The sequence below is a fragment of the Rattus rattus genome, chromosome 2, assembly GCF_011064425.1.
Source record: "Rattus rattus isolate New Zealand chromosome 2, Rrattus_CSIRO_v1, whole genome shotgun sequence".
Classification (NCBI taxonomy): domain Eukaryota; kingdom Metazoa; phylum Chordata; class Mammalia; order Rodentia; family Muridae; genus Rattus; species Rattus rattus.
The window spans coordinates 229574784-229718962 of record NC_046155.1 but is presented as its reverse complement, the minus strand read 5'-3'; the positions used below and the strand labels follow the sequence as shown (position 1 = coordinate 229718962).

The following is a 144179-nucleotide window of genomic DNA, read 5'->3' as shown; positions in this document are numbered from 1 at the left end:
GTCCCACATTTTCTGGATGTTTTGTGTCAGGAATTTTTTAGATTTAAGATTTTCTTTGATGTGTTAATTTCTTCTATCATATCTTCTATATCAGAGATTCTCTCTTCCAACTCCTGTATTCTGTTGGTGATGCTTGCATCTGTTATTCTTGTTCTAGGTTTTTCATCCAAACAGGACTTCCAGTGGAAAGATGAGAATGTCAACCCACCCATAAAACCTTCAACCCCAAAATTTTCCTTCCTATAAGATGTGCAGGCATAAAGATGAGGAGAGACTGAGGGAGTGGCTCACCAATGACTGTCCCAACTTGAGGCCCATCCCATGTGACAGACACTTTTAATGATACTCTGTTATGTTTGCAGATACAAATCTAGCATAACTGTCTCCTGAGAGGCTTCATCCAGCAGCACATGGAAGCAGATACAGAGACCTATAGACAACCATCAAGCAGAACACAGGGATTCTTGTGAAAGAGTAGGGGATAAAATTGAGTGAGACAGAGGATTTAAAAACACCACAGGAAGAGCTACAAAGTCAACCAATCTGGGTCCATGGGAACTCTGAAACTGAATCACCAACTGAGGAGCATGAAGGGGCCGGACCTAGAAATTCCTACACATTTGTAGTTTGGTCTTCATGTGGGTACCCTAACAATAGGAGTAGGGGTTGTATTTTCCTTTGTTGCCTCTCATTGGATCCCTTTCCCCTAGCTGGACTGCCTAGTTGAGCCTTAGTGGGAGAGGAGGTGCTTAGTCCTGTTGCAACTAGATGTCCCAGGGCTTTCTCTTCTCTTAGGACAGGAGGAGATGTAATGGAGGAGGGTTCATGGGGGCAGAACTTGGAGGTGAGGCAGAAAAGGAAGCTTCAATTGGGATATAATGGGAAAAAATAAAACTCAGAATTCTATATACTGTTTCTTGTGGTCCTTTTCTTGCATCTTACATTGATGCTGCCTTGCACATGGTACATATTAACTCATATCACACATATTCGAGTGTGCACACACATACAAATCATAAATAAATAAATAAATAAATAACTTTTAATAAAGGAATAAGAAACCTAACAGCATATAAAGAGTTCATGTTTAGAAATGAAAGCAAGAAAAAGGAAGAGACAGATGGGACAGTAGTTATAGACTGAAAGCATAAAGCAAAGGTTGATTAGTTGTAGTTCTTTATCTGCATTTCTACAGACCATCATCAACAGGAAAGTTATGGCAGAAACTCAAACAGCTAGTCACATCACACCCATAATCAAGAAATAAATTCACTTGAGCTTATTTGTTTCCTTGCTAACTTGCCCTCAGCTAGCTTTTCCCACTCTGTTCAGGAACTCTGCACAGGGAATGGTGCCACCTACAATGGGCTGGGTTTTCTTACATCAATTAACAGGATGGTCCTCCAGCAACATGCCCACAGGACAAACTTATCTATCTAGATAACTCATTAAAACCCTTCCCAGTTGATTCTGGACTGTGACAAGTTGACAGTTACAGTTAACCAGCCCAGATGTAGAGTTCTTTACATGGCACCAGTATTGCTTTCATAGCTTGGATACAAAAACTGAGTTAGCTTCTTCCATTTGTTTTTTCAAGGCATGGTTTTACTGTGGAGCTCTGGCTGTCCTAGAACTCACCCTACAGGCCAGGCTGTTCTCAAACTCAAAGACCTGCTGGCCTCTGCCTCCTGAATGCTGGGATTAAAGGCATGCACCAAGACACCTGCTACTGACTCTTCTCTAAGCTACTCATGCCAATAGAAAACACTTTTGTTGCTCACCATTTGTCATGGATCCTTTAGGTTAATTGTTCACTTAGTATTATAATTTCTACATTGAAGGTCTTCAACCAATTTCTGGGCCAATGACCTAATAGCAGCAGCAGCAGCAGCAGTAGCAACAACATCAATAATTTGAAAGTGATCTTTACACTGATTTCTATAAATTATCTCTGTAGTAACACTACCAAGGAAGTACTCCTACAAATGGGGAAACTTGGGTTCAATTTAAGGGACTTATAAAGGATAGAGCAACCAAGTTCAGAGCTATACACTTAAGTGTGGCAGAATACATCCTCTAAAAAACAATCTCATCATGACTACAAACCTAGCTCAAACATAGCCAGTTATTTCAAACCCCTTGACCACTGAGTTCTAAGCACATGTTCTACCCTGGTTTCCATGCCCAAGGCTTGAGACAGCCCTGTTTGAGTCCTATTGTTAGTTTCAGGCCTCAAGAAACATTTGGAGGCTTAATAACCTAGACCAGTCATTGCCTACTCCTCTTCATCTTGATTAAATCTCCTTCCTTGAGGGTTTGAAGGTTACTTGTGTATTGTGATCCCACTGTGATTTCTCTACAGCTGAATCTAGAAGCAGAAGTCTCAGAAACCACCCAGTACAATTACCTCCTTTGAGAGATCTGGAAGACTACATTTTCCCTTTGCATACTTTGGACATTTTCTTAGATTTGGCTCATTGCACAAAGAAATTTTTTTAAATACATCCATCTTTTAAAAAAATCACAGAAAATATTAAATTGCCTAGAATTCAAACACAGGCTCCCTGTTTTCTCCCCCCTCCCCCTCCCTCTCTCTCTCCCTTCCCCGCCCTCTGTCTCCCCCTCCCCAACCTCCTCCCCTTCCCTCCCCCTCCATGTGCTCTGACACAACTACCTCTGAGATGAACCCTGAACTTCTGCTAAAACTCCATCAGTATCTGGCCACACAGTGGCCCACCAGTGGAGAACATTTTGAAGTTTATTTTTATTTTTTGACAACTACACATATATCATTTTATAATTTTCATTCATTTTCATTCCTGTCACTCCCTCTCACTTACCTCCCTCCATCTCCCACTGAAGTTCTTCTTCCCAGCAAGTATCCGTCCCATATAAGAATAGGGGGATTAAAGTTCCCCTTTTCTCTTTTATTGAAAAAAAAATGGATTTTTTCCTATCAAGTATATTCTGGGCACTCAAGCTGCAGGTCCCCTGTGGTCCAGACACTGCATGGGACTGAAGGGACCTGATCAACAGCTCCCTGAACCCAAATCCCGTGGGAGAGAGAGCTAAACCTTCAGAGGGGAAGACACGCCTGGGAAACCAGAAGGGACTACACTCTGCCTACATTTCTGAATCTAGAGGAAAACACCTAATGCCATCTGGGACCCTGGTGCACGGGGTCCCCTGGAAAAGGCAGCACAGGCCCTCCTGGTTACCACCATCACAGAGAGCTCAAAAGCAGCCCCCCCAGGCACAACTTCAGCCACAGGACCAGAGGTAAGACCAACTTTTCTGCTCCAAGTGACCTGCCTGGTGGACTCAGGACACACGCCCACAGGAACAGCTGAGGAAAAGTAGACAAGAAAGACTACCTGCCAGAAAGCAGAACACTCTGTTCCCATAACTGGATGAAAGAAAACAGGAAAATGGTCTACAGCACTCCTGACACACAGGCCTAGAGAACGGTCTAGCCACTGTCAGAAATAGCAGAACAAGGTAACACCAGAGACAACCTGATGGCGAGAGACAAGTGCAGAAACCCAAGCAACAGAAACCAAGACTACATGGCAACATCAGAGCCCAATTCTCCCACCAAAGCAAACACTGAATATCCAAACACGCCAGAAAAGTAAGATCTAGATTTAAAATCATATTTGATCATGATGATGGAGGACTTCAAGAAAGACATGAAGAACTCCCTTAGAGAAACACAGGAAAACATAAATAAACAAGTAGAAGCCTACAGTGAGGAATCAAAAAATCCCTGAAAGAATTCCGCGAAAACACAATCAAACAGGTGAAGGAATTAAAAATAGAATAGAAGCAATAAAGAAAGCACCAAGGGAAACAACCCTGGATATAGAAAACCAAAGAAAGAGACAAGGAGCCGTACATACAAGCATCAGCAACAGAATACAAGAGATAGAAGAGAGAATCTCAGGAGCAGAAGATTCCATAGAAATCATCGACACAACTGTCAAAGATAATGTAAAATGGAAAGAGCTAATTGTCCAAAACATACAGGAAATCCAGGACTCAATGAGAAGATCAAACCTAAGGATAATAGGTATAGAAGAGAGTGAAGACTCCCAACTCAAAGGACCAATAAATATCTTCAACAAAATCATAGAAGAAAACTTCCATAACCTGAAGAAAGAGATGCCCATAAACATACAAGAAGCCTACAGGAATCCAAATAGATTGGACAAGAAAAGAAACTCCTCCTGTCACATAATAGTCAAAACACCAAATGCACAAAACAAAGAAAGAATATTAAAGTAAGGGGAAAAGGTCAAGTAACATATAAAGGCAGACCTATCAGAATCACACCAGACTTCTCACCAGAGACCATGAAAGCCAGAAGATCCTAGACAGATGACATACAGAACCTAAGAGAACACAAATGCCAGCCCAGGTTACTGCATCCAGCAAAACTCTCAATTAACATAGATGGAGAAACCAAGATATTCCATGACAAAACCAAATTTACACAATATCTTTCTACAAATTCAGCACTACAAAGGATAATAAATGGTAAAGTCCAACATAAGGAGGCAAGCTACACCCTAGAAAAAGCAAGAAACTAATCATCTTAGCAACAAAACAAAGAGAAGAAAAGCACACAAACATAACCTCACATCCAAATATGAATATAACAGGAAGCAACACTCATTAATCCTTAATATCTCTCAACATGAATGGACTCAATTCCCCAATCAAAAGACACAGATTAACAAACTGGATCCGCAATGAGGACCCTGCACTTTGCTGCCTATAGGAAACACACCTCAGAGACAAAGACACGCACTACCTCAGAGTGAAAGGCTGGAAAACAACATTCCAAGCAAATGGTCTGAAGAAGCAAGATGGAGTAGCAATTTTAATATTGAATAAAATTGATTCTCAACCAAAAATCATCAAAAAAGATAAGGAAGGACTCTTCATCTTCATCAAAGGAAAAATCCACCAAGATGAACTCTCAATCCTAAATATGCTCCAAATACAAGGGCACCTACATACATAAAAGAAACCTTACTAAAGCTCAAAGCACACATTGCACCTCACACAATAATAGTAGGAGATTTCAACACCCCACTCTCATCAATGGACATATCATGGAAACAGAAATTAAACAAAGACAGACAGACTAAGAGAAGTCATGAACTAAATGTACTTAACAAATATTTATAGCACATTCTATCCTAAAACAAAAGGATATACCTTCTGTTCACTGCCTCATGGTACTTTCTCCAAAACTGACAATATAATCGGTCATAAAAGAGGCCTTAACAGATACAGAAAGATAGAAATAATCCCATGCGTCCTATCAAACCACTATGGGCTAAAGCTGGTCTTCAACAGCAATAAGGGAAAAACGCCCACATATACATGGAAATTGAACAATGCTCTACTCAATGATAACCTGGTCAAGGAAGAATTAAGAAAGAAATTAAAGACTTCTTCAAATTTAATGAAAATGAAGGTACAACCAAGCAAGTGAAAGATCTGTATTATAAGAACTTCAAGCCTCTGAAGAAAGAAATTGATGAAGATCTCAGAAGATTGAAAGATCTCCCATGCTCATGGATTGGCAGGATTAATACAGCAAAAATGGCCATTTTACCAAAAGCGATCTACAGATTCAATGCAATCCCCATCAAAATTCCAACCCAATTTTTCATAGAGTTAGACAGAACAATTTGCAAATTCATCTGGAATAACAAACAACCCAGGATAGTTAAAACTATCCTCAACAATAAAAAGACTTCCGGGGGAATCACTATCCCTGAACTCAAGCAGTATTACAGAGCAATAGTGATAAAAACTGCATGGTATTGGTACAGAGACAGACATTTAGACCAGTGGAATAGTATTGAAGACCCAGAAATGAACCCACCCACCTTGGTTATTTGTTTTTTTACAAAGGAGCCAAAACCATCAAATGGAAAAAAGATAGCATTTTCAGCAAATGGTGCTGGTTCAACTGGAGGTCAGCATGTAGAAAAATGCAGATCGATCCATTCTTATCACCCTGTACAAAGCTTAAGTCCAAGTGGATCAAGGACCTCCACATCAATCCAGATACACTCAAACTTATAGAAGAAAAAGTGGGGAAGAATCTTGAACACATGGGCACTGAAGAAAATTTCCTGAACAAAACACCAATGCCTTATGCTCTAAGATCAAGAATTGACTAATGGGATCTCATAAAACTGCAAAGCTTCTGTAAGGCAAAGGACACTGTTGTTAGGACAAAATGGCAACCAACAGATTGGGAAAAGATCTTTACCAATCCTACAATTGATAGAGGGCTTATATCCAAAACATACAAAGAACTCAAGAATTTAGCCTGCAGGGAGACAAATAACCCTTTTAAAAATGGGGTTCAGAGCTAAACAGAGAATTCACAGCTGAGGAATGCCGAATGGCTGATAAACACCTAAAGAAATGTTCAACATCTTTAGTCATAAGGGAAATGCAAATCAACACAACCCTGATATTTCACCTCACACCAGTCAGAATGGCTAAGATAAAAAACTCAGGTGACAGCAAATGCTAGCCAAGATGTGGAGAAAGAGGAACACTCCTCCATTGTTGGTGGGATTGCAGACTGGTAAACCATTCTGGAAATCAGTCTGGAGGTGCCTCAAAAACTTGGACATTGAACTACCTGAGGACCCACCTATACCTCTCTTGAGCGTATACACAAAAGATGCCCCAACATATAACAAAGACCCGTACTCCACTATGTTCATAGCAGACTTCTTTCTTTCTTTCTTTCTTTCTTTCTTTTTTTTTTTATTAACTTGAGTATTTCTTATATACATTTCGAGTGTTATTCCCTTTCCCGGTTTCCAGGCAAACATCCCCCTCCCCCCTCCCCTTCTTTATGGGTGTTCCCCTCCCCATCCTCCCCCCTTGTTGCCCTCTCCCCAATAATCTAGTTCACTGGGGATTCAGTCTTTGCAGGACCCAGGGCTTCCCCTTCCACTGGTGCTCTTACTAGGATATTCATTGCTACCTATGAGGTCAGAGTCCAGGGTCAGTCCATGTATAGTCTTTAGGTAGTGGCTTAGTCCCTGGAAGCTCTGGTTGCTTGGCATTGTTGTACATATGGGGTCTCGAGCCCCTTCAAGATCTTCCAGTTCTTTCTCTGATTCCTTCAACGGGGGTCCTATTCTCAATTCAGTGGTTTGAGCAGCCTTATTTCTAATAGCCAGAAGCTGGAAAGAACCCAGATGCCCTTCAGCAGAGGAATGGATACAGCAAATGTGGTACATCTACACAATGGAATATTACTCAGCTATCAAAAACAACGACTTTATGAAATTCATAGGCAAGTGGAGGGAACTGGAAAATATCATTCTGAGTGAGGTAACCCAATCACAGAAAAACACACATGGTATGCACTCATTGATAAGTGGATATTAGCCCAAATGCTCAAATTACCCTAGACTCAGGTAGGATGACCAAAATGTGAATGTGTCACTCCTTCTTTAAAAGGGGTACAAGAATACCCTTGGGATGGAATAGGGAGGCAAAGTTTAGAACATAGGCAGAAGGAGCACATATTCGGAGCCTGCCCCACATGTGGCCCATACATACACAGCCACCAAACTAGATAAGATGGATGAAGCAAAGAAGTGCAGGCTGACAGGAACCAGATGTAGATCTCTCCTGAGAGACACAGCCAGAATACAGCAAATACATAGGCGAATGCCATCATTAAACCACTGAACTGAGAACGGGACACCCGTTGAAGGAATCTTAGAAAGGACTGAAAGAGCTTGAAGGGGCTTGAGACCTGATATGAACAACAATGCCACCCAACCAGAGCTTCCAGGGACTAAGCCACTACCCAAAGACTGTACATGGACTGACCCTGGGCTCCAACCTAATAGGTAGCAATGAATAGCCTAGTAGGAGCACCAGCAGAAGGGGAAGCCCTTGGTCCTGCCAAGACTGAACCCCCAGGGAATGTGATTGTTGGGGGGAGGGCGGTAATGGGGGAGGACGGGGACAGAAACGCCCATAGAGAAGGGGAATGGGAGTGCTTAGGGGGATGTTGCCCAGGAAACTGGGAAGGGGAATAACAATTGAAATGTAAATAAGAAATACCCAATTTAATAAAGATGAAAAAAAGTAAAGAAGAAAAAAAAGCCTGAGAACTTGACCTGCAGCTGAACCCAAGTTACACCAAGTACCAGGAAGGACTCCTTGGCTTGTCCTTGACCCATACCCCAGATTTACTCCCTAGCTACTTCCTAGAAACACTCAATCAAAGATTAGTCTGATTGTTTCAGATGTGCTTTCAGCCCATTTGTGACTGTATATGGTCTTGGTTTTGAGCACCCACCTGTCGGCTTATAATTATTCTATTAGATACTTGCAGGAGTGGACACCCCTCACTTACTCCCATTTCCTATAATACCTTGTCCTGCTGAGGGTTTGAGGCTGCTCCACCTTCCCATCATGCTGTGTTAGGATTGGGCTGGAGGAGAGCCCAAGCCCGAGTTTGTAATAAAGAGACTCTAATTCGATTACATTGAAAAAAAAAGTATATTCCGATTATGGTCTTCCATTCCCATAGTACTTCCAATTCCTTCCAACCTCCCTTCCCATCCAGAGTCATACCTTTTTTTATCTCTCCTTAGAAAATAGGCATCTAATAATAATTAAAAAATAAGATAGATCAAATAACAAACAGATCATAATATCACAGAACACACACACACACACACACACACACACACAGAGTCAAAGAAATAGCACAAGGAACACATATAGATACAAAGACACATACATTTACACACTCAAGAATCTGATATTCAAAGGACCTGTATGGTTTTTGAAATGACTCTGATTTAACTTTATGAACAAGGAACCTCCAATGACGCCATTGGGTTCTACTGCTGATCATAATAAGGCTTATCCTTAAGAGTGGGTTGTTTCCCCAGTAAGACTCTCAGAGAAAATGATTTTTTTTATTTGCAAGTCGCTACCAATTGCAGACATCTTCTGTGTCCTCCTTTTTTGGTCCACTGAGTTTATCAGGGTTGCTTGACTGAGCCTGAGCTGGAATTGAATGCACATGAGTTGGAGGGTGGAGCGTGAGCTCCAGCACAGGTAGATACATCACTGATGCAAACAATAAACCTTCTCCCAGCAATCATTAATTGGCAAGAGTTCTTCAGAAATGGTTGTGGACCCTTCCACTACCCATGGTTGCCCCACTTTACCCTTCATTGCTGAGATAAACACCATGAGCAAGAACATCTTAGACTGGGAAGAGTTCATTTCAGCTTACAATGGACAGTCCTCCACAGTGGGAAGCAGAGGCAGAAACTCAAGGCAAGAGACGGAAGCAGAAACCATGGAGGAACACTGTTTGCTGGCATTCTCCAAGCCTCACATTCAGATGAATAATAGTACTATGAAAGGAACGAAGAAGCTCCCAGTTCCAATCTAGCTTGGATTCTCTACACTCTTCAACCAACGTAGTACTGTCAGCAGTAGAGTCTCACCATGTAGTTCTGGTAGGCCACCAGGAGTGATGGCAAAAGCCTGGGTGTTTTGGAGGCTGCCTGGACTCCTAAACTCCCTGAACAACTCAAAGGGGGGCTATATCACATCCATCCCTGGAGTTTTTGTTTAGTAATCTAGGACTTCTAGGAGGATTACCTATTCATGTGGGGTACTGAGGAAGAACATTTTGAGATAGGAGGCCAACTGCCCCATTCCTAGGCAGTCTCTAGAAGAGAGCTACTGAGTAATGGTCTCATTTACTTGGGAGGTAAGACCGGAGCATCACCTGGGCCTAGGATTTTTGAGACAAACCTGTATAATACAGTAAGATTCCATTTCCAAATGATAACAGAGAGAAACAACTGTGGCTTTGTTCACATTCAGGAGTCAGATAGGCTGAATCTGGCTCTTATTAGAAGTAGGAAGAAGAGAGGCTGGAAAGAGGGAATAGGAGCAGGAAGGAAAATGAAAGCTATTGCGGGAACAATTGTATTAAGTGTAGGTTCACTGTCACTGTCAATAAAGCACAGAACACATATCTCATAGTAGAATTTTTCTGCCATGTGTCTGGTCTCAGATGCCAAATGTTTTAATTATGAGAAGCCTCTGAGCCCCTTCAGGAGATGAGTGTCCAGGGGGTGGGCGGGTGCCACACTGTCAGTGGGGTTAGTTTTTTCTCCTGTCCTTCTGGTGCACAACCTTTGAAGGGGAAACATATGGGGAAGAGCTATGAGTCTGGGAAGGATACATAAATTGCAAAAAGATCATGGTTGCAGACACGACTGGCTTCACATCAGAAAAGCCTTTCCAGGATAAACATTTTGTTTAAATACTAGGCTTAAGCAAAACCAGACTGCAAGAATTCGGGCAAAAGAGCAAAGAAAGGCAGTAATGTTCTCCAGTGAAAGGGTATTAGTCAATGCTTCCCCAGACACACAGGTCCTCCTGACACACAGAGACGTCCGTGCCCTGGACATCCCTGCAGTCTCCCACCCTTCGTACTGGATGCTCGGCCTCTCTGGCCAGAACGCTTGCTCATAGACCTCGGTGATTACTGCTAAGCCTTAGCTTGTATTGATGGCACGAATAAGCAGTCCATTTTATACATATGGATATTCCTCCTCACTATTTTCTTTTCTGGGATTAAAAAAATCTTTAAAATAGGTACTCTAAAGTCCTCAGCTTTTAATGAGAACGGAAAAGAAAGTACCTAAAAACAAGAGGTCTTCAATGTCTCCAGAGTAATTTCACAAACGAGGGAACATTTGCTTTTAGTCTTATCAATCTTGTGTTTGATATTTTTCCCTCAGTGAAAGTCTGTAATGTATATTCGGGTACATAAACTGAACACTGAGATGCCTTATATTGTGTTGGGGGGTATATGAATGTATGTGCATGTGTGTGCATGCATGTGCTGGCGTGTGTTTCTATGTATGCACATGTGGAGGCCCTTTGGATGTCTTCTTCTTCCACTCTCTGCCTTATTTTTGAGATAGGTTCCCTCCATGAACCTTGGGCTCAACAACTGAACTGGATTTCTGTCCAATGAACCCTAAAATTCTCCTGTCTTTCCCTCTCAGTGCTGGGACTATAGGTGCAAGCTCTCACAGCTAGCTTCCGATGTGGGTTCTGAGGATCCAAATTCCTCACACTTCTATAACAAGCACCTCTAGCCACTGACCTGTTTCTCAAGCTCCAACAAATGACCCAAAATTAAATTTTAGATACATAAATTTAATAATTAAACAGGAGTTGAATTTATAGGACATATCTAGACAGGTAATTGTGATGCCTAAACAACAATTTGGATAAACACCACTTAATGGATAATAAAATATGTTTACCCAATAGTTTACCCTATTCTGGACAAGAGATTAGCTATGAAGGTAGTTCAATACCTGAGAAAGAATGTCCTAACAATGATATTTCTGTATTTTTGAAAGGCAGGAATGGGGCACGGAAGAAAGAACAATAATAAAATCAGATGAACAATAATAGAAAAAGTTCAACTATATATTTGGAGGCTAAAAAGGGCCCTCCATATAACATTCATTCCTTTAACAATATAGATGAAGAATATTCTCTCAGCAGAAGCCAAGTACCCTTCCCAGGATGATTTTTGTCTGGTCTCCTCCAAAGACAACAGTATCCACAAAAAGTTGCTTCCCAGAAATTCTTCCTTCTTTTTTTGGCAGGACGTAGCAGAACAAGATAAGGGTATTCAAATTGGAAGCAGCAGCAGAGCAGCTTCTGTGAAAAGTCTGCTTATGAGCTCTGGTTGCTAAGTCCAGGACAGTGTACATATAGCTTTCAGAGGTAAGGGGGGACAAAACTGGGGCATGATTTTAGCTCTGTGGTTACTGTAGCCTCAGCTTAATCATGACAGTGTCTTCAAACCACAGCAAAACCACAATTTTACAGCATATGGCCAGATTAGAAATCCTTTATTTTCCCCATCAAATTTATAGTCCTATATGGGATGAAAAAGTGTAAACAAAGACAAAACCCAAGATCTGGGTCTTATACAGGTAGAATGCATGTTTCCATGTAAAGTTTGACATTTTGTATTCTGAAAATTTACTTTCCATTCTACATCTGTATTGTGTACAGCTCACCAAATAGACTGTCAATTATTAGTAGGTCTTTAAAGGTGTTTTGTTTTGTTTTGTTTTGTTTTGTTTTGTTTTTCCAGGCCAGGCACAGTGCTGCATACCTCAATGCTAGCACTGGAGAGGCAAAAGGAAGAGGATGGGAAGCTCAAGGTGTACCTGGGCTACATAATGAGTCCCTGTGTCCCACAAGAAGATATAATGTTGTGGACATTAGAGGGCCCTTTCCTGTGTGTACCCTCCCCAAAGTTGCTAAGAAAAAAATTTTTTTTGGTTATTTCCCAAAGTCAGAAAAATCCACAGTGGAAATTAAATGTGGAGTTGAGGTAAAATAACATTTAATGCTACCTTGTTGAAAGTTACTTACCTTGAGTTGATTTATGAATCACTGCCCAAAGTGCTGCCTTTAGCAAACCAGGAGACCACAGACAGACTAGAGGTGCAGAGGATTCCTGGGAGATGGCAAAGACGAGCTAACCGCTGCCATGGGGTTAGATGCAGGCCTATTCCTGGGGGGACTCAACAGTTCTTTCTGGCAAATAGCCACCAATGACTGGTATGCTGCCCACAAACCTTTCAGCATCATAAACAGAAATATAGGGGGGAACCCAGGAGATAAAGCATTTTGGCAAAGATCATTTGCTCATCATGACCCTTATGAGACCCGAAGGTTTTGAAGCAGTTTCACAGATGTTTGCACAGCATATACTGTACTAAGAAATGCTGAGAAGGCAGTTCAGAATTTCCACTCAGTCCAGAGCGGATTCAGGATTCCTTTCCATGTACTTTTTAAAACCAACTCCTCCCAAGCTGCCTCCTTCCTGGTGTGCGTGCTCCATGTGCCCCAGAAAATGTTGTGTAGTTGCTGTAGCTGAGGATTTTTTTTATTTTTTATTTTTACAAAATATATCAACAGAGGGCTTTTCAGATTTATCCTTGGGGTCCCTCTTCCTCATGAATCCTTCCTGCTCCTTTCATTTTCATTAATCTGTTTCCACGATTGTTTATTTTCCTTTCCTATTCATACGCCAGTGCATGCAAACACTGCTGGCTCCCCTTAAGTGGAATGCATAAGCAAAAATGAGAATTCCTATTCAGTTGCAAAGATTTAAGCATACTGGATGGGGTGCTTTCCCTTTATTCATTTCAGCCCACTAAGGTGAAGGCCATTGCATAGGAAGCCTGTACACTAACAGCTATTACCTGATGAAGACTATGTGCAGAGAGCTCAGAGGAGATGGGATTAGTTTAGTGCAGAGACTACTGGAAGGGGGATGGTCCCACATCATCATACTAGGAATTTGCACTTAACTGCTTTCTGTTAGCATTGTTCCATGCCTTTTATGTTTATGTAACTTTGAGAATTACAGTGAAAAGCAAGTAACAGTCTATATGTCATGTCAAATCCTGTTACTATTTATATGACTTTCGTTAGGTAATTTACCCATATTTGCAAATAAACAAATACATATATGTGTGTATAGTCACGTTGTAGCAAATTTACAAAGGAAAAAGTTGAAAGAAAAGGGGGAAAACACCAAGAAAAATAATTCAAAGGGTTGGGAAGATGGCTCATTCAATAAGAGTGCTTGCTCTGCCAGCATGAAGACCAGAATTGAAATTCCTGGCCCCCAGTAAAAAGCCAGACATAGCTATGTGTGCCTACAACTAGCACCAGGACTCACACACACCCTTAGCTATTACCTATTATTTTTATTCACGTATAAATATAGGAAGGTGCCCACGGAAACCAGAAGGGGACATTGGATTCTCTAGAGCTTGTAGTTACAAGTAATTGGGAGCCACAGTTGGTTGCTATAAACTGAACACAGATCCTGTAGAAAAGCAATACGTGGTAATCACTCTGAGCCCTCATCTCTCAAGCCCAATTTCTGCTATATTGAACTACCTACTTTATAGTGTTTTGTAACAGTGACCAAATTAATAAGAATGATATTTGCAGATAATCTATCACATTATACAATTGGAACTCCGATAGGGAACTGTCTTAGTTAGGGGTTTTATTACTGTGAAGAGACAGTATGACCAAAGCAACTCTTATATGGGATAACCGTTAATTTTAACTAGCTTACTGTTTCAGAGGTTCAGTCCATTAAAATCATTGCAGGAAGCATGGCATCGTGCAGGTAGACACAGAGTTGGAGAAGGAGCTAAGAGTTCTGTGTCTTGATCTGACTGCAGCCAGGACAGACTGACATCCAGGCAGCTAGTAGGAGGGTCTCAAAGTCCACTCCACAGTGACACACTTCCTCCAACAAGACTACACCTACTCCAGCAAGGTCATACCTCCCTTTTTTTTTTTTTTTTTTTTTGATGGTTTCTCCTATTTAAGGAAGGAATTTTTTTTAATTTTTATTATATATTTCTTTACTTACATTTCAAAAGTTATTCTCCTTCCCAGTTTCCTGTCCATAAGACCCCCTTCCCTCCACCCCTCCCCATACGAGTATTCCCCCTATACATCCCCCTTATTGCTCTCCCCCATATTCCCCTGCACTGAGGGCCCAACTTTGGCAAGACCAAAGGCTTTCCCTTCCACTGGTGCCCCAACAAGGCTTTTCTCTGCTACATATGCAGTTGGAGCCCTGGGTCAGTCCATATATAGTCTTTCGGTAGTGGTTTAATCCCTGGAAGCTCTGGTTGGTTGGCATTGTTGTTCTTATGGGGTTGCAAGCTCCTTCAACTCTTTTACTACTTCCTCTAATTCCCCTCCCCTGAAGGGGGTCCTGTTCTCAGTTCAGTGGTTTGCTGTTAGCATTGACCTCTGTATTGGACATGCTCTGGCTGTGTCTCTCAGGAGAGATCTATATCCAGTCCCTTTCCTCATGCATTTTTTTAGCTTCATCAATCTTATCTAGTTTTGGTGGCTGTATATATATGGCCCACATGTGTGCCAGGCTCTGAATGGCCATTCCTTGAGTCGCTGCTCTAAACTTTGTTTCCATATCCCTTCCTATGAATATTTCCCCCCTTTTAAGAAGGAGTGGAAGCATCTGCATTTTGGTCATCCTTCTTCTTGAGCTTCCTGTGGTCTGTAGATTGCATCTTGGGTAATTTGAGCTTTTTCAGACCACACATCCTAATAGTGCCACTCTCTGGGACAAGCATATTCAAATATATGAGTCTATGGGGGCCGAAACTATTCAAACCACTACAGGGAAAATGCCAGTTTTCCATTAATTCTCTAAGTCCATATTTGTGGTTTCATTATAAACACACAGTCAGGTGTAGGTTTTAGGTGATGTCTTCATTGTCAACTGTAGCTTTATGCGTCCTTTATTTGGGACACAACAATAAAATTGGGATTGCGTATAACTGGCGTTAATTTGACTTAGTAATCTGCTGAATGCTAACATTCTCAATGTTAGCACAATGTCGGCTGATAAGGTATACCCCAAGCAGTACTGTAAATAACTGGCTGAACATGGCTACTTGCTGATGACTGTTAATGGCCGGGAGCCACTTGGCAGAGAAAGCACAGGAAGCTTTATTGAATCTCCCAGCTTGAAGGAACATCGAGTGAGCACCCAATTAAACTTTTTCTTTAGACAGACATACAACTGAGACTCTTTGAGGTATAAAACTCCTCCAAGACCTAACTCACATAAAATACCAGCTATTCCCAGCTCTTAAGAAGGTGTATACACACACACACACACACACACACACACACACACACACACACACACACACACACTCATTCACTCACTCATGTGAACACATAGGTATGCACATTAACTTCTGCCCCCAAAAACTGTTGTAAAATGGCTATTTTGAACAAGCGAAGATTATTTAAGACTTTCATTTTATTTTTCATTTTTGTAACTGAACCTCAAACGGACTGTCAACCAGGCTTTCATCAATGTGGCTTCACAGCAGTGAGCACATAGCACTGCCGCAGACTCTTTGACCTTGCTCAGCAAAGGCATTCCTTCTGGCTTTGAACCTCCTGTGGAAGGCATTTAAAGTCTCAGCAAAGGCATCAGGCCTGCCTTAAGAGGTTTTCCATCCTTTCATGTGTCTCCTCAGGTCAGATGGATGGGATGTCAGGAGAAAGTCCCAGGGAAGATCCCTGTGAAGAGGTCCAGTATCTAAGGGGGCAAAGGTTTTAGGCTTCAGACTATTTCTGGTTGGTTATTTAAATAATTGCTAATAATATAACTTAAAAATTATTAAGCTACCAAGTGTATATTAAAGAATTTTTAAGTACCCCTAAATCACCCACATTCCACTGAAGGCATTTATTTTTTGAAACCTACTTAAATAAGGGTTTAACCTCCCCTTCATTTTCTAGTGGAAAATAGAGGTTATTAGGATACAGGGGGAGTGGACCTGTATAAAAATAGTTCTTTGGGGGTGATTCCAATCTTCCTTTTTCTCAGTCTACTGCACTAGCAAACACCAAATGTGAATCAACAGCTGCAGTCCAGTCCTCTGGGCAGATACCACAACACAAATCAGCAACAGCAGTTTAATCCAGAGGAACATGCAAGGCTCCCCAATTGGCTCGAGTCTGCAGAAGTGACAAGAAGCTGCAGGAACCTCATGAGAAGTTTTCTGGTGAGTTCTTCTCTATGAAGTCACCACAAGTGAAGCTCAGCAACACAATGTAAGATAAACTAACCATACATGTGTGTCATCCGCAAAGACTAGTGAGTAGAGCAAGGTGAACCAGTGCCTGAGCTCCCACTGTCTGTGGAGTCATATATATATTCATTCTAAACAACATGTGTCCTTTCACATATGTGCTATAGCAAAACATCACTTCACCCATGTCTGCTTCAGCAAAACATTCTTTCATGTGTCTGTTTTGGTAAAAACATTCTTTCATCTTTCTTCCCCAGCAAAACATCATTATAACCTAACCAAGTCTCCAAAGAAACTAGAAATTTCAACTTTATTACTACTCCTTACTAAAATTATATTGCAGGGGCTGGAGAGATGGCTCAGTGGTGAAGAACACTGCTGTTCTTGCAGAGGACCCAGGTTTGGTTTCCAGCATCCATATTGTTGCTCATAGCAATCTATAATGCCAGTTGTAGAGTATCTGATGCCCTCTTCTGGCTTTTAGGGGTACTGCATACTTGTAGTACAAACAACATTCAGGCAAAGCAGTAATACATAGAAAACTAAAATGTAAACCTTAACAAGAAAAACCCCAACCCACTTTTAAAAAGCAAATTGCTTTCCTTGTTTTTGCGTTCGCGTAAATTATATAATCTGTTGCAAAAGCAAGGCTCTAAGGCAAAGAGGCAGTTTCCTCAGTGAGTTTTCTCTTTCAGCAAATGACATCCATAACAAATTTCTAGGTGAGACTGCTTTAACTAATGATTTTAAAGGTTTTTACTATGTGTGCCTACTTCAAAACTGATAAAAATTACATAAGAAGTGCATGGAAATTTCAAAGATTTTCCTGCATCATCTGGAAGTTGGAGTATTTAATATTTGCTTTAGAAGACAATTTTAAAAGTTTTACTACCTATAAAATGACTTGAGAATTAAAATATACTCATATATGCACTATATACATTCATAAGAACATATGAATGTATATAAATTCATATACATGTACTTATATCAATGAACACACATTATGTTTTGGGAGTTATTTAAATATTTTGTCTTTTTTTGTTATATATTAGAACACATTCGTCAGAGAAAGGAAAGAATATATACATACCTGGCCTGACCTTGAATTCAGTATCTTCCTGTTTTAAGTCCCCCAGGGCTGGGTTTGTAGCTAGATCGTGTCACCACACTTGAGTAATAGGTTTGCCCTTGGTGACTCTAAATGTTAGCTTCTGAGTGAGTCTGGGGATATACATAATTAGGACTCCACTTGTCCATAGAAAGAATAGATCCTTTAGTAATATCAAGGTACCAGTGATGGGATGGGGTATGACAGAATGTGAATCTCAAATACAAAAATCATGCAACTTCTGAATGAGGCATTTGAATAACTGTGTAAGGGCAGAGCAATCTGGGCTGTCTTCTCATATGAGATAGTATAATAGAAACAAAGGACTACTGATGTACTGAGTCAACTACTAGGAATTAGACATGAGGACTTGAGGGGTTACACATGGAGAAAGGACATAGGGCTCTGATTAGCAGGGTTATATATAACTCCATGGTTATCTGCCAGTAAGGGCAAAAGTCAAAGCCATCTGCCCTGTTTAATAAGACCTCAGTTCCAAGGGTCTCCTACTGACCACAGGAATCTTCAAATTACCTAGATGAAAGGCTTGGAAGATAAAAGACTTTTCACATAACAAAGTGCCACTGGTTGTGTGTCAGAGTTATTGATTGATTGTCCCTCATCCTGAGATCAGATGTCCAGTTCAAGCTTGCCCTATATTAGCATCTCTCAGACAGCTTTCTTAATAGGATGTGGGCAAAAGGAGAGAGCCAAGGAGGATGAGGGCTGGAGCTGCATAGCAGAGGAAACACAGAAGGAGGCAGGGTCTCTCTCTGTTTCTCTGTCATTCTATCTCTCTGTCTCTGTGTTTGTGTCTCTCTCTGTGCATGCATTGTGTATGCATGTGTGCATGTGTGCCTGTGTGTGTGCATGAATTATATGAATAAAGACTCAGGAAAATACATCTTTTGAAAATGAATTCTGTGTTGACTGGCTTTAATTTGACCTAAAAATACTGTTTTACTTATACTGATGGGGCCACGGAAATCCTAATTTGAGGGACACACATAGCAGAAGCACCTAGCAATCACATGCTACCTGCAAAACTTAACATTGCTGAAATATTATTCTACATTAAGCCACCCTAATGTGGTCAAAGAGTCCAAAACCAGGCAAACACTTCAAAGGAAAATAGACAGTTCAGATATTCCATGACAAGAAAGACTCCTAGAATTAACATGGAACACACACAAACACATGGACTCATACATGCACATACACAAACACACACCTACAGGGAGGTGGGGAAGGAGAGACAGCCACAGAGACAGAAGTAGGGAGGGAGGAGAGAGACAGAGAGACACACGCAGAAAGGTATATAAGTTAGGACAAGGAATGGAGTTATACTTTTCTGCTTTGTTCCCACAATATACAAGAATACAGAAGTATCTGAGGCAACAGGCTAAACAGCAGCTTAGAAGAGTTGTACATACACAAAGCACTTATATCAGAAACAAGTTTTTGTTTAAGGATGCAAAACTCCCTAAATGTTTGTAACTTGTTTTTAGTTTTTTCTTACTGTCAGAGTGGTTTTAGGAAAAAATATTACAAGAAAGGATCCTCTTGCCATTGGAAATGCCTACTTCTATAGAAGTAGGTCAAACCTGAAGCTCTAGCCTATACTCTGAGGTACTTTTTCAGTGTGGATCTCTCCAAGAAAGAAGTCACAGGACATTTCTCTTTGACCATGCCTATTTACTTTTTTATTAACTAATATTTGAATGCTATCCCTTTCTCTGTGACTTCTCTTGTCAGTATTGTCTCCTTTCCTCCCAATCACTCTGAACACACACTCAAGCCTGGCCAATCAGAGAACTAAAATCCAGATGATGCTTCTCCCCATTAGCAGCAATAGGAAGACTGTGAGCCTACAGGGTACTCAGCATCCCCGACAGCTTGCACTGCATCAACAGAGCTGCACAGGAGCAGGCCATACAGAAACCCAGCTTCTATGCAGCCTGTTGAATCCCAACAAAACTCCTGAGACAATGCAGCTTGCTGCCTTAAATTTGGATGCTGCTAAAAGTTGGTCTATAGACACACAGAGCAGTTTCAACAGCCAGGAAAGCTCCTGGGTTAGACCTGGCTCTCACAGCAGAACTGCAAGATCAGACACTGCAAACTAATAATACCATCCCAGTGACATCAAGCATCTCTCTCTCTCTCTTCTCTCTCTCTCTCTCTCTCTCTCTCTCTCTCTCTCTCTCTCTCTCTCCCCCCCCTCTCCCCTTCTTTTAGAGGCTGGCCAGAGCCTACGTGTGCTTTTTCTGGTACTTATTACTCTCTAACCCCCTTCTTTGGCTTGTGTGGATCTCAATGCCAGTAACTCAAATGGGATGACTTTTTCTTTCCTCCATTTTCCTCTCCAAGCAGCTGCTGAGATTGGCAGTTGGCCTTCCTTGGTTTCTCTCTCTCTCTCTCTCTCTCTCTCTCTCTCTCTCTCTCTCTCTCTCCCCCTCTCTCTTTCTTTTAAACTGTGATGAAATTGTCCTTGAGCTTCCACTTGAGTCTGTCCTTATAATTATTTTATTAATTAGACTAAGAACCCTGATTTCCCCTGTATCATCTGGCAACCATGTAGGGACCTCAAAAATTCAGTAATTAACTTAATTATTTATCAATTACCTTAATTAATTACCTGTCCATCATTCAATGTTGACTTAACATCTCTATATATACAAGGATGGTGTCAGGCGCTGTGAAAAATACCAAGAGGCTATTGTCACCTTCATGAATCTTACACTCTAGTGGAGGGGAAAAGCTAAGTAGATATTGAGACTCTACAATTTAGTTTACGTTAACTTGTTACTTGAAAAACGTACTGTGAATATCCACAGTATCAGAAGATAGACTATGTATGAAGAGGTAAAAAATGTTGCCTTGATAATCTTTGTACTTCATACACTCTGAATGATGAAGGCAACTCTCTATCCAGTTTTAATAACTAGAAACAAAGCTTGGAGTAGTTTTAGGGTCTCCTCTATCTCATAACCTACATTCAGGGGCTGATTAAAACAAATTCTAGCTAGCAGCTCAATGCTTTTAAAAAAACTCTTTGCTTATCTAGGTTATTGAACAAAAACTACTTTAGAGAGAAAGTATGGATTCATGAAGGTTTGTTCTAACTAACTAAACTAACTAAAATAGTATGCCTTTCTATAAGAATATGCTACCACTAAAACACTGTGCTGGTCTTGATAACTCATCAAATCAAGGTATTTCTATCTTGAAAACATGATATAAAAAGTCCAAGAATAAGATTAGAGAGTCTTACATGAGTTTGATTAAAGACACATGGTGATTCTGTAACAGGACAACTGAATTCTGTTATCGTAGTATTTTGGATTCTGTTTTTTCAAAGAGTGCATGTATTTCTAAATGTAAGTAACACAATATCTTCTAAATTGAATTTAAAACCAATCTGTTCATAAAAGTTTTCAAACAGTTGAAGTGGCCATTACACAATAAAACGTGCTTCAGTTGATTAACAGAAAGCTTCCTTATGGCACTGAGAGTATAAATCTGTTCTGAGTACCAGGAAAAAGGGAAGTACAAGAGACAATGAGGCATGCTGGTGCAGGGGTGTAGAAGGAGCAAGCTTTAGGAAAATGGCCAAAGAGGAAGAAAAAATGAGAAAGTGCTCATTGAGTAGGCAGATGGAGAGAAGGGTACTTCTAGAGGGGATGCAGATGCCGAGCTTGGTGCTTGGAGCAGCCTGGTAGCACTGAAAGCTGGAGTGTGAGAGGAATGTGTGGAGAGATAGTACAGTTGCTGTGCAACAGGCAAAGACCTTAAATTAAATGCCCCAAGAAGGAGTTTGAACTTATCTGAAAAGAACAGGCAAAGGCTACAGGATTGTAAAGGAGGTCTGTTCTATTTCATATTATAGAAAATCAACTTCAGTGTCAGTGGATTGGCCTGAAAGAGTCAACCCAGAGGGTTAGAATAATACCACAGTAGTTCTGGTTAGAGAGATACAGTTTAAAAAATCTTAAATAGGGATGAGCCCCATTATTTTCATCTCTTGCCTAGAATACATATAAAACTGCCAACAAGTTGTTTATAAGAGTAGGTGGCCCACCGGCAATATTCTCAGAGCAAATTTCATCTATTTATGACTATGAAACAAATTCAGGTTAAGGTATCTGTCTTTTTGCTTCTCCCACCAGTAAGAGTCATCAATAATCAATGGGATAATTTTGGTAATGGCTCATTTGCATATTTAAGCTGATATTTTGAACTGACAATGAGAAACTGACAATTAACTGTTCTCCAAGGAAATGCCCTTCCCCCTCCATATGGTTTCCTCTTTGGGACTAAGATTTGAAGAAATTTTTGATTTACTAAGCAACAAAGACTATCTCCAGCTGAAATCCCGATATAACTTCATTTAGAATGCAAATGCCTGCACCAAGATTGTAAATGCCATATCTGCCAATGCCAAGATGCCAATTAGAACATGGAACCATCCTCACTATAGAGGGCTAGTAATTAAAACGTAAAGGTCCTTAGAAGAAATCACATTCTTTTGTGTTAGATGGGTTGTATATGTGATAGAAAAGGTTCTCAAAAAGATATTAAGTCCTGTTGCAAAGAATACATAAAAAACGGAGTGACTCAACTTTAGCTTCTATAAGTACACACAGTCATTAGACTCCACTAGCAACCGGGAGGTGTATCTTAGTGCTAAGTGCTCAGTAGTCTCAAACCCTAGGTTTTGTCTTTAAGAGCATGATGTTTATAAAGTGAAAAAAAAAATCAGGGAGAGGACAAGTGAGATAAGTCAGAGGGAAGCCACGAGGTTTGAATATGTTTGGCACAGGGAGTGGTACTATTAGGAGGTGTGACCTTGTTGAAGTAGGTGTGGCCTTGTTGGGGGAAGTGCGTCACTGGTTACTGTGGGGGTGGGCAAAGAGACCCTCCTCCTAACCACATGGGAGTCAGTCTTCTGTTTGCCTTCGGAACAAGATGTTGAACTCTTAGTTCTTCTATCATGCCTGTCTGGGTGCTGCCGTGCTGCTGCCTTGGTGATAGTGGACCTCTGAACCTGTAAGCCATCTCCAATTAAATATTGTCCTTATAAGAGTTGCCTTGGTCATGGTGTCTGTTCACACCAGTAAAACCCTAACTAAGATAGAAGAGGAAGGCCCACATGGCAGAAGGAGAGAAATGACTACCACAAGTTGTTATCTGATTTCTCATACAAGTAGCATGACATTTCTAATAACCAACAACTTTTTTCCTGGATATAGGACCCAACCCTAACATACTTAAAGTAGCCAAGAACCTGGAAACTAGAGGGGTCATAGGCTCTAGGGGAAAACTTGCGACAATTATTCTGCTAAGGGAACATGGCAATAAAATGACTCCTACTGACCTTGTTATAGCCATAGCTGAGTGTATCACTCAGACCTCATTAGTGAAGTTTCTAATTGTGTTAGATGGGAATTAACACAGAAACCTACTGCTGTAAAATGTGCAGAGTGTGAGAGACTTAGGAGCACTCAGTTGTAAGCAGTATATGTTTATTAAACCTTCTTATCAAGACTCAGGGATAGATGAGGAAGAGGAGGCAGAAGGGTTATAAGAACCCAGATGTGGTGGATGATGTCAGAGAAACAGTATTTTCCATACAAACAGGGTTGATACTCACAGAATATTACAGAGATCTCACAGAGACTCTGACAGCACACACAAGATCTGCACAGGTTTGAAACAGATAAAATTAGGACAAGGGAGCAGCTTTGTTGAGCAATGATTCACACATTAAAAAAAATTCATCCTAGTTTAATGAGACGAATATTTTTCAGTATATTCACACAGTTGAATTTGTAAACCAACTTGTTTAGTGAGTGAACTTAAAAACACTATTTTCCTATCCATGAGCATCGGATGCGTTCCCAACAATCCAATCATTTATAATGTACTAGAGGATTGACATGCTCTATATGTCACTGGGGGAAACAAGTGATACTCCTTGGTGACAGGATCATGAATAATTGGGATTTTGTTTTTGTACATTTGTGTATTTTTCAAAAAATTGACAGGAATACCTTCTATATAAGAGAGGAAGTCATTTTAAAGGAAAAGATCCTTGTATCAAATACATGCACACTTGATATATTTTATAAAGATAAAAGATGTTTGAAAATAAAAATGCCCAGACAATTTTTCAATATATAAGAACACATATACCACTGATTATACTTGATCATTTCTCCATTGGAATTGGCTGAGTGTGCTATACCATCATAAACTATGGCAGGTATGGGTTTTAATAAAACACAGAGCTTATTGCCCTCGCAGAAGCCAGTGTAGAATAATAGCAACAATCAAATTTGTAAATAACCTTGAAATTTACAAGGTGAATAGAATGTTTTAGAAAACAAAGTTTGTTACTATTATAGAGAATATCAGTGGGATAGAGTGAACCCATTTTGATATAAGGAAATATACTTTCTTTTTTAAAGATCAACTTTGGGGGTGTGCTTTGCAATTTTGTAACTTAATAATGAAAAGATAAATAACAAAATTTTTAAATGGAACAGACACTTCTCCAAAGAACACACACAAATAGCCAATAATGACACAGTAAGATGTTCAATATCATTAGCCACTAGGAAAATGCTAAACAAAACTATCATGGGGTACCTCTATATGCATAGCAGGGTGACCATAAATAATTAGTGCCATGAAGATACACAGAAGGTAGAACTGCTTGTAGGGATGTAAAATGGGGCAAGTGCTCTGAAGAGCTAGCTAATACTTCTCCAAAAACTTAAACCTAGAATTTCCATTATACTCAGGAACTCTACTTCGAGGAATATACTTAGGAATAAAAGTAAATATGCACGCCCAAGAACGTGTACATGAATGTTCATGACAGCATCACATCATCAAAAGACAGAAACAGTCACATGTCCCTCATTTGATGAACAAACAGCATATGTTGTATCGTTGCAATGAAATATGACTGCCATAAGAAGTAACAAAGCATTGATACATACTAAAACAGGCAGAAACTTGAAAGCATTAGCTAACTGGAAAACAAACACCACAATCACAAAAGAGCGTATATAATTCCATTTATATGGAATATCCAGAAGAGAGACAAATAATTGATTAGTGGTTGCTATGGTTTGGAGCAATGAGAATGATGGGGAAATGAGATCCAAAGACTACAGGTTTTGGGTTGTCCAGTTTTCAGTGAACCAAAGTTGAGCTGAGATTTAGGGGGAAGGTTATGTATTAGGCTTTAGATATTTGTCAGATATGCTCAAAATGGGCAGCTTCATTCCTGAAGTGTTCATGATGCAAGCACAAGGAACTGAGTTGGGGTCACTAGCACCCACATAAATAGCTGGTCTCTGACATGCACTCATCAATCTCAGGTTTGAAGAAGTGGAGATGTTAGGATCTCTCGATCTCACCATCCTGCCAGTAAATCACTGAGCTTCATGGTCAGTAAAAGACCCTGTCTCAAAAAAAGAGAAGGGACTAGAGAAAAGACTCAACAGTTAAGAGCACATACCCATTTTCCAGAGGACTAGAGGTCAATTCCCACCAGCCATGACAGAGAGGACTGAAGGTCATTTTCCAACGCTCAAGATAGGTGGCTCACAATTGTATAACTTCAACTTCAGTAGGGATGTAACACTTCCAGCTTCTGCAGGAACTCATGTGAACTCATGTACACATACTTGTAGATTGTTGTCTTTATGCAGGTAAAGACAAGCACAAGATTAGTCAAGGCCTGTGACTGGGCAGTGAAAAAAGTAAGGCAGGACAGTTTTTGTAAGGTGGGAGAAAGGAGAAAAAAAAAGACCCAAGAGAAGGATGACCCAGATCCATATGGCCTTAAATGGCCACAGGTAGTTATGAATATTTCTTAAGGGATGGACTTATATAGGACAATTTGTCTTATCTAGGTGGGCAGTTTATATCATTATCAATTGGTTGTGAGTTTATTGTATAGACATTTTGTGGAATGATAATTAATTCAAGGTATAAATCTGAAAGCTTATTGAGCTTTGCTTTTAACAGGCTACTGGAAGTTGTGATGATAACCACAGGGGGCAGATGCTGGGAATGTGAGCAGAGTCCAAAGAAAGCTGTGAGATAGGTGGACTCTGTATGGAACTGGTGTGGTGGCGACCCGTCTTGGATAGAGTTGCAAAGGGGTGGCTGCTGCCAGGCTCAGATGGTAGTCAGAAGCAGCGTAGGATGGAGATTGGGAGCTTATTGGTTGAGATGCTTTGCTGATTGAGATGGTGGCCCACCAGTACTGGCAATAGCACGGGATGGTAGAGATTCTTTTTTTAATGTTTATTACTACACATACTCATACACAGATACATATACATAAATAAAAATCACAAGTTAAAAAGCTTTAAAAATAAACCTGATGTCAACCTCTGGTTACCATATACATGAAGGTTTCCATATATGTGAAAGCACACATATGCACACACTGACATGAACACCTACATTTGCACAACACACACACACACAGAGAGAGAGAGAGAGAGAGAGAGAGAGAGAGAGAGAGAGAGAGAGGAGAGGGAGAGGGAGGGGAGGGAGAGGAGAGGGAGGGAGAGGGAGAGGGAGAGGAGAGGGAGAGAGGGAGAGGAGAGGGAGAGGAGAGGGGAGAGGGAGAGGGGAGGAGGGAGAGGGAGGGAGAGGGAGAGGGAGAGGAGAGGAAGAGGGAGAAGAAGAAGAAGAGGGAGAAGAAGAAGAAGAAGAAGAAGAAGAAGAAGAAGAAGAAGAAGAAGAAGAAGAAGAAGAAGAAGAAGCAGCAGAAGAAGCAGAAGCTTCTTTTTGCTTTTTATTGAAGAGAAAAGACAAAACCTAACCTCTACTACTTCCTATGATATGACACATGGGGTCCAGAATTCACTACTGTGAAACAGGGCGATAAGTCATTATAATACTAAGGAAGTGTACTAGAAGAGCCTGCCTCAAAATCACTGCACAACCCCAATCCTGTCCTGTCCAGGATAAGATGCTTGACGATAATTTCGTGGACCATCTCAGCTACTGATTGGGGATGGTTCTGCATCCCTTTGGCAGTTTAGAGGTTCCTTACTAGAATCGCCAATCCCAAGAATCTTCAGTTAGCCAGCATCTTTCCTGGTGGGGAAGACTATGCCAGGAGAACATTGATAGCAGGAAGTCCCATCTTTTAACTCTGAAATTCACCCTGACTGCTTCTCTCTTTTCATTTTCTTTCCTCCAGACATAAGGCTGCCAGCCTGCCTCAGTTTGGGATAAGGACTATGTAGAGGACTAGAGCCAATATCGTCAAGTGAAGATTATTCTGGAGGAGGGGTGCTTACATGGACTGATCACTACTTTCCGATCCAAGACCTACTGCTTGTTCTTAATGACAGAACTCAGATTTTGTTTATGGATCACTGTACCTAGGTGAATTACAATTTCCCTCACATGCTGTTGCAAAGAGACGTGGCAAAAGGGTTGTAATTTGAAAAATAAGGTATGGGTAAGTCTTGTTGCAATAATATAGACACTGCTCTTTTATATCTTCCTCTAGAACTTGGTGAAGCTGGAGCTAGGTCAATTATCTTTGTGTTGTGAGATAATTATGAGTACTTTCTATGAAGAATCGTGCTGGGGAAAGGAAGAAGGAAGCTGGGCACTGATGGCCTTGTGGCATTGATAAGGTTTCAGTGTAGAAACTCCAACTCTCGTGTTTAATGAAGGAAGTTTTCAATTTTCAAAACAAAGTCCTTAGACTTTGTTTAGAGAATTCATTATTGTCTAGGATAAATAGATCCATTATCAAAACTAAAATTAGTATTTAAGCAGTTAAGTCTAGATCACATACAGCAGCATATTAATGGGCCAAATTAGGAAGGGTAAGATAAGAACGTTGTTAATTTCCTGTATGCATTCTTGCTTGTGTGAAATTAAATTCCTTTTGCACTCCAACTTGAATGTAGACTGCTTTTATTATTATTACAGTGAGAAAATGTCCTTTCACATAAGCAAACTATAGACTACACCCAAAACCACAACTATAATAGCCCTAAAGCACAGACTATAATAAAATTAAAAAAAAAATCACAACATTGAATTCAAGCTACAAATGAAAAAAATAAATAAAAAAAAATAAAAAACAGCTGAAGGGACCCAGTCAAACAGCTCCCTGCACACATATCCCATGGGAGGGAGAGCTAGACCTTCAGAGGGGCAGACACGCCTGGGAAGCCAGAGGAGAATACTCTCTGCCCACATTTCTGACTCTAGAGGAAAACCCCTAGTGCCATCTGGGCCCCCTGTGCACAGGGTCCCAAGCAAAGGCTGGGCAGGCCCTTCTGGTTGCTGCCCTCACAGAGAGCTGAAACCCGGCTCTGAGAAGAGACTCCAGGCTCAAGACCAGAGGTAAGATCAATTTTTCTGCTCCAAGTGACCTGCCTGGTGGACTCAGGACTCACAAAGGCAAAATTCCTCTGGGACTGGGCACTTCCAGTTTCTAGCTGGGGCCAAAACCTTGCTGAGCCCGGCCCACAATTCCCTGCTACCAAACCCCATGGGAAAGAGAGCTCACTGCCCAGATAGGTGGGCACTCCTGAGACTGAAGGGCAGGAGAGACCACCAGTTCTGCCGACCCCTGCCCACATCCCTGGCCCAAGAGGAAACTGTACAGGGCCTCTGAGAACAGGAAGATAGGGGCACTCAACGCAGTGGTCAAGACACCACCCGGATCTGAAGGGACCCAGTCAAAAAGCTCCCTGCACCCAAATCCAGTGGGAGGGAGATCTTGACCATCAGAGGGACAGACACGCCTGGAAAGCCAGAGGAGAATATTCTCTGCCTGCATTTCTGACTCTAGAGGAAAACGCCTAGTGCCATCTGGGCCCCCTATACACAGGGTCTTGAGCAAAAGCAGGGTAGACCCTTCTGGTTGCTGCCCTCACCGAGAGCTGACACCTGGCTCTGAGAAGCAACTTGAGGCCTGAGACCTCTGGTAGGGCCAACTTTTCTGCTCCAAGTGACATGCATGGTGGACTCAGGACACACACCCACAGGAACACCTGAAGACCAGTAGACAGGAAGGACTACACGCCTGAAAGCAGAACACTCTGTTCCCATAAAGGGCTGAAAGAGACTAGGAAAACAGGTCTACAGCACTCCTGACACACAGGCCTATTGGACGGTCTAACCACTGTCAGAAATAGCAGAACAAAGTAACACCAGAGACAACCAGATGGCCAGAGGCAAGCGCAGGAACCCAAGCAACAGAAACCAAGACTACATGGCATCATCGGAGACCTATTCTCCCGCCAAAGCAAACAATGAATATCCAAACACACCAGAAAAGCAAGATCTAGATTTAAAATCACATTTGATCATGATGATGGAGGACTTTAAGAAAGACATAAAGAACTCCCTTAGAGAAATGCAGGAAAACACAAATAAATAAGCAGAAGCCTATAGAGAAAAAATTCAAAAATCTCTGAAAGAAATACAGGAAAACACAATCAAACAGGTGAAGGAATTAAAAATGGAAATAGAAGCAATAAAGAAAGCACAAAGGGAGACAACCCTGGATATAGAAAACCAAAGGAAGAGACAAGGAGCCAAAAATACAAGCATCACCAACAGAATACAAGAGATAGAAGAGAGAATAAAGGAGCAGAAGATTCCATAGAAATCATCGACACAACTGTCAAAGATAATGGAAAACGGAAAAAGCTACTGACCCAAAACATACAGGGAATCTAGGGCACAATGAGAAGATCAAACCTAAGGATAATAGGTATAGAAGAGAGTGAAGACTCCCAGCTCAAAGGACCAGTAAATATCTTCAACAAAACCATAGAAGAAAACTTCCCTAACCTAAAGAAAGAGATGCCCACAAACATACAAGAAACCTACAGAACTCCACATAGATTGGACCAGAAAAGAAACTCCTCCCATCACATAATAGTCAAAACACCAAATGCACAAAACAAAGAAAGAATATTAAGAGCAGTAAGGGAAAAAGATCAAGTAACACATAAAGGCAGACATATCAGAATTGTACCAGATTTCTCACCAGAGACTATGAAAGCTAGAAGATCCTGGACAGATGTCATACAGACCGTAAGAGAACACAAATGCCAGCCCAGGTTACTGTATCCAACAAAACTCTCAATTAACATAGATGGAGAAACCAAGATATTCTATGACAAAATCAAATTTACAGAATATCTTTCTACAAATCCAGCTCTACAAAGGATAATGAAGGGTAAAGTCCAACACAAGGAGGCAAGCTACACCCTAGAAAAAGCAAGAAACTAATTGTTTTGCAAGGAAACAAAGAGAAGGCAAGCACAAACATAATCTCACATCCAACCACCAATAAAACAGGAAGCAACAATTACTATTCCTTAATATCTGTCAACATCAATGGACTCAATTCCCCAATAAAAAGACATAGATTAACCAACTGGATACACAATGAGGACCCAACATTTTGCTGCCTACAGGAAACACATCTCAGAAACAAAGACAGACACTACCTCAGAGTAAAAGGTTGGAAAACAACTTTCTAAGCAAATGGTCTGAAGAAGCAAGCTGGAGTAGGCATTCTGATATCGAATAAAATCAATTTTCAACTAAAAGTCATCAAAAAAGATAAGGAAGGACACTTAATATTCATCAAAGGAAAAATCCACCAAGATGAACTCTCAATCCTAAATATCTATACTCCAAATAAAAGGGCAACTGCATACATAAAAGAAACCTTACTTGCTCAAAGCACACATTGCACCTCACACAATAATAGTAGGAGATTTCAAAAACCCACTCTCATCAATGCATAGATCATGGAAACAGAAATTAAACAAAGACATAGACAGACTAAGAGACGTCATGAACCAAATGGATTTAACAGATATTTATAGAACATTCTCTCCTAAAACAAAAGGATATACCTTCTGTTCACCACCTCATGGTACTTTCTCCAAAACTGACAATATAATCGGTCATAAAAGAGGCCTTAAAAGATACAGAAAGATAGAAATAATCCCTTGCGTCCTATCAGACCACTGCAGGCTAAAGCTGGCCTTTAATAACAATAAGGAAAGAATGCCCACATATACATGGAAGTTGAAAATGCTCAACTCAATGATAACCTGGTCAAGGAAGAAATAAAGAAAGAAATTAAGGACTTCTTCGAATTTAATGAAAATGAAGGTACAACATACCCAATCTTATGGGACACAATGAAAGCTGTGCTAAGGGGAAAACTCATAGCTCTGAGTGCCTGCAGCAAGAAACAGGAGAGAGCATGGATCAGTAACTTGACAGCACACCTAAAAGCTCTAGAACAAAAAGAAGCAAATACAACCGGGAGGAGTAGAAGGCAGGAAATAATCAAACTCAGAGCTGAAATCAACCAAGTAGAAGCAAAAGTACTATACAAAAATCAACAGAACCAAAAGCTGGTTCTTTGAGAAAATCAACAAGATAGGTAAACCCTTAGCCAGACTAACGAGAGGACACAGAGAGTGTGTCCAAATTAACAAAATCAGAAATGAAAAGGGAGACATAACAACTGAGCCAGAGGAAATTAAAAAAAAAATCATCAGATCCTACTGCAAAAGCCTATATTCAACGAAACTTGAAATCTGCAGGAAATGTACAATTTCCTAGATAGATACTAGGTACCTAAGTTAAATCTGGAACAAATAAACCATTTAAACAACCCCATAGCTCCTAAAGAAATAGAAGCAGTCATTAAAACTCTCCCAACCAAAAAGAGCCCAGGTCCTGATGGGTTCAGTGCAGAATTCTATCAGAACTTCATCAAAGACCTCATACCAATACTATCCAAATTATTCCACAAAATTGAAACAGATGGAGCGCTACCGAATTCCTTCTATGAAGCCACAATTACTCTTACACCTAAACCACACAAAGAACCAATGAAGAAAGAGAACTTCAGACCAATTTCCCTTATGAATATCGACACAAAGATACTTAATAAAATTCTTGCAAACCGAATCCAAGAGTACATCAAAAGAATCATGCATCATAATAACTTAGGCTTCATTCCAGGGATGCAGGGATGGTTTAATATATGGAAAACCATCAATGTAATCCACTATATAAACAAACTGAGAGATAAAAACCACATGATCATTTCATTAGATGCTGAGAAAGCATTTGACAAAATTCAACACCCCTTCATGATAAAAGTCCTGAAAAGAACAGGATTTCAAGGCCCATACCTAAACATAGTAAAAGCCATATACAACAAACCAGTAGCTAATATTAAACTAAATGGAGAGAAACTTGAAGCAATCCCACTAAAATCAGGGACTAAACAAGACTGCCCACTCTCTCCCTACTTATTCAATATAGTTCTCAAAGTCCTGCCAGAGCAATCAGACAACAAAAGGAGATCAAGGGGATACAGATTGGAAAGGAAGAAGTCAAAATATCACTACTTGCAGACGATATGATTGTATATTTAAGTGATCCCAAAAGTTCTACCAGAGAACTACTAAACCTGATAAACACCTTCAGCAAAGTAACTGGGTATAAAATTAACTCAAATAAATCAGTAGCCTTCCTCTACACAAAAGAGAAACAAGCCGAGAAAGAAATTAGGGAAATGACACCCTTCATAATAGTCCCAATTAATATGAAATACCACCGTGTAACTTTAACCAATCAAGTGAAAGATCTGTATTATAAGAACTTCAAGCCTCTGAAGAAAGAATTTGAAGAAGATCTCAGAAGATGGAAAGATCTCCCATGCTCATGGATTGGCAGGATTAATATAGTAAAAATGGCCATTTTACCAAAAGTGATCTACAGATTCAATGCAATCCCCATTAAAAATCCAACCCAATTCTTCATAGAGTTAGACAGAACAATTTGCAAATTCTTCTGAATAACAAAAAACCCAGGAGAGCTAAAACTATTCTCAACAATAAAAGGAGGTCTGGGGGAATCACTATCCCTGAACAGTATTACAGAGCAATAGTGATAAAAAATGTATGGTATTGGTACAGAGACAGACATAGACCAGTGGAATAGAATTGAAGACCCAGAAATGAACCCACACACCTATGGTCACTTGATTTTTGACAAAGGAGCCAAAACCATCCAATGGAAAAAAGTATTTTCAGCAAATGGTGCTGGTTCAACTAAAGGTCAGCATGTAGAAGAATGCAGATTGATCCATTCTTAACACCCTGTAAAAAGCTCAAGTCCAAGTGGATCAAGGACCTCCACATCAATCCAGATACACTCAAACTAATAGAAGAAAAAGTGGGGAAGAATCTTGAACACATGGGCATTGGAGAAAATTTCCTGAACAAAACACCAATGCCTTATGCTCTAAGATCAAGAATCAAAAAATGGGATCTCATAAAACTGCAAAGCTTCTATAAGGCAAAGGACACTATTGTTAGGACAAAATGGCAACCAACAGAGTGGGAAAAGATCTTTACCAATCCTACAACTGATAGAGGGCTTATATCCAAAATATGGAAAGAACTCACGAAGTTAGACTGCAGGGAGACAAATTAAAATATAAAATATTAAAAAATTGGGGTTCAGAGCTAAACAAAGAATTCACAGCTGAGGAATGCCGAATGACTGAGAAACACCTAAAGAAATGTTCACCATCTTTAGTCATAAGGGAAATGCAAATCAAAACAACCCTGAGATTTCACCTCACACCAATCAGAATGGCTAAGATCAAAAACTCAGGTGACAGCAGATGCTGGCCAGGATGTGGAAAAAGAGGAATACTCCTCCATTGTTGGTGGAATTGCAGACTGGTACAACCATTCTGGAAATCAGTCTGGACGTTCCTCAGAAAATTGGACATTGAGCTACCTGAAGACCCAGCATATACCCAAATATGCCCCAACATATAACAGAGACATGCTCCACTATGTTCATAGCAACCTTATTTATAATAGCCAGAAGCTGGAAAGAACCCAGATGCCCCTCAGCAGAGGAATGGATACAGAAAATGTGGTACATCTACACAATGTAATATTACTCAGCTATCAAAAACAATGACTTTTTGAAATTCATAGGCAAATGGATGGAACTGGAAAATATCATCCTGAATGAGGTAACCAATCACAGGAAAACACACATGTATGAACTCATTGATAAGTGGCTATTAGCCCAAATGCTTGAATTACCCTAGATGCATAGAACACATGAAACTCAAGACAGATGATCAAAATGTGAATGCTTCATTCCTTCTTTAAAAGGGGAACATGAATACCCTTGGGAGGGAATAGGGAGGCAAAGTTTAGAACAGAGGTTGAAGGAACACCCATTCAGAGCCTGCCCCACATGTGGCCCACACATATACAGCCACCAAACTAGATAAGATGGATAAAGCAAAGAGGTGCAGGCTGACAGGAACTGAATGTAGATCTCTCCTGAGAGACACAGCCAGAATACAGCAAATACAGAGGCGAATGCCAGCAGCAAACCACTGAACTGAGAATGGGATCCCAGTTGAAGGCATCAGAGAAAGGACTGAAAGAGCTTGAAGGGGCTTGAGACCCCATATGAACAACAATGCCAACCAACCAGAGCTTCCAGGGACTAAGCCACTACCCAAAGACTGTACGTGGACTGACCCTGGGCTCCAACTGCATAGGTAGCAATGAATATCCTAGTAAGAGCACCAGTGAAAGTGGAAGCCCTTGGTCCTGCCAAGACTGAACCCCCAGTGAACGTGATTGTTGGGGGGAGGGAGGTAATGAGGTAGGATGGGGTGGGGAACACCCATAGAGAAGGGGAGTTGGAGGGATTAGGGGGATGTTGGCCTGGAAACCGGGAAAGGGAATAACAATTGAAATGTAAATAATAAATACCCCAATTAATAAAGATGGAGGAAAAAATGAAAAAACAAACAAACAAACAAATAAGCAAATGAACAAAAGCGAAAGCAAAACCCATAACACCCTGCGTGGGAATCTATCGGAGTTGCATACTGTTTTCATTTCAGAACAGAATTACTACTTTTTCTGTCTTTACAGTATTTTTAACGTTTTTGCAAAAATAAATAAGAAAATTTCATCAACATTGATAATTGAATCAAGTCTCAAATTAATGATGTTTTTTGTACCTGCCAAATTGTTGCAGGTAATTTATTACCTATTTCAGAGAGCTTTTCAGTAAGAAAATATTCCTTGATTCCTGTTTCCTTTAGGTAGGCAAGGTCAAATGGCAAGCGAGCACCCTCAAATTTCCCGAATGGATATTGTGCATCCCCAAGACAGTGTTTAAAGAAAGGGAGTATACAAAAGCTAGACTGCCTGTTTTGTTGAAGGCAATCCAAAATTCGGAGCAAACTTTTTTCCCCCATAAAAACAGATTGCAACTTCACAGTCTGCACTTCACCTTCAGCTTCTAAGGCTTACAGATATGGGCAGTACTCATCATTTGATCCAGGGCTGTAGGCTAAACCACATCACCAGGCCTAGATCTCTCTTGAAGCTAACAGTGAATAGAGGTGAGAGGACACACCTTTGAACGGGGTGGGGAGTAGGGAGGGTCTATATTGGAGACTCTTCAAACCCTAGCTTGTTCCTGGTGGCTTCCTGTGCCCTAGAGTAGTGTGTTCACATTGCTACTTGGGGACAAATTCTCCCTGGACTCTAAGTTCGGGATTCCGGTGTTTTTCCTAAGTTATTTTTCCTGCATAAGTCTCACTGACAGCGCCCCTACCTGGGTTGCCCACCTGTCCTCCACCGCGCCCTGGAGCCTGTGGTGTCTCAGCAGCCCCAGGAGAGCAGCGCCTTCTATCTGGGACCCGCAGGCAGCCTGAAGAGGCCCCTGACTCTGTGGCCCAGCCACAGCTCCGGGAACCAAACTTTTCTTGCGAGCGCGCCAGGAACTTGGTTGAAGTTGGGAGGGTCGCTTACCTGCTGATGAAGCCATCGCCGTCGCTGTCGCAAGTCTGGAAGAGCCGCCGCAGACGCTCCTCCTCGTCGGTGCTGGACGTGTCGCTGCTGCCACCGTTGCTGCCGCAAGCGCTTGCAGCCGCCATCGCGCTCCCGCCCCAGGGAGGAACAGCAGGACCTGCACTGCTCACAGCTGCGGACAGCCCTGAACCTGCCCGACGACGGAGCATGCCCAGTGGCCGCCCCAGGAGCGACGGATTCCACCTCTCCGGGTTTTACCGCAATCGCCCAAGTGGCACCTGCGGAATGAGATTTGCTCTGGAAATCACAGAACCTGGGATGCCTACCTGGAGGCCAAAGGCTTCAGGCCTCTGACACTAAGGGATGATTCAGGCAGACCGCGGTGATCTTCTGGCACTAGTGCGCAGAGTAGGGGATTCCTTTTCGTGTGGGTGTGTAGGGGGGTGGGCTGGGGGCCTGGGACAGGATTCCCACTTTGCTGGCTCAAAACTCTTCATGTGATCCCACTTTCCAGAGCGTGCTGGATTCTGACTCTGCCGCCCGGAATGAGACCCAGAAAGGCTGGCATTTTAAAGTTTGCATCTGACATGCAACTAAACTTAGCCCAACTTTGTCTTTCACTGGAACGATCTGCCTTTCAGTGGGATTGTTCTGCACTTTGGATCGGTTTCTGGTAACAGTGCTCTGCTGGGCTGGCTGCAATCGACTTTATCCCAATTGCCTAAATCACATCACACCACAGATCTAGAAAACCCCTCACTTGGGAAGTAGATAAAGTTAACGGGTTATCTTAAGAGTAAAAGAGATAGTACACAATGCAGGACAACACCTAGCTACAGCTGCGAGCTCAGTGAACACCAATCCTGATTAGCAGGTAGGGTTGCTGAGGTACTTAGACTTGCTCCAGGTTCCAAGCCTTGTGTTAGCATAGAGGCAAGCCTAGGCATTCATAACTCCAGATCAGGAGCCCTTAAACACCACACTAACCTATCATAGCAAGAGGCAAAGGAACCATAACGAAACAACTTGTGGTTTAGTGAATGATTCATTATTCTGTTCCAGGCTTTCTGCCAGGGGTCTATGAAGTCCTGAGGTAGTTTAAAAACATGTCTCATCAGAAGGTGGAGAATGCTTTCTCCTCCTGAACCTGGCTGGGACTTTGTAACTACCTTGACTTCTGAAGCTGGCTTTAAAATAGTAGCGGATTCTACCCGTCTTTCTTTGGGGGACAAGAACCTTGGATACTACAATCCTCTCTGAAAGAAGTTTGTCTATCCAGAAGCTGCTCTGCTGGAGAATCCATGCAAAGAGACCATGTAAAAACTAAAGATGTCAAACAGCCTCCAGATGTTTGGGCCTTCTCTGACCTGGAGCCAGATATGAATGAGATATGCTTTCTCTAGATATTGCAAATCCATAAGTAAAACCAGAGCCTATCAGAGCTTAGCCAACACTCCAGAGCTCTGATGATAACTATAAAGGTCTGTCGTGGTTTTAAATCATTGAATTTTAGGGTGGTGTATTTGTTTAGCAGAAAGTACTTGGAATAAGTCCATCTCTCTTGGCATTGACTACAAGGTCAGCAGGAAGAGATCTTTGCCCTTTTTCTCTTCCTTTTCATTCCATCTAACTATTCCTACTTTAGTTCTTTTTAGTTCTGCAAGTTCCAAACATTTCAGATATTTGAGGTACTTGTAATCAGATAATGGGTGTGTTAGAAATGAGTCTGGTGTCTCAAAAAGTAACCACAAAATCAAAAACTCCAACCAGGCAAAAAGTTTGACTTCTGGACAGAAGAGATGGCTCAGCAATGGAGAGCAGTTGCTGTTCTTGCAGAGAACCTAGGTTTGGTTCCAACCACCAGCATGGCCGCTTACAACCATCCTTGAATCCAGTTCCAGGGAATCTAGAGCCTTCTGCTGGTTCCTGTGGTCACCAGCCATGCTCACAACACATTCATAACCACACATAAACAAATCTTTTTTAAAAGTTTTATTTCTGTAAAAGGTTACAGCCATGCACATGAGGGGTTCCTCTGGGTTTTTATTCCTAATGGACAGGGGTCCATTTCTCACTGTGAATGGTCAGAATTTGGCCTCATTCATCAGCACAGCTGATAATCAAAGCATACCTTTTGAGAATAGGAAGTAGCCTTGACCACATATTTTGATCTTACAGAAATACTGACTAGAGAAGAGGTTTTGCCAGATGGCATCTTTACAAATGTCTTTAAAGATGGAGCTTTCTTTGTCTCATCTAACCCTTTGATAGGAAATTGTATTAATATTTCCCACAAATGGAATATCTCTTTAGAAAAATGTTGCAAATATACCCAATAATATTTGCCAAAAAGGTGCTACCAACACCATCAATATTCTGAAGGGGCATGCTTATATTGTACAAAATTTAAACTTTTATGTTTCAATTTTTATAGAATAAAATCTTTGTCATCACAAGAGTTGTTTGCCTTTGTCTTAGTTTGGGCTTTATTGTGGAAAAAAATATATCATGAGCATGGCAACTCTTATAAAGGAAAACACTTATTTTGAGAATGGCTTACGGTTTCAGAAATCTAATTTATTATCATCATGGCAGGAAGCATGGCAGTGTGCAGGCAGACATGGTGCTGGAGAAGCCAAAAGCTCTACATCTCGATTCACAGGCAGGAGAAGGAGACTATTTGCCACACTGGGCACAGCTTGAGCATAGGAGACCCCAAAGCCCACCCCAACACTAACACTTCCTTTAACAAGACCACACCTACTCCAACAAGGCCACAACTCCTATTAGTGCCACTCCCCTATAGGCCAAGCATTCAAACACTAGAGTCTATGGGGGCCATACCTATGCCGACCACTACAGCCTTCAAACCCACCTTGACACTGTGATTTGAGATTTAAAAGTATTTTTTTCTAGATATAAAATGTTTAAAGGGGCCTGGAAACCCAGAAATCTTTCCAAATTTTAAGTGGGTCTTTCTGTAACTTCATGTCTACAGAAATTAGAGATTTAACTACCAACTGGTAATATTTCTAAGACAATGTTTTTCTTATTAGAGAATGTGTACAATAGCTCTTGAGATTTACATCTAAGTAATTTTAGATTAAATCTGAATATTCTTAAAGAGGATCTTGACAAATTTACTAAACACCATTTTCCTATGCTTGGGTAACTTAGAAATGGCTAATCAAATAGATTCAACTTTTCAGAGGAGATTTTGTTTCTGAGTTGATATAAAACATGTGAAATTTACACTGAAGAGGTTATGTGAGAGGATGATATTTGCAAGGTAATGGAGGCTAGAGATGCCATATGAATATAAGATGACAAACATAAGCTAGGAACTTGGAACAGGAGCAATAGCCATGGCCATAAATGTAATTGCTGTTTATGTCATAATTCTGAAAGGTCTATGCATTTATTTGAAGTGGGTGCACAGCTTTCTTCTCCTTCTCTAGTTTTGCTTTTATTCTTCTCAGTTATAATTTCCTTCCATATTTATGTAGAGCATTTCAATGTATCTACAAATATTGCAAGGTACATGGGCTCATTTATGTAAAGTTACCAGTTAAAGGAAGTGAGTAAAGCACTTTGCAAACCTAATTATCTCTTGCTCATGCTTCCAAACTCTTAAATGCACCAAGACTACATGCAAATGCTGGAGCAGGGTTCCTTGGAGCTGTCTGCAACTCCCCTCATGTTTTTTCTTAGTATAATAACCTTTGCAAAATTCCTGTAACTTTCCAAAAGTCACCTCACTCTCCCAGGGCTCTCTTAGTTGAAGTACACAATATGTAAGGAAGAATCCTATGGTGAAATTGTGAGTTGTCTTCCAGCCTCTCTTGTCTGTTAGTGTCAATTATTATTAAATGAGGCTGCAAATTTCTGAGAGAAAATACTGAGGTAAAGTCAGGAAGTCAACTTTTACAAAGTTCTTATCACAAGTTATTGATGCCCTTTGAAGCTCCCTTAATGCAATGTACTGAGGATATACCCTAACTATCTTATTCATTCATTCATTCATTCATTCATTCATTCATTCATTCACTATAATATATAATATATATAATATATCTTATTTATTTATTTACACTTTAGCCATTGTGTGAGAGGTAGAAGAGTATGTGGGAGGTGGAAGATGTAATTCAACCCAAATAGGCTACATAGGGGGCCCAAGTACAGGAAGCAGCTGGAGTTGAGCTCATAACCACCAGCCACGAACAAGGCAGTTTCAGGTATAAGATATTAAATACTTCAACCTAGGTGGAAAAAGCATAGGAAGCAGGATGAGACAATGGGGAGAGCTGCATTGTGATGTAAGCCTGAGAGTGCCCATGTTCTAGATGACAGAATTTTTTTCTGTATGTTAGAGTTGCTTATTTTATGTGTTTGAGAGTTCTGGCATATGTATATATGTATATGTGTATATGTATGTATATATGTACACATGTATATATGATGTACATACACATATATGTGCATGTGTATATATATGTATATGTGATGTACATATGTATATATGTGCATATGTGTGTATGTATATGTGTGTATATATATACATATATGTACATATGTGCATAGTATATATGTGTATATATGTATAGTGTCTATGTATATATGTATATATTGCACCACATTATGCCTGGTACCCCCCAGTGGGCAGAAGAGGGTGTTGGATCCCCTGGAACCAGAATTACAGCTGGTTGTTAGCCAGATATAGGGAGTAGGGTTCCATATTATGGAAGTGTTAGGAACTGAACCTAGGTCCTCAGCCAGGGCAACAAGTGCTCTGAAGCATTGAGGTATCTCTCCAGCTCCTTACAGAGAATTCTAAGACAGACTGGATTCATTTTATATGGCTGCTGCAACAAATGTCCAGAGCACAGTTTTATTATTTTTAACGATATATTTCTTATGATCCAGTTCTGGAGGCCCAAATCCTGAAATAAGTCTCATTAAGATCTAAGTGTTGGCTGGACATGTTCCTGAGGTAGAAATCCATTCTCTTTGCCAGCTGTTGGAGGATGTCTGCATTCCTTGACTCTTACAGTCTTCACAGGGAACTGATGAGTGTTTTCAAATGTGATTAACTTTTAATCCTCTTATTCGAGGGCCCCATGAACACTGGTCTCACCCAAATCACTGAAGATTATGTGTACTTCAAGGCCAGCCAACTAGCAACACTGATTCTATCTGCAGTTTTGCCATGAGGACATTTTATAGATTCTGGAGATTGGGGTCGAGATGGCAGCAACTGCGTGTCTGCCCAATCTACTAGGTTATCCGTCATAAACACAGAATGGCTAGGCCTTTACACTCATGCTTTAGATGATCATCAGACAGAGATCCAGAGAATCTAGATTTATAGCACAGGAAAGGTGTCTCCATAGTATCGTGAGTTTCCCAAAGGGGTTAACAGCTGAAGGATTTTTGACAGCATTCTTAACTGCTGAGACGCAAGCCCCTGTCTGGAGGGAGAGCTAAGTAGTGCATCTCCCCACAAGTCCATCCCTAAGTCATGTGGGTCCATTTCAGATTGGGAAAGAACTATTCCTGGATTTTGTAGAGCTTCCATCTCTGGGGGAATTTTTTTTAACATTTATATTTTTCTTTTTATTTCATGTGTATGTGTGTTTGTGTGTATGTATGTGTACAATGTGCACACCTAGTGTCCACAGAGACCAGAAAAGGGAATCATATTCCCTAGAACTGGAGCTATAGATGGTTGTGGCCTGACGCATGGGTTCTGGGAACTGAATTCAGGTTCTCTGTTAGAATTACAAGAGCTCTTAACTAGCTCTCTAACTCCTAGGATTTTTTAAAAATGTTGAATGGTGGCTCTACATACCAGGATACTACATCCCAGTCCTTCTTGCAGGACCTTAAAAGAGGAAATTTAGTGAGAGAACTCTAGTCTTTATCACAGCTTCAGATCTTGGGGTCCCAACGGATAATTTTTCTTTCCTTCCTATACTAATGAATCTTGACTTGCCTCTCTCTCAGAGAGCAGACTTAGGCTACTTGCCAATTGGCACAACCCACGTGCTCATTTCTGCCAAGCCTGACATGGCTGCACATGTGCATTTACTCTTAGAACTGGATGGGAGAATGCTAGGAGTTATCCACAGCAGTTGCCTGTACTCTAAATATGCTCCTCCCTAACTGGATTTGAAGAGGAAGCTCTGTTCCTCTTCATGATCCGGCTCACTTACTCGGCCAGGAGGACTCTTCTTTACTGATTACTTCTGGACATAAGGAACACAAAGCCTCCAGGGAGTACATGAAACTCTTGCTGTATCGTTGCTAGAGAATTAGTACTTTGGAATATCAGAACATCAAACACTGAGCCCAGAGTTTTAGTGGTAGCAGGAACAAAATTATCAAATCAATAATTGGAATTCAATTAAAAGTGATTACTCCTGTTTCTAACTTCTTCACAGACCTATGTGACCTTCTTTTTGAGGACATAGCCGACATAAGGTTTTTGGTTTATGGTATATTCTGTGTCCTGTAATGTGATTTATCACCTTCATTAAGAATCAAAGGTAGGAAGGTATTAGAAATATTTTAGCAAGTAGGACTCCACTTCGCTTAGGCTGTACACACAGCTGCCTTCTAACAATGCACTTAGTGACCCTAGAACATCACCGACATGTATTATGATCATGTATTATGAACCCCTATTCTAGCAATGACTGTAGAAAGCTATTAGCAACCTAGAACCCCACCCACCCACCCACCCAACACACACACACAAATACTTTGAGCTGCATGTACACACAATGAAAAGTAAAGTTTCTTCTCCTATTTAACAACCATAAAACCTCCCCCTGGTGGACAATTTCTTTTCTTTTCTTTTTTTTAGTATTGAATAGAGTTTATTCAGGGCATGGGGAGGGGAGATAAGAGGGCAGTAGGGCAGAGAAAGAGAGAGAGAGTAGAGTAGAGAAGCAGAGGAGTAGAGGCAGGCCATGAGCAAGTGGAGAGAAGTGGGGAAGGGAACGGGGGGGGGAAAGAAGAGACAAAGGGCAAGAGACAGCAAGAGGAAGCAGGAGCAAGAGCAAGAGAGTGAGAGTTGGTTTTTTTGTTTGTTTGTTTGTTTGTTTGTTTGTTTTTTTAGTATAGAATAGAGTTTATTCAGGGGATGGGGAGGTGAGTTATTTCTATCCAAATATATGTCAAAATGTATATGGCATAGACTGGTTTGGGGTAAATGTCTGCAAAACAGAGATTATAATAACATTAATTTCATAGGGGTTTTGTAAATTATTCATTTAGGACATGCACTCCTGCAAAGAACCCAATGGAATTTATATATGGCAACAATATCAGCTTACATATCACATTTCAGCACATTTATTGTTTGAGATCAGATGTCACCAGAACCTCTTGTGTGTGAGGGTTGCCTGCATGTATATCCATGCGCCATGTACATGCTGTGGCCTCAAGGCCAGAAGAGGGTGCTCCCTCTCCCTTGGATTAGAGCATTGTTGCTTGAACAAGATCTCCTATATTCTCAGGTATTTAAACTTGTGGTCCCCAATTAGTAGCATTATTTGGGCAAGGTTAAGAGGTGTGGCCTTTCTGGAGGAAGTATGCACTGGGGGCAGGTTTTAAAGTTTCAAAGCCTAGTACCAGTCCCAGTGTGCTCTCCCAGCTTCATTCTTAGAGAACATGATGTGAGCCCTCAGCTTCCTGCTCTTACCACCCTGCTTTCACTCTGCCATCATGGACTCACACTCTGGAACTGTAAGCCAAAACACTCTTTATTCCACAAGGTTCCTTGCATGGTGATTAAGAACTAAATTTAGTTACAGACTGTTGTTAACCATTATGTGGATCCTGGGTACCAAACCCAGGTCCTCATGGCAAAGGCTCATTTTCAGAGCCCAAAGCAACAATTGCTTTGAAAATTGCTGAGCTATGGCTCCAGACTGATGGTTTCTATTCCAAATCCCACGCTCAGATGCAGGAAAACCATTTCTTATTCTGTGGCAAACCCTGCAGGGGATATTTGGAGCGAGCTGACTACACATGGCTATGCATCATCAGCATTTTCTTAGCACTCCTCCAGGTGACTGGCTTTCCATCCCTCTCCACCTCTACTCTGGTGTGTTGGGCTAGCTGTGAACCACTTGGCAGATGTTTGATGTGAGTTGAATTTAAGTCATTCCTAGCTAAACATATGTCTTGTAAGGAGCCTGGGTATTTGTGTTTAAATTGAACAACCAGTGAGGGATCAAACACATTTCAAACAAGAAAACCGTAAACCCCAGTGAAAAAGCTCCACTGTAACACTGCATGTAAAGCCCAAGCAGGAGTTTTTCATTTTGTGTTGTGACATGGTGACTTCTCTTACACAGAACTGTTCTGCATAGCGAATTCTTCCTGTGCGATTTTCCCACTCTCTTCTCTCCTCTTATGTCTCTCTCTCTCTCTTTTTTTTTTTTTTTTTTTTTTGGTTTTTTTTTTCAGAGCTGGGGACCGAACCCAGGGCCTTGCGCTTCCTAGGCAAGCGCCCTACCACTGAGCTAAATCCCCACCCCCCTCTTATGTCTCTTAATACCACATCGTATGAAAAAGATAAACAATGAAAAGGGGGAACTGCAAGAACTGCTAGGGGAAGGGAGTTTTCCTTCTTTCTTCAGTCTTCCCCTGAAGATAACAGGTGCTCTGTCTGCTATGCTGCACATTTCCTAACATGCTGTACTCATTCACATTGGGGACTGGGATTTTAGTGTTCATAATATAGTTTAAGGGTATTCTCTATACGTTACAACATATCCTCTAAAGAATAATTTCAAAAGTTTAAAATATAAGAATACATGTCTTTTAGTCTTTTTAACTATTTGTGGGATATAATAAATTTTAAAAATATGTGTGAAATATGCTAGTTTTTGATGTTTTGAATGATAATTAAGGTATCTAATGACATAGTTGTGGATAAGAAAAGGAGGAAGGACAAAAACCAGTTGACAGCATTTTCTGAAGAGTTTAGTTTTATGGTTTTAATTATGTGTCGCTTTACCCCCTTGTGGCTATCTTAATTTTTTTTAAACAGTTACTGCTAAAATAGTTCACGGAAGCTCTATGTAGAAATTAGTGATATAAAATGGGATTTCAGGCAAAAGATAGCTTTATACTACCACCTTGTGGCTGACCTACTAATGTGTAGTTTCAGGTTAGTGGAGAGCAAAGATTGAGTCAAGAACTGGGCTAAAGACCATTTGGATTATATTCTGGCAAAGAATCTGGGTTCATATTGCTCAAGTCCTAAGAAACTGAGTGAAACTCAACAACAACAAAAGAAGTGGACTAAATTGTTGGAGGAAATTCAAAGATACGGTATCATTCAAGCTGTGGCGTGGTTATTACGTACCCCTCTGATATAAATCTACAGCCTGTTTGAGACACTGAGTCTGAACAGTAAGATCTGAGAAATGTGGTTTGCTAAGGAAAGGAGTACAAGGCAGTGTGAAGCTGCAAATAAGGCAGGTGCAGAGAAAACCGCTATAATTGTTACAGAGACTACATATACCTCTAGAGTGAAACCGGTTACACTGGGATAGAAGAAAGGTGCCCTTTGGGTAAGATCCATCTATCAAGAAAATCCAACCTGTGAATACACAGACTCACTTGACAGAATCCAAACTGTGAATGACTCTGAAGGGCTCCTCTGCTCAGCTTCTGTGTAGATGTGTATCGTTACCATGGCCTTTTCTTTGTTGGTGCAGGAGAAAATTGTTCTCTGTGGTATATTTTCTGGTTCTTCAAAACAAAGTTTGTAATATATCTTCTGGGAATTATCTTAGTCTACCTCAGAGCTAGTTACTTGTTTTAGATAGGGACAGAGTTAGTTTAGCTTCATCCCTACTTATCAAAACTAATCAAAGAAATAGGTAGCCCAAAGACAACAACTAAAAAGTTCTGAGAGTTGAAATACCAATTCTTTTCTATTTTTCCTTCCTTCCTTTTCCCTGCCCCTCCTTTTCTTTTCTTTTTCCCTTCTTTCTTTCTTTCTTTTTTTCTTTTTTCTTTTTCTTGGAGACAGTTTTTCTCTGTATAGCCATGGCTGTCCTGGAACTTGCTCTGTAGACCAGGCTACATGAGAGAAAATTACTCGTGTGAAGGAATGAGGACAATTCAAGATAACATTCATTTTTTTAGTAGTTTATAACTTTTGCAAGAGAAAATAAGATACTTTCAAATGTTGCAAATGATAACACAAGATTTGAAAGCATGCCTGTGTAAGGGCCACAATTATGTTTTAAACTATGGTACAGAGGAATTCTCAGAGGAAGACTGCCTTCTCCAAGACAAAAACCATGCAAGACAAAAACCAAACAACAAAATTAAGTGTATCTGAGCAGTGTGAGGGTAAGTGTTAGCATCACCGTGAGTGTAGGTATCCTAGAAGATCTTGAGTGCTCTAATGAGAAATTTATGGTTTGTTCTAGTTGCAGAGGAGAGAAACTGGAAGGCTGCATATGAAGGCATCTTAGTACACTCTGGTTCTCATTTTGAAAAAAGGAAACAATCATGTCTGTTGCTCTTCAGAGAGTGGCAATAGTGGCACTACAGTGGAAGCAATTCAGGTCATTGGAATTAGATTTATGTTCATAGGACTCTATTTGAACCAATGGCAATTCTCATAATCTTCCCAACTCCTTTTTTGTTTGTTTTTTGAGACAGGGTTTCTCTTATATAGCCTTGGCTATTCTAGAACTCACTCTGTAGACAGGGCTGGCATCAAACTTAAGAGATTCACCTACCTCTGCCTCCCAAGTTCTGGGATTAAAGGCATTTGCCACCTTCTGTCCCCAACCCCCCCTCCTCCCCCAACTCTTGATAAGTTCCTCCTTAAACTTAATCTTGCCACAAAACATAACTATTCTCATTGCTATGCGTTCCACACTCACGATGGGCTGTTCCCTAAAACAGTGAACACTTTAATAACTATCATATAAGCATTTCTCTTTTAACGTTTAAGGACTGTTACCACTTTTTAGGGTTTCGAGGTAAAACACAGTTAGATCTTTATTTCAGGTAACCAAGTTTTCAATGTGTTTCAGAATGAAAGACATACATTAAGAAGTTAGTCGTTACTTAAAATCAAACCAATTGGTCTACTCACTGTACTTATTTGACCCACTGGACCACGAATCTCAGAATTGCGGTAAAACCCTTGTTTCCAGAGTGTTCGAGTTTGTGAATCAAGCGCTGGGCAGAAGCCCGCTCTGAAGAAAGGAATGAAGCATTAAATGATCCAGTGGATAACCGAATAATATGTCCTCCAATTTAATGATATTTTTTGACAACCAAAGCCTCAGGGTCGTGAGGACCGCATTACAGCCTCCAGGGACCGCATTCCCCGGGGCTGCTCCAGCATAGCCAGAGGTCCCGCGTTCTGGGGCCGCGCGCGGCGCGCACTCTTGACGTCATCACCCGCGCGCCCAAGGCTTCTCTGGGCTGTAGTGGTGCCAGCGCTTTCGCTTCCACTGCTACTGTGAGTGACGCTTTCCCGCTAGTCGCTCCCGGCGTTGACTTTCTAGCGGTAGGTCCGCCGCGGTTCCACGGGCTCTCTGTCTCTGTCACTGCTCGCTGGCAGCAGGCCTGGCCGCTCCCACGCGGAGCGAGCTTCTCCTCAGGGCCATGTCCAGGCCGAGCAGCGTCTCGCCGCGTCCGCCAGCTCCTAGCGGAGGCGGCACCGGAGGCGGTGGCGGCGGCCCGGCTTCGTGTGGTCCTGGAAGCGGTGGCCGGGCCAAGGGCCTCAAAGACATTCGTATCGACGAGGAGGTGAAGATCGCTGTCAACATTGCTCTGGAGCGCTTCCGATACGGTGACCAGAGAGGTGAGGATTCTGACGGGGGACCTTGCGGGCTGACACCCGCCCCCAGGCCCGCCCCTGATGGGCAGAGGAACCCAGAGCCGGGCCGCAGAGGCGAAACCAGCGCGGTCTAGTGACTGTTGGTCACCGAGTGGGATGCCCAGTGGGTCGGTGAGTTTAGGGAGGATAGAGAATCAGAAGAAAAGGCATCAGAAGGTGGAAAGGCTAGGTTACTCCCAGGTGGGAAAATGTCCTCAGGTACTTTTCTGCAACCCAAGGCTGCTAAGTCAACGTTATTTTTTTTTTTAAGGAGTTATTAAGCCCCCACTGTCTTCCTCATTATTGAGGTGTAGCCTTATTTTAAGCTGAAAAAGCTTCAGAGGAGGCTTTGAATTTATTGTATTTATAGACTTTATTGAAATTCTAGATGCATCAAATCAAACACAAACTTGTGTGTTTTGTACTTTATCAGGTCAGATACCTATTTAGTACAGGCCTCATAATATACAACTGAGTTTACTGTTGAATGCTCATTTTGATTTGCTGGGATAGCTAGTAGACCCTTGCTGCTGAGGCTTATTGTCTGAAAGGGTTTTGAACATATATTTTTAACAGCAGCAAAGCCTTGGCAAAATGTCACAACAAATCCAGTCTGAAATATTGAGGAAGAGCCCTCTACAGTGTTGAGAACAGAAACATGGGAGTTTCAGCTTGAGAATTCTTAATGCTTGAATGAACATACCTCATTATTGAAGGAAATAGAATTTTGTTAAGCAAGGCAAGAATAATTTAAATTGATAAAATATGTCCATAGTTATATCGATTTCAACACAGGTAGTAATCTTGATGAACTTTCAAGTCCTTTATCATATTTAGGTTGTATGTGTAACTTCATAATATCAGAATTCTGGGCTGAAGAGATGGCTCAGTAGTTCCTCTTGCAGAAGTCCCAGGTTTGATTCTCAGCACCCGATGATGGCTCAAAACCATCAAGTCAGCTTCAGGGGATCTGATGCTTCTTCTGACCTGTGGTCAGGGCACATATATGGTTCTCTCTCTCTCTCTCTCTCTCTCTCTCTCTCTCTCTCTCTCTCTCTCACACACACACACACACACACACTCTCACAATTAAGTAAATAAATATTAATAGTTAATATCAGAATCCTATTAGGTGTGAGTTACTGAGTAAATATACTTTCATATAAAATGTGTAATTTGATTTATACTTATATGTATTTTTCATTTTTATACCTGTAATTGTCTATAAGTGGAACCTTTTTTCCTATGTAGAAATGGAATTTCCTTCTTCTCTGACCAGTACGGAAAGAGCTTTTATTCACCGACTAAGTCAATCTCTTGGTTTAGTTTCTAAAAGTAAAGGGTAAGTGTACAATTTTTCTTACTTTGTTCAAAAATATTTACTACAGAAAAGTATGCATGTGTCTGACTACATTTAAATCATTGTTTCTGTTTTAACTTTACATTCTTATAAATAGTATGTATAGATAAACTCGTTTAGGTCTATACCAAGATCAGCTTTTCTTCTTCCAATCCACCTTACCTCCCAGGTGCAGAACATACATAAGTTAGCTCCTGGGATGCAGCTCATCTTGTAAAGCATCTGTTGTATAAGCCAAACAACCTGAGTTCCATCCACAGAACCTGCCCTGAGCAAAGAGAGACAAGTAAAGCTCACCATGGTTAAAACAGTGGTAACTACGTACTCCTATGGTGAAATGGGAGCAGGAGACTGCAGAATGGGCCAGAAGTTTACACAGAGGTAGAAATAAGAGAGACCGAGCCTTAAGTAGGGGAAAGGAGAGAATGGACTACTAATAGTTGTCCAATGACCTTCCTGTGGATCCCCGAATTTGTACATAATTCATAAGTATAAATATTTTTAAAAGGTGAATATAGTTTCATTATTCATGTTAGGTTCTTGGTCTGTAAATGACAGATACTTTTCAGTGGAAATTTAAACTTGAACCTGCTTATTTATAGACACAGATGTAGTCTGTTAGAGAAGTTTTAGTTTGATTTATCAGTTTGGTTTTAGGCTTCAGGAAAGACCACTATTTATTCAGTTTTGTAATCATAGCCTCTACCATAGTGTCTGGTGTATGTTCATGAATTATGAGTATTTTCAGAAAAAAAATTAGGCAAAGGTAAAACATAACAAAGCTTCACAAGATATCTTTGGAGAAATTAAAGCATCTTGGTATCACGGACATGTTAAGAGATATTAACCAGGATACAGTGTTATAGAATTAAAATGATATACTATTGATTACATAGTTAATTAAAAAGACCACCAACCTCAAACTTCTTTTGTCATGCTTATTTCATTCCAACATTATTTCTATCCTGTGTGGTTAAAATTTTATGAAGTGAACAGCACAGGGAAATGAATAGTTGCCCCTTTATGCACCGAAATTTCAGACAATGAGGAACAACACAGGGGAAAAGAACCTACTACAGAGAATATGTTTAGAATCTAGTGATTCCAGTTTGCTGTGGAAATGACAATTTTTAGATCAGGTTTTTTTCTCTTGATTCAAAGTTTCGGGTAGCCCAGGCTAGCCTTGAAGTCTATGATTCTCAGGCTTTCACCTCTGGAGTGCTGCAAATACAGTTAGATGTCACCACACGCTAATTTAGACCAATTTATCTTATCAGGGCAGGTGACAGCATTGAGAGCGTACAGTTCATTCTGGTATTCACTAAGGAACATGCAGAAATTTAAATGTTAGTAAAGTAAGAGCTGCACTTAGAAGACCTACAGCAAAAACTACAGTTTAGCCCTCAGTTTAATGTTCTTTATATCTTCTTTATTTTACACTTATGGATTTATACATGTGAGGACCCAAACATGTGCACACATGCTGTGGCACATGTATGATTGTCCACTGGCAACTTGCAGAAGTTGGTTCTCTCCATCTGTCATGTGGATTCCCAGGATTGACCTCAGGTTGTCAGGGTTGTCAGCAAGTCTGACTCTAGTTTAATATTCTTATGGGGAAGATATTAGTGACAAAATTTAAATATAATGAAAATTGGGGAAATCAGAAAATATTATTTTCACCAATTTGTGGTTCCGTTGCTGATTTCATTATAATAGTTACATTATCAAATGAAAATGTTATATGAAATATTTTCATTAACTATGAAATTTTTTATTGTAATAGCTTTCACTTTTTTAAAGTCTGTTTTGTGACAGATGCTATAATTTACATCTAACTTCTTAATCAAATGAATACCTACTTGAAAGTAGGTATTATTAACTTGGGTTTAGAGCTATTCATAGTTTACTTATGTTCTTACCACTAACAAACAGTAAAGCTAGGATTCCCATCCAAGTCTGTGCTTTAATAAGTCCAACTTGACTAAATTCAAGCAAATATTATTAAACATTTCAGAGTACACTTGGGGCTTCTTGTGTCTATAACATTTTACCTGGGACTCTTGGTTTTATAAAGAAGACAGAAAAGATATGGTCAGTTCTTTATGAATTAGACAGACAGTCAGAAACTTGAGCTATGACAGAGTTGTATAGTCACAAGTTTTGGGGAAAAAATTCTTTTCATTTACAAAGAATGTGCTTCAAGAAATTAATGGCAAAGCTGTGTTACACAGTTGTGCTTCAGCTATTAAAAATGGCTCTTTTACCAGGCTCTCCTGGGAATGTGATAAACACGTTTCCAAAGCGTCCTGTGGGACATGTTATTATGAACAGTCAGCCATCACCTTTTCAATATGTTTAGGGACTTTTGTTTAGATTTTACCACCTTTATATGCTTCCCAGTATGTTTTAACTGGCGAGGTTGTACCTACCAAGAAGTCTGCTAAATATAAATTTTAATATTTATGGATAAATTAGGCTTTTTTCCCCATTTGTTATTGTTGCTTTAAGAAATAGGTTTGTAGTACTTTGATATTTTAATTGAAGATACTCCTTTTTTACTACTTTATTGTTTTTTATTGTTTTTTGGGGGGGACTTTTAATATCTCAGAATTTTTTTCATTGTTTCGTTTGAGATTATTTTCTAAGTAGGCATACATCATGTGTGAATAAGCCAACTATGTATAGTAAATAAATTATTTCTATTAATATTCAGAAAGGGAGCAAATAGATACCTAACTGTGAAGAAGAAAGATGGATCAGAAACAGCTCATGCAATGATGACCTGTAATTTGACTCATAATACAAAACATGCTGTTAGGAGCCTAATTCAGAGATTTCCTGTCACCAATAAAGAACGTACTGAACTTCTACCTAAAACAGAAAGAGGAAATGTGTTTGCAGTTGAAGCTGGTATGTATTTTCCAGGGAGCTGCCTTATTTACTCTCTTACTTAGAGATTATTTTTTTTCCCACCTTAGATTTAATTTTGAGAGCTAATATGGTACAAATTTCTTTTCAGTTTTAATAGTGTATTAGAGGTGACTAAGATTAATGGAGGTTTTGGAATAAAGTATTAAGGCATATTGTTCAATTGAGCCAAGTTTTTTAAAGATTGTGATAAGAGCTACTGTTCGCATGTGCTTGGCAGTATCCTCACTCCTAGCCTCACAGAAGCAACCTCTGGGTGGTAAGATGTGAGCGATGTAGAAGCTGGAGCTCAGAAGAGTGAAATGATCCATTCAAGCTTAGCTAGCCACTGAACACTGCTGAGATGTGACTCCAGAGTCTGTGACTTTCTGTGTCACTCAGTGCCTTGATGTGCTAATCTTCCGTGTGGTGCTTTAAACTGGGGCTTTGGCTTCTGAGAAGGGGTGGGGAAGAATCTTCTGTATGCTAGATTACTCAGACAGTTGATATATGAATTATAAAATGAAGTCATCATTTTATTCAAAAAATAGCTTCCAAGGTAAGAAAGTGATCTAACTGCCCAGTATAGACTTATGTGGTTATTGTTGTGTTCAGGAGCAGGTCCATAGCTCATAGAGCATACATGATCCTAGATATCAAATAACTTGTTTATTTATCTTTAAAGGTTTGGTTGTTTTGCTATGTGGGGTTCATGGGGTCTGCAAGCATTCTACCATTGAGCTATATCCTGGGCCGTAAAGAAAGTATCTTAAGTGTGAATACAGAAATAGTTTGAGCTATTTGGACAATACTTTCTTTGTCATATGTGAATACCTGCTTTGTCATATGTGAATATTTATTGGCTGAAATGCTGAGTTGGAAAATTCATTAATCATTAGAACTTTGTATTTACAAATATTATTCTATTAGTCATTTAATTGTACATGTGTCATTTTAACCATGTATTTTTCTATTTTGTAATAGGTTTTACAATGCACATTATTTCCTGCTTAAAAAATGTTTGACATTACTGATAGAAGCTTTATGATAAACGTGAAAATAATTTATGTTTTGTTTAGTGATTACGGAGTAATTAATTTTTAATTGGTTTTTATACATTATGCATTGGAAACACTAGAGAAAGACTCACTGTAATTGCTGAAACTGGTAGTCTGTAAATTCACACATGCAGGAGGGTGGTAGCTGAGGTGCTAGGTAGTAAAGACAGGAGAGAAGAACATTCAGAGGAGCACAGGAAATTATGTAGCTCCATTTTTAATGTGTCATGTCAGTGTTGATCATAAACTTTCTGTCTGTTTATTCACTTTTGAAGAAAACCGAGAAATGAGCAAGACAAGCGGGCGACTCAACAATGGCATACCTCAAGTTCCTGTGAAAAGGGGAGAGTCTGAATTTGACTCATTCAGGCAGTCTTTACCAGTTTTTGAGAAACAAGAAGAAATTGTTAAAATAATTAAGGAAAATAAAGTAGTTTTGATTGTAGGAGAAACTGGGTCTGGAAAGACCACACAGGTTTGTTTTTTCTTTATTGTTTACAGGAGGAAATCAAAGTTATTCCATTTCATAGTTTTATGTCAAATTTATACTATGTGTACAAACAAACCTCTGGTTATTCTACTTAGTTATTCCATACACAGATTGTTCCTGAGTGCATATAAAGAATCTATAGGAAGGAAGTCTTTATTACTTTTTTTTATTTATTTGTTTTTGAGACAGGGTCTCTCTGTATAGTTCTGCCTGTCCTGACACTTACTATGTAGAACAGGCCGGGTTGGAACTCACAGAGATCTTCAGTTGCTGCCTCTGAATACTGGGACTAAAGGCGTGTACCTCCACACTCTGCCTTATATTTATTTTTAAACTAGTTCATTTGCTTTTTAAGAAACAGAAGTTATGTGATTTTTTTATTTTGGGAGACTGAGCCTGGAAATCAAATTCCTATTATTTTATCTATTAGACATGAACTCTTCATCTAGCATTGTAACCCTGTAAACCATTGTAAGCCTGTTTTTCATTTATAAAATGGAACTGATACTTAGTTCATTTTAGAGTGAGATTTAGAGATAATCTTTATAGAATGCCTTATATAAAATACTAACTAGCTCTTACTGGTAGGATTTACTTTAATGCTAAGATGCCACTAAAATTTTCGTGATGTTTCTGTTCTATGTACCACAAACCTAGACAGAATTTAAAGAAGACTTTAGCCAGTTTCAGGAAGTAAAATATTTTTTCAGTATTGTCCTTATTCACGTTTATAAGTGACATGGAGAGAAACTGAAAGAATTTATTCATTTTTTTTTAGAATTTTATACATGCTTATAATGCATTTTAATTAAATCTATCTTTCCTTCCCCTCTAATTTCTCTCCCATCCCTTGCCAGGATTTCTTCCCAACTTGATGTACTTTTAAAAAACCTACTCAGTTCACTTAGTATGCCTCTCAGGGACTGCTTCCCTGTAGAAAACTGACTTTTCTTTTACCACCAGCCATCAGTAGAACTTAATGAGCCTTTCTCATATCCATGCTGAGATTTTGACTGGCTTGATCTTGTGCAGATCTTATGCAAGTAGTCACAGCTACTATGTACAGTACTGGGTACAGTAGCACAGACATGTTTAGAAAATAGTGTTTGGCTGCAGAAATCTATGCCTGTGGCTGTTAGAGTCTTTCTGTTCTGGTTACAGTGATTCTTGAGCTTTGGGGTAGGGTGTGATATTGCTGCCCTATATAGAGCTGAGCACTCTATACTCTTTTATTCTCTGCACATTGGCCAGTTGTAGGTCTCTCTGGTAATCACTCTCTACTGGGTAAAGAAGCTTCTCTGACAGGGTTTAGAGATATACTGATCTACATGTATAAAAATAAGAACAGGGGAACTTTTTACTATATCCATTTAACAGAATAATACTTTTTAAAATCATTGTCCAGGGCCTATGATCTAGCCAGCGTTAGGATTTTGGCCCATTTAGCAATAGCAGGCATGAGTTCTGTCTTACAGAGCAGTAATTAGTGGTGTACTTCCATAAAATTGACACCACTGTTGTTGCAGTGGTTATATCTTGCTAGGCCATTAGTTATTATAGCTCATAGGACTCAAGTCTGGGTAAGACTATTGATTATTTTTCTCCCCTAGTAACATGCATAGTATCTTAGCACTGGTCAGTAGGAGAATGCTTTCAGGTCAGCACCAGCTTGATTTTTCCATGCCCTGTGCCTCAAATATGTGGTATCTTCAGTAATAGGGTCTCACCAAGTTCTGGAGGGTAACCAACAATGGTGGCAATAATCTGTAATGTAATGGAACCCCACTGACCAACGACTCAAAAGATATAACCCCACTGTTCTTTTTGAGAACACATGGTGTCTGGGAGAAGCATTGTCCCTCATAATAGGCAACTCCATTTAAACTCCTTTTATATAATGGGTAAGTATTTTAGGAAGCTTGTACAGTAGTAGGTTTTCAAGTAGCATTTTTAGAGGTCTTTAGTGTTATTTCTTCTCATACTCTCTCCTCTACCTTGCTCCCTGCTTCCCCACATCCATTGAGCCCTTCTTATTCCATTATTCCCCTTTCCAATGTGTTGTACGTCCTTCCCCTTGAACCCTCCTACCCTCATTGCCCTTAGTTTACTCCCTTCTGTTGGTATTACAATTCACACTGTAGTTATCATACATGTGTGAGAGAGAATTTACAGCACTTGTCTTTCTGGCTCTGAGTTATCTCAGTATGATTTTGTACCGCATGCATGCAGTGCCCACAGAGAACAGATGAAGGTCTCAGATCCTCAGGGTCTGGAGTTACAGATGATTGTGAACTTCAATGTATGCTGGGAATTGAATGAACCCAGGTCCTCAGGAAGGATAGTGAGTGCTCTTAACTACTGAGCCATCTTTCTAGTCCCAATAGGACTTCTTACTTTAAATATTTTTGACCCTCCTGAATTTTATTATAGAAAAGTATCTGAAATTCTAGGATTATCAGGTATTTTTATTTTCTTGATGATTTTGACTATTAAAATCCCTGTGGGACTTTGTCATTTCATTGCTTTCATCGGATATTTTGGGGGAAGTTAACCTACAATAATGACCATTAATATCCAAAATTACATTTCTCAGTATACTCTGATCCTTTTTGGTTTTCAATAGTATTTGAAGGTCTTCTTTACCTTAAATATTTCTTGGTACATTTCATTTAAAACATTTATGTTTAGTTTTCAATGTGAACAAAAATCTTTTACAACTACACTTTCTCATTGATTCTTAGCAGTTGTATGAGACTTATTGACTTGAAGATTAATGTCTTGACATAGGATGGAAATTTGAAATTTGATTTTTATTTGATTTGGTTTGATATTTCTGGGTATATAAAATGAGTATCATTTTATGGTGTTTTAAAATTTTTGGTTTAGATTCCTCAGTTCCTGTTAGATGATTGCTTTAAAAATGGCATCCCCTGCCGAATATTTTGTACTCAACCGAGACGATTAGCAGCTATTGCTGTGGCTGAAAGAGTTGCTGCAGAGAGAAGGGAAAGGATTGGTCAAACAATTGGTTATCAGATCCGATTAGAAAGCAGGTAAAGACAGTCTTCTTATCTTTTATCATGTGTTAAGCTAGCTATGTGTATATATTTAACTAAAAATAGAGGATTAAATAATCATGTGAAATGGGAGGGGGAAAGTCCTACCCTTGGACAGAGAACACGGAATGAATGACTCTGGAGAGAGGCAGTGGCCAGGTCTGCAGAGGAGATAAGGAGTCTGAGAGGGAGAGGTGAGTCAGGCATGGAGTTCAGCTGGCCATTGCTGGGGATGGTTCCCAGCATAAGTCATTTCCCTCTCTCTTTCCTTCCTCCAGCCATCCCCTCCCATGTTCCATACTTTCTCAAATGATACCCTTTTTATTATTGTTACATATATGTGCACAAATAGCTCAAGATGACCTGCTAAGTCCAGTTTTGTTGTTCATGGGTTCAGAGCTGACCACTTAATTCTCCCTCTTTCTCTAGTGCATAAGGAAGACCTTTCTAGTAGCGTCAGATAAGGATATCTTCCTAAAAGCGGGAGGGGTTGTATGCTTAGGACTTTCTCGGGGAAGCTTAGAGTCAATACTCCTGGGAGAAGGCATGAATGAATCATAAGCAATTTCCCATCAACCCAATTTCCCCAAATAGTGTAAATACTAAAAGCCCTGTAAGTATGCAACACATGGAAGATGGCATGATGGTGATGGCATGTTGATGGATCTTTGTCAGGTGCCCATGCTGGCTTTATGGCTTTCACTGTTCCCATTAGATATGGCTGTGCCAGATTTAGTTATGTTTTATTTAATACATAAAAAAACTAAAGGTCACAGAAGACAAAAAGTTAACTGATAGTTTTGTTACCAGTAAATCTGTATTCAGATATTGATACCATACCTAAACTTAATGAGGTTTTGAACAGCTGAGCTGTAGGTATAAATCCTGTTTCAGTGTTACGATCAAGTATATGCTGTTTCACCTTGCTGAGACTTAGTTGGCTTTTTATTGAGGGTACTGTACCATCTAAAGTCTAGAATATTGATCTACTGAGTTGAGATAGGAACTCAGTAAATGTTAGTGATTCAGTTTTAGTGATAGTGTATAACTGAGTATGCCTTATTCACAGTGCTTGGGAACAAGTGCATCAGATTTTAGAATAGTTTGGATTTGGATATTATTGTAAAGTAAACTTTACTTCTTTAGCTTATGGAGTGTCTGAAATCTGAAGTGAGACATCTGAGAGTTTGGATTTCTAGGCTGAGGATGTTTAAGTTGTAGATTTCTGACAATGTTAGCATTTCTTGGTTTGTAGCAATAAAGTTTTTTCACTTTTACTCTAATTTTTTTAACTGAATTAAAATTTTTAAAGTTTTTAAACTTCTTATATTCTTTAACAAAATATGTAATTAAAAGCTGTTATTGATGAAATTTGTGATTGTCAGACATTACATACATATAACTTTTCTAACAAGCCACATATACCAGTGTATTCATAATACTCAAAATAATAGTATATATATTATATTCATAATATTTGTTAAACTGTATATACAGCAAACGTTTAAAGTAGTTGTATTTTAATGATGTAAAAGATTTATAATTGTGCACTTCATTTTGATTTTTAAAAAGGGTTTCACCAAAGACACTTCTGACATTTTGCACTAATGGGGTATTGCTTCGTACATTGATGGCAGGTGATAGCACATTGTCAACTGTGACTCATGTTATTGTGGTAAGAATATTGCTGAATTTGCCATGTGTTGCTGAGACAGCTTAATATTTAATTACATAATGATATCTTTAGAGTAAAAGGAAAATGAATTATTGTTTTTAGTACATTGTGTTCAAGGTAATTTGGTATAATTACTAGAAATATATCTTATATAAAGGTGCTATTACCTTTCGGTTTTATTGCAGAAATAACCAAATAGGACGGTTTTTGAAAATATAGTGCTTATCTATGACAATGATGTACATAATTAGAATTTTCTAGAAAGTTTTAGCCTCTATAATTAGCTTTCTAATTAATCCTTTAATGTTACAGATTTACAAATTGCAACTATATACTTTATAGTCATTTAATTTTGTGGTTAAGTTGCAAAATTAGCTACTTATTAAGTAAAAACTACTCTATTACTAAAATATTCTAAGCTTATTTTTCAAGTTTGATTCAGTAAAAAGTAGATTGAGTTGTAGTAGTCTTTAATAAGCCATGCTTTGGAAACCTTGCCTAACCAGAGGTCTCACTTGACCCTAGTACTAAAAGTTACATATACACGGATTTTTCTTTATTTAATTTTTGCCTTGGTTTGAGACAGGCTTTTGCTATATTGTTTAGGCTTCTTTTACCATCTTCTAGCTTCAGCCTCCTCAGCAGCTGAGATTACAAGGATGAGCTACCATGCCTAGCCAGACATATATTTAAATTGATTTTATGTTAAGACTGCATTTAATAGACTGAGATAACTTAGAGTTTTTAATAGTTTTTGTAGTTTTACAGTCTATGAAAAAGAGTAGTACTTTGTCATTTACAGTAAGTTGTTAATGTATGATGATTTCTGTATTATGCATAATGCAAACTGATCTGTGGTATTGATTGACCTTTCCTTATTTAATTTTTTTTTTTTTTTTTCCCGGAGCTGGGGACCGAACCCGGGGCCTTGAAGCTTGCTAGGCAAGCGCTCTACCACTGAGCTAAATCCCCAACCCCTCCTTATTTAATTTAAACAATATAAATCCAGCAATGTTTTCTGATGAAGATGAATTGTCCACAGTGTTTTTTACCTGACCCATGGTTTTGTTTCTCTTTCTGTTTGTTGCAGGATGAAGTGCATGAAAGGGATCGATTCAGTGATTTTTTACTTACAAAGTTAAGAGATTTGTTGCAAAAGCACCCAACTTTGAAATTAATTCTTTCTAGTGCTGCTTTGGATGTGAATCTCTTCATAAGATATTTTGGAAGTTGTCCAGTGATATATAGTATGACTGTTATTTTCTATAATTTCTTTGAAATAAAACTTTGTAGTGTGATTATGTTTTTTAATTCTTAATTTTTAACAGAAACTTGGAATACTCTGAAGTAGAGGATATTCATTTATGTTTCTCATGAGACAGCTTTACAGTAGTCTGCCTCTACTTTGACCTCTCTTTTGCATTTGTAGCTCTCTGATGCCGTATAGCAAATTCAATGATCTAACATTAAAAAGAAATGAGCTTCTTTTTGTCCTGTGTTTCTCTTTAAACACCGCGCTGCACTTTATTTCTTGCTCCCTTGAAACAGTCTTCTATACCGTCTTGTTCATCCAGTTGCAAACCCCAGACTCAGGGCTGTCAAACTCCACTTATTCTCAGTGAGGTCTATTCTAAACCACCAACATTAGGCTTCCTTTCCCTGTACACTTTACTGCTTGAGCTATACCTCTTATTTCCTTCACATTTTGTCTTGTCAGCATCTGGCCCAGCTACCTCTTTATGTTGTCTCTTATCCTGAGAAGTGCAGTTTGAATTCAAGCTTACTTACTGAATTCTCACTTGAATAATTTTGATTTCAGGCCCCCCAAGTTTTGTCACTTTTAATAGATTTTCTATTTTCTCTTTTTTCTTTAGCTATGACATTTATTTACGGAAGTGCAGAAACAGTTAAAATATCACCTTCTCAGATGCATGACTTAGCAAAGGAAAGGGAGCACAATGGAATTGCCCTGTAAGATGATTTCCTTTCTTCTCCTTACAGGGCTGCTTCAGGCCCCTGGGGTCGAGTAGGAGCACAGAATCTTCCAGTTAGATTTTCTATTAGTATTACCCACCACCTCTAAGTGGGGTGGGAGGAGGCCCTTTCCACTCCTCACCTGTCCTGCTAGAGAAGTCATATGTCCCAGTAATAAAACTGGAATTGAGTTCTTTGGATAGAGAAACTGTAGCCCCTTTTCTCCTGGGCTGGCCAGTTTATCTTCTGCATGTGGCTCTGCTTCCCTTCCATCTGCTAGAGACCTGTGCATCCTTTCTCCTTGTTTTTGGTTTTGTTTCACTACATTTCAACCATACTAGGACTTCCCTTGTATGTTTTCAAAGCCCATACTTAATTTTCTTATCTTGGTCTTCTTCAGGTCACAGGAAGGTATCTTCTAGTCTACCATTGTATCCAGAGGTCTCCTCATCATTATTTTATGAATAGATTCACTGTACAAATTATCTGAAGGACTAAAGGATGACTGATTTACATTTTTGAATTGTTAAGACCTGTTCACTTAACATTTTTATTGAAAAATACATTTTATTCATTTTTGTATCTATGTGTGTGTGTGCACATGTGTGTGTGTGCACGTGTGTGCACACGTGCATACATGCATGCACACACAGATGCTGTAGTACTTGAGAGCAGTTCATAGGGCACCTTATGGGAATTGATTCTCTCCTATCTAATGCGGAACCCCATTTAGGAATTTTTAGCAATATTATTTTGGCAGTAATTTAATTACTAAGCCCAATATTTAGATTTTAGGCAAAAGTTTTATATATATATTCTATGACATCTCATGGTTTTTTTGTGTGTGTGAATTCTCAGATCTCTGATTGGGATCATTGCTTCTTGAGTCTTCTACATTATTGTGTTTTCTCCCTGGGCTTCTTTTCATTTGCATGTACTGAGATATATATACATTTTTATATATATATATAAATATATTTTATATATATATAAATATATATATATTCATGCCTTTATTCCCTTAATCTCTTTCCTGTCTGTTTCTATTCATTCTTATTTTCTTCTTTCTGTTTTGTTTTTTTTTACAACTCTACTAGCTATGACAGATGCACATTTAATTGCCCCCTCCCCCACCCTAATGCTTGTGGCTTCTATTTTCTGTTGTGTACTGATGATGATTCTCCAGAGTTTTGGATGTAGAATTTATAGACATCACTTCTAATATGTCCAAAGCTGGATATTTAGTGTATAAATTTTGGTTTCTTTTTGTCTTGCATATTTTGGGTGATACCTAAAGTTACTTAAATCTCAAAGTTGTACATTTGTGTGATAGTAGCATTTCCTTGGATGATTGAGCACATACAGTTGATACCTGTACTAACTGAAAGTCTGATTTGACTTCTCACCTTTGATAGTGTGAAAGGAAATGTCAGCTTTCACTGGTCAGCTTATTTCTCTTTAGCTTTCCTTGATTTTCAAAGAAATATTCTTGTTGGGCAAGCCAACTTAAAAAGAAATTATTTTCATAACAGATGTAATTATGATTTCTCTTCATTTTCCTGTTTCAATAATCTATCTAGGTTTTTAGATATCTTAAATCTTCATTATCATTATTATTTAACCTGACTTCATGTATTACCTGACCTACTATACATGTTGTTGCCTGGTATGGTTTTATTCTGGTTTTTAAAAATTAATTTTTCAAATTATTGCCATTATGATTCTTTGTGAAGTAAAATTTTGTTGATGTTGAACACCAAGTCTTCAATGACCTTTATTTCAGGACACAGCTCCTTAATATGACTTCATTCATTTCTCTGTCTTCAACTTCTCTCTTATTTTTCTGCTTGCCTTTTAGTTTCTTGAAAACAGCCTCATTTTGGTTCCACTCTAGTGACTTTATGTATGTTTTATTTTCTTCATATACTACTTACTTTCTGTGAAGCCAGTTGTTTTGCCTCCTCCTTCATGAATCAGTAAAAATATTTTCTTGTTGTGGTCACTCTTTGGTAAACTGTCACAATATCCTGTACTTCTTTCTTATAGGACTTTTTCATTAGATTTTGCACAGCATTCTTTTTCCATTCTCTTTTCATGTTGCTGGTCCTCCCTGCCTCACAGAAGTAGGAAGTACTGCTATTTGTACTTAGCACAGTATTCCTGGTTTTTTTTTTTTTTTTTTTTTTTTTCCATGTGGGGAGGTTTAATAAGAAAGGAAGAGTAGAGGAGTGGAAAGGCAGCTGGCCATGGGCACATGGGGGGGGGGGGGGGGGGGGAAGGGGGCAAGAGCAGTGAAGAACAAAGAGCAAGAGGTGGTAAGAGGGGAGTAAGAGAGCGTATTCCTGGCCCTTCATGTGATGGCAGGCTCATGGCAAATAGGTAGTAAGCAGTAGGGGAAAGCATGTGAGCACTTGTCTAGACTAGGAAGCCAGTTGTCCATTCTAGATAGCTGTCTATAGAGAGAAAAGTTACAGTTAACAGGAAGCATCAGGCGAGCCACTGGAGATTTGGAACAACTTTTGCATAGTACAAGATGCTTCATTAAATGTAGGAATTCTGTTTTGTGAATTATCTATAGGATGCAAATTAGATATTTAAACATTCTTATTCTTTAGTACAGGGAAGACCATTTGAAGTAAAAGAAATGTTTCTGGAAGATATTTTAAGAACTACCGGATATACAAACAAAGAAATGTTAAAGTACAAAAAGGAAAAGCAACGAGGTAGGGTTTTTTTTTAAGAATTTGCTATTGATAATTATTAAATTATTTCTGTGTAAGATTATAAGTTCACCTTTACTATCTTAAGCTTACAAAAGAACTAGTACACTTGAACATATATTCTCTTGCATATAATTAGGTAAAATTATGTGATAATTTTTGTCCCAAATACACTTTTTAAAGAAAGATTTGTTTATTGTTATTAAATGTGTGAGTGTTTTGCTCACATGTATGCCTGTGCACCATAAGCATGTTGTGCCAAGAAAGATCACAGAATTGGGATACTGGGATGCATGCTGGGATTGAGGAGGTTAAGTGAGTCTGAATCTTGAATCATAGTGATTTAAGAAAGCAGTGAGATTTATGCTGTCTCTGCACAGCTTACCTCAGTGGGTAGAATTAAGAAATGGATGGGAAGGGTCAAAGGATTGTCTAAGTGATGACGGCAGGCTTGGTTTTCTTTCCAAGTTTTACAATTTATTTTCCGAAACATAATCTCACTTTATAGCTCACATAGGCCTGAAACTTGGTTAATCTTTTCCCTCTGCCTACTAAATGCTAGAATTGCAGCATGTTTTCTATTCCCTGAAAGATTTACAAATCAGTATTATTATAGGGTTGTGTTTTTATTTCCATTTTATCAATACTTGCCTTAAGAAGTTCTTACAGTGGCACTCTGTTTCAGTGTATGAATTATCTGAAGTTTATATTCCTCTTATAGTATACTTTTTATACTCTTATTTCTTTTTTTACTATGTATGATTATAGGCACAAAACTCTTGATCTTTCACTTGAATATGTAATTAACAATTCCCTGTATCACTGCAAAAGTTCATTGTGTCTGATATGTAAATTATGAAACTTGTAGATGTTAAAATGTTTGGAACTTCTGATTTTTATATGTCAAACAGTTGACATGATGATATAAGTTTAATAAATAATTTAATACAAAGTGCTGTATTAGTCAATAATTTATATAGTAGATACAGTACAGGTAAAGATGTTGTTTCTGAATTTCTGGGTTAGAAGCCAAATTTTTACTGATAGAAGAATGAATGTTTTTATGTAGCTTTATTATATTACAACAACTTTATCAAAGACTCACTGTAATTTTTAAAAGCGACTCCAAAGTAAAGCCCACTTTTAAGTGATACAACATTCATTTAGGTTTATTTGTTTAGGCAAAAGGAATACATTATCAAAAGGAAAGGGCCAAATACTTATTTATTTTTTCTTTTCTAATTTAGAGGAAAAGCAACAGACCACCCTCACAGAATGGTACTCAGCTCAAGAGAATACTTTCAAGCCTGAATCTCAGAGACAGAGAGCTGTTGCTAGTGTGTCTGAGGAGTATGACTTATTGGATGATGGAGGTGATGCTGTCTTCAGTCAGCTGGTAAGATGTTACTGGTTCATAATGATATTTTGAGTAAAAATTTTGTAGGTTAAACAACTTTAATGAAGTAATAGTACTTTTTATTTTGTTACTAGAGGATAAATTTCTTTGTTTTAGACTATAACATATTTTCAGAATAACCTAATTCTTCATTTTTTAGAGGGTTGGAGAGTAAATCTAGGGCTGTGTAAGCACTACTAAGCTATACTTATGATCCCTAACTTAGTCTTTAGAAACGTATTTTAGCTATTTTAAAAAAAGATTTATTTCTTTTTACTTCATATGTAAGAATGTTTTGCCTGCATGCATTTGTGTGCACATTGGTGTAGATACCTTCAGAGGCAGGGAATGGGATCCTCTGGAACTGGAGTTATGGGTGACTATGCTCCACCATGTAAGTGCTGCTGGGAACCAGACTTGGGTCCTCTGTAAAAGCTGCAAGTGCTCCTAACTGCTGAACTGTCTCTTCAGCCCCAAATTTAGTGCTTTTTTTTTTTTTTTTAATGAGAAGATAGACAGTGCTTAACATTCTATACTAGTATTTTAATTCTGATATATCCAGAAGAATTATACTTGAGTTTTAAAAGAGGCTTCTGAAGGATGTTTTAAAATTGTTTACTGTAGGGAAGATCCATTTGAGTTAGCAATCATCATCTTGACATTTTGACTATGAGCCTAGTCTTTAATGGCTGAGCAGTCTCTCCAGGCCACGAATTTGACTGTGTAAACTTGTGTTTTTAAGAACCACATTGGACACTATACATAGGAGAAATCTCTAAAGCTTGGTGGAATCTGTTTCCCTGCCAGCAGTGCTGCTTTGAGGGGTAGGGGTAGGGGTAGTGGTAAGGAAAGAAATTCTTTTGGACTTTTGAGACAGCCCAAGTTGTCTGGAACGTGCGATGTAGCATGGGTTAGCCAATACAAGGAAACTTTTATTCTTCTGCCTCAACTTCTTGAGTTGCTGGGATTATAAATGTGCCTGATACAAAGCAAAACCGGTTTAGTGTTAAGAAGTTCTAGGGTAATGTTTTCTCTGAAGTAGCTGGAAAAGAAACCTGTGCTACTTACCACTAAACAATTAATTAGTTCATGTGGCTGGATCATGGTTCTTTGTTGACAAGCTCATTTTCAGATAAAAGATGATTGTAATTCAGTATTATGAAAGATAATGTTTGAAAGATGAAATTAGTGACTTTTTATATAATAGCATATGTATGTTATATGTTATCTAGTTCCTCTGATGATTGTAGGCATTTTATTTTCCTTGCAGCAAATATATTTTTTTAATTTTTTATTGATTCTTTGTTTTACATCATGCTGTACCCCAGTCCCAGGGGTTCCCTCATATCTGTCTTTCACCCTTGCAATCTCTCCTGCAAAAAACAAAACAAACCAATACATACATGCATACACACACACACACACACACACACACACACACACACACACGCCAACAACAAGAAAAAATAAAGCACAGGAAACATCTCATTGTGGAAGCTATCTCACATAATGTCCCACAGTTTATCCCGCTGTCTGCACATCTTGGTTGGTCTGGTTTGAGATCTCTGGATTCTGTGACACTATCAATGTTGCATCTCCTCGGGACTCTTCCCAGTTTTTCTGTTGTTGCCCTGTGTCATGGCGATCCTGCAGTCTCACTGTTCTTAGAGGACACAGATTTTGGGTGGACCTGGCTTGGGTGGTAGCTGAGCCTGGCAGCAGTCGGCTCCCCTTATCCACATCACCAGAGCAAGCTCTCCAGCACTGTTTATGGAAAGGGCACCTCAGCAGCAAACAGATATTAAGCAATTAAATAATTTGTAATCTTTGCTTTTTTGTTTTTAAAAGACAGAAAAAGATGTGAATTGCCTTGAACCATGGTTAATCAAGGAAATGGATGCCTGCCTTTCTGACATATGGCTACATAAAGATGTCGATGCTTTTGCTCAGGTCTTTCATCTTATTTTAACTGAAAATGTTAGTGGTAAGTTTATTTTCCCTTGCCATTATTTGTGGTACAAATACAATCTTTAAAAAGTATGCATGGTGCATTTTATTTACTGTCATTGATTTTATTTTGGAAGGCTTTATATTGTTTAAAATTTTGTTAGTACCTTCAGAGAGATTTCCTAAACTCCCCCAGATACAACAGTTATTTACCAAAATGCTTTTATAAATTTGTGTTGTATGTATCTATATTAATCTGGTCATTGACCCTATGCTGCAGAAAAAAGTATCTCAACGAGGTTTGTGATTGAAAAAGAAATGGATGAAAAATGGGTAATAACTTTGGGATTCCTGGAGTCATTTATAAATGATGAATTTTTTTTCATTTAAGTGTATGGACTCAGGTTCTGATCTACATCCACTAACAAATTATGTCATGGGATATGTCTTCATTAATGAGTTGTCCTTGTTTTACTAGTTGATTTTAATGGATATTGGCAACCAGATATGAACAGATATAATTCTGTAGGTTTCTAGGTAGTGTTAAAATTATTAACGATTCTGTTTTTTTAAACACTTTCTTTAGCTTCTGATGTTTCCACTTGGCTTTTAAAAAAATTTTTTTTTCTGGTTTTGTGTTTTTTATTGGGGTTTATCATGGGTGGGAACTGCCACCATAACGTATGCCCCTCCCAACAAGCAAGTACGTTCTAATCTTCCTGCGCCTTCTGGGACTTTTTCTTTTTCTTTGTGCTGCACTTTGTACAGCTAGCAGCAGCCTCAGGCTCCTCAGAAAATTTCCTTTTTTTTCTTAGGAGAAAAAAAAAATTTTAATCTATTAATTTTAGGTTTTTCTCGCAGAAATTACCCCCAATCCCCATCTTCAAGTACACGGACCTTCATTTTATTATTTCTGTTTACATTTATTTTTTAGATGTTAATCATTAATGGCTGTCTATCAATGGCTATGATGGTTAGCTTTGTTAGTTTGACCTAATCTTAAATCACCTTGGAAAGAGATTCTCTTATATTTTGGTTGTGAGCCTAGCCTTTAACGGCTGAGCCATCTCTCCAGCCCGGAAAGAGATTCTCAATGAGTGATTATCTGCATTGGGTTGGTCTGTGGGAGGATTGCCGGAATTGGTGTAACAAGATCCAGGCCCACTGTGGGCAGCACCATTGGCCTAGTAGTTTTCAATTGCGTCTGATAATACTGTGAAGAAAAAAAAACCCTCAAAGTCCTTTACATAATTGGGACTATTGGGGCTTTAAATTTGAAATGTCTACTGTAGGTACATGCGTTTGAATATTTGGTCCTTGCCTGTGGCACTGCTGGGGAAGTTGTGGAATCTTTTGGAAATAGAACCTTGTTAGAGGAAGTTAACACTGGGTGAGCCTTCAGTCTTTTATGGCCCATCCCTGCTTCCTGTCATGCTGTGTTCTTACTGCCAAATGTGTGTATTTGGGTGCACACATGCTATGGCCAATTTTTGAAGGTGAAAAACAAGTAGGATTTGTTTCTGACTTTCCTCTCTGTGGGTTCTGGGATATGCCTAGTTTTCAGGTCAGGCCTGGTGGGCAATCGCCTTTCCTTGCTAAGCCATTTCACTGACCCTGCCTTCGTGTATTTGCTGATACATCCCTACCTTTCACCCTTTAATTTTATTTATTTAACTTTACCTGGAATCCTGACTACAGAATCTGAGAGACTTAATGACCTTTTTCATCTAGGCCTTTGGTTAGTTATTGCCTCTCTTAGAGGCTTCTTTGGTTAATAAAACCGTATCCTTTGCTTACTATTTTGTTACTCTACTTTGTTAATTTTTAATGGTTTTAATCATTTGTGATTTATTATTATTGTTCACTACCCATTTTACACTAGAATGCAAACTCTGTGAAGGCAGAATTTGGTCTGTTTTACTCACCTCTTGGTCCCAAGGATCATAATAAGTGCTTAAATGCTTGTTCAATAATGCTACTTTTAAGCATTTTTATCAGATGGTAATGTCTGATATGGAAAGTGACAGGAAGCTTCTTGCCTCTCTCCTTTCCTTTCTTCTTTTTTCTTGTGGGTTTGTTTGTTTGCTTATTGGAGAGGATTTGGCTGTGTAAGTTAGCCCAACCTTATACTCACGATCTTCCTGCCTCAGCTGCCTAAGTGCTGCAGTTAAATGTGGATACCACCATACCTTGCAACATTCTTATATGAGGGTGATTTTCAACTTTGTATTGTTTTAATTGTCCATTAATATGCTAATATATACCATCTGTCTCTTTCTACTTCTGATGTGCCAAGAGATTTAGTGTGTGTTTATATCTGAAAGACTTTCTATTTCTAAACTGTGAATTTAGTTTTCCCTTTTAAGGTTTTCTCAACCAACCATACTTATTTTATTTTGATACCTATCTAGTCCCTAAGTTCCCTGGTTTGCATCACTTTTGAATGTAAATTAACTTATAAACCTTCTCAAGAAATATAGCTGGGACTGGGGAGATTGCACAGTGGGAATAGAGGCTTACTGTAAAGCCCAAGGATATGATTTTTGATTCTCAGATTCTATGTAGGGGAAAGAGAGAACAGACTCCTCTCAGGTTATTCTCTGCCCTCACAGATGCCATGTCATGTGTTCCTCAAATTAGTAAATAAATGTAAAAAAATTTAAACACATACTCTCTGGTTCTGAGCTTATTTTCTTAGTGAACACCTTAGGATATACTAGGTCTGTTGACCTAAAAGCCTCTATTCTTTTTAAAATTACGATCGATCGATCGATCTGTCTGTCTGTCTGTCTGTCTGTCTGTCTATCTATTGAGACAGGGGTTTGCTGTATAACTCTGGTTGTCCTGGAACTCACTCTGTAGACCAGACTGGCCTCTAACTCAGTGTTTTCCTGCCCCTGCTTCCTTAGTTGGGGAATTAAATGTGAGCAATGACATCACTGCTGGCAGTTAAAATTACTATATTTATATGTTTATTAATTCAGCCTATTGTTGGTTTATCGCTTTGTCTACTACATTGCTTTAAAATATTAATAAAGCAGTTAATTAATTAATTTATTAATTAATTTTTTTAATTCTATATCCTGTTATCTAGTAAACATGGCAATATGTAGATAAAAAGCATTGAAGGGTTCTGCAAGCCAATAGCTTTCTTTTTTTCTTAATTATATAATTAAGAAACTTTAAATAATGTCTTCATATTCTTCCAAAGATAGACTTTATTCTACCCTGTTTATGCCAGAGCATCTCGGATTTCTTTGTGAATGGGAGAGTTGAAAGTTATATAATGTCGCTGTCATTTAAAATGAAAGAACCAGTCATAGATTAATTGTGATAGTCAGTTCTACTACTTAACTAAAACAATGGAAGTCTTTGATATTTGAACATTTAACATATCTTTTTCTTCTTTTAGTTGATTATAGGCATAGTGAGACCAGTGCAACAGCTCTGATGGTTGCGGCAGGACGGGGTTTTACGAGCCAAGTAGAGCAATTAATTAGTATGGGAGCCAATGTACACAGTAAAGCATCAAATGGCTGGTAATTTTAGATTGTATCCATTCTTTGTATATCATAATACAGTTTCACATACCTTTGAAATTTTCTTATGATTGTCCTTATTTTATAATCTCTTGTATAGTAACTGATTGCATAACTGACTAAATAATTTTGAGTGACTAGTTACGTAATTTGAAAAATTATTTCTCAGTCTGATATCTTTGAAATTTGCAGGATGGCTTTAGATTGGGCTAAGCACTTTGGACAGACTGAAATTGTGGATCTTCTAGAATCTTACAGGTAAAACCTTACATTATTTAAAATTAATTCTACCTTTTAAAAAAATCTAAGCCAAGTAAATCAGAGTCTATAAAAGGCAAGGCACTTATACTCTTTTACCTGGAGATTTACTTTTGTAATTGTAAAATAATTTTCTTCAGATTGTTAATAAGATATATTCTATTAAATTTACCTTATTTAAAAATTTCATTGGAAATTTGGAAGGGATATTTCCACTTAAACATTGTATATGGAGAATGGGCAGGTAGGTCAGTCAGTAATGTGCTCACTGAGCAAGCAGGAGGACCTAACTTTGGTCTCCAGAGCCCACATAAAAGCCCATGTGATGGTACATTTTTGTAGTCTCAGTACTAGAGAGATGGAGACAGGAAGATGAATGGAACTCCCTGACTACCCAACCTACTGTTTACTTGGCAAGCTCCATGTCCCAGGAAGAGATCCCGATTCAAAAAATGGGGATGATATCTAAGAAATGAAAAATGAGGTTGACCCCTGGCTTCCATACATAATGCTCACATGCACATGAACACCTATACACAGGTGATCGTGCATAAATCCATAAACACATATATACACACATCCAAGACATGGTAGATTCAAATGTATGTTTGTCTCTGTATTTCACCTACACTTCACTAGAATGGTGATTTTTTTTTTTTTTTTAAAGTATGAACATTTTGGGGCTCATGTAGATAACTCAGTGGTTAAGAGTGCTTCCTACAGATTTCAGCACTCATATAAGGGGACTCAAGACTTTTTATAATTCTAGCTCCAAGGTGTTTGATGCTCTCACTGGCCTCCAAGCACACACCATACATATACACATAAATAAAAATAGATCTTGAAAAAAATGGAAGTTTGAAACCAACAAGCAGAGAGGACATGAAGTAGGTCATGGCAGCAGATGGATTTTCTTAATATGTTTTGATATAGTAGGTATTTCATGCTGATTAGAAATAACTAACTTAGCAAAGCTAAGGCAACTCACAGTACCAGTGAGAAACAAGCTCATTTTAGTGTCAGAACTCTGTATATACTTGTTCCATGACCTTTTAAGGACAAAGGGCTAAAATATGTTCTCTTTGATATGTTTATAGCATGCCAGACCATCTCCTGTACCCACATGATGTTCCTTCCTCTTTGGCAGGAATGGGAGGTTCATTAGCAATCAAGCTGTAGAGACTTTAGGCTTAAACTTTGACCATCAGGTTACTGGGTACATTGGGAAGTGGAGATAAGTTATCAAACCGAAAAAGGGTTTAATAAAAGGTACAGACCATACATTGAAATATAGTAGCAGATATATGGCAGTAAATAAAAAGAAATGGCTAAAAATATTGAAAAGGGACCTGGATCATGTGACTGTGGGTTTTAATTAAATTTTCATGAACTTATTTTTCTTATTAATACTGCATATATTATTTTGACTAACAAACAAAACAAGAAAAACCACCAGTGCAATATGGGTGTATCTCCCCTCAGAGAGTGTGTGTGTGTGTCTGTATGTGTGTGTGTGTGTCTGTCTGTCTGTCTGTTTGAAGATTGAACCCAGGACATGAACATGCTATATGAACATTCTTTCATAGATCTATGTCTCTGGTCCCAAATTATCTTTCATTAGAAATTTTAGATAATTTTAGTCAGCTATTTAGATAAATTTCACAGATTTTTAGATACTAAAGTAGATTTTAATGTATTTTGTAATACATTGATGGCTTGTATTTTATTCTATCCTATATAAAAACTCATACAGCTATATTTCCTATATTAAAAATTCTCAAAAAACTTAAACAATGGAGTTTGAGGTTAAAATATAGCAAAGACACTTTATTCAAGACCATAAAAAATACTTCATTTTATAAAATTTATTGAAATATTGCCTGTGCCTTAATTCACAGTTAGTGACTATTTTTTAAGTGTTCAGAGTCACCAAGGTCAATAGAGCATTTTAATTACACACAAAACTTTCCCACCTAACTTTCCTAGTTCTTAGGCTAGCCACTAGTTTATTTCCTCTTTCTATAACTTAGTCTGTTCTGTGCAGTGTGTGTAAATAGAGCAATATGATATGTAGTCTTGTAGCTTTTCTCTTTAATTTCACAAATTTCAAAGTTTATGTGTTTTATTTCCAACCAATAGACCCTTCTGTTGATATGCCATGGTTTATTTGTCAGTTTATGAATATTTGGGTTATTTTCATTCTTGACTACTATAAATAGGAATACAAATATTTAAATTGACAGTTAATATAGATATCTAACCCTGTCTATCCATTCATCTATCCATCCACCCGTCCATCCACCCATCCATCCATCCATTTATTCATCTATTTCCATTTCTCTTCCATCTGTACCCAGGGATGGAATTGCTAGGCGATGTGGTAAACACTGTGTTTATAATTTGGAGAACTGCCAGTACTCCAAAATTTCTGTATCAGTCTACATTTTTTCTAGGAGTGTTTTAGTATTTCTGTACCATCCATATAACTTAACTGCCTTTTTGATGTTAGCCTTTTAGTTGTGGAATGTCACTTTTATAGTTTGGGATTATATTTCCTTAGTGACAATTCATGTTAAGCATCTTGATATATTTATAGGCCATTTTTGTATTTTTAATAAAGTACCTTCAGTTTATAATTTTTCTAAAAGCACTTCTTAAGTTTAATTGAATAATATGCTTACAATCAACACGCAAATTGACTATAGATAATACATGAAGTGGCAACATCCCTAGTGTATATTGGGAATTCATTGGTCTTCTAGTGTATATTGGGAAACCTTGGTCTTAAGTCTTACTTTTTTCAATAGAAACTAATTTGGTATTTTTCTTAGTGCTTCATTGGAATTTGGAAATCTAGACGAAAGTTCCTTGGTTCAAACCAATGGAAATGACCTCAGTGCAGAAGACAGAGAGCTGTTGAAAGCTTACCATCATAGTTTTGATGATGAAAAGGTAGACTTGGATTTGATCATGCATCTTCTATATAATATCTGCCATAGTTGTGATGCTGGTGAGTACTGTTTGAAAGAACTGGAGGAAACTCTGTTGAAAAATTTGTATTTGGTTGTAAAAATTTTTCTGTAATTCTGTTGATAGTCATATGCAAATAGTGATTCTTTTATAATCCTATATCAATATCTAAAACCACATCATATTATTCTTTATGAGTAGTTTTGTTGGTTGTGTTTGATTTCATAAGATTAAATATTAAAAATGTTTTTCTCCAAGGTGCAATATTAATTTTTCTACCTGGATATGATGAAATTGTTGGTTTGAGGGATCGCATCCTCTTTGATGACAAGCGTTTTGCTGACAATACACATAGGTAAACTATAAAGACTCGTACTTGTTCCTTATATTCACAGATAGTTACTACAGTACATTTTTTCTTTTTAATTGTAAACAGGTATCAAGTCTTTATGCTTCATTCAAATATGCAGACATCTGATCAAAAGAAGGTATTAAAAAATCCACCTGCAGGTGTCCGAAAAATAGTAAGCATCATAAGATCCTTTATGTTCTGTTTTAATTTCTTATTCTATTTTCATGCTAATCATAAAATAATATTCCATTGCAGATCCTTTCCACCAATATTGCTGAAACAAGCATCACTGTCAATGATGTTGTCTTTGTTATAGATTCTGGTAAAGTTAAAGAGGTATGTATAAAGATGTTATATTTGTACTTAATAAAGACTAAAAGACTTCATTTATGGAAAAATTTATAGATAAATTTAACACAATGTATGTTGTTTTTACTAAACTATTTTAGCTTAGATTTAGTATATGAGATATATTTTGGTGTTCCAACAAATTAAACAAAAACTAACTACTACTATGAAAGTAAAGAGTTCGAATAGTTACAGTAAAAATTTGTCACATTGTGGCAATATGATTATATATTTTCTGTTTTCCTCCTATATGTGGGGATGGGTCGTATTCCTCTTGTTCATTGATATCATCTAATGCCTCATAGATAGTGTATAGTAGATGTTTTGAAGATTTTTATTAAGAGAACCTTGATTAACAAAGGAAAACAAAATCCAGGGAACTAGAGCTGGGGCGAATGGCTCAGTTCTTTAAGTGTGAGAACCAGAGTTCCAGTCCCCATCACCTATGTAAAAAGGTAAGCACGTCACTTTGTCCTTGCAATCCCCTATGCTAGGAAGATGGAGACAAATCAGTGAGCTCCAGAGCTGTCTCAAAAACATAGTGGAGAGCAATTGGGAAAAATGTATGCTATGGACCTGTGGCTTCCAGATGCACACTCACCCACACATATGCACAGACATATACATAACAACCAAGAACAACATAAATCAGGGTGAACACCACAACATTCATTCAACAGTGCAGATCCCTACCTGGCTATCTGTTGGTTCTTTCATACCATTATGGCATTTCATAAATTGCAGCAAAGACCTCAAAGTCTACAATATTTACTACTGGTCTCTTTGCAAAGATAAACTTCTATGATAAATAAGTGATAACATTTGTTTCCTTTTGTTGCTGTAAAGTTAAAATAAAAAGGTGCCTTTTATCCCACTCTAGGTCTGGCACCATAGTGCCCCAGGATATCTGGTAGATATCTTCATCTCAGTCAGCAAAGCATCTCACCTGCTTTGCTCCATCCCATATCACACTGCTGATGGCTTCTCTCTGAGCCTGGTAACAATACCTCTACCTATCTAGTTCCCAAGGCAAGTTGCCACCATACCAGATATACACATCCCAATTCCATGGCACCCTAGTGTCTCTAGCCACCACATACTCTCTTGAATTCAATTAAATCACCACATGAAAGAACACACAACACAATATCCTCTGATCCAGTTGATAAATATATAACTGCCCATCTATACAGACAAAGTCCTGTACACATCCATACCTTAAGAATATTCATAACAACCCGTAAACGTGCAGAGAGGAATCCGCCTCCATGTTCTCTCAGCTGCTCCTCCCTCCTTTCCTAGCTCCAGTCTCCTCCTCTTCTCTAAAACTTTTCTCCCACCCATCCTTCCTTTTTGTCCAGTGACAGGCCTTGTTTTACCTTGTACCTGCTTTCACCTGCATAATGACATCATCCTACATCCTTTCAGTATTAACATGGCAAACAGTTCCAGTGCTACTAATTTTGGAAGATCATATAATAGAGGTAATTGGTTTTAAGGAAGAGATGACTAAGCAGATATAAGTAATAATTTTTAGTGTTAAAATTAATGTTTTCTGGTTGGGGATTTAGCTCAGTGGTAGAGCGCTTGCCTAGGAAGCGCAAGGCCCTGGGTTCGGTCCCCAGCTCCGAAAAAAAAGAACCAAAAAAAAAAAAAAATTAATGTTTCCAATATAATTTTAGGTTTATCTTACAGAGAATAAAATTTAGATTTTGGTCAAATTCATTTTAAAGGGAGAATAAACTGTTTCTCCTATGATAGTGTCAATAAAAATAAGTGCTAAGCCTTTAAATATCAACACTTACCAGATGTGCTGCATACCTGTGTTCCCTGCATTGGGAAGATTGATATAGGACAGTTTAAGGTTCAAAGCTAGCTTGGCTACATGGCAAGAACTTGTCTCAGAGAGGAGAAAACAAAATGTGCAGATTTATTGCTCTTAAATTATTTAAATCTGAAAGAAGTATTTTAGAAATTAATTTCTTTAGGTGTTATCAAATCATGACTTATGCACAGAGATAGTATCAGAAGTTATTTTATATACAAAACTTACAAATAAAACGAATATTACAAGCTAAGCAGCATATTTTCAAAAGTCCCTTAACTAAACTTATTAAAGAATACATTATATTTGCTCTCTGTAATTAATTTTTATAAGAGAAAACAAGGACACTGAATGCTTGAAATAATGTATTTTACTTAGATACATATTTAAAAATATTTCTCGTAGCCAGGTGGTGGTTGTTCATGCATATAATCCAAGCTCTTGTAAGGTAGAAGCAGGCAGACCTCTGTGTTTGAGGCCAGCCTGGTCTACAGAGTGAGTTCCAGGGCAGCCAAAGCTACACAGAGAATCCCAGTCTCAAAAAAAAAACAAAACAAACAAAAAATTACTCCTCCAGCAGATAGATATTCATTCACTTTAGGCACTTTGAGGCAGGCTGGCATCTTTTTATATTTTTCTTTGAAATACTCAGGAAAGGTTTACTTCTTGGTAACTCAGCAGGATGTTAAGTAGAAAGGGTTAAAAATGCTTTACTTTGAAATGTTTTGTTTGGTAAATTATTTTTATAGAGATTTACTTCTTGAGAAGTATCTCAGCAAGTATCTTTTTCTTGTCACTCCTATTTCTTAAAATGATGTAATATGATAAAAATAATTATCAGAGAAACCTATTTTTACATTTTACACTTTGTTTTGTTGTTTAAAGGTTTTTATTTATTTATTTTTTTTTGACATGATAATCACATCATTTCCTCTCTTTCCTTTCTTTCCTCTGACTCATCCCTGGCTACTCCCTGTTTCAAATTTATGACCTCTTTTTCATTGTTTTACACACACACACAGACACACACACACACACACACACACACACACACACTCCTAAATATATGAATCCATCCTGCTTAGTGTGTATAATATAATCTGTACTTATGTGATCTCAGGACTGACCACTAATTGGTGTGTTCTTGTCTGGGGAAGGCCATGTCTTCTGCTCTCAGTATTCCCCAGTTACCTGTATTTCTTGGTCTAGAGTTGAGGCCCAGCAGGCTTTCTCCATTCCATGGCAAAATGTCTGTTGATGTTGTTCTTGTTCAGTTTATGTCTAGGTAGCCATGTTGATGTCACAATAAAGTCTTGGTATCTCTTGAGAATCAATTATTAAGCTGTAGTAGAGAACTACAAACAGCTCTGCACAGTACGGCATGGGGAGTTGTATAGGTCTTCTAAGTTTAGTTGGCCATTTACTGTTTTTTATTAGAGTACTTATAACCAGGAAACCTGAGTTTTTAAGAAACAGTTTCTTCTAATTAGTCAAGAGAGGACTTTAAATTTAACTCTGTATGTAAAAATATGTCAATAATATTTTTATTTCCTCATTATTTATAGATCATGCTTTAACATAAAAATGATTTAAATATTACAGAAATCCTTTGATGCACTGAATTTTGTTACAATGTTAAAAATGGTATGGATTTCCAAAGCTAGTGCCATACAGCGCAAAGGCAGGTAATGTACATTTTATGTTATAATTACATGCATAATTTCTACTTATCTAATTGCCTGTGATAGTAATATTACCATATGCATTACATATTTGTCATATAGTCTTCCTTTTATGTTAGTTTTCATAGTAGTCTTAATTTTATAGTGTCTTTGCCAAGCAAACTGTTTTGATACTTTAAAAATAACTAGAAAAATTTAAATTACATTCCTTTACTTAATTTATTTTGAATGTTTGTCAGAGGCACATACCTGCTACGGCACATGTGTAGTATTAAGATGATATCTTTCAGGGATTGAAACTACCATGTAGTTCCTGAGAATAGAACTAAGGTCTGGGCTTGATGACAAATGCCTATAACCCCTGAGCTATCTTACTGGCCCTTTTGGGGTAATTTTTCAAAAGTTAAATTGAGCTATGTTGCCAACCCAAGTTATATCAAACATCAGCATGGAGGGAGGAGAGGGGAATTGAGCACATATTCCCACTTGTACCCGTGGAGCTATTGGCAGCTGTTAGCTGGTGGGAGAGGGAGGGGCTTTCTTCAAGGTTGTGGCTCCTGCTTAAGTTGACCATGTTTTGGATAGCACAAATTGGTCTTAAAGGTTTTTTGGGGGTGGGGGGCATACTCAAACATAATAAAGGCAATTTACAGCAAGCCTGTAGTCCACATCAAATTGAATGGAGAGAAACTCAAAACAATTCCACTAAAATCAGGAATAAGACAAGGCTGTTTACTCTCTATATATCTATTCAACATAACACTTGAAGTTCTACCTAGAGTAATAAGACAACTTAAGAAGATAAAAGCATTACAAATTGTAAAGGAAGAAGTCAAAAGTATTAATATTTGCAGATGATACAGTATATATAAGCAACCTGAAAAATTCTACCATGGAACTTCTTTTAGCAAAGTGACTGGGTACAGATCAACTCAAAACCAAACCAAATCAACCAACAAGAAGAACAATAACAAACCGGCAACCCTTGTTTATACAAATGACAAATGAGCTGAGAAAGAAATCAGGGAAACAACACCCTTCACAATAGTCACAAGTAAAATAAAGTATCTTGGAGCAACTCTAACCAAGCAAGTAAAAGACCCGTATGATAAAAGCTTCAAGTCTTTGAAGAAGGAAATTGAAGAAGATATCAGAAGATGGAAAGATCTTCATGCTCATGGATAGGATTAACATAGTTAAACATCAGTGCTATAATCCATGTTGAATTAGTGTAACAGGATATCGCTCCTAGAGGAGTGCTGCATGAATTTAAGGAACATAAGGAAAAAGATGAATTAAGGAAAGGCATTCCTGAAAGGTTAAGGAAGAGTCAGATAAGGGCACATGGGTCAAAATGAGCACAAAAGTTGTTTATTTAGTTTAATCTGAAAGAAGATGGTGAAAAATAGCCTGAAGTTTTGAACAAGTTCTTAAGGACCATTTTTATTTTTTTATAGTAATAGTGTATGTAGGTGCTTTGTGGAGGCCAGAAGTGCTAAACTCCTGGAGCTGGAGTTTATAAGGGGGGAACTTGGGTCCTCCACACCAGCAGAAGTCACTCTTAGATAGCCCTTGGGCTATCTAAAAAAGTGGTGATATGATGCTAGCTAGCATTCTTTTCAGCTCTTTAGAGAATGGGTTTATTAGTAGTTTCATTTCCATAAGAGAGAGACAGCGGATAGGATTATTGTAGCAGGTTGAAAACAGATGGACAATTTGAGATATACTAAAGTAATATTGGGCATGTTTTTATATGAATGAGGTGAGGGGTAAGGAATCTTGTAATATTAAGAATGCTGGATTGATTAAAAATAAGGGGGTCCATGCAAGGCTGCAAACCTGAGTTTAGTCCTGGAACCCATGGTAAAAGGAGAGAATCTGTTCTTGAAAGTTGCTCGCTGACTCTATGGCATATCTGTGCACACAACCCCCCAAACACATAATAGTAGAATTAAAAAATTAAATGTTATCCAGGATGTTTTAGAAAATTGGGCAGTTAGAAAATTAGTTGTCAGATAGAGAGGTTGGTAAGAATTCTGTTGAGAAGAATAAATACCTTTGGACGCCATGTGTCTTAGTTGACTAGAAAATCTAGGTGGAGCATTCCAAGAAGCTTCTGAAGTGTAGGCTTATAATAAACATCAGGAGATTTGGGTGGAACATCAGGTTATGTACCGTTGTATTTTTTTGCCTTTATCCTTTCTGGATTGTGAACTCCATAAGGTTGGAAGTATCTGTCATCCATCCAGACACTAGCTATTTCTCTGATTAGGAGAACTAAAAGGAGACTGCTTCACTATGTTTTCTGATGCTTTCCAAAAACTGTCTCTGTGGTGATGGGGTAAATGTCAGAGCTTTGTTGTTATGTAACCCACAACTCTGATCAGTGGGCCTGAACACACTGCCTGATACCATCTCAGTGAAATTGATTGACATTTAAATTACTAAGCATTCATGCTTTGAATTTCACTTGATTTCCAGTTTATATTACTACCTTTGGTTTTTTGTTTGTTTTTACCTATAACTGTAGATGGCATATTTGTGAATCTTGCTCAGTAAATAATATTGAGTCCCAGAGCACAAAACACCTTTTAAATGTATTCATGGAGGTCAAATAAAGATTAGAACTCAGATGTCTTGATCATGATTCACTCTTCTATCTCCTAAATCACATTAGTGTGAAGTTTCATTATTATTGTCTTTATTCCTTATCTGAGTCTTAATTTTATGTTTTATTTTAGAGCTGGACGATGTAGACCTGGAATTTGTTTCCGACTGTTTAGTAGACTTCGATTTCAGAACATGCTGGAATTTCAGACTCCAGAACTCTTGAGAATGCCATTGCAGGTAGACCTACAGCTCTAAGACTTTGTGTGTGGGTGAGCAGAGCAAACAGGTCCCATTTCAGTTTCTACTGATTGAGCTTGAATAAATTCAGTTTACAAAGTAAAATCATAAGTTTTATGAAGTGGGATATATCACAATAAAGAACCTTCAGATAGTTTTTCAAGTTATTGGAATACATTATGGGAGACATTCCAAAGTGTGTGTGTGTATGTTTGTGTGTGTGTGTGTGTTTGTGTGTGTGTGTGCGCGCGCACACGCGTGCGCACTTAATTCTAGCATTGTAAGAGTCTCAGATATGTAGTTTGGGTTTTGAAAATTCTAGATAGAATTAGGAACTAAATCATTTAAGTTGTAGAAGGTAATTCCAATAGCATAATGTAAGATGCTGAGCCTCTACCCTTGTAATTCTGTATTTACTGAGATCTCCAAATCTTCATTGCTTTTCTTTGAGTTTTCTGTCTTCATGGAAAACTAGAAGAATATCAGTTTGATTCTGTCTTTGAAAGATTGACTCATTCTATTTTATTTTTATGTGCAAGTTTGTGAGTCTGCATGTAAGCATGCCCATGTATGTGGTGCCTTTAGAAGCCAGCACGTGTCTTCATGTCCCCTGGAGGTAGAGAGGCAGAAGGCTGTAAGCTGCCTGATGTGGTGCTGGGAACTTAGCCTGGCTCCACTGCTCTGCAGCAAGTCCTTTAACCACCCAGCCATCTGTCCAGCTCCCGTTGGTTTTTTAGTCTCTTAGCCTAGATACTTTCTAGATACAGAATCATGTTTTTGACATTCATATCCCCATGGTTTCCTATTCCCAATGTCTTTTTTCTTCCTCTGATTTATAATTAAAAACTTTTGGAACCTAAATTACTAAATAAACTCTTCAATGTTTCCAATCCCTTATCCTCATGATTCTACTCTCATTAGATTTTGTGTTCTTTAAAGTTATATTTATTTCTTTTGCTTTCATGTGTGCTAACCAATTTCTAAATTCCTTTCCCTTACTTACTTTATGATTAAACTCCTATTATATACATCTTAGTGTGTCATTTCTTCTTGGAAACTGTCTTTCACTTCTAGCCTCCTTCTCCAGCTCCTTCTCGAACTAATTACAATGTATGCACTGCCCCCATGCCTGTAGTACCCAGTATCCTTCATAGCACTTAGCACAGATATAAGTAATTATAAATAATGATGTGCTAAAGTAATCTAAGGTCTGGTTTTCACTTTACTATAAACTACAGAAAAGCAGGCATATGCCTAACTGTCAAAAGCTCCTGGATATTTGTTGAATGGAAAAAGATGATAGAATGAAGTGATCATAAAGGGAAGAAAGTGACTTACTGTCTGGTTAGTTTCTCTTTGAGAGTGTGGGTAAAAATGGTGAAAAAATGTTGCCAGAAGGGGCAGTGATCATTTTGGTATAAGCTGATTGAGGGTGTTACAAGCAAGTTTCACTGAAGATGTTCCTCCCACATTCCCTTGACTCTGAGACTTTGCTAGTTTGTGATTGGGACACATAGTTCTCTTGGCTGTTTTAATATAAAAGTCAGTGTTAGAGTTTTGCTCTTCATAATTGTTTTGCCATCGTGGTTTACAGGAGCTTTGTTTGCATACCAAGCTGTTAGCCCCAGTCAATTGTACCATTGCTGACTTCCTTATGAAAGCTCCTGAACCACCTCCAGCCTTAATTGTAAGAAACGCTGTTCAGATGCTCAAGGTTGGTATTGTAATTATTTTACTTGTTTGTTTTTTCAACTTAAAATTTAAGCTACATGAGCATATGTTTTAAATAATTTTATTCTTTTAAAAATTGTTACTTGATTAATACTTGAGTGCCTTTATAATTTAAAATGGTAGATATAGTTATATGTATATATTTAATACAAAATATTTTTACATAATATGATAGCAAAAGAACATTTGCATTATTTCATACTCGCTGGGTTTTTAATTTAAGCATAATTTTGGGCTATGTCAATCTTTTTTTCATCCTTTTGCCTAGACAATAGATGCAATGGATGCATGGGAAGATCTGACTGAACTTGGCTATCATTTGGCTGATTTGCCAGTAGAACCACATCTTGGGAAAATGGTCCTGTGTGCTGTTGTTTTAAAGTGTCTGGACCCCATCCTTACAATCGCCTGCACGCTAGCTTATCGTGATCCTTTTGTACTGCCTACCCAGGCCTCTCAAAAACGTGCAGCTATGCTTTGTAGGAAACGTTTCACGGCAGGGACTTTCAGTGACCACATGGCACTTCTGAGAGCATTTCAGGTACTATTACTTTTGTTTATTGTTGAACATGCTGTATTTAATACATTCTGGGGCAGGTGTAGCAATTTAAAAATTAAAATAAATGTTAAATACTCTGTTAATTTTGTTCTACTTGGGAAGCTGCATTGATTTACTTTTATTTAAGATTTATTTATTTTTATATGAGTATTTTTTCTGCGTGTGGACCTGGTGTCTGTGGAGGAAGGAAGTGGGGTTTGATTCCCTGGAAGTAGGGTTACAGATGGTTGTGAGCCACCCTGTCAGTGCTTAGAACCTGAACCTGGGTCCTCCACAGAGCAACAAATGCTCTTAACTACTGAGCCACCTCCAGTCTCAGAAGTTATATTTTATCAATAGAGCAGAAGTGGATGGGAAAAGACCATGAGGCCTCAACTCTACACAAAGTACAGGCAAGTAAAGAAGACTGAGAGTGGGAAAAATAGTCTTCCCCAGGAAAGAACTCCCCAACTCACTATTCAATACCCAATGGTCAGCCCTGAAAATGTACATACATTATACAGATTGAGCATCTTATATTTAAGAGTGAGTGTGTGTGTGTGTGTGTGTGTGTGTGTGTGTGTGTGTGTGTGTGTGTACATGTAACAACGAAGAAAGAGGCCATGAATATCAAAACAAGAGCAAAACGGAGTATATGGGAGAATTTGAAACTCAATTGACATGATAGCAGTTGTATATAAACTAAATGACAATGTCTAATTTGATTATAAAATATTAGACTTTTGTAAAACTACCAGAATAATACTTTACCTGGAGTGATTAATACAGTGGCATTACTTTGTTCCCTCATTTAGATGTGATTGGCAGATATTCTGTGGGATTTTTTGTTGTTGTTGTTGTTGTTGTTGTTTATTTGTTTTGTTTTGTTTTTTTTTTTTTCTTTTGTAGGCATGGCAGAAAGCACGAAGTGATGGGTGGGAGCGAGCCTTTTGTGAAAAGAATTTTCTTTCACAAGCTACTATGGAAATCATTATAGGCATGAGAACACAGTTGCTTGGTCAGCTTAGAGCATCAGGTAAGGTTTTCCTACATAGCACCATAATTTTATTTCATGTTTCCAGATTTAAAGTGATGCTAGTTCCTGTTCTCTTTACATCACACTGTAAGTCTATATTCATGAGCTGATGTGTGCACTTCTCTATCCTCTGTACTTTGCTTATTGATGAAGTAAAATATTATACTGCTTGTGTGAAACTTTATGAAGTATATATGTAAAACTGTGTGTAAAAGTATATGAACATGATCAGTATACCCTTTTGATAATGTTGGCAGAGCAAATTCTAATTTTTGTTAATGATTAATTTATATATAATTTGTTATATTTACTTTTGACTCAGATTTATCTGTAAAATTGCAATTATAAGAATTTAAGTAGATTAACATGGCTGCTGCATACATGTGGAACACTAAAATGATTGGTAATAACTTGAAAGTACAATTTTTTGAGAGGATTCTAATGTTTCTGTTTTCTTTTAGAATAGCTTCTTTGATGGTTTTGTTTTGTTTCTGTTTTTTTAAGTAACATAGTTAACTGAAGTGATAATCATTAGTATCCAAATTTGGTTTTATAGGTTAGCCTAAGTATGAGTTCAAGATAATTAAGAATTTAGATTTGTTTCAAATATGGGAAAATATGAAGGAGTTTTAAAATTTTAGCATACAGCCTACATACTTAACCATACCTTTAGAGTTGATGTTTGAGAAAATGAAAATATTGATAAAAGTCAAAAGAATGGTTTGGGTTTCAAGTTGTAAACTTGGAGAATGTTTATGATAGCAGCTGTCTAATTTGGTTTCTTTTGCTATGATAAAGACCATGATTAAAAGCAACCTGGGGAAGAATAGGCTTATTTCACCTTTTAGTTGTTATGTCACCATAGGAAGTCAGGGCAGGAACTAGACAGAGGCTCTGGAAAACTGTTGCTTGCTGACTTCTTCTTCATTGCTTGCTCAGCCTGCTTTCTGCACCATCCAGGACTACCTGCCAAGTGATGGCACTGCCCAAAATGGACTGACCCCTTCCACAGCAATCAGAAATCAAGAAAATACCTCACAGACTTGTCAACAGGCCAGTCTGTTGGGGATATTTTCTTAAGTGAGGTTCCTCCTCCTTAGATGACTACAGCTTGTCAGGTTGACAAAAAGCTAACCAACACAGCATCTGATCAATGGTTTTACCGAAGAATGTACATATAGAGTGAGCCACTACCAACATCCCAAATGCTCAGGATAACAAACGGGGAATCCATTTGGTCGGGGTTACATATGATATCTTTTCCCAATAGCTCATATACCTAATCTAGCCTGAACAGATCTAAACTTTGCTCTATTAGTTCTATACTTCACACTTGCCAAAGTGGATAGTATTAATCATGGAGTTAGATATTGTTATTTGATGTTACAGTTTCTTGATGTTAAATGTACATAAATGTTAAAGTGCCTTTTGTGTAATATAAAAGATTAGTGTACTCTTTTTGTCCACCTAGGTTTTGTTAGAGCACGAGGTGGTGGTGACATTCGAGATGTTAACACAAACTCCGAGAATTGGGCTGTTGTTAAAGCTGCATTGGTAGCAGGCATGTATCCTAATTTAGTCCATGTGGACAGAGAGAATGTAGTATTGACAGGGCCAAAGGAAAAAAAAGTACGCTTTCATCCCACTTCAGTTCTCAGTCAGCCTCAATACAAAAAGGTAAAACATTTTTAATGCTCTTAGACCCTGTGGTAGTGAAGATAAACAAAAATACTCCAACTACTTCTGCTTTAGCAAGATAATTTGGAAAATATATATAATAAAATATTAAATCTTAGAAATAGAAGTAACATTGGAAAAGTAGTGAGGGAATCTGTATAAACCAGAAGAACAAGGGCTTGCTTCTGTTTTTGAATACTAACGTGCATTATTTGTTTTACTAAAGAACTTAAAGTATTATGAATAATTAAGGGATTAATTTTTTTTAACTATCTTAATAGATTCCTCCAGCCAATGGTCAGGCTGCAGCAATTCAGGCATTGCCCACAGATTGGCTTATTTATGATGAAATGACCAGAGCCCATAGAATTGCTAATATCAGATGTTGTTCAGCAGTGACACCTGTTACTGTTCTGGTGTTTTGTGGACCAGCGAGACTGACAAGTAACGCTCTTCAGGAACCTTCATCCTTTAGAGGTAAATGTCGTATAAAGAAGTAAAATGTATATGAAATAAACTAAACCAATATCATAAAATATAAAAATTTGTGTGGTTTGTTTAAAGCATGACACAGAAAATACCGAGTTATATTTTAAAAAGTAACTAATATTCTTACCTTTATGCAAATACATTTTAATATGTTTTTCTACTTATATATTTTAATTTTGGGTTGCTGAGTAATGATGCCCATTTTTGTTTATTTTGTATGTTGGGGTGTATAAGAATATAAATGTGCAAGTGTTGGAGGAATGTCAGAAGATAGCATTAGGTGTCTTCATCTGTCATTCATGCTGCCTGTTCCTTTGAGGCAGGCTCTCCCTGAACCTGTGGCTTGTGCTTTCTCAGCTAGGCTAGGAGGCAGAAAAGCTCCATGATTTTCTGTGGGCAAAACACCTGCTGTGTTACTGTGTGTGCTGGAATCCTAACTCTGGTCATTGTGAATGTGCTCTGACATCCTTAACCATGGAGCCCATGTTACCACTTATTTGAGATTGAAAAACTAGAAGGAATGTAGGAAGAAACCTAGGGGCTGTATACATTATAAGACAAGAGGTCTTTTTAGGTATGTTTAAGGCTGAGATAATTAGGAGACCCTAAGTGAAGTGATGTTAGGTGTTTGGCTATCTGTATCTCTTAGATTTAGGAAAGAGGTGTGGGAAGTACACATTTCAGAGTTATCAGATTGTAAATATTTTAAAGGCATAAGGTTTTTAGAGAAGAGGAAAAAAGTGTTAAAGGTAAATATATTTTAAAAAATGGTTGGCTCTGTTAACTGTTATTTGAATGAAAAAATATAGACTGAAAATTGTAGATTGGGTTTTGTAATATGGTGTTTATCAGTTGTCTTGTCAAGAGGAGTGTCAATGACAGATGAGCTCAGAATTTCATGATAGTAGGATTGACATGATAGGAACCCAGTATAGTAATACCCCGTTGTAATTCTATCCCTTAGGTGGCAGAGGCAATCAGGAGTGTTGTAAGTTCAAGGACAGTCTGGTTTACACAGTGAGTTCTAGTCAGGGCTACACAATGAGGTACCGTTTCAGCCCCCACTCCCAAAAATACATGGCAAGTAACTCCTAAGAGAGTGGCTATGGTGGGAGTCTTGGTTCATTGCTATCGTTCCTTTTCATTTATTTAATAATTTCCTTGGTTTAATATTTATCAAGTAATTACTTATAAAAAGCATGTAAATGTTATGGCTCTTCCTTATATCCAGGCCATCCTGAGTAAATGACTATTTGTTTGTTTGTTTGTTTATTTATTTATTTATTCATTCATTCATTTTGTTTGTTAGGTTTTGGTAGATTTTTAGAATGCTATTTTTAAAAAATTAAAGATTTCCTTTGCTCTTTTGGTTCTATTCTTTTTAAGAAATAAATCTCCTTACAGTCATTTATTTCTTATTGAATTGTTTATTTCATCTTTTACCCATTTACTTAAATTACATGCTTTTTCTATAAAACTTGAAATATATTTTAATTTTGTATCACTATTTTATTGTATAAATTAGCTTGTAGGTTTCCATCTGGGATTTTCATACATGCTTAGTTGATTTTGTGCAGTGCTACTCTGCTCTCATCTCTCTGCCTTCCTCTCAATACCCTGCCTCTCAATAACTTCTAACCACAGGCTTCCCTTCCTTTCTGTTGTATTGTCTTCCCTTGCCCTTAAGGCTCTTTTCTTTTTTTCTCCCAGTCAAATAGACTCTGTTCTAGTTTCCTGGCCTTTGTCCATATTCACTATTATCTAGATAGACATATTTAACAGAGGATAGGATCTGCATAGTTAGAGGCTAATATCTGAGTCTGGATTTACCTTGCTTAACATGTTTTCCAGTTCCATGGATTTTCCATGTTTCTCTGGGGTGGGGCAACTCCCATTGTAGTTATATTCCACATTTTCATTGCTCTATTGATGAACATTTAGGCTGATTCCACTTCCTTGCACTTGTGAAAAGAATAGATCAACACAGCTCTACAGTAGGATACAAGGAACTCTTGAGTATATGCATATGGTTGGTATAGCTGGGCATATGCTACTTCTAGATTAGCTTTTGAGATGCCCCCACCCTGATTTCCACAGTGGCTTTACTAGATGATGTCTCTTTTTGTCCAACCTTGCCAGCATTTATTGTCTTTGTTTTCTTTTTCTTTTTCCTTTTGTTTGATGATGGCCATTCTGACAAGGATGAAATCGAATCTCAGTGTAGTTTTAATTTGCATTTTTGGTGGATAAATGTTGAAGACTTTCTAAAGTGTTTAGTGCTTATTTTGTTTTTTAATTATCATTTTATTTGTTACATTTCAAATGTCTCCCCTCCAAAGCCCTCCCACCCTTCCACCTCCTCTTTGCCTCTAAGACAGTGCTCCTCCGCCTACCCACCCACTTGTGTCTTACTCCTCTATCATTCACCTTCTCTGGGGCATCAAGCCTCCTCAGGACCAAGAGCCTTCCCTCCCACTGATGGGAGATAAGGCAGTCCTCTGCTACATATGTAGCAGGAGCCATGGACCCGCCCATGTGTACTCTTTGGTTGGTGGTTTAGTTTCTGGGAGCTCCAGGGGGTCTGGTTGGTTGATGGTTGATATTGTTGTTCTTCCTATGAAGTTGCAATCGCCTTCAGCTTCTTCAGGCTTTCCCATAGTTCATTTGTTGTTGTAAAAATATAAGAATAATAAAGAGTAACGTTGTTGTCTTTTACCCCGCTAGCTCTGTACCGCGGTGCCCCAAGATATCTGCTAGGTATCTTGGCGGAAACACAGCCCAGCCACACACTTTCCTACACTCAAACCTTTACATAAAAGAACACACAACGTAATAATCTTAGATCCAATTGGTAAGATATAATTGCCCACTTAAACATACAAGCACAATCCCCTGTTAGCAACATGTGAGCACAAATCTTCAGCCTTCTGGCCCAAAATCAACTGACAGACTCTTGAAATGCAGATTTTGAAGGGCTGATCACCCTGTCTTGGCAGAATTTATCAGTCAACTATTCTGCATAATTTGTCCTTTTCTGGATAGTACTAGTCTGCAGATGAAACAGGCAGTTTTGTGTAGTGGCTGCCCAGCCACAAAGTATTGCCTCACCTGGAGGTAGAGATGTTCACATTCTTCATTAAATCCACCAAAGGGTAACTGTTAGGAGCAGATATGTCTCAACAAAAGATAAATAACTTTAAATCTCAAATTTTGTGCATTTCTGACGTTTTTGAAAACCATCTCCCTATATAAGACAATCTGGACTGTTGTCTCCATATCCTAAATTTTATCTTGAAAGTACTCTCACAAACTCAGAGCCATGACTTTGCTATTTGAATCTTAACTCACAGGTGTAATCAACTCAGAAGTTTGTAATGACAACAATAGAAGGACTGGCTCTAAACCTTGTACTTTTAAACTCTTTTAACAAATAAATTTTATGTCAAAGCAAAGATATGATTTTAGTTTAGTTACCAAATGAGATTATGACCATACAATTCAATCTAGCTAATTCCTCCCTGTTAAATTACAACCAATTTTAAGTACCTCATAAAAACAATTTTAGAATAACCACATTCAGCCCCCCTAAAGTCCAGGGAATTGGGGCAACGACTCCTCTATAACTTCTTCAAGCTGTTCATGGGCATCGAGATATCCTTAGGGGTAGGGGGTAGGAAGAATGAAGCAAATGCTGTAGCAGGATGTGTCCTGACTGGACCCAGCTGAAAGTCCTTGAGACCAGGATTCCAAGTAGGCACACTCTGTAAAATACAACTCTGAAGACAAAAGTTTAGAATCGAGATATCTTTTTGTTTGATTCTCCTGAATAAATTTTTCAGGCAGTCTACCTCTATCACATCTGATCAGTATGACTCTGTGAGGTTTCCAGAGCCTAATCACACTTTTTAAAAACACAAAGACAAAATCTTTCTCCCAAAATACTGTATTCCTTAGTCTTAAACCAGAAAAGCTTGTATCTTGAACTCTCTCCCAGAGTAATAATATAACCATAAAACTCAAAGTCACACCCATCATGGATATTAAACAATTTTTTAAAAAAGGAAGTAAGCTAAACAATGAGCCTGATAGGCTTTTGTACTCTGTGATATCGGGAAATTATCCCAAAGTTCCCGTGGAGCCCACGTTAAGAGAATTCGAGCTTCCTGTTGTGGTATACATCAAAAGTCACCAGAAACCCTCGCCAGCCGACATCAACGAGCCATATGGCCTTTAGTGGTGTAATTCATAAAACAAACCAAATACCTTTTATCAATTCCAGTATCAATAAGCAACACATCAAACCAGGACTTTAGCCCAAAATATCTCAATCTGTTAAGCTCTCTACCCGGAGCCACAGATTTTTCTTTAACCTTAATAACTTCTAAAATATATGCCTGCATTCACTCTCCTTGGTGTTACAGACATTTCATCACAACTCTCTACTTGGAGTTAGTGACTAATTTTTCCCTATCTAAGTTCCGAACCATAGATGAAAATCTCCACGTGATTCGGGTAATCTCTTTACTCTCCTTAAAACAAACTTAAACACCTTCTATCAATTCTAATACCAATAAACAACTTAAAACTCGGGAATTTAACCCAAAATATATCCATCTGTTAAGCTCTCTACCCGGAGCCACAGATTTTTCTTTAACCTTAATAACTTCTAAAATATATGCCTGCATTCACTCTCCTTGGTGTTACAGATGTTTCATCACAACTCTCTACTTGGAGTTAGTGACTAATTTTTCCCTAAGTTTTGAACTGTGGATGAAAATCCCCACCTGATTCAGGTAATCTCTTTACTCTCTTCTTTCTAAAAACAAACTCAATCACCTTTTAATAATACCTGTAATTAAGAAGTAGCTTGTCTAACTAGGACTTCAACCCAAAATTCCCGTGGAGCCCATGTCAAAGAATTAAAAAGAATATGAGTATCCTGAAAGACTTTCTAAACAACTTTCTTTAAAAAGCAGCTTTTAATCTCTGACTCTGTGATCTGTCATTATTTATCACACAGCAGGGGACCTACAGCCTGTCAGCCAGGGTGGCTTTCCCTTTCTTTGTTTGAATTCCCGTGCTTAAGATATCACATGACTTAACATGGCACCAGCCTCCTCTTACTTAGAAAATAAAAACTTTCTCTCAACTCTCAGGATTCCTAGTGGATTCTTGTCCATCACCTTGGCGCGCCATCTGTTGTTGTAAAAAATATATAAATAAAAAAGTAGTAGTCTTTTACCCTGCTAGGTCCACGCCGCGGTGTCCCAAGATATCTTCTAGATATCTTGGCGGAAACACAGCCCAGCCACACACTTTCCTACACTCAAACCTTTACATAAAAGAACACACAACACAATAATCTTAGATCCAATTGGTAAGATATAATTGCCCACTTAAACATACAAAGCCCAGTACCATCCATCCCTTGAGAACATTAATAACAACCTGTAAATACACAGAGCAGAATCTTAACATCACCTGCCATGGCTTCTCCCCTCTCTCCGTCTCTTCTTCTCCTCTTAGTCTCCTCCTCTTCCTTCAAACTTCTCTCCCGCCCATCCTTCCTTCTCCTCCAATGACAGGCCTCCTTCTATCCTGTACCTGCCCCTCACCAGTACTTTACAAATTCAATGGAGAGGTGGTTCTGGTGAAGTCACCTGAGTTCTGAATCCTTGACTAGGCAGCTGTCCTTGGGGCAGTGGAATTAGCATCAAAATACAGTAACTTCAGGGCAAACCACAACATTCATTCATTGGGGTCCCCTGGCTCAGTCCAATGGTTGGCTGTATCTGCATCTGTCTTAGATGCTGGCAGAGCCTTTCAGAGGACAGCCATACTAGACTCCTGTCTGCAAACAAATCTTGACATCAGCAATAGTGTCAGGGTTTGATGTCTACAAATGGAATGGATCCTAAGGTGGGGCAGTCTCTGGATGGCCTTTCCTTCAGCCTCTGCTCTATTTTTTCCCCTGCATTTCCTTTAGACAGGGACAAATCTGGGTGAAAAAAAATCCCTCAACTGGGGGCCATGACTATCTACTGGAGGTGGTCTCTTGCGGTTCAGTCTCCCTGCTGTTGTGTATTTCAGCTAGTGTCATCCCCATTGGGTCCTGGGAGCCTCTTGCATTCCTGACATCTAGACTTTATAGTGGTTCTCCCAAGTTCCCCAACCCCCACTGCTACTTATTTTTATTCATTCTCCTGACCCTCTGGACTTCTCTCCTGTCTCTTCCCATACCTGGTCCTGACCCCTCTTTCTCCTCCCCCTTCCCTCACCCACCCAGATCCCTCCCTCCCTCTGCCTCCCATGATTATTTTGTTCCTCCTTTTAAGTGAGTTTGAAGCATCCACACTTTGGTCTTCCTTCTTGTTAAGCTTCATATGGTCTGTGAATTGTGTATCATGGGTATTCTGAGCTTTAGAATAATATCCACTTAACAGTGAGTACATACCATTATGTGCTTTTGGGTTTGGGTTACCTCATTCAGGATGACATTTTCTAGTTCCATCTATTTGTCTGCAAATTTCATGATGTTTTTAATAGCTGAGTAGTACTCCATTGTGTAAATGTACCACATTTTCTGTATCAATTCCTCTGTTGAAGGACATCTGAGTTCTTTCCAGCTTCTGGCTATAATAAATAAGATTGTTATGAGCATAGTGGAGCACATGTTCTTGTTATATGTTAGAGTATCTTTTGGGCATATGCCCAGAAGTGGTATAGCAGGGTCCTCAGGTAGAAGTATTTCCAATTTTCTGAACCACCAGATTGATTTCCAAAGTGGTTCACCAGATTGCAATCTCACCAGTAATGGAGGAGTGTTCCTCTTTCTCCATATCCTCTCCGGCATATGCTATCACCTTAGTTTTTTTTTTCTTAGCCATTCTGATTGATTTAAGGTGGAATCTCAGAGCTGTTTTGATTTTCATTTTCCTGATGACTAAGGATGTTGAACATTTCTTAAGGTACTTCTCAGCCATTTGGTATTCCTCAGTTGAGAATTTTTTGTTTAGCTCTGTACCCCATTTTTTAATTGGGTTATTTGGTTTTCTGGAGTCTAACTTCTTGAGTTCTTTGTATATTTTGGATATCAGCCCTCTATTGGATGTAGGCTTGGTAAAGATCTTTTCCAAATCTGTAGGTTGCTGTTTTGTCCTTTTGACAATATCCTTTGTTTTACAGAAGCTTTTCAGTTTCATGAGGTCCCATTTTTTCAATTGTTGATCTTAGAGCCTGAGCCATTTATGTTCTGTTCAGGAAATTTTCCCCTGTGCCCATTTCATGCTTTCTCTTCTACTAGATTTAGTGTATCTGGTTTTATGTTGAGGTCCTTTATCCACTTGACTTGAGCTTTGTGCAGGGTGATAAATATGGGCCAATTTGCATTCTACATGCAGACAGCAAGTTAGACTACTTGTTGAAGTGATTTTTCCCTCCTGTATGGTTTTGGCTTCTATGTCAAAGATCCAGTGACCATAGGTGTGTGGGTTTATTTCTGGGTCTTATTCTATTCCATTGATCCATTGATTCCAATGAAATGATCCTGTGATTTTTTTTTCCTTTAAGCTTCTTTATACAGTGGATTATGTTGATGGATTTCTGTATATTGAACCATACCTGCATTCCTGGGATAAAGCCTACTTAGTTGTGAATGATGGTTTTGAGGTGTTCTTGGATTCTCTTTGCTACAATTTTATTGAGAATTTTTGCATCGATATTGATAAGTGAAATTTGTCTGAAGTTCTTTTTCTTTGTTGGGTCTTTAGGTACCAGAATAATTGGCTTCATAGAATGAATAAGGAGGTAGTATTCCTTCTGTTTCTGTTTTGTGGAATAGTTTGAGAAGTATTGGTATTAGGTCTTCTTTGAAGGCCTGATAGAATTCTGCACTAAAACCATGTAGCCCTGGACTTGTTTGTTTATTTGGGAGACTTTTAATGACTGCCCGTGGGAGTCCCAGTTAGGCCAGGTGTTGGGATTGGGGGTATGGGGTGGGAGTGTGAGTGTCTCTTCTGTGAGCCTGGTTGTGATGAACCTGGGTGCTGGGAGGTGCATCACAACCAGGCTCACAGAAGTTGTGGGCTGGAAGGAACTAGTCCATGTTTATGTTGTTTCTTTTGAGAACTTTTTTAAGATCATTGGCCAGTATTGATTGGCAGGAGTTTGCTTGTTTGCTTAATTTTTGCCATTATTTATTTTAGAAATTAAGCCCTTTCTGAAGGCTGTTTTGATAAATTGTTTTGCTGTACAGAAATTTTTTATGTAATCACATTTGTCAGTTGATGAGGCTCTTTTCCTGTGCTATGGGGACTCTATTCAGGAATTTGGCATATGTCTTGAAGTATTTTCCCTGTGATTTTCTTTAGCGTTCTAAGCGTATTTTGTTTTAGGTTAAAGTCTTTGGTCTACTTTAAGTTGATTTTTATGCAGAGTGAGAGATGCATATCTAATTTCATTCTGCAAGTAGATAATCAAGTTTGTAAGTACTATTTGTTGCAAAGGCTTCCTTTTATTCCTGTGGGGTTTGGTGGGTTTTTGTTTCTTTGTTGTTGTTGTTGTTGGTTTTTACCTTTGTTAAAAGTTAGGTGTCCATAGCTGTTTGGGTTTGTCTCTAGGTCATCTGTGGCATCCATTAGCCATCTGTTACATGTTTGCGTTTGTGTGAATTCCATGCTGTCTTTATCATTATGACTTCGTAACATAGTTTGAGGTTGAGTAACATTGAGATCTTCAACTGTATTCTTTCTGCTTAAAGCTGCTTTTTTATCCATTTTTGTTTTTTTATTTGTATGTGTATGTATTTCCATATTAATTTTAGGATCTTTTTTCTTTTAGTTTAGCTCTGTTCTTCAATTTTAGCTCTGTTCTTTGAAATCTCAGTAGAGATCATATTGAATTTATAGATTGCTTTTTAATAGTTTAGGCATTTTCACAATATTAATCCTGCTAGCCTAGGAAAATGGCTTTATAGCTTTAAAGCTCTTATCCTTTTGACCACATTTTAAGTTGTTTAGATTACTGTATATTCAGATTGATTAATCTTCCACTAATTACTTTCAGAGCTGAGAAATGTAATTCTTCAGTTGCAGTGATAAATACTGTTTTTGCTTTCTATAATTTAACTTTTAAGATTTATTTTTCTTAATGAGGTAGACTTGTGCTAAAGTATTTCCCTCCCCTTCTGGGAGTGTTTCTCTTTTATCTGCACTACTTATTAAATAGTACTTATTAAACCTTTTTAGAATGCTTAAAGATGCCTCTTAAATTTGGAATCTTTAAGCTTTGGGTATATTCTATATCTTTTTCAATATAGCTATTAATTACATTTACTGTGTACCCTCATTTAGTACTTTTGTTATCATGTAGAGTTAGTGTGTTAGGGAAAGACCTACCTGTAATGCTTTGTTGCCCTTATATTGCTAAAATATTTTTTGACAATTGTCCCTCTTTTTATAATTCAGGAGTTGTCTTGAATTCACTTTTGAATGCAACAGCTCCTTTTTTTCATTTTAATTAATTTTTTTCTCAGAAAGTTCAGTATGTTGTATTTATCTATACCGTGTATTAAAATCAGTAGTACTTTGTCATAAAGATTGGGCATATTTTTGTAGTCTCTTCTTCCTCCATGGGTTCTGGGCATCAAACAATGCTTGTGCAGTGCTGAGACATCTTGTTTGTTTGTATTTTATATATTTAGATTAAGTTTATATTCCGTTTGATTTTATGAACGTCCCACATGAACTGTTAGACTGTAAGGAGGAGTATCTGTCCTGCTGCTCGCTGCCATTTTGTAATATTAAAGGAGGTTAATTTTCCAATGTGTGTTGTGACAGCGGATGGCATTCCCAATGATAGCAGTGACAGTGAGATGGAAGATAGAACTACCGCCAATTTGGCTGCTTTGAAACTTGATGAATGGCTTAACTTCAAGTTAGAGCCAGAGGTAAGTTGCTTTGTAATAGGACATAAATTTCTTTTAGTTAATATGAATTGAGATAGCACATTAAAATTTCTATCTTCAATATTGATTCTTTAATATTAAAAAATACCTTTGGCTTGGTTTTCAGTTTTCATAGACCTTTCATGCATTCTCTGCCACATGATGTTTTTCTTTGTCAGAGGATGCAGAACAACATAGATATGGCCCAAGTGTCTATGTATGGCATTCATCTCATTCTATTTGTGTTGTTACAGCAGAGTACCATGGGCTGGGTAATTTGTAATAAGCAGATATTCTTCAGTCTAAGATTATGGTGCTGGTGGGAATTACTTCTCTACCAGGTGACACCTTAAACCCTGTGCCATCAGTGGTAAAGAATGGTGTGCCATGCATGATGGAAAGCTGAAGGGCAGGGGAGAAAGTCTCCATCGCTCAAGCCTTTTCAGAAGGGTGTCAGGCAGTATCAGCTCCTTAAGGTCTTACCATCCAACATGGTTGCACTGTTGCAATGTGAATTTTTACAGGGATCAAAACCGCCTAAGCCATAGTAGTAATATTTTAATATTTCTGGAAATATAAAATATTGAGTATAGAGTACAGAGCACCATTTATTTTTACCATTTCTGAAGAAAGACATTCATTCCTTTTTATTTTCATAAGTGAATTGGGAGAGATACAATTTTACTATTCATATTTAAGATTTTCTTCACAGACTTTTGTTATTGTTGGTCTTTTTTAATAATCACTCTCTGTTAATTTTGGGGTGGCTACCGAACTGTGAGTGGTCAGCACTGGGTCAGGTTACTCTTAACTGTTGCTCTATTTATTCATGTATTTATCATGTGAGCATACTGCAATCTTATTCCCATTCACACCAATCAAATTGCATTTGCCAAAGACCAGTGTGCCTTCCATGTTACACTTCAGTCTTTCTCTGATAATCTTCTCTCATACTTACTGCTACTGTGTACTGACTCCCTTTTTAATTCGCAGTCTCCGTTTATTTTGTTTTGGTTTTTTTTTTTTTTTTCCTCCTCAATCCCGCTCCAAATTTTTGGTGTTAAATAAACCCTTTTTTGTTCTTCTGCCTTTGTGGTCATTTCTTTACATTTTAGGTGCTTGTACTTTAAATTTTCTACCTCTATGTGCCTTGCTCTTTTCTTCACTCTGCACAATTTCTGCTATTTCTCTGTGTAGATTTAGAACTGACAACACTTATATCTCTCAAGTCTGTCTCTATGTTATATATTCCTTTGTGCCTCCTGGCCGTCACCATTTGGATGGTCTGTAGATGAAATGAATAGACTAAGTGCATCTTTCCTTGTTTACCCCACATAGTGCTTTTTCAGTATTAACAACACGTATCATCTGCAATGCTTACTTTCCCCTGTATTTGCTGTTTTGTTTCATTCTGCATTAGTAGTACCTAGAATATGATGACTAAAATTTTCAATTATACAACAGAATGAATGAAAGAAATGAATAGAAAATTATATTGAATGTAAGATAGTTCACTAGAGATAGTTGTAGGCCATAACTAATATATAAAGAAACTTCTTACATATGTGATATCCATTTTACTTGTATTTGAATTGATTACAGGCTGCCAGTTTATTGCTACAGCTCAGACAGAAGTGGCATAGCTTGTTTTTACGCCGAATGAGAGCACCATCTAAACCTTGGTCTCAAGTCGATGAAGCTACCATACGAGCAATTATAGCTGTTTTAAGCACTGAAGAGCAGTCTGCTGGTTTACAGCAACCATCTGGAATTGGCCAGAGGCCAAGACCCATGTCTTCAGAAGAACTTCCTTTGGCTTCATCCTGGAGATCTAATAATAGTAGGAAAAGTTCAGCTGACACTGAGTTTGCTGATGGATCTACTGCTGCAGAAAGGTAAATCTGCAATTTTTTTTTAGATAGATACGTTTTCTCCAGGACAGTGAACTATTTATACTATTTCATTAAATATTGAATATTGAGTTTATTAAAGATATTTCTTATAAGTACTAAGGGAATAGAAATGATTTTAAGCAGGTGCTTATGATTTAATAAGGCTAGTCATTCAGGAAAAAACTAAAAATGTTGCATAACCAGAATTTATAAATTTAAAGTGTCTTTGGAAGATAGCAAATTCTAAAATGATCCATCTTAGTGGGCATGTGTCAGATGACATTTTTCCTAGACGCCTAGCTGACAGTGCTGTTTAAAGAACGGTTGCCCTACACCACTACCTACTGTCAGTATTATAGGCTAGCATTCCAACTGAAGAGTATGCTGCCTATTCAGTGGTGCATTGCATGCCTGCTCCATGTGAGGACAGCAGGCCAGAAAACACAGTTTTTTCATTCTAGCAAAACTGCAATTTTCCCACTTGCCATAAATTGTAGATTTATTTAAATCCATGGGTTAAGGTAGGGTGTTAAGGGTTTTTTGTTTTTGTATTTTTAATTACCTTTTGGAAGAGACTAGGTCAGTGCTACTGTGAGATGCCCAGCATATTGGGCTTGCCTTTTTCCATATTATATCATTCAATCTTATACCCTGTTTATTCTCTGTGAGTTAATAGTTACCTTTCATGGTTTGATTATATTCCTTGTTTTCACAGAGTGTTTTTAGATGGTATTAGAAACCTTACACTGCAACCAGAATATACTGTCTGATTGTACCACAGAGTACATTCTGTACATTTTTATATAAAATTAAAGAAAATCTTAAATGATATATTTATGGCATTTCTAGAATTTTAGAAAAATCTTAGAATTCATCTAAGATAACCTTTTATTTATTTTTTTCAACTCATTACTTTTATGTAAAATTCAAACCGTAGCAATTACCAAATATTTTTCCATGTAAACCTGGAATGTAAATAAAGAAAACAATTAAGATCACATTTTAATTTAACAAATAATTTAAAGTTCAGAGACATGAACAGGATTATATGTTAGATAGTTGTGCAGTTATTGCTCTAATATATAGATTTCTGTCTGCTCTAGTCCAGTATTCTTCTCATGTTAGCACAGTATGATTTTTAGTTTTACACAATACCATTTCTTATTTTTCAAAATGTGACTTACTTCACATTTAAATGTACCCTATAGTCTGTGGGGCTTTTGGGGGTGGTGGGAGATTGGAGTATTGGGGGGAGGGAGCGTGTGCGCATGAGAAATGTCAGAAATTGAAATTGGATGCCTTCTTTAGTATATTTCCACCTTCATTTTTGAGACTTGGTCTCTCAGTAAACTTACACCTCACATATTTGGGGAGCTGGGGAGCAAGATCCAAGGATTTGCTTCTCTGTGGCACCCTAGTTCTGAGATTAGAGACATGCTGCCACACCCAGCTTTCTATCTTTTTAGAATTCAGATCCTCATGATTGCATGGTATATCAATTTCTTTTATGTTGCCATGATAAAATACTTGACAGAAGGCAGCTTGCCCATCCTGGTGGAGAAGACATGGCAACAGGGAGGAAAGGCATGGCAGGCATGGAAGTAGGAACAGGAAGTTGGCTACTCACATTTCATCAAAGAACAAGAAGTGTAGTGAGGCATAAAGTCTCAGAGCTTGCCCCAGTGGCTTATTTTTTCCAATAAGTCTCCAGTTTTTGCTGAACAAGGTCACCAGTTGGGTACCAGTGTTGAGCCAATGATGACGTTTTATATTCAAACACAACATACAATAAGCACTCTACTAACTGAGCTGTCTTCCTACTCCTCAACTCTTTCTTATTTCTGAGTTTATTTATATATTTTATTATTTATTCATTGATGCTGAGGATTAAACCCAGGGCCTTAGGCAGTGCTATATCACTAAGTTACACTCCTAGCCCAGTTTTAACTTGTTTTTTTTCTTTTTGATGATTAATAGAAAAAAAATGAATTTTTCTTAAAAGTGTTTCATACATTGTATGACATTGGGATTTTGGATGGAAATAGCATTCTCTTTGTACTATAAACTTATATATAACTGACCTGTGCTTCTTCTTGCTCAAGAGTACTGATGAAATCTCCATCTCCTGCCTTACATCCACCTCAGAAGTACAAAGATAGAGGCATTTTACATCCTAAACGGAGCACGGATGACCGGTCAGATCAATCGTCTGTGAAATCCACAGACAGCAGCAGTTACCCAAGTCCTTGTGCTAGCCCCTCTCCTCCATCCTCAGGAAAGGTAGGGCAGCTACAGTCTGTCATAGAAGGTTCGCAGCATATTTCATAGTTGTAATTATACAGAATTATAACCATGTGCCTTTGTAATAACTGGCCTGTGTTCTAAATACTAACACTATATTTTAATCTCACTGATTAGTTATCGATCGCATATAGCTCTATACAGCCTATTTTTTTCTTCTTTATATCTCTAGAAGTTTTTAGTTTAAACAAGAATACTACATTGATAAAAATTTTGTTTTATAATTTTTTCAAGTGTTTTCTGTGGTTCAATGATTATTTTAAACTCATAAAATAGAAGACAGAAAATTTTGATATGGGATTGGAAACTGTCTTTTAAAACTAATGATGTAAATGGTTTCACATGTGCTTCTTTTTACTCATGGTACTGGAATGTGACTAAGAGTATGATGGTGAGCTCCATAGTTGTGATTCGATGAACAATGTCTGCTGAACACTTGCTAAATAAGAAGAAAGTGAATTTGTATTCTTAGGTTTTATTTTGTATGTAGGGGTATTTTAAATGCCTTTACTAAGGTATTCTTTGTTCAAAAATCTTACTAGTTTAAGCGATATTGAGTTGGCTCAGTGGATGAAAGTGCTTGATATTGAAATGGCTCAGTGGATGAAAGTGCTTTCCGCCACCCCTTGTGACTTGAGTTTGATTCCTGGGACCTGATGGTTGAGTGAGAGACTGGAGTCCCACAGGTTGTCTTTTCTATATGAATGTGCTGTGATATGAGCAGTCCCCTCTTCACATAAACAAGTAAATATAGAAATAGAAAAACTATCAGTTTAAACTGAACAACTTAGTGATTTTGGCAAATGTATCTAACTGTGTACTGACACCACAGTTAGCACCAATATCTCTGTTACCTTAGTAGCCCAGTCATCACTGTTCATTTTTCTTAAATATCTTGTAAGTGAAATTCTGCTTTTCTGTCTAGTTTATTTTACTTAATGCAGTACTTTAAAGTTCATCTATACTGTTTTTTTTCTTCAAGCAGCTTTTGATTTTATTTTTTTCTCCATCTTTATTATAAACTGGGTATTTCTTATTTACACTTCAATTGTTATTCCCTTTCCCGGTTTCCAGGCCAACATCCCCCTAACCCCTCCCCCTCTCCTTCTATATGGATGTTCCCCTCCCCATCCTACCCCCATGTTGTTATTCAGTACTTTATTTTTCTTGCGTTACTTTTGTAACAGAGTTTTGCAACCAGGTATAATGTTTAGAATGAGTATGACCACCATGGGCTCACTTATTTGAATGCCTAGTTACTGTTCTATGAAGAGACACGATGATCAACACAACTCTTAAACAAGAAATGATTTAAATGGGGACTTGCTTACAATTTCAGAAGATTAGTCCATTGCAGTCATGGTGGGGAACATGGTGGCAGACAGGCATGGTTACTGTGGTGGTAGCTGAACCAAAGGTAGCTTGAAAAGAGAGAGAAACAGCCTGGCTTGTGTTTTTGTTTTTTGAAACTTCAGTCCAACCTCAGTGGCACATTTCCTCCAACAAGACCACACCTAATACAGCTAATTCCTCTCAAACAGTCCACCAACTGATGACTAGGCATTCAAATGTATAAGCCTATGTGGGCCATTCTCATTCAAATTATTACGCCTTGTTTTAAAACTCTACAAGAGTTTAAAACTCTACAAGAAATAAACAGGAGTACTGAATAATATCCCTCATGAACAACACTGACAACAAAAGTCCCTTACAACAAAATTGGTGTTATTTTCTCCTTTCCTTGTGGTAGAATTCACTAGTAAAGACATTTTGAAATTTAATTATTTTTGAGAATTTTATAAATTCTACCCCTCAAACTCTCCACTCCTACAACTTCTATGACCATACCACTCCCTCTCAAATTCATGATCTCTTCTTCTATAACTATTATTACACATATATACACATATACCGATGTACATATACCCTATTATGGTACCTCTCAGGGGCTTTGTCCATGTGAAAACTGATTTTTGTTTATTCCACAGCCATCTACTGCCTACAGCACTCTTATCTAGAGACAAGGCCTTGCAAAATTATCCCCCCGTCCACATAGTCATGTCAGTTTGTACTTTTTTTAATTCAGGTCTTGGTTACATAACCATATTATTGAGATTTCATGGGTGGAGTAGATTTTCTATCATGTGTATAAGACACTATCTAGCAGCAAGCACCCTGGTTTGTATTGAGAATTTCTGTTTCTAAAAACACTGAAATATGGGAATATGTTTTTGTGCTATGGGGTTGCTTCACAGCATGTGACTGTGGTTTGCCTAGTGCTCTAGCAGGGGCATGGTTATGCCAGTTCAAGGTAGTTTCTGTGAGTGTGTGATGTTTGGAATTCTGGGGACTTTTCAGAGGATATATAAATGCTAGAACCTTAATAGAAGGGGCTGGTTGAGCAATTGGTGGTTGGATGATGTTGGTGTGACTTGTTCTGATTTGTCAAGTAGTCGTGTGTGAAGAGACAAAAAAAAAAAGAAATTAGATACACAGTGAAAATCAAACTTGTTCAAGGAACTCAACCCCTGCTCTCCATGAAAGTTGGCCACTTTCCCCTCTAACCTTTTTTTTTTTTTTTTTTTTTTTTTTTTTTTTTTTCTCCTACCTAGTATTAGTGAGTTGATATGCTGAGGAAGAGAGGTAGAGAAGGGTAAAAGAAAAAAGAACCCACAAAGTAGCCAAAACTCTGGCTATACTGGTCCCCTGTTGCTCCTAGAATATTTCTGCCCCTTCTTCAGGTGATGTTCCCTGAGCTTTAGGTATAAGGGTTTGTTAAAGTATCTTTTATTCTCCTGCTTTAATTGTCATCTTGGAGGCTTACTGGTGAATAAGCTCACCCTCCGTAGTTCTTTCTGAGCTCTGGCTGGCTGGTTTAAATCAGCTGTTCTTGCTGAAACACCTCTCCAAACTTGATTAATTCAATCTGGCTTCTCCATTTCTCCAGAATTGCTCTGCTTGGCCTCAAACTAACTCTAGCAATCTGTTCTGATCTTCTGACTCCTTTTCATTCTCTGGGCCGTTCTGTCTTCACCTGTGTCTAACTTGTTCTCTTTCTGCAATTTGTCTCTGTACAACTGTCCTCATAAAACTGCTTCCTTTCTTTCACACTGGTCTCTCTTAGTAGCCTCTTTTTTCTCTCTGTTCTTGTGAGAGTTCTGCATATCCTATTCTGTCAAATCTTTCTCTGATTCATCACTTTGTCACTCAGTTAGATGTCACTCTCAAACATGGGTGCTTCCTTCTATAAGCTTACTTTACTTTCATTGTTTGGGATTAAAAGTGTGTACTAAGGGCATGTATGTATTCCAGCCAGAGGGATTAAAAGTATGTGTTAAGAGCTGAGCCACACTATAACTAGAAAGTTTTTTCCCCCAGTAAATAACACAATCTTCAGGTTCACTGTGTGATCAAATATCCTGCAAAAGGTTTTGCATTGTATATGTATCATTTGTGACTGGGACTCCAACAGTTAGTTATTCTTTGCATTTTGACCAGTTGTGGATGCAAAAGCCTCTGGCTGGTGCAAAAAGTTTTTTTGGTGGGTTGAGTACTACCTTTATTTGTGGATATAAAGGGTAAGTGTTTAGAACCCAGGAACTATTGATGGGAGGTTTACTGGTCCTTGTTTTCTTTAGCTGTACTTAGGATTTTCTTTTTAATCATTGTTTTTAAGGAACTGGGTTTTGATATTGCCTCCTATGATTCTCGTTTTCAATTTATCAATAAATTCCATCTGCTTTTTAAAAGTCTAAGCCTATTATTTCTTCACACTAGTTCTCATATATACCCTTCCTCTTTTCTGGAGCTCTTGCTTGGTATCTGTGCGTGTGTCTATATCTGTGTATGTGAGTATATAGGATCACTCAATATTTCATAGTTCTTTTTAAAATTTTCTTTCTAATCCTTTCTCCCTCTTGGCTTCATTTTAGGTAATTATATTGCTATCTCTTCTGTGGAAATTTGGTCCTTATTCTTTCCATTCCCATGCACCCAGAAATAAGACTCAAAATATATTTTAAAATACCTTGGCCATATAGCTAGACTCTGCTCTGATTAGATCATAACATAAAATAACACACTTATTTTAATCTACATTCTGCCTTGTGGTTGGCTACTTGTGCTTATGTATCATATTTCTGTCTCATTACAGCTTCTGGGGCAAATCTCCTACATCTGGCATTATCCCAGAATTCTTTCTATCTCCTGGATGTTACACCTCCTATTTCCTCCCTAAGCCATAGGCCATCAGATAATCATTGACACATGACACAAGATTCTCTCTGTACTCTTCATTCAATGATACCTTTAGTTTAAGAGGGTAAACTATTCATTTTTTGTAATGTCATTATTTGCAGTTATTATTTTATGTCTCAAGATTCCCCTTGTGTCTTTAATATCACCTGCTATTTAAAAAATAATGCTTTTTATGGTGATCATGTTTTCCTTTACCTTCTAAAACATCATTCCCTTGATTTTTTATACGTATTTTGCCATTCTTGTCTACTGTCTCTGAAACCTGCTCTCAGTCTTCTTGTATTGATTTTTTTCCTGGTTATACATCCTATTCTTTATTTTTTTTCATATTTCTTATAAATTTCTTTGGCTGCTAGATTTTCATATGTGTGTGTGTGTGTATGTGTGAGTGTGTTCCCTTAAATAGTGCTAGATTTTGTTCTACTATCGAGGTAAATAAAAATTAATACTTTTTTAACTTTCAAAAAATTATTTGTATGTGTGCATGTGCATGTATAAGCTTGTGTGTGTGTGCACCCACATTCCAAGGCAACTATATGAAGGTCAGAAGACAACTTTCAGGAGTTAGTTCTCTTCTTCCACTATGGGTTCCAGGGATCAAACTTACATTATTATGTTTTCTTGGCATGCCCTTTAACTTGCTGAACTACCTTACTGGTTTAGTCCTTTTGAGGTTGGATTAAAAGAAATGCTACAGTAGGTTCTGAGGAGTTTTATTCTGTTACTAGTTTCTTTCTAGTACTAGGGTTTGACTCTTCTAAGGGCATGGGCACTTTATATTACAAGGTATCTGCTCTGGCTGAAGATACCAAGTATTCCCAACCACTTGTGAGATGTGGGAGTTATTTAGTTAGTGTGCTGCTTTCCTTCTAGTCTTTGCCTACTCACAGCCCATTTTATGTGAACTATTGATCAGGTCCGTGCCTAGCGACTCACTTTGGGGATTCTTCTGCAGTTCCTCTGGGACTTTGTATAACTCCTTTTTACATTGCTATACTCATTCTAGTCACTATGATGCCAGTGAGATTATCAGACTGTTCTGTTTTATCATCTTAAAATTGACTTAAGACAGTAAACTGGAATAATTGTCATTTTGTTTTCAGAATAGGAAGTTTTATAAAACATGATAATTCATTCTAAGTGTAAATTAAAATTAATAAAGTTACTTGGTACAATACATTTTAGCTGCTTTGGAAATAAGTGCTTCTTTTTGGCTTTTTGATTAAGCCATGAAAAGGTTTAGTTTGCATTTGTTGGATATTTGGTAACATTTACGTGTTTATCAAGTTGTTATTTATGAGAGCCTACTGTGTTTGAAAGGTCAAATTACCTTTCAAGAACTTATGCATTCTTTCATAGGGCTCAAAATCTCCTTCACCAAGACCAAATATGCCTATTCGTTACTTCATAATGAAGAGTAGCAATCTGAGAAACCTTGAAATTTCTCAGCAGAAGGGTATCTGGTCTACAACCCCTAGTAATGAGCGGAAGCTAAATCGAGCGTTTTGGGAGAGCAGCATGGTTTACTTGGTATTTTCTGTTCAAGGATCTGGACATTTCCAGGTAAGCCATCCTGAATCAATAAAATGGGCTTTGTTTTGCTTATAAGTTAGACTCTCAAGATCAGAGAAAAACCAAAACCAAAGCCTAGCTTTCCATTGTCCAAGAAAATTGTCTGTAATGGGACTGGTGGTGAGGTCTATTCCACATTTCTGCAAGGGCCAGATAGAACCCCTTTACCTTGACTCACTAGGATGTTCCCTGATGAGTAGTTCTTCCTTCTGACAGAAACTTTGGATCTGTTACTGGATTAAATACAAGAACCTTTGCCTTCGTAAATGTTTATATGGACTGGTAATGTTATTGACAACAAAAAGACCATGATTCTTTTTAGAAAAGAATTGAAATTATGTTATGTTGTATGAGTGTTTTGCCTGCATGTCAGTCTGTGCACCAGGTGCATGCAGTACCTGTGGAGATCCAAAGAGGAGGGAGTCAGATCCCCTGGAACTAGAGTTACAGATGTTCATAGAGCTACCACGTGGGTGCTGGGAATAGGTCCTAGGGTCTCTGGAAGAGCAGGTAGTGCTCTTCACCATTGAGTCATTGCTAACTCTGAAACAGTTTCTTAACATTAATTTGAATTTATGTATATCTGAACTTTAAAAGTACTGAATTATTTCATAGTTATAGTAGTCATAAATAAAATTATAGGCTTGCTTATTGTATTTTTATATAAATGCTGATTTATAAATGTTGATACATTACAAAGAAACTGTTAATATTTGAAATTATATTAGGTTAGAATTTGTTTATCTTCCAAAATTTGGTAAAGCAACACTTTTTGGTTCTTGATAAATTTGCATTATTTTAATATTAAATCTTTTCTTTAAAATTCTTTAAAAATAATTAGCCCTATCAGATATAGATATTTTAATATCATCTTTGCTCTCATCCTTTTCCCTCACTTTTGTACAGGGATTTTCTAGGATGTCTTCTGAGATAGGAAGGGAGAAGAGCCAGGACTGGGGGTCAGCTGGACTAGGTGGAGTATTCAAAGTGGAATGGATACGCAAAGAAAGCCTTCCCTTTCAGTTTGCTCACCATTTACTCAATCCTTGGAATGACAACAAGAAAGTACAGATAAGCAGAGATGGGCAGGTATATACCGACATCTTACATTATTTTCTTTTGATTTTGTTGTTGTTGTTGTTACTGTTCAAATGTATAAATATAAATTGTAGATACCATTATGCACATGAGCAACAGTGGTTTTGGTTTATAAAAAACATAAAAGTGTGCTTCCAGATGTCTTATATATATAATGTCTTTAAACATTTTGTTAAAATCTTGTTTTATGAAATCTCTCCTAAGACACTTGGTTAGGTTTCTGTTGTCTAGCAACATGTATGACCAAATCACCATCCTGCAGTTGTTTGACTGAAGCCTCAAACTGACAGCACTGTCAGCTTCCTTGTTGTTTAAGCACATTATATGAATAGCAGCCTTGTAATATTCTAGTGACTTCCTTTATTTCAGGCTCCTTTGCTTTTTTGATGCTGTCTTTGTACATTTAAACTAGCAGCACTATGAGAGTTAACAAATAATGCCATAATGCTATGCAGGCTGCATCATGTAGTCTGTTCTTACCAAAAGTACAGTGAACTCTTGATCCCAGTTTACATTAAGGAAGCATATTCCAGGGTCAGCTTTACCAAAATTATATTCAAATAATTTATTTGAAGCATTGTGGCTTACTTCAAACTACCCTGTGGTAAGAGTTGAGTTCTTTCTTTGTGCTCTTTAGAGGTAACACACATGCCACAGGAGGACCCAAAAAAAAAAAAAAAGTGGCCTTATTTTTATTCATGTTCTGATATTTTAATTTATTAATTTTGATTTAAAGTTAAATAATTTTTAAGGTAAGATTAGGAAGTCACTTAAGATGCTTTATTTTGGGGAGAAAGCCTAGAAACATCTAGGTTTCAAACCTTTAGAAGTTTAAGTTGAATGTTGTTGAATCTCCATTTCTTTTATTTTTTTTTTTGTGATTCTATATAGTTTCTTTTATTTATTTTTTTATCTTTATTAAATTGGGTATTTCTTATTTACATTTCGATTGTTATTCCCTTTCCCGGTTTCCGGGCTAACATCCCCCTACCCCTCCACCCCCCTTTTCTATGGGTTTTCCCCTCTCATCCTCCCCCCATTACCGCCCTCCCCACAACATTCACGTTCACTGGGGGTTCAGTCTTTGCAGGACCAAGGGCTTCCCCTTCTACTGGTGCTCTTACTAGGCTATTCACTGCTACCTATGAGGTTGGAGACCAGGGTCAGCCCATGTATAGTCTTTGGGTAGTGGCTTAGTCCCTGGAAGCTCTGGTTGGTTGGCATTGTTGTTCATATGGGGTTTCAAGCCCCTTCAAGCTCTTTCAGTCCTTTCTAAGATTCCTTCAACGGGGGTCCCATTCTCAGTTCAGTGGTTTAATGATGGCATTCGCGTATGTATTTGCTGTATTCTGGTTGTGTCTCTCAGGAGAGATCTACATCTGGTTCCTGTTGACGTGCACTTCTTTGCTTCATCCATCTTAGCTAGTTTGGTGGCTGTAGAGGTATGGGACAAATGTGGGGCAGGCTCTGAATGGGTGTTCCTTCTGCCTATGTTCTAAACTTTGCCTTCCTATTCCCTCCCTTGGGTATTCTTATTCCCCTTTTAAAGAAGGGGTGAAGCACTCGCATTTTGGTCATCCTTCTTGAGTTTCATGTGTTCTGTACATCTAGGGCAATTCGAGCATTTGGGCTCATATCCACTTATCAATGAGTGCATACCATGTGTGTTTTTCTGTGATTGGGTTACCTCACTCAGGATGATATTTTCCAGTTCCATCCATTTGCCTATGAATTTCATAAAGTCATAAAGTTTTTGATAGCTGAGTAATATTCCATTGTGTAGATGTACCACATTTTCTGTATCCATTCCTCTGTTGAAGGGCATCTGGGTTCTTTCCAGCTTCTGTCTATTATAAATAAGGCTGCTATGAACATAGTGGAGCATGTGTCTTTGTTATATGTTGGGGCATCTTTTGGGTATATGCCCAAGAGAGGTATAGCTGGGTCCTCAGGTAGTTCAATGTCCAATTTTCTGAGGAACCTCCAGACTGATTTCCAGAATGGTTGTATCAGTCTGCAATCCCACCTACAATGGTGGAGTGTTCCTCTTTCTCCACAACCTTGCCAGCATCTGCTTTCACCTCAGTTTTTGATCTTCACCATTCTCACTGGTGTGAGGTGAAATCTCAGGGTTGTTTTGATTTGCATTTCCCTTATGACTAAAGATGTTGAACATTTCTTTAGGTGTTTCTCAGCCATTCGGCATTCCTCAGCTGTGAATTCTTTGTTTAGCTCTGAATCCCATTTTTTAATAGGGTTATTTGTCTCCCTGCAGTCTAACTTCTTGAGTTCTTTGTATATTTTGGATATAAGCCCTCTATCAGTTGTAGGATTGGTAAAGATCTTTTCCCAATTTGTTGGTTGCCATTTTGTCCTAATCAGAGTGTCCTTTTCCTTACAGAACCTTTGCAGTTTTATGAGATTTCATTTGTTGATTCTTGATCTTAGAGCATAAGCCATTGGTGTTTTGTTCAGGAAATTTTCTCCAGTGCCCATGTGTTCGAGATTCTTCCCAAGTTTTTCTTCTATTACTTTGAGTGTATCTGGTTTGATGTGGAGGTCCTTAATCCACTTGGACTTAAGCTTTGTACAGGGTGATAAGAATGGATCGATCTGCATTCTTCTACATGCTGACCTCCAGTTGAACCAGCACCATTTGCTGAAAATGCTGTCTATTTTTCCATTGAATAGTTTTGGCTCCTTTGTCAAAAATCAAGTGACCTTAGGTGTGTGGGTTCCTTTTTGGGTCTTCAGTTCTATTCTACTGGTCTATCTGTCTGTCTCTGTACCAATACCATGCAGTTTTTATCACTATTGCTCTGTAATACTGCTTGAGTTCAGGGATAGTGATTCCCCCGGAAGTCCTTTTATTGTTGAGGATAGTTTTAGCTCTCCTGGGTTTTTTGTTATTCCAGATGAATTTGCAAATTGTTCTGTCTAACTCTATGAAGAATTGGATTGGTATTTTGATGGGCATTGCGTTGAATCTGTAGATCACTTTTGGTAAAATGGCCATTTTTACTATATTAATCCTGCCAATCCATGAGCATGGGAGATCTTTCCATCTTCTGAGATCTTCTTCAATTTCTTTCTTCAGAAGCTTGAAGTTCTTATCATACAGATCTTTCACTTGCTTAGTTCAAGTCTCACCTAGGTACTTTATATTATTTGAGACTGTTATGAAGGATGTCGTTTCCCTAATTTCTTTCTCGGCTTGTTTCTCTTTTGTGTAGAGGAAGGCTACTGATTTATTTGAGTTAATTTTATACCCAGCCACTTTGCTGAAGGTGTTTATCAGGTTTAGCAGTTTTCTGGTGGAACTTTTGGGATCACTTAAATATACTATCATGTGGTTTGCAAATAGTGATATTTTGACTTCTTCTTTTCTAATCTGTATCCCTTTGGCTCCTTTTGTTGTCTGATTGCTCTGGCTAGAACTTCAAGAACTATATTGAATAAGTAGGGAGAGAGTGGGCAGCCTTGTCTAGTCCCTGATTTTAGTGGGATTGCTTCAAGTTTCTCTCCATTTAGTTTAATGTTAGCTACTGGTTTGGTGTATATGACTTTTACTATGTTTAGGTATGGGCCTTGAGTTCCTATTCTTTCCAGGACTTTTGTCATGAATGTGTGTTGAAAATTTGTTTCCATCTAGACAAAATTGAGAGATAACCTGGAAATCTTTTGCCAGTTTGTTATAAAACTGTAAGATTTTTCACATTAAGTAGAAATCAAATTTAAATGTCGACTCTATAAAAGCAGAGAATTAGAAATGTTATTAACAAGGGGCTCGAGACCCCATATGTACAACAATGCCAAGCAACCAGAGCTTCCAGGGACTAAGCCACTACCTAAAGACTATACATGGACTGACCCTGGACTCTGACCTCATAGGTAGCAATGAATATCCTAGTAAGAGCACCAGTGGAAGGGGAAGCCCTGGGTCCTGCTAAGACTGACCCCCCAGTGAACTAGATTGTTGGGGGGAGGGCAGCAATGGGGGGAGGATGGGGAGGGGAACACCCATAAAGAAGGGGAGAGGGAGGGATTAGAGGGTTGTATGCCCGGAAACCGGGAAAGGGAATAACACTCGAAATGTATATAAGAAATATTCAAGTTAATAAAAGAAAAAAAGAAATGTTATTAACCATTTAATATTAGCAGATCTGACTTTGTAAAGGTGAAATTTAAAGTGAGTTTTTTGCCTTGTTGTCTACATATATGTTTACTGATTAAAAACTGTCAGCTCAGATATTGTTTTAATGATTATTTTCTCTTTTTCCTTGTCTAGGAGCTAGAACCTCTGGTTGGGGAACAGTTACTCCAGTTATGGGAGCGTCTTCCATTGGGGGAAAAAACTACATCTGATTGATATTCAGGTCATACAATATTCAGTTTGAGCACTATTCCCAGTATTTGTTATCTTTAGGATGACTTTCAGATTATTTACCTTTTTTCTTTAAACTTTTCAGAACTCCTGGCTATGGAAGAGCATTGTGCCTGTTGTAGCTACAGAATGCACTGATTTTTCTGAAAACCTTGATGAAGTGTTGTATGCCATGAGTGGATTTATAGCATAAAGTATTCCTTCAGAATCATCATCTATATGAATAGAGGAAAAGATAATTTAAATTTTTGTAGTGGTTTTTAGGAAATTATTATATAATGTTTGTTAATTATCTGTTTCAAATGAACAAAATAGCAATTTTGGTATTTGATACAACAGCACTTAATTTAATTTAATTTGAATGTAAGCATTTCTTTAAAATATTCAGTTAATGACTGTTGATGCCAAATTTTTTTCTTTTTGTTTTATCCAGATAGGGTTTCTTTCTTTGTGTAGCCTCAACTGTCTTGGAACTAGCTCTGTAAGACCAGGGTGACCTCGAACTCACAGATATCTGCCCGCTTTTGCCTCCTGACTGCTGGAATTAAAGCCTTGCACCACCACTGCCTGATATGCCAAACTCTTATTGTTGACTTTTTGGTTGTGAGCCTATCCTTTAATGGCTGAGTCATCTCTCCAGCCTTACTTTTTAATTCAGGAAAGTCATAGATATATCACTACATCTAAGAACCATTCTGGAAGATTCAGCTCTTAGGTTTTTTTCATTAAAACAAAAAAAATAAGCCAACACACTAAAAATTTAGATTATCTCTAAGTGTACATAAGGGCTATTCATTGATATTTTTAACCTGAGATACAGCAAAGAAAACAGAAGGAGTGCTATTTTCTCTGATTACAGAATGAGATAAAATCTGAAGAAAGGTAATTTCTCTCTACTTTTGATGAGATCAGTGCTTAATTTCATTCCTAATCTTGTCTCTTTTAATCTTACGTACAATATACTCATCCTTTTTTTTTTAATTCTCTGAAGCAACCTTCACATAACTATTATTACTATTATGACCTCTTTGTTTTGCTACAGAAACCCAATTTAAAATAACTAAAATTTATGGAAATTCATACAAGTTTTAAAAAATGCTCAGCAGTTATTGATAGCTTGGGTACAGTATATCTTTGAAACTAAAGCTCTCACAACCCATAATTCTTTATGTCTTTTTCCAATTATTTTTTAGTCTTTTTCTCTCACCTATTTTATGTCAATGGGGCATTTATTTTTCTAAGTCTGTGTTAACTAAGTCTCATGTCTCTTTACCATCTCAGAGTTACTTTCTTTGATTTCTTTACCACCATTGGTTACAGGTTTTGTTTTTTTGTTTTTTTTGTTTTTTTGTTTTTTTTTTTGATACTCTTTGAAGATAAAGTAGAAGTGTTTATCCTTAAACATCAGACACGTCTTTGTTACTGAATTCTAAATGGAGAGGCTTGATGGTACTTTTCATAGCATTTGAAAATAAATTTAATTTAAAGATGAAAAGAAAACAAATGTCTTGTTCAGTATTTGAGGGCAAAGATGTGAAAAATCATGGATTGGCATGAAGCCTTGAGAACTCTTCTACTTTCTCTGAGAAAATGTATTGATGCATTGCTTTAAGATACCAGCTAGAACTTTTGCCTATATTAGAAATTGTGATGTATATATGCATATATAGACATATATACATATATATATGATATGTGAATGCATATATGTACACACACACCCACTCATTCATACACTTTGAGACATATCTGTAAAGCTGAGCCAAAGTAAATTATGCTTCATTGTATGTGTATTACATTTCTTTTGAAACTTACAATTTTCCTGAAAATGTATACATTTTTTAAGGTATATATGTAGAGGTTTTCAGGATTCTAAATTTGGAAGAACTTTTAAAGAAATAAAACTTGTTTAAATGTTTCTTGTTTTGTAATATCTAACCTTGTAAATAAATGATGGGCTTGTTGGTAGAGTGGATATAATTTGAATGTAATTAAAGTACTGTCTTTTGAAGAAATGAATTTTAAGTATACTTATTAAATGAAATACTATAAAGTTATTCAGATCTTGTGTACGTACCATATCTTTTCCCCCTCCCGTGTAGCAACATTTTAATTATTTTATAATTATAGTCTTTATGGGGTTTTTTGTTTCAAACTTGCATAAGACTAAAGTGTAGCCATAACTAATAATAATTTCTGAGAAATCAATGAATTTCAGTTACCTTGAAGAATATCCACCATACATATGTCAATAACCTTCTTTCAATGGCAAAAATGTCAAGAAGTGTTTAGTATAAAACCTTTAAATACTTTAGCATAAAATTGGCTGACAATTAAATATTTGAAAGTGGAGATTTATATGCTGAACCTTTTTGTGAATATTGAAAGAGTATCTCATCTTCAAAAGCCAAACCTACCAAACATGAAATACTTGCTGTTTGTCAGTTATCACTTTCCATATCTTTGTAGAAAATAGTACCTGAGAAACCTGATATCCGTCAGTCCTTCCATTTTTGACAGAATTTTAAATGTATTATTATTAATTCATTGAAAGCAGTTTATAACCCTTAATTGATAATAAATATTTATTTTCTATATTTTATACTAGCATACTAAGATATATCAACTAGAGTTTTTGCTACTTAAGAGCTTATATGCTTGAACATAGCAATTTTGTTTTGGGTAGTATAACACAATTGAATCAATGTAGATTACATGTTGCTCTATCTTGAAACGTACACTTATACAAGCATGTCCTATTGGGAACTCACTGAATTCGCCTAGAAATTTTGATTCCATTCGTGAAAATTTTTCTATATCCCCAACAGTCCACTTATTACTATTGCGGCCTATTGGGAACTAACTGAATTCACCAAGTTACTTAGATTCGGCTGACGAAATTTTGATAAATCTTTAAAAGTACACATATTACCTGGTCCTGCTAGTGGGAACTAACTGAATTCACAAAGAAACAGTGTTTCAGGTCGTTAAAATGTTGCTGTATCTTGAATAGTACCCTTATTACATGCGAATCCTATTGGGAACCTACTGAATTCACCATGATACTTAGATTCCGTTCGTGAAAATGTTGCTATATCTTGAAAAGCACTCTCATACAAGCATGTCCCATTGGGAACTCACTGAATTCGCCAAGAAATTTTGATTCAATTCGTGAAAATTTTTCTATATCTCGAAAAGTCCACTTATTACTATCGCGGCCTATTGGGAACTAACTGAATTCACCAAGTTACTTAGATTCGGCTGACAAAATTTTGATAAATCTTTAAAAGTACACATATTACTAGAGCCTGCTAATGGGAACTACCTGAATTCACAAAGAAACAGTGTTTCAGTTCGTTAAAATGTTGCTGTATCTTGAATAGCACCCTTATTACATGCGAATCCTAATGGGAACCTACTGAATTCACCATGATACTTAGATTCCGTTCGTTAAAATGTTGCTATATATTGAAAAGCACACTCATACAAGCATGTCCCATTGGGAACTCACTGAATTCGCCTAGAAATTTTGATTCCATTCGTGAAAATTTTTCTATATCCCGAACAGTCCACTTATTACTATTGCGGCCTATTGGGAACTAACTGAATTCACCAAGTTACTTAGATTCGGCTCACGAAATTTTGATAAATCTTTAAAAGTACACATATTACTAGAGCCTGCTAATGGGAACTACCTGAATTCACAAAGAAACAGTGTTTCAGTTCGTTAAAATTTTGCTGTATCTTGAATAGTACCCTTATTACATGCGAATCCTATTGGGAACCTACTGAATTCACCATGATACTTAGATTCGGGAAAATCTTGCTATATCTTGAAAAGTACCCTTATAATAAGCGTGTCTTATTACAAAACACTTATTACAAGTACACTTATTACAAAAATGTAGTATTGAGAACTAAGAGAATCTACAGAGAAAGTGAGTTTCTGTTCATGAAAATATTGCTATATATTCACATTTATACTAATAACAATCGTGTCCAACTGAGAATGAACTGAATTTAACAAGTGAGATTCCATTCGTGAAAATTATGCTAAATCTTACAAAGTACACTTATTACAAGGGCTCCTATTGAGAAGTAACTGAATTCGCGAAGAAACTAAGATTCCACTAGTTAAAATGTTGGTCTATCTTGAAAAGTACACTTACACAAGCATGTCCTATCGGGAACTCACTGAATTCGCCTAGAAATTTTGATTCCATTCGTGAAAATTTTTCTATATCCCCAACAGTCCACTTATTACTATTGCGGCCTATTGGGAACTAACCGAATTCACCAAGTTACTTAGATTCGGCACACGAAATTTTGATAAATCTTTCAAAGTACACATATTACTAGAGCCTGCTAATGGGAACTACCTGAATTCACAAAGAAACAGTGTTTCAGTTCGTTAAAATTTTGCTGTATCTTGAATAGTACCCTTATTACATGCGAATCCTATTGGGAACCTACTGAATTCACCATGATACTTAGATTCCGTTCGTGAAAATGTTGCTATATCTTGAAAAGCACTCTCATACAAGCATGTCCCATTGGGAACTCACTGAATTCGCAAAGAAAATTTGAGATTCAAGTCGTGAAAATTTTTCTATATCCCGAACAGTCCACTTATTACTATTGCGGCCTATTGGGAACTAACTGAATTCACCAAGTTACTTAGATTCGGCTGACGAAATTTTGATAAATCTTTAAAAGTACACATATTACCAGGTCCTGCTAGTGGGAACTAACTGAATTCACAAAGAAACTGTGTTTCAGTTCGTTAAAATGTTGCTGTATCTTGAATAGTACCCTTATTACATGCGAATCCTAATGGGAACCTACTGAATTCACCATGATACTTAGATTCAGTTCGTCAAAATTTTAATATGTCTTAAATTGTACCCTCATAACAAGCGTGTCTTATTGTCAACTAACTGATTTCGGGAGATATTGAGATCCCATTAGTGAAAATGTTGCTAAATCGTGAAAAGTACACTTATTACAAGAACGTAGTAATGGGAACTAACAGAATCTGCGGAGAAACTGAGTTTCTGTTCGTGAAAATGTTGCTATATATTCAAATGTACACAAATTACAAGCGTGTCCAACTGAGAATGAACTGAATTCACAAAGTAACTGAGCATCCGTTCCTGAAAATTTTGCTAATTTTTTGCTAAATTTCCTCATCATGATAGAGATATTTAAAGAGGAACTGACTGAATCAGTTGAAGAAATACAGGAAAATACAACCCAACAAGCAAAGAAAGTTTAAATGGAATTTGGCAGATGAGTGTGTTTATATTTCATCATCATGTACATGTATAAAATTCACAAAGAATGATTTTGTTAATTTTGTAACAAACACTTTAAAACAAATTATATAGTAAAGTTTATACTACAAAAAAATTTATTTTGCAACAGAGGACTTGTATTTCAATATATTTCCAACATAATTATAAAATAATCTAATTATAAAACAGGCAACTCACATGAACATGGAGGTGAAGAAGTGTTCCAGTCATTGAACTATTTAAAGCTTATCTCAATATAAAAGCTGTGTGTGTGTGTGTGTGTGTGTGTGTGTGTGTGTGTGTGTAGAAAACTGTGCTGTACTAATTTCAATAGTGCTGTACTAATTTCAATAGGCGTATCCCAATAGACTCAGGTGTTTGAATGCTTGTCCATTAATGAATGATATTCTTAGGAGGTGTGGCCCTATTGAAGTAGGTATTGCCATGTTGGAGGAAGTGTGCCACTATGGAGATGGGCGTATATTGTCAGTGTGGCGCACAATTTTATTCTGCTGCCCGAGAATCAAGATGTAGAACTCTCAGAAGTTTCTCTAGTACCATGACTGCCTACATGGCACCATTCTTCTCAGCATAACATAATCTACTAAACCACTAAAACTTTAAGCCAGCCCAAATAAATCTGTCTATATAAGAATTTCCTTGGTTACAGTATCGTTTCACTGAAATAACTGTGATAAAAACTCTGTGATATTGGTACAGAGACAGGCATGTAAATCAGTTGAATACAATTGAAGACCTAGAAATGTACCCACATATCTCTGGTCATTCAGAGAAGTTACAGGTTACAAAACTTAGAGAGAGGCACACATGCAATCTATATGATACTCTCTCCTCTCTCTCTCTCTCTCTCTCTCTCTCTCTCTCTCTCTCTCTCTCGCACACACACACACACACACACACAAATAAAACACAACACACACATGCACACTTACAACAGTAGTCTTAAGCATATTCAAAAAATCAGGAGAGCAATGGCAATGACAATATCTTGATAAAATCCTGGAAGATTTAACTAAGAAACTGATAGATTTATGTAATAAAAGACTCAATATATCAGAGAATTTACAGACACAAAACACAAGATGATTACAAGGCCTTTCATGCCTATATTGATTTTCTGGAATAATATTGTGAAAATGGTCACCACATTAAATATAAGATAATGATTCAAAGCAAATTTCTATCAAAATTGTGTAATTATTTTCAAAAATTGAAATAAACAGTAAATTTCTTATGGAAACATAAAAATTAAAACACAGGAAAGCCAAAATAGTCCTAAAACTGTAAGAAGAGTAGACATAATACGATCCCAGATTTCAAATTATACTACAAGGTTTTGCAAAAAAAGACTTTAAATATTAATTGAATTTAAGGCCCCCATATAAGTTCACAGTCTTGGAACTGTGTTAATTTTGACAATATGGTAGAAAATACAATCTGGAATTCACAATATTTTTAACATGTAGATCTAGTCAAATTAGACAGCAGTATGAACAAAAATCAAAAATATGTACACATATCTCATCCTGAACAAAACTCACTTCCAAATGATCAAGGGTCTTAGCATGTGGCAATGAATCTAAGAGAGGATAAAAAAAGAATGTCTTTGAACATAGGCATGTAAGGAAGCATTTCCTGAACAGCAACTCGGCCCTGTACGCATGGGTAATAACAGCTGATGAATAATATCATTTTAAACTAAAATGCTTGTATGCAGCACTGGACATTATTCAAATGAATGAACAGGCAGCCTACAGAAGGAAGAAACATAGTTTCTAGTTGTATCACTGAAAGAGAGACCGTATCTAAAATATATAAAGAACTTACAAAACTAAATATCACAGAAACAAACAAACAAACAAAAATAGATGAAGCATGGGGCAAACAGAAATTAAATGAAGAGCTCTAAATAAGAAACAACAATGGGAAGAAATATGATATCTTCATCATCTTTAGCCAGCAAGTAATGCAAATTGAAATAACATTTGATTTTATCTAATCACAGTGAAAAAGGCAAGCCAAAGAATAAATGAATGAAAAACATAAGGCAAACCAAATGACAAGATAGGCAGGCACAATTGGGGAGATATTTAGGTACATTCTTACATTTTTTTTGTTTCTGTTTTTTTCCTTTAAACACTCTTTACCAGCTCTGACATGCCTCCCTAAGAGGCAGTGTGACACAATTCCTGCCCCTTCAGCATCTCTAGGTCATAGATCTCCATGAACCCCATGTATGCTAATGACTACTGTTGGCCTGAAACTAATCAACTATCTCTTATATTTAATTTTCAATCTTTCTTTCTGGGGAATATATATCCCTCAATACTCTGACCTACTCCATAATAAATGAAACATACACCTTCAAGAATAAAGAATGGAGGTGGCCATGAGGATATGGAGAAAGAAGATCGGGCCATCTGATTAGCCTCTAGAACTACGGGAAAGGATCTAGACTATAGAAGCACAAAGGCAATAAAAACCTATATGGTTATTTTTAGGAATATTACATAGCCAGACTTTTCATTGATTTTGAAATTATGGTGTGATCCATGTATCCTCTAGTCCAATGACTGCTCTATTAATTAGCAAGGGTAAACTTGGGGAAATCAAAGATATAGAATTAAAGTGGTCTCACGAAAAGATACAGAGAGGAATAGAAGAAATCTATAAAAATAAGGAAATGATAGATGGATTATCTTATAAGAAAAAGGCTTGTATATGATCTTGATTCAACCAGTATAAGAAGGAGTGTATTCTGAGCTATGGAATTGGTAAGATAGCAAACAAAGATTGGAGAATTTAAACATGATATATAAGTATATAAAAGTACTGCATTATCCTAGCCACTTGAAGGATTGGACATAATATTGCATTGAGAAACATTAGAGAAAGCTCGCTGCCTTTCTTGCATAAATTTTATAAGAAATGTTTTCACTTAATCTAACATCTTTTTTTTTTTACATGAATATAGCTGCTAAAGACTGCTGTCTGCTCTACAGGAAAGAACAAGAGCTATCTATGCCTAGCTACCGTTGAAGAACAGGCTCTGTAAACATATTAGAAAAAGTGTTTTGGCTTTGTGTTTAGTTTCTGTTTTAAAGAAAGTGGAATTAATGATCCAGGACTCATAAAATTTACATAAATTCAAGAATTTCCAAAAATATTATTAAATAATACTTGATGATATAATTTTAATAAGTAAGAGATAATGTTCATGCTTTCTACTTGACAAAAGCAAAGAATGGGAATGGAGAATGATAAAAGAATGAAAAGGGAGTAGGAAGGAAGGGGAAGAAGGAAGAATGATAACAAGCTTCTGGCAAAGAGAGAGCATGTGAACTGACAGCTTACACCTGCTGTTGACTTTGAATCATTATTAAATTAGTGCTGCTCCCATTCCCCACTTTTTCAGTACCCTCTTCATGCTGAGGATGGACCTAAGAGTCTTAAGACCACAGTATAACTTGGTTTGGTCATCCTTTGAACCTGTCCTAAGTCAGACCATTCCTGTTGATGGATGATGATATCAGCTTTCAAAGCTTTCTTGTTACATATATTGGTTAGGATGATTATATTTTATATTCCTACATCTTTTAGTATATGTCAAAATTAATAAATTGTAAATCAAATGAGATAGAATACAAGTGGCAAGTCCACTGCCAGTGAACAGGCAAGAGTGAGAGAGATCCCATACTGCTCAGTGAAGGTCAAAGCCAAATATCTCCAGTAAAAACATGTGAATTTTAAATTTGTAAAATTGTCTCAATGGTGTAGAACATAGACATGTATACTTTTAAATCCAGCACTGTAAAGACAGAGGTGCATGGACCCCTGTGAGTTCAAGTTCAGCCTGGCTTGTGGTATATCCAGATGTCATTTTTATTTATTATGTATAAGTACACTGTAGCTTTCTTCTGACAAACCAGAAGAGGACATCAAATCTCATTACAGATGGTTGTGAGTAACCATGTGGTTGCTGAGATTTGAACTCACGACCTCTAGAAGAGCAGTCAGTAGACTCTTACCCCTGAGTCATTTCAACAGCTCTCCAATAGACATTTTTAATTAAAGCATACCTTGATTTGTGCTATGTTCATTAAAAATAAACAATATACTTTGTTCTTTTGGCAGTAGCTAGTTTTTCATTTTATTAATGATAAGCTCAGTTTATTATCATTAATGTTTCAAATATGATAATCAACAAAAACATACAACAAATCACTGTCCATTAGAGGATTAATCTATAAATCTATGTACGGAAAGTACAACTGACTATAGAAATAGAGCTACAAAGACGCTAGTCAAAAGTAATATTCTAAGTGTTGGCAGGATGGCTTAGAGGGTAAAGGCAGTTTGTATCAAGCTTACAAGCGGTGTTTAATCCCCAGAACATAATGAAAGAAGAGAACTGATTCAAACTAATCATGCTCTAATCTCAATAGACATACTTTGACACATAAGCTTAACCACACACATAACCCAAAAAATGTACAGATAAATACAAAATAATAAAAATGAAGATTTATTATTATAAGATAATAGTCTTTTTTAAATTCTATCTTGAATTTTTTGAAAGGATGAGAAAAAAATTCCTAGTATAAATATAGACATTGGGATTTACATCTCATCCTTATTGTAGAACATGGGACATGCTTCTGAAAAATCATGACTAATGTGTCAGGCCAACAAATATTATTGGCGTTAGCATTACAAATGAAGGGTAAAATGCCAGATTCTGGAGAGTGACTGAGTAGTGACAATTAGGCAGAAGACACAGTTATTCTGAGTTCATAGAAAAAGAAGAAAAAAATTTGAGGAAAAGAATATGTTTAAAGGGGGAATACACACAAATCCCGCAGGGAAGAGATCTGACCACCCAGGAATGCAGACATCCTGAAACTGCAAGAAAGACTGCAACCTCTGCACACCTCTGTCCACATCCATGGTCCAAGGGGAAACTACACAGTGCTTCTGGACACAGGGATACAGGAACAGACAGCCGGTGGTACCCACAGTTCTGGTCTGTGCCCAGGACTGAATTGAAGTAGCCAAAGAGCTCCCTGCACCCAAATCCAATGGGGGAGAGAGCTACAACCTCAGAAGTGTGGATACTCCTGAGAAGTCAGATGAGACTACCCTCTGCCCTCAGTCCAGACCCAAGAGAGAATCGCATACTGACAACTGTGCCTGATGGGTGCAAGGACCTAGAAGAAATCAGGGGCAGGATGCTTTAATTCCTGACCACGCCCAGACTGGAAGACAGCCTCCAGGAGTGCTGACACACCTCAACTCAGAGCACCTGTTCTCAGGAAAGACTGAAAGAAAATAGTAAAACAGTTCTTTAGGAGTGCTGACAGAGAGGCCTACAGCAGGGTCAAGTCACTCTCAGAAACAGCAAGGCAAGCAAAGACCAGAGACAACCCAATGGCTAGAGACAACCACAGGAAACTAAGCAACAGAAACCAACATGCTTGGCATCATCAGAGCCCAGTTCTCCCACCAAAGAAAATACCAGATATCCAAGCATACCAGAAAAGCAAGATTTAGATTTAAAATCACATTTTTTGATAATGATGGAAGACTTTAAGAAAGACATAAAGAACTCCCTTAAAGAAATGCAGGAAAACACAAGTAAAGAAGTAGAAGCCCTTAGAGTGGAAACACAAAAATCCCTGAGAGAATTACAGGAAAACACAGCCAAACAGGTAAAGGAATTGAAAATGGAAATAGAAACAATAAAGAAAGGAAGCACAAAGGGAGTCAACCCTGGAGATAAAGAACCTAAGGAAGAGACAAGGATCCATAGATACAAGCATCACTAACAGAATATAAGAGACAGAAGAGAGAATCTCAGGGCAGAAGATACATAGAAAACATTGACACAACGGCCAAAGATAATGTAAAATGCAAGAAGCTCCTAGCCAAAAACATTCAGGAAATCCAGGACACAATGAGAAGATAAAACCTAAGGATAATAGATATAGAAGAAAGTGAAGACTGCCAACTTAAAGGGCCCGTAAATATTTTGAACGAAATTATAGAAGAAACCATACCTAACCTAAAGAAAGAGGTGCCCATAAACATACAAGAAGCCTACAGAACTACAAATAGATTGGACAAGAAGAGAAATTCCTCCCATCACATGATAGTTAAAACACCAAATGCACAAAACAAAGAAAGAAAATTAAAAGCAGTAAGGGAAAATGGTCAAGTGACCTATAATATCTATAAGAATTACACCAGAGTTCTCACTAGAGTCAATGAAACCCAGAAAATCCTGGACAGATATCATACACACCTAAGAGAACACAAGTGCCATGCCAAGTCAATATATCCAGCAAAACTCTCAAGAAATTTGTCATGGCTTAACAGAAACAACATGACCCATTGGATAGAAAACATTGGGTGTGTGATGCCTCGGAAAATGTTCGTCATTTTATGACTCAAGACAGACAAAATGCCATTAAACGTTGTTTTGAAGCATCAAATTATAACTGTTCAAATAAATATGCATTTGCTTTCTAAATCTACATAAAAATGGAATTTTATAAAGACAGGGAAAATAACTCAAAAGATATGTGGAAAAATGTTTAGTATAAATCAAGCCAATCCCTAGCCATTCTTCATTATTATTTAAATTGTGAGTGTTGACCTACCAAAACCAGGAAATAATACCTACCCAATCAACTCCTCTATGCATCCAGTTCAAAAATAAGTAAACTGAGGTTCATGCCAGCTACGTACATCATATCTACAGTGTTCTACCCTCATAATTATTCACTTCTCTGGTTTTGGCTTAGTCTGTTAGAATAGAGTCATGGTGTTTAGGAAATGCCCCGCTTTGTTATTAGTTTAGAAATCCACGGGTGAATTCTGTGAGTCGCTTAGCACATCCATCTCCCACGATGGAAGAGCTTTCAAACAAGCTTGTTCCCCAAAAGGCTGGAAGATGAGGGTCATAGAAAAATATCAAAGATCCGCACAAGTAAAAGGACTGTGTCCTAAGTCCCAGGAGCATGAGAGAAAGGTCAAGTTCATATGTTCAGCCATGCGTGTCTAATAGAAAGTCCTTCCATGCATTAGGGGATATCATAGAGGTGCCCTGAAATATGCCTAACAAACTTTTTATTAATTCTGTTAACATTTTATACATGTTTATTGTACATTAGGATTGCTTTCTCTCCCAACACCTCTTTTTAACTCCTTCCCATTCCTGCAAGTCTGCTTCCGTTCCTAAAAGCTCCTTTCCCAAATCCTTTAGTTGTTGTTGCTGTATTGTGACTCATTTAATTAACCAGGGATATCTGTGTAAGCACTGGGTTCAACTATCTCTTGGTGTTTAGTGGGGCAACCAGTGGGTATGCAAACCAAGAATGATCCCTCCTTCCTGAATCTATTAGTACCAAAAAGTTCAGCAACGAATTGAAAAGTTCAACAGGAAATCCTGAGTGCCTTCCTGTCTGTGCCTGACTGTTGATGGGCCATTTCGGTGTTTTTTTTAACTTTTGTCTTCTTCTCCAGATCATTGTACTTCAAATCCTGATTACCTAATGACTATCTTGTCCCCATAGTTCAACAAGGGCATCTGAATATTCTACCATGGCTGTTGCAGCTGCTACTGCCATCCAAGGCCCAAATACTGACTTTAAAACTAAAAATGGCAGCGTTGCTGGTCCCAGTACCATGCCACCACCCTCAGCTGGCTCACCCTTTGATAAAGGTCAATGTTACAATGCCTTTGACAATTTTCATATCAGTCTTTGATCCTATAACATTTCCTGAGTGGGCATAGCTTTCTCTCTAGTTTCTCTGCATACACTATGTCAATATATGCCTCAATATACCCTCCAGCCACCAACTAGGATCTATTAACTGTCAACAGCACTGACATAATTTGGAAACCTACTGTGTAGGTTTAATCCTTGCTTTCTTATTTATTAAATGTATTACTTTTGGCCACTACATCGGAATTTTCCTCACCCTATGAGAGTTACCCCAAGCACCAGAAAAGAACCACTAGGAAGTGTTTAAAACTTGTTGTTGGCCCATTGTAAAGTGTCAAGTAGTGTTAGACGTTGGTGTTTTGCTAAGATGGCAGGCATTAATTTAACAGGTGGCAAGCTCAGAATAGATTTTGCTCGTTGTGGCTTTTTATTGAATTGATGCTAAAAGATATAATTAGTGTGACAATGTCAACATTGAGGAGACCTGGTGAAAAGACTGTGAAGTGTTTATGATCTACAAGTATCTATGCATTGCTTTTCTAAGATCGAGAAGGTCAAAAGAAAATGAAATTAGGTGACCATAGGCCCATGTGCATCATCTGTGTCATAATGGAGGAATTAAGGGATCTGGAATGATATATTATATAATGGTGGCAGATATGTAAGAGGACGAGTTGCAGCACTAGACCAAACCAATCATCATGTCCACTTATAAGGGCTTAGTAGGTCACATTTGACCACTAGTTAGATTTTTGAGTTGTTGGGAGAAATTCTAATAAAAAGTCAATCCTTCCTAAGGTTACAATCCATGATGGTTATCAAAAAATATTCCTTAGCAATCTCTTCCTATTCCTTATAGTATAGACAGTATATATCAAACTGACATATTCATAGAACAAAGTCAAATGAATACATACACACACACACACACACACACACACACACACACACACACACACACACACACACCACCCTCATTAGGCTCTTTGTTTCTTGAAACATGGAATCTTCATTCATACTCTTTTATATTAATGAAAACTCTACAGAAAAGAAAACAAGGGACATAATATGGAGAGAAAAAGAAACATGTAAAAGAATTTTCTTTAATGGGCAAGATAGTAAAGTCAGATGAACTCAAATCATATTTTTTGCTACAAACCTATTTTTTATTCCCAAAGATTCTGGTTATTCTTCTCTAGTTTCCACGAGGTCCAGCAACATAGTTCAGTGGAATGTGTTGATATTCAATACAGTAAAACCTACCACTTTGAGCACTTTACTGGACAGAAAACATGGCTGGATGTGTTGGAACCTATGAAACTCAAAAAGTACATTTCTTCTTTCTTGCCCCATCCACTTTGTAAAACATAATAGCCGTCGTCTCCTGTAGTCCATGGTGCTTAGTCTATATAGTCTTATTTATTGAGGAATATATGGGCGTGTCTATTAGAATGCAATAAAAGGCATACCGTGTTACCACAGGCAGCTAAGTCTTTCTAAAAACAATTCACACCAGGAAACACTAGCTAAGATTTCAAAAGACCATTAATACAAATTGTGTTTCCTCCGGGCATGTGTCGTCTTGACGTTGCAAAGTTCATAGTTGTGAACCTTACATTTCAAATAGAAAAAAAGAAATCAATGTTTTTTAAGTAAGCTTGTATTTTGTTCTGGGCTGCATTCATAGCTATCCTGAAATAATAGTTCTCACTTGCTTTAAAAAGCTGCTTTATCATTACCTCAACTCACCTCAGTTCAGTTCTGGAAGCTTCCACTGTTATGTCCTATTAGCATGTACTTGATATATTTGCCAGTCGGTTTTGAGCTTGCTAAAAATACTTCTTGTCAGACCTTTTGGACAAGGTCTGCTTTTAGGGAAAGTGGCCTCCAACATGGAGTGGATTCCCATCTCAGTCAGCTGCCTTCCCCACTGCACCTTCTGTAAACAGTGTTACCGTGGTCATTGTGCCTTTGGAATAGATTCCTCTGAAGAAAATTGACTAAATGAAGAAAGCAGGAAAATATCTATATTCTATCCAAGTGGTAAGAAAATGTTCAGCTTGAGTTAAAATGGGAGGTAAAGGAGGAAAGAAATGAGAAGGACATTAAAGGCAAATGGCCTGGAACACCACTATGGAGACTTAAATTCAATCAAGGAGTAGGCTGGTGATCCCAGGCAACTGTGCTGTATCAGAGAAAATACCCTTTTTTATATTCATACACCAGAGATGTTGTGGGGGAGAAATGTGGTGGACCCAAGTCTCAACAACAAAGAGGACAGGAGGACTCCACTGGGCAAGACTGGTGAGGTAAGAAAGAGGGATACACATGCGGCTCTTGTGTGCACAGGCCCGCCCCGCCTCCTGAAACCGCCTTTCTTTTCAAGTAATCAAATAATCGTGAACCAGTAATGGTGGCTGCAAAACCCTTAGGCCTTAACTCAGCAGGAGGAGTGACCTCAGTAGGCGGTTCAAATCTGGAAAAAATCAAGAAAAAGAAAACCAGTTAGAATCTTGTAAAATATTGTGCTGATCTACCTGAAGCAGCGATGTCTTTTTGTGTTGAGTTTTGAAGGTTCCCCTTCCCTTCTCCCTCTCTACCCCACTCCCACACACGGAAGGTTTCCCAGGGCCTTACCCCTGTTTGCATTAAAACTCGGTGCCAATTAGCTAAGAGCTAAGATGAGAAAGATAACCTGTTCTGTGGACAGCCTCCTCCGCACTAGACCTGACTAATCCTATCACCCCTTGTAGAGACTCCCGGCAGAGTTGTGCAATATAGAGTAACTCCCTCTGAGAGAAGATATCTGTTTTGTTAATTACACAACCCCTGCTCACCATTTTCCATTTTTGCTTGCTAAGCCACAACAGACGTTGTTTTAAAGACAGATCCAAGATGGCATCATTCTGCATTACAGTATATCATGATTCTAATTCCACTGAAGTGCTTGCGATGATTTTTGACCTGTGCTGTTTCTTGTTCTCTCCTGTATCCTGAGGTTTTTGTTTGTTTTGCTTTTTTCTTTTTTTTCTTTTTGGTTTGTTGTTTTGTTGTTAGTTATTGTTGTTTGTTAGGGCAAAGGGGATGGTTCTTAAGATGAGGAACATCCGTGGTTTTCCCTCACTGAAGATATTTTTCAATGTGCTAGATTCTAGGGTTTGCAAGCAAGAGGGTTTCTACTATCCATACTCTAGGTACAGAACTGTAACATAACCAAAACTCTAGTCTAGAACTGGGAGGTCCTGTAAGCTTCTCTAAAGCAGATCTAAGTTTAGGGGGTAATAGCTGTGTTATCTCTTAAAACACTCTGTCTGAGGTCATAAGGATAATAAATGCTATTGCCAATGGAGAGGAAGTTTCTTATTGTTGTTGCTTTTTGGTTTTGGGTTTGCTTTTTTTTTTTGTACAAACCAGAAATGCATATTTTGATGAGTGGTTAAAGCATTTAGATAGAAAATATTTATTTATTTTATTTTATTTACTTATTTGCTTTGCTTACATTCTTTGCCCTGTATATGGTGACATAGATCTAAAATCCCAGCATTGAGAAGTTAAGGCAGGAAGATCTAGAAGACATTCATGTCCAGTTTGGCCTATGAAACTAATACACAAGAAAAACATAGCAGGTAGAAATGTGAGTTTCTACAAAGTTATCCAACCTATAAGTTACACAGATTAATGTTTATTGCATTTATACATGGATGCTTCCCATGGTCTCCCATTTATCCCTCTTCATTGTTCTCTTTGCCCAACCCTCTCCTCTCCCCACATGATCCATTCTCCTCCTAGCTAGACAAATGTAACAACACTAGACCTTGAGTCTACTTACCACTGAACTCAAGTTAGTAGGCATTTGTTAGAAAATCTGAAAAAGAAACAGGAAAACTTTCTGAATGAACTCAGGGACTAGTTCTATAAACACAATTGCAGGGGGAAAATCTGCGACATCATAAAATAATTACTCATATTTTCTAAGCCTCTTCCAGAAATTTCACTCACAAGTGTTTGTCCAAGATAATGAGAGCAGGCACTGTAATTTTCATCCCTCTTTGACAGTTGCTGAAATCAAGGTACAGAGTGGTTAAGAAAATTTGCAAAGGTCAGACGGCTAGTAAATGGAGAAGGTCAGATGCAAAGAGATAATATTCTGTCTGTCTGTCCAGGAAGCAGCAATAAGAAGCTAGAATCTGAGGTTAGAGGTTATAAGATATTGATCCCTAAGACATCCAGTTATCAAATTATTTTAACATGGCTGCCTCACTTAGGAAAGTGTGAATGGATATCCTGTCTGCAGTACAGAGGTGGATCAGACACCCAGTCGTTCTCTTCCTCAAGAATGTATTGTGTCTCACTCACCAGGCTACCTCCCTAAAGTGTCTCATAAAACTGCCTTCTCCTGTGCATAGGCAGGGCTGAGTCTGCTTTGTGTATCACAGCCACGACTCAGGAGTCTGCCTCTAGTAATCCACTCTAACTAGTCTCCATAGTGCTTTCCACAGCAAATCTTTAAGAGATCTATATGATCAGACAGGGTCACAACATTCATTATCTTCTCTGGCACAAATGTTCTACCACCACGGTGTCCTGCCTCACCTTCCATTTCCCTTTTAGACACTTTCAGATCCATGCCACCATCTTCAATACTCTAAAGGCTCCTTATTTTATTTTTCCCTCTATGGTGGCTTGCTCTGCTTAGAAAGTTTATCTCACTTTAGTCTCTAGAAAATACTTCATCATCATCATCATCATCATCATCATCATCATCAAACCTCAGAACAGTATCACCAACTCTTCTAGAACACTATTTGTGATTCTTACCCATAAGCTAGGCTTCATGAATATATTTCTTTGGAGGTAGAGACAGTGTGTAGTATTCTAAAGTTTAAAAAAATTCTAAAGGGTATCTGGGTTGCTGGTTTTGCCTTCTGACAGAAGCAAGTTAATTGACTCTTCTCTGCCTTATTCCTACATGTGTAAAGGAATATGTATTTGTTGCTTGCGGGACTGTAGCAAGATACCTCAAACTAGTTTGCTTTTAAAAAGCAGAAAAACGTATGCTGTCACACTTCTAGAAACCAGACTCTTATATTGAGACAATAGGAGGACCATCGTCCCCTCTAAACCCTGGAGCAGGCCCCTGTGTTCCTCATTGCCTCCAGCTTCAGTGGCTTTGGGCATTCTGGTTTTGTGGCTGCACCACTCCAATTTCTGTTGTGACCATGGTGCACCCTCCCTCACTCTGTCTTTTAGAAGGTTGGTTTTTCATTGGCTATTGCTGGCCACTTCAGTAATTCAGGATAACGGTTTATCTCAAGATCTTTTAAATTTAACCATACTTTCTAAGACTCTTTATCTAAGTAAATATGCATCCCATGTTCTCATGATTTAGGAATCAACATCCATTCTGAGAGTTAGCAAAGACATTATAGGTAGTTTATATCCTCGCTTAGCTTTTATGGTATTTGGCTCAATCTTAAGAAGAATGATATATGTAAAAATTTTTGGGAAAGTATCAATAAATCAATAAAATAAAAAGTGACAGTTGTTATTAGCATCATATGTCAATGATAAATATCACAGAGGTTTATACACATATGGCACTTTTAGATCTTATTTTCCTAATTTAGGAATTAGATTTCTACATTTAAAAAAATGTTCTACATACCTGACATGTATTTGCTAACAGCAAGGGTTTAAATAGGTCATATGCTAATTAATCTTCATCTCTAACAAGAAAATTCAATTAACCAGAATTCCCATCCCTTCTAGCACATGACTCTAAGCCCTGCTTCCAGAGGGGCTTCCTCAGAAGGGGAAGATTATCCACACCAACAGCATAAAGTGCCTTTCTCTTTTGCCAGTACTCAAATAATGAATGATTTCATCAGAAATGAAGCTGAAGAGGTCAAGTGTGTGATTATAGACTCGGAAAAGCTGGGAAATCAGCCATCAAATAACTATCTACCCCACAAGATTACAGACATGAGGTTGGCCCAAGAGTGACAAAGAAAATGACTTCCCCAAGTCATTCCTTAAGGAAATTGGAATCCATCCAGAGTCTTTTCCAGTTTTTATTCTTAGCAATGATCTGTTTCATTGTGGGGCAGTACTCAATGTAAAAACAAACAAAAGAATCAATACTACTAGTGTCATGGTCTGTTTGCAAGAAAGGACAAAGTCAAGAACCCGTTTCACTGATTCAGCAAAATCTCATTCCAGTGAGTGTGTAATATTCTATTCCAACAGATCCATGTAACGATATAGATCAAGCCTTATAATTTCTATTTCACTTATATTTTCAGCATGGTATGCCTGTCTTATTTGATGTATTAGTTCCTTTGGTCACTCTTCATCTGTGTTCACGTCCTTTTGCTCTAATAAAATGAAGAAGTCACTAATTCTGTTGTATTCCTGAATTCTTCCACACTTATGTTCTTTGCTTCTTGGACACCTTCCTTTATTTCTACATCTCCAAATCTGGTCTTCCTTGTAGACTTAATTCAATTCATGTTATTTATGCCATAAATCCCTATTGGCTCCCTACTGACTTGACATTTCCTGTCTCTGAAATCCAATTTCACATTTCCTACACCTCCCTTATTGTATCAACCATTTCCTAGATTGTATTTATTTATGCTTCAACTTAATTCACACCCTTCCCACTGCCAGTTTATTAGAATGCCAAAAACATTCATAAGATGAGTTAAAGCAAAACATATTTGGTAGAAGGTTTGTTACAAGCTGTAGACTTCGACATCTCCACAGAAATTTCTGAGGAAGTTAAACATTACACATTGTCATCCCACCACCACCAATCTACATTTGTAATTCTGAGAGATGGAGCCTGCAAAGGAAGTCAGTAAGAATAAAGCCAAAGCTCAGATAGGAGATCCAAGGCGTATGAGGTAGCGATAGTAAAAAGTGGAGTTGGGATAGTAACACGAGTGAGTAACAGCAGCTTCAGAATAAGCAGAGACAGTGGTAGAGCTGTGAAGATGATGTCAAGGGTGAGTCACCAAAGGCCCACCCTCCCCAATCCTCCCTCAAATGTTCTTGGGGCTTTGTTGCTCCAGATGATCATTTTAGCTATTGTTTACCTGAGACTGACTCCCCAGTGATTCTTGTTTTATTTACTTTCCTGAAAAGGAAATAGTGACCAAGAGGACCCGAGCCCAGAGAATACAGCACATGTCCTAGCAAACTGCTTGTACCCTGCTTCCTCACTTAATCCCCACAGCCAAGTAGTTGCTTCCTTGTACAATTTTCAGGGGCTCCCTCCTTAAACCTCTTTTTAGAATCAATCCCGGCCGAAAGGGAGGAAACTGAGACTCAGAGAAGCTGGAGACTTCCTGCCTAAGTGGAAAGCTGCCCAGTAAAGGGAGCAAGATACCCATATCATTCATACCAGGATCTGTGCTCATATTAATGCCACACAGACACACACGCACATGGCCACACACACACACATGCACACACACACACACAGAGAGAGAGAGAGAGAGAGAGAGAGAGAGAGAGAGAGAGAGAGAGAGAGAGAGAGGCCAGTGATGTCTTGTAGCTAGGAAGTTTACATAAAAAACAGCTTGCTCCCGATGTATGAAGGGTTTATGCTTAGCATATTAATTGCATCCTAAGTTCAAAATGCAATCAAAAATTTATTTTAGGCCTAGAGATACAGATAGTAAGGAGCAATTGCCTGACATACCACACATAAAAATACATTAAATACCCTTAATCTTCCCAACATTAGAGGTAATGTTAGACTCCTTTAATCACAATTAGAACTCTTAGAACAATCTTCAAAAATATCACCTAACACAAAGCCTATCTTTTAAATAAAAAAGCATTGTGACTATCGCATGCAAATTGCTGAATCTCAGGCAGAAAGTAGAGAATAGTTATTCCATAGTGAAACAACTGAAGCCTGGGAGTAATCAAAATGGGTGGCTCACCATACTGGATGTGTACCAGGCTCTATCATAACATGAAGGCCATCTGTGTATGTATAATACTGAGAGTAGGCAATTAGGCCCTAGTTAGTCCACCACTTAATCTTCATTTTAACAAGAAAATTCAATGATCAGAATTTCCTTCCTCAATGACACAACCTGACCTCATTTTGATGAACAGCAGTCAAAACATCAAAACGTTAGGGAGCACCTAGACTTGTAAAATACTGCATGTGGCATTCAGTCTATATTATGAGGAGTCAAACATACCTGGTTAAAATTTGAGCTTCTAAATTCGTTGGTCATAACCCTTTGGACAGGTCGCTTACTGAGTGAGTCCCCTCTCTGAGACTCTATCTAGAAAGAGATATTAGGTTCCCATGTCTACTTCAAAAGAATTTAGTAAAAGTCAGTGATAAAATATATATAAACCATGTAATGAAAGCTTGCTACAAAATGATAATTTGCTATATATTGTAGTTGCTATTATTTTTCAATAGAAAGTATTATAACAATTACGATCATTTTAATGTATCAAATACTGTCAAAAGCAAGATGGAAAGTTAAAAACCAAATTAATGAAGGACCACTTGTATAAATGGAGGATACTTTATATATGTAGAGCTTTGCTCTAAGAGGGGAGAAAATCACTGGAAACATAAGACACTCAAAATTAAATGTTTTTTAAATAAAACATAAAAGCAAAAACCAGCTGCCGCTGGAACTTCGGTCCGGGGCATATTTGATTTTGAAAATGACAAAGAGGCAAATTGTCCTTCAATTCCCAGGCTGCATAAGAGCGTGGAACATGATTGCTTCACTAACGCCCACTTGAAGGATGGATGATGCTTAGAAACAAAAGATATTGTATGCTGGACACACAGCTTTGGAACCCTCAGACAACAGGGAATTCTGCAGCCACATCACAAACAATATTGCTGAATGTTCTTTCCTTTTCCAAATTAAAAAAAACAAACAAACAAATAAAAAAACCAAATTATTTAGCTGATATAACACTCTAGCCAAAGGCAGAAAAAATCACCTAGTGCATGAGACCTCAGTATATTGCATTACCACGCCTATTATAGCCTCTATAATGCATCATAAAAACTAATTTCCTTGTAGAGGAATGTCTCATGGGGGATATCTAGAAATCAAGCCCAGGATCTCTTGTCTACAGGACATTTTAAAACATGAGTCAAATATAATCTTTTAAAGGGTAATTTAAAATTAGTAAAATAAAATAAAAGTAGACACAGGAAACAGGTCAGAAGAGAATCAAATCAACTACCATGAAGCACACTACCTGTCATTGGTCATTTGTTCCTCACATATATGTGTTTGCAGAGAGGAAGTATGACAATCGGTTGGATTTTGCAATGCAAATTTCCAGGAGCTAGCTTATAATTTGAGGCCAGTCAAAAGAGGAAGTAGTTTGGAGCTTTTCCAGCATATATGACCCAGCTGCCTGGGAACCTAGATGCTTCAACCAGAAAGGAAGTCTGTTGTTTGAGGAAGTGGTGGTGTTCTAAACCTACTTGTGGTACTGGAAATACTAGGATGGGAAACATCTAGCTTAACCTTCCTATACCATTCTCTCCATCAGGCAACAAGCTGAACCAATACCCTGATTTTTATACCACTTGATTATCCATTACATTTGATATTCCCTGTGCCCAAAAGAGGCCTGCCCCACCACAGCACCTGCTGACCCCTCTTAGGGCACTCAACACTGATGCTACACACCTCTCTACCAGGAAGTGTGTCCTAATCATGACCCAGTGCAGAGCTGAGAGGCTATGCTTAACAGGACATCTGACCTGTCATGATACCTACTTTACTATTTTGGTTTTCATTTGCATATTAATCTCAATCTCTTTAACAAAGGGGAGATGGGAAATCATATTCTAAAATAAAATAAAAGAACAAAGTGTTTGGTTTGTGCTATATTTCAGGTTTTGGTAGGCATCATGGCATATGGCTAGGTCCTAGAACAGGGTGAGGAGCAGTTGTAACAGTAGGCATTGAGGACTGCAGGTGTGATCTGTCAAGATGCTTGTATCCCACAAGTGTGTGTGAGCTTCCAGAATATAGACGGACCTCAAGATGCTTGAGGTTGAGGAATCTGAAGAAATCCTTGGAAATAAAAGTCATGATTAGATTGTTTAAGTTTGGATGGGCGATGCATAAGCATTTGTTTCCTCTGATAGATACTTCAGGCTGAAATGGGAGGAGGAAAAAATCATCGGTGCTAAATCCCAAGGCCCTAAAATCCAGGAAGGAGGGACAGTATATAGCTAAGGATGGAAACTGTGGCCAGCCACAAAGGTGCAGATAATATGACCAAAGGAAAAGGTCGGAATGCACAGGTACCATTTCAAGGCTGAAGCTGTCCAGAGAAAGGCTTAGGATTTCCCATTACAGGTCCTGTAGGTAGAATTCTACCCTGACTACAGATCTCCAGTGTGTGCATCCATGTGCCTTCCCCTGGCATCAATCAGGACATGAGCTGGTAGATGTGGTCTAGATGTGTATTGGAGGATGGACAGGTAGGAGGCTGGATCAATGTATGAGCTGTGGGATAGTGGGTTAATTGTTTCTACAGGATTACTCATACTGTGTTTCAAAAAAACGACACAACACATCAGGCAGTCTGTCGCCTCAGCTGGGAATCTAGATGGAGGAATGGGAAGCACCGATACAAACTCGATTGTTCTCTGGAGCCCAGCCCCAGAGGTGCAGCTCCTCAGTGCAAAGCGTGGCCTCCTTCTCTAATCTCATCCTTCCTCACTCCGTACTTCACACTTGTCTCCAAGGATGACTTCAGTATTGTGCATATGAGGAGTCCTGAGAGAAAGCGTTCTGAACTCGGACTGTCTCATTGGTTCAGAGTGGGGACATCCAGGTATCTATATTTACAAATCTATGCATCTATACATACATATACATATGGAGAGAGCAGCAGGGGGATTTCAAGCAGCTGGCTCATACCAGTGTGGGAGCTGTTGAGTTCAATATCCTGCCAGCAGACAGTTTGGAGACTCAAGTGAGATGATACTGAGCTTCAGTCTGAGGGGGTGAAACTCAGGCGGGATTTCCATGTTACTGCTTGAAGGTACAATTCTCTCACACAAAACCTTAGCCATTGCTGTTAAGACAGCTGTTCTGCATAACATTACATAGCACATTACATCTGCTACATTTTGGGGCCAAACTGACCATTGCATGCATATATGTATATGATGTATATGAATGATATGTATATGTGTATGTCTATGAATGATATATAAACTGTATGTTTATGTGTAGATATATATATAAATATGTATATACATATATATGTGCATATATACTATATATATTTTTTAAAAATGTTTATGGGTATCTGTCTATTTCCCCATATAATTCATCTCTACAGTCTCATCAAAGTTGTACATAAAATTAACCAATGTGGTCTCCCCTATACTATCTGGTAGAAAGTTCTTATATTAGATAAATAATACAAAGTGGACTTAGCTGTAGTCAATTTCTCTGGCGGCCCCTTTCCACATTCTGTCAAAAGAACACTGTCAGGGTAAGATCACTGATAGTGTATAAAGTGTAAATGGGGTGCAAGCCAGCCACTAATGGTCTTCTACCTTATCCTTCAGATAGGAATAAGGCACTTGATTAATGCAGCCTTGCACCCAGTTACGAGCCAGCAGCTCGTGCATCCTACGCCTCCTTAGGAACCCAAAGACTATCTAACCACATAGAAAGAAAACTGGCTGCTTCATCGTGGGATGGGGCTTTTGTCCTAGCTTGCCATTGCTGGCTGGACTGGGCCATTCCATTGCCAGGTTGCTTGCTGTAAATCTCTTCCCAGCCCCAAGTCACGTGCTTAGCTGTACTTGCATGTCATGGGAAAGCATTCACACACCCCTTCCCTATGTGGGCCAAGGGGAAGCTCCCAGCATAGGCTGTGGGAAAGCCCATCTGGGATGCATCTATCTTACAGGCTGGCACCGACGGACACTCTAGAGACATTGCTGTTTGACTCACTGACTCACTCATGTCTAGGCCTGAAAAAAAAGAAAAACAGGTTTCTTTCTATTGTTTTATATTTGTTGTTTTAAAACAAGGAATCTGTGGTCTTCTCCAGAGGTCACACATTCTTCATCTTTGGGGCTTAGGTGGGAGACAGACAGGACAGTCTATTAATAGTCTTTTTCTTCATTGGTGAAGCAGAAATACCAGTCCCTGCACAAGGATTCCACAACATACTGGGGACTAAGAGGGAGCTTGGCATGGAAGTATGCACTGAACGTACTTCCTTACCATCCCATTCTCTATCGCCTTCTCTTGTTGGAACACAAATTCTTACATGTAGTTTTGCTACAGGCAATATGTATGCCAACAATATGGCAACTCCTTGACACAATCATTAGTTCAGACCAGTTAGTAGACAAGGACACTGGGTGTCATTTTAGTCATTTTATTTCACTCTTGTCTTTGCAGTGGGTTGGAGGAGACTCCATTCCAAACTCATACATTAGCTAGTACACTCTGACCTTTGGTCTTATATCCTAAAAGTGTATTAGGGAAAAATATGTCTAGAAATGTCACCACACTAGCCTGGACAGGCAGGCAAGAGAAGTCATAGGTTTGCTAAGGTTTGGATACAAAGAAGGCCATAGAAGGAGCAGGAGGTAGGAAGTTTGCAGAGAAGCGTGGGGTGGATGTGAGAGCATCTGGAGAGCATTAGATTATGGACCAGTTGGGCAGAGGGGAGAAAAAAAGGCCATTGCACGAGAAACCAAACATCAGAGAGTCTATAACACTCTAAGTATATATGATCACGGGCCTCAGGGACAGGTAGATGCAGATGAGACCTCACAGAATACGTAGCACCCATGCTATCACTCCAATGTCCAGACAGCCAGCCTCTTCTTCCTGGAGAACTGCTGCTGACTTGCAATTGATCTGTCTGTTTTTGACCTTTACACCGCTTCAGCCTTGTCTTCTCTAAGCAGCCGGAGAACCAGTAGCAGCATGAGTCAGCTCATACCATCCGTCTGCTCAAAAATCCTGCTGCGATGTTCTGGAATCACTCAGGGAACGTCAGATTCATCACAGGGTTCTTGCAATATCCTCTGTGGGCCTCTGTGACCTGCCTTGCTGAAGGTGCTTACTGTTCCAGCCATACCAACTGCCTGGGCCAGCTACTTACATTCATCTGGTGTTATGTCAGCTATGGGACTCTTTCCCCCAATGGCCCTGTTCTCAAAGTATTCTTTTTTCCAAAGATTCTATTTCTCTACTCCTTCTTTGAACCCTGGACAAACTCAGTAATCTCTATGAATTCTGTTTCCCGCATCCTATTTGCTACTTTATTATTTATTATTATCTTGGTGGTGATGTAGGCCTTATTTTTTTTTAATAACCTGCATTTATTCCACCACTGAAAAGCTCTGAGAACAGTTCCTGACAAAGAGAAGTTGATAATTAATAAATTAATAAATTGAAATGCTCTAAGTCCTAGCTTAAATTCCCACCCTCCATGACCTTCATATCCCGAGCACGTAGATCAAGCTTTCCACTGCTTGTGTTTCTCAAAGCAAAAGTGAGGCATTTTGGCTTGTCCCTCATCAAATCATGATGAGGCTTCACTAAGAGAATTGTATATGAAAATCTCTGGCATAAAGTAGACTTTTTAAAATGTGAATTTTGTTCACAGATGGTACTAGAATGTCTAAGAAAAGAAATCTGCTTGTTTTGATATTTTCAGCAGAAAGAATCAACAAACATTTGTAAACACCAGCTCGGCACTGAGCCCAAGAAGCATGCGCGGACAGAGGGTAACTGCCCTAAACAAGTACCAAAGCCTTAAGAGCAATAGAGCCAATGGTTGTGGGTTACACTTCCCAGGAGAAGTATTTAGAAGGTACAGGAGGAAGGAACCAGCAGATACCCTTGTCTAATGCGTATTCAAACTAACCAGACAGAGAAGATACTACCAACAAGGCAGAGGACCTCGGCAGTCTTCACCCAACTTCCCTGGGGGGTGAATCCTACTCACAGGACATCAACAGAACCAGGGCCTGCCATTATTTGTATGGTAGCGAATTGTAGCTAGCAACTTGCCTGGATTAAGAGCTAGCTAGACAGCTAGTGAAGTGTATTTGTAGGGGCATTTGATGGAGTGTTTGTAGACATGACTGGGATGAGAGTTGGTAGAAATAGGAGGGCAGGGATCTGCCTTTGGTGTCCGTGGGTATCTGTGCACTATGCAATTGGCTGGAGATGAGAGAACTAACTAACTCTCTCTCTCTCTCTCTCTCTCTCTCTCTCTCTGTGTGTGTGTGTGTGTGTGTGTGTGTGTGTGTCTGTCTGTCTGTCTGTCTGTCTGTCTGCCTGTCCCCTGACACTCTTCTTGTCTTTGGGAATTACCTCTCCTGCTCTCTAGTCTTTGAACTCCAGTGCTTGAGGTCTCTGAGTCATAAGACCTTTGGCCACCGACAGAACAGCAGCAGTGGCTTGCCTGGTTTCGAGGTCTTTGCACTGGCATGAAGCCGGGCTACCAGCACCAGCTGCACTCTAGCCCTCCAATGGACTATTATGGTGCTCTCTGCATCAATCCTCACTTGTACACATCTACATTTTATGTCTCTGTCCATCTTGTTGGTGCTTTCCCCAGTACAGTCGATTTTACCTGCAATCCTTCCTCAGATTTCATCTGCTTTCACATGCATTGTGTGTGTGTGTGTGTGTATGTGTGTGCGTGCGTGCCCAAGTGCTATGCACACACACCTACATAGTACTGAGATGTTTGTAACATGAAATTGAATAGTAAAAGACAATTAAAAAAAACTTCACAAAGCTGACAAAAGTATGTTTATTTCTCATATCAGGATGAAGGAATAGATTTAATGTAATGTTACAGATAATATCATGAAACACAGACAGAAAGCCATGAGACTTACCTAAGTGGACACAGCTCTTAGGAGTCAAGCTTGAACTGCAGGTCTCTGACATTACCTTAGGATGGCAGCAGGGTGAGGCGCAGGGAGGGCGGCAGCCTTGGGAGTTAGTGGGCTTTGTCCCCACATGGAATTTACTACAGACAGGTTTGTTGCTGCTGCTGCTGCTGCTGCTGTTGTTGTTGTTTCCCCCCAAACAACTGATAGCTGATTTCCTTGAATTTGCCAGAACCTTGGAGCTCTAGCATATCTTTTTTTTCCCCCTCAGGAAAAAAAGAGGCCTGTTTCCCCCAGGAAGCTCTGCTGTTCTTACACGGCCAGTTCTCAGTCACCTCTTTGGGCTGCCAGCTAGACTCCTGCAAAGCAAAGAAAGCGAAAAGGTTTCAAAAAAAGGGGGGGGGCATGGAGAAGGCTAAGCAGCCTGGGAAGAATCATGGGGAAGAAAGTGACTGTTGTCCTTCTCTCTGAAGCTCCCTTTTGTTGCCCAGTCTCACTGAAAGCAGTGGGATTTGAACCTCAGCCAAGAGACAAAGGGCTTTTTTTGGCTAAGAGAAGCAATTGTGGTCACTATGGGCCAAAACCGGAGGGAAGCATTTTCTGTGGTAACAGGGGCCTAGCATTGGTGCCTGCAGGATGTAATTTAAGGCTAGGATGCACCTGTTCTATTTTAGGCAGACCCATGTGATACAGCCACAACCCAGCCCCCACGACCTCCAAAACTATTTAGAAGCATCACTCATTCCGGGCATTCATTTTCTTTATCTCTCACTTTTTTGGCTGTACAATTTAGTAATTAAGAATATAGCCTTGAGCTAGTTATAGTGTGCACACCTGCAATCCCACCCAGCAGGAGGTTGGGAGAGGAGGACCCTGAACTGAAGGCACCTGGGGTACCATAGCAATACCCTGTCTGAAACCAAAACCAAAACAAAGGTAGCCTTGAAATAGGAGACAGTTTCATCAATGCATTTAAGTATCCACTCACGGTCTGGCACTTCTCCATAGTATTAGGGCAGCAGGGAGTCAAGCCCTCTCCTCAAGGTCACCAGTAGCTTGAGAGCTTGAGAGCAGAGCGGAAGGAGTGTGTATTGGGGGCGTGGAGGTGGAGAGTAATCATGACAACTAAATTACAGGGTATGCTAGAGTGTTGAGTCCTGTGGGCAAAAGACAGTGTGTAGCAGAGAAAGAGATCTAGAGAATGATGGACCGAAGCCTTTGGATACAGTACAGCATTAACATATGCTTATCAAGGTAGGCCTCACTGAGGAAGCCTCACATGAGCAGAGACTAAGGCAAATGTGAGGGTGCGTAGGCCATGTGCAAATGGAGGAAGAGGAAAAATCACAGAGTGAGTGAATAGTTAGAGACAGGATTATAAGGAAGGAGCTATGCCTGTTTTGCTCACAGTCAGTAGTGAAGTCCAGGAGGTAGGCACAGAAAAAGAGAAGAATGGTGGAATGTAGTCAGAAACTTGTTTCTCATTTCAGTTCCTCCACGATTTGAATTCTATATACTCCCTATCTCTGGTTCTCATTACACCCTTTATAGGGCAAAACATATGTTTAAGAAGATGACCAAAAGGTTTCAAAAAAGGGAGCATGGAGAAGGCTAAAGCAGACTGGGAAGAGTCATGGGGAAGGAAGTGACTATTGTCCCCCTTGCCTATGACTTCTATATATGACATTCCCCCTAAACTTTCCTTTGGGTCTTTGGCAAACTCTTCTTCTTGATGGCAACCCAACCAGACATTTTTCTCCAAATACACACAGCACTTGAAAGTGGATGTTTATAATGGCTTAATTTTGGCATGCTCTGACATTTCTCTGCCTGTTGTTCATCCCTAGTAATTCTGAAAGTTATTCTGCTTGTTTAGATAATACTAATTCCTGTAAGAAATTGTCTCCATATTTTGGTGGATTAACAAAATAAAAGTTTCTTTCTTTAATGAGAATGTAGTATGGGCTGTCTCCCTTAGTAGAACTCCGTGTACGGGTTCAGGGATCCCATGTCTCTCCTTGTAGCAGTCTTCTGCTTCTCATCAGACAAGGAAAAGCATGATAGAATGACTTGAATATAAATGTTTTTATATTCCCTTTTCATTCTGAATATCAGTAAGCTGGTCTCTCTCTGTACCAAAACAACAAGGAGGTGTAGTTCCCAGCTGGACAATTCCTTCCTGGAGTCTGCTCTAGAATATTAGAGAAAGAAAGACAGAATGGTACATGGATGGAGTTAGAGATGAAAACGTTTAAAAAATTGATGATTCATATTATAGTATGCTTCTGTGCTGGGAATTACAAATAGATGTAGCTCACATTGATACAGATATAATTTTCAACACAAAGTAAAACATTATATCTATAAATACATACTATAAATATAATAGTTGCTTGTTTGTTTGCTTGCATAGGGTCTCTCTATTTGCCTCTGATTGACCATTGGGTAGATCAGAATAGCCTTGAACTTGTGGTCTTCTTCCTTCTACCTCCTAAGTACTGTGATTATAGGCATCATCTATACCAGCAATGGTCTTTGTTATCTTTAATAATTTACTTTTAATTTATGAGTTTATTTTGCTATATGTATGTCTGTTCTCTGTAAGTATGCCTGGTGTCCAGGGAAGCCAGAAAAGAGCATTGGATCTGCTGGAATTCAAGTTATGGTTAGAAGCCTTTATGTGGATGCTAAGAGCATAACCCAGGTCCCCATAAGAGCAACATCTATCTTAAGCAGCAAAGCATTTTCTCCAAACTTGAATTTTGCTTTTGAAGATGGGAAACTTGGTTTAAACCATTAAGGACTAATAATAAGTTAAACTCCATGAGCACTGATTGTCAAATGGACCAAAGAGTTCACATGAAACATTTTTGCAAGTTGATAAAGTTGTTGATCAAAGCTTGAATCTATCTAGGCTTGTCTAACTCTCAAGTTCATTTCAATTCCATCTGCTACTACTTCAATGATTTCTTCATCTTTCATGGAATCTTACAGGATAATGGATGCTAACATTTAAGAAGTACTTCTCCAGAGAGAAACCCGTGGAAGACTGGGAGAAATTATGGAGCCAGGGGGGTCAAGAACACTGGGAGAACATGGCCTACTAAATCAACTAAGCAGGGCTCATAGGGGCTCACAGAGATTGAAGCAGCAATTATGGAGCCCAAATGGGTCTGTGCTAGGTCCTCTGCAACTATGCTACTGTTATTAGCACGTTGTTTTGTGGGCCCCTTAACAGTAGAAGTAGGGTTGTCTCTGGCTCTTTTGCCTGCTCTTGGAACCCTTTTTCTCCTGCTGAGTTGCCTTGCCAAGCTCTGATGTGAGGGTTTGTGCCTGTTCTTAGTGCAGCATGTTATTCTGCCTTTGCTTGTTATACCTGGGAGGTCTGCTCTTTTCTGAAGGGAAATAGAGGAGGAGTGGATCAGGGATATGAAGAGAGGTTGGGGATGGAACTAAGAAAAGTGAGAAAAGGGGAAACTTCCTTTAGGGTGTAGCATATGAGAGAAGAATAAAAACCTGATGTGCTTATTCTTATTTTTTATTTCTTTGTACATATAATGTTTAACTCATACTGTATAATGGTTTGTATTTATGTGTATGTGTATATATATATGTGTGAATTTCTATACATATAATATATGATTTTACATATATATGTAGATATAGGCACATTTTACACAATATATTAAGAATACAAATGAATATATATGTGAATACATACATAATATATCCTTTGATATGTATGTGTAGTACACATATTATGTATATGTTTATATGTGTATGTTTAAAGATCCATATTCCAAAATGTATATATACACATGTGTATGTATATAATAGGTTATATATAAATATATCTAATCTATTTATTTATTTAAATTATATATGGATATACTTTCTTTATAATTTTTTAAAATTCATTTTACATCCTGATCGCTGCCCCCCTCCTTGTCACCCCCTCCCACAGTTCCTCTTCTTATCTCCCAAACCCTTCACCTCTGAGAGGGTGGAGAGCCCCAGGGTATCCCCCACCCTGGCACATCAGGTCTCTGTAAGGCTCTGTAAGCACGGCCTCTCCCAATGAGACCTGACAAGGTAACCCAGCTAGAAGAACACACATAGGTAACAGCTTTCAGGTTAGCACCAGTTCTGGTTGTTTGGAACCCACATGAAGACCAATCTGCACATCTGCTACATAAGCTTGGGGTGCGGGGAACCAGGACCAGCCCTTGTCTGTTCTTTGATTGGTGGTTCAATCTCTGAAAGCCCCCAAGGGTTCAAGTTTGTTGACTCTTGGTCTTCCCGTAGAGTTCCTATCTCTTTCAGTGCCCTCTGCCCTTCTCCCAACTCTTTAATAAGATTACCTAAGCTCCACTCAGTTTGGCTGTAGGTCTCTCCATTCCTTTGAGTCAGCTGCTGAGTGGAGCCTCTCAGAGGTCAGCTATGCTAGACTCCTCTCTGCAAGGACAGCAGAGTATCATGAATGGTGTGAGGGATTGGTGCTTGCCCATGGGATTGTTTTTTAGTTGGGGGTATTATTGCTTGGCACTTCCCTCAGTCTCTGCTCCATCCCCTATCCCTGTTTTTTTGCAGACAGGATAAATTTTGCATGGAAGGTACTGTGGGTGGGTTGGTGTCCCAATCCTCCACTGGCTACACATATTATATGAATGTTTATATGTATATTTAAAGATCATACTTCTAAAATATATACATATATATGTATGTACATATATAAATGGTGTGTATAAATATGTTTAATATGGTATATTTATTTAAATTATATATTAATGTATTTTAAAATATATTTAACCATAATAGTTTATTATTAAATATATACATGAATGCACTCGTGCGTACACACACACACACACACAGAGTTCCATTATTACATTCTTTTTATAGTTAAGTGAGCCGAGGGAGAAAGAAGCAAAGTAACTCATTTAAGGCCTTAAAGGGAACAATGCCCTGAGCATGTGAGCTGAGGCAGAGCATGAAGCATGGTTTGCCACCTATGCTAAATCTCCAGCTTGGTTGGACTGTCTGCCTGTGCTACCATGAAATAGGGAGATCATTGAGGCCAGAACTCTGCTGTATTCACTGCTATATTCACTGTACCTAAGAGCGAGGGATAAACTCTGTTAAACATTTATCACACTGAACTGATGAGGTTAGAAAAAAAGATTATTAGCAAGAAAAAGGCATGCAGTTTAGAGGCTGAGGGCTTAGAAGGAGTGACAAGTCCTGCCAGAGAAGGCAGCATTTCAAGAAGC

General features: G+C 38.2%; 1 protein-coding gene and 1 long non-coding RNA gene across 2 annotated transcripts in view; both read left to right on the top strand.

The window, feature by feature from the left end:
• The window catches only part of LOC116893047, a 12084-nt gene extending 11745 nt beyond the window's left edge, over window positions 1-339 (top strand). Inside the window, exon 3 of the long non-coding RNA XR_004386993.1 lies at window positions 158-339. This is a non-coding gene — a long non-coding RNA (uncharacterized LOC116893047). The remainder of the gene's footprint in view (window positions 1-157) is intronic.
• A 46453-nt stretch (window positions 340-46792) lies between these two features.
• On the top strand, window positions 46793-113023 carry Ythdc2 (YTH domain containing 2). The gene is made up of 30 exons (XM_032895013.1): window positions 46793-47622; window positions 48889-48979; window positions 51714-51910; window positions 53241-53440; window positions 56342-56508; window positions 58084-58186; window positions 59277-59433; window positions 62776-62883; window positions 64128-64276; window positions 66125-66260; window positions 69636-69762; window positions 69955-70020; window positions 72852-73030; window positions 73249-73345; window positions 73427-73514; window positions 73598-73678; window positions 77118-77200; window positions 79939-80044; window positions 81639-81758; window positions 82044-82316; window positions 83223-83349; window positions 84821-85026; window positions 85308-85503; window positions 95352-95461; window positions 97061-97353; window positions 99453-99630; window positions 105268-105471; window positions 106387-106569; window positions 110867-110954; window positions 111048-113023. Exons 1-29 carry the CDS (start codon window positions 47424-47426, stop codon window positions 110945-110947), a joined length of 4305 nt encoding a protein of 1434 aa, XP_032750904.1. The 5' UTR covers window positions 46793-47423; the 3' UTR covers window positions 110948-110954; window positions 111048-113023.
• Window positions 113024-144179: the final 31156 nt, after the last annotated feature.

Bases quoted from the DNA above. Each gene is read 5' to 3' on its own strand.
- Ythdc2 (XM_032895013.1), top strand. From the start codon at position 47,424: ATGTCCAGGCCGAGCAGCGTCTCGCCGCGTCCGCCAGCTCCTAGCGGA. The intron at 58,187-59,276 runs GTAAGAATATTG...TGTTTGTTGCAG, and splicing joins CTGTGACTCATGTTATTGTG to GATGAAGTGCATGAAAGGGA. The intron at 59,434-62,775 runs GTATGACTGTTA...CTTATTCTTTAG, and splicing joins AAGTTGTCCAGTGATATATA to TACAGGGAAGACCATTTGAA.